Genomic DNA, 138,170 nt, shown 5'->3' with positions numbered 1-138,170 from the left:
TCCCCGGTAGTAGGAATTGGACTGTAGGGTCCCCAGTTGTAGGAACCAGACTGGAGGGTCCCCGGTTGTAGGAACCAGACTATAGGGTCCCCGGTTATAAGAACCAGACCGTAGGGTCCCCGGTTGTGGGAACCAGACCGTAGGGTTTCCTGGTTGTAGGAACCAGACTATAGGGTTGCTGGTTGTAGGAACCAGACTGCAGGGTCCCTGGTTGTAGGAACCAGACTGCAGGGTCCCCGGTTGTAGGAACCAGACCGTAGGGTCCCCGGTTGTAGGAACCAGACTGCAGGGTCCCTAACAGTGGCATTCAGACTGAAGGGCCTGGTAGATTACCTGGCTGTAGGTGTAGATGATGGCCTGGTTGTTGTGGGTCTGATGAGCCAGAGCTACAGCCTGATGGAGGTAGGAGGAGGCTGCCTGAAGATTCCCACGATGCAAACTGAGCTGCAACCAAAATACAGATGTCAGTCCTCTCCCTGCTCCTCCAGGAGTTTCTCTCCTGGATACTGGTCTATGCTCCTTCTGATAGAAATATTTATTATCTCCAACAGGAACCAAACTAGTTCATTCAACATATTTGAATGTTTCTGATTTTTGGTGACATTCTTCTCTATGGTTGCCCCAAACAATCAGTTTACTGGTCAGTGCTGGTTTGGTGTCTGGCAGCTTCCAGCTCCAGGTTCTGGTACCTTTGCTTTCTTTAGCAACAAAATCATTTCGTCCTTCTTCCTCTCAGCTTCGTCCTTCTTGTCTTCATCAGAGCTGCTGAATAGAGAGAAAGCTGTAGGGACACAGAACCAGAGGGACGGTTAGAGGGAAACCTGTCCTTCCTGCCTCTGTCCCTCCAGCTTCTATCCTGCCCAGCTTTGGCCTGCCCGCCTCTGTCCCGCCCACCTCTGTCCCGCCTGCTTACCTCTGTCCCACCCACCTCTGTCCCGCCCGTCTCTGTCCCGCCCGTCTCTCCCGCCTGTCCCCCATCATGGTGGACTCTCCAGACGTACCAACTGCGGTCCACAGAGCACCGCCTCCACTTCTTTTCTGCTCCTGGCGTCCACTCCTGGCTTCCCAGAATGCTGTGCGGCTTCCAGCTTCAGGAACAACCGGAGCGCAGAGGACACAATGCCTGCAGGGGGCGATAGACTCTGTTAATGCAAACTGGGTCACTGAGCTGCTGCAGTCCAGCAGGTCTATGTGCAGCACCAGAGGAGTGGATCAGAACCCGTCCTTCCTGTGGCGGGCAGAGACTGATAGAAGGGCGTCCTCCCCACTGCAGAGGGAACCTCGATAATTGGACCACTTTATCACCCGGGCAGCGTCCGACCTTCCGCCATAACCTCTACATCCCTCCATCACTATAGAACAGGAACTATATAGTCAACTCAATGAACTGACCTTGACACAAACTCCGCCTCCTCGCATGGGGGCTGCGCCATCTTTGTTATTAGTCGCCACTGTCAGGTAGCGACAGCAGGCGGCTGTGACAACAAATCCCATGATGCTTTGGGAGGAGAGCTCTTCTCCCAAAGCATTCTGGGATATATCTGAGTGATTATGGATCATCACTACTTGTTCATCCAGTAGACCTTGGTATCCGCTATATAGTGATCATGGAGGAGTCGGACAGCCAGAGTTAGCATCAGCTCAGGCTCGCTGAATCAGGCAGCAGGTGTAACGGTGAAATAGAGTCAGAGGAAACACCTGCATTCTGATGTCAGTTCCTCTGGTTTACTTCCTTCATCACACCGACAGAAAATCACAGTAGGAAAAACAAACCAGACGTCATTAATCCCTAAACGGGAGGTCCTCTTTGAAACTGTTTTATTTGACTGATAGATTTATTTGAAAGAAAATAGAAAATGTTTGTTTTTATGTTAGGATAGAATCTCGCCTCCTGGACCACCACCGGTCCGCCCTCTGGACCGCCACCGGTTCGCCTCCTGGACCACCACCGGTCCGCCCTCTGGACCACCACCGGTCCGCCCTCTGGACCACCACCGGTTCGCCTCCTGGACCACCACCGGTTCGCCTCCTGGACCACCACCTGTCTGCCCTCTGGACCACCACGGGTCCGCCCTCTGGACCACCACCGGTCTGCCCTCTGGACCACCACCGGTTCGCCTCCTGGACCACCACCGGTCTGCCCTCTGGACCACCACCGGTCCGCCCTTTGGACATGTCCCCACCAATAATTTCCGCTGATTTCCTTCAGCCAGCAGTAACTGGGTGCAGCTAACTGTGTTCAGAGCGTTTTCAGTCGGTGTTTTTTCCTCGCCCTCCCGCTGCTCTCCAGTCCCTCCTCTCAGTAAAACATCATGGGATCTGTCGCTTTGGGACAGAATATTATTTGGGGTCACTATTTACAGCAGCACTCAGTGAATATTCACCAGCAGCTACTTGTTTCAGTAAAAGTTAGGAGACGGTTTGGTTAAAGAAATAGAGACGCCACCGTTAGTTATACATGCGGAGCTTTTTCAGCTAAAAGTGGAAACAGAGTTTACATTTATATAAGTTTAAAAAGCTGGGCTGTTCAGAGGAGCATTACTCAGAGTTACAGATTAAAACGAACACAGATCTGTTGTTTTCAGATGAACAGAGAATCAGACTGCAGAGCTTCTAGAGATCCTGAAAATGATTTTCTCTGGCATCATTATATCGGTAGAGAGCCAATGGTGTAACCATCGGTAAGCAGAGACTGCAGTTGCTTAGGGGCCCCGACCTCTTAGGGGCCCAGTCACTGACTCCTGGATGGCCCCCTACGCAATCATGATGGTACGAAAAATTCCTCCTAAACCCGCCTGATACTCGATCAAATGAGCGGAGCAGAGTTCACCATGATGGTGAGCCGTTTAAACACCACACCAACAGCAGAGACTGTTAATTACTATGTTAATAACTGTGAATAGTTCATTGGACGGTTAGTTAAAAATACACTCATAATATGTTTCACACCACAATAAAGATCTTAAAAGAACGATGTATTTGAGTATTTTATTTTTTACAATACGACTTGGAATTATGGGTAATCCAGAGCGTAGATTAAACTTCCTATGTTGTACTTTCTATGGGGCCCACCCAGATAATGCTGCTTAACGGGTCTATTGTATCGTTATGCTGTTAGTAGACTGGTTCAGAAGCAGAGACACAGTCAGGGACAGCTGCTGATTTAAAGGTGAAACAGATTTACTGGGATATAAAACATTAAATAAAATATATCCCAATGTTTACCAGAAAAACTACGCTATAATATAATAAAACTCAACATGTTTTCTTTTGTAGATCAGCAGGACTCAGAAATATCTGTGCATCAACCCAGAGACAGCCGGACTCACAGGAAACAGACTGAAAGATTAGAATATTAGAAACCTGTAAGAATTAATGACCAAATAATAAAAATATAAGGTTCAATATATAGACTTTGGCTGTTAATGACATATGGGACCCTCAGAGCGCCCCCACCCTCAGAGCCCCTCCACCTTCAGAGCCCCTCCTCCCTCAGTACCCCTCCACCCTCAAAGCTCCTCCACCCTCAGAGCGCCCCCACCCTCAGAGCCCCTCCACCCTCAGAGCGCCCCCACCCTCAGAGCCCCTCCACCCTCAAAGCCCCTCCACCCTCAGAGCGCCCCCACCCTCAAAGCTCCTCCACCCTCAGAGCCCCTCCACCCTCAAAGCTCCTCCACCCTCAGAGCACCCCCACCCTCAGAGCCCCTCCACCCTCAAAGCCCCTCCACCCTCAGAGCGCCCCCACCCTCAAAGCTCCTCCACCCTCAGAGCCCCTCCACCCTCAAAGCTCCTCCACCCTCAGAGCGCCCCCACCCTCAGAGCCCCTCCACCTTCAGAGCCCCTCCTCCCTCAAAGCTCCTCCACCCTCAGTACCCCTCCACCCTCAAAGCTCCTCCACCCTCAGAGCGCCCCCACCCTCAGAGCACCTCCACCCTCAAAGCTCCTCCACCCTCAGTACCCCCTCCACCCTCAAAGCCCCTCCACCCTCAGAGCGCCCCCACCCTCAGAGCCCCTCCTCCCTCAGAGCGCCCCCACCCTCAGAGCCCCTCCACCTTCAGAGCCCCTCCTCCCTCAAAGCTCCTCCACCCTCAAAGCTCCTCCACCCTCAGTACCCCCCCCACCCTCAGAGCCCCTCCACCTTCAGAGCCCCTCCTCCTTCAAAGCTCCTCCACCCTCAGTACCCCTCGTCCCTCAGAGCTCCTCCACCCTCAGAGCCCCTCCACCTTCAGAGTCCCTCCACCCTCAAAGCTCCTCCACCCTCAGAGCTCCCCCACCTTCAGAGCTCCCTCACCCTCAGAGTGCCCCCACCTTCAGAGCCCCTTCTACCTTAGATCTCCTCCAACCTCAGAGCCCCTCCTACCTCAGAGCGCCCCCACCCTCAGAGTGCCCCCACCCTCAGAGTGCCCCCACCTTCAGAGTCCCCCCACCCTCAGATCTCCTCCACCCTCAAAGCGCCCCCACCTTCAGAGCCCCTCCACCCTCAGAGCTCTTCCACCCTCAGAGCTCCCCCACCCTCAGAGCGCCCCCACCTTCAGAGCGCCCCCACCTTCAGAGCGCCTCCACCCTCAGAGCTCCTCCACCCTCAGAGCTCCTCCACCCTCAGAGCTCCCCCACCCTCAGAGCGCCCCCACCTTCAGAGCCCCTCCACCCTCAGAGCTCCTCCACCCTCAGAGCTCCCCCACCCTCAGAGCGCCCCCACCTTCAGAGCGCCCCCACCTTCAGAGCGCCCCCACCCTCAGAGCTCCTCCACCCTTATCCCTAAGTTGCCCACTGGTTCCGCTGTGAGAGGAACTGACCTGAGTCTTCCGGCACATCTGGATCTGCTCAAAGCCAAACTGAGGACGGCTCGGAGCGCACCGTAGGCCGCCATCTTTGCTGTTTACATAAAGAGCGGAAGCCAGCATCCCATACTTTCACAATAAAAGCCTCTGAGTGCAGATTTCTGCTAAAGAGAAAAAAAATACCGCTGGATGCTGTAAGGTCTGAGGCAGTCTGGACGCAAAGTGGGCGGGGTTTTGAGGACGTGACGACAAAGCTGCGCGACGCTACAAATCAAATCAAATGTAAAGATAGAAACCTTAGTCAGTTAAATAACCTGCTGCTGTCATTCTGCACATCTCTGATGTTGCTGCTATTTTCAAATTACTGTAAAAATGTCCATAGCTGCATATTGGTTATTTATTCTCCAGTTTTATATTGTTAAAACACTTTACAGGATTTTATTGTTTATATTTTAACTCTTCCCTATTATGTTATTCTTAGACATTTTTCTAAGGTCCTCATTTGTGTGACTATTTTCAATAATCTTTCTGCTGCTGTAAATTTGCCCATTGTGGGACAATAAAGGGATTTTCTATTCTATTCTATAAAAGGGGTAAAAAGATATAAGTAAATCTAAACAAAAATATATCTGCAAAATCTCTAATATTCAACAACAAAAAATCTTAGTTTAGCATATTGTGCAAAACAGCAATAAAAAGATAAAATCCTATCAGATTTATAGTCCCCACCCTGCAAATATATTAGAATCTGTCCTTAAATTCCAGCCAAACCCATTTACACAGTAACAGATTAAAACCTTTAGATAAACCAAACATCACCGCCACATATCTGACTCTATAACCATTAAAACAACTATTTTCATTAATCTCAGACGGAACTATTCACTGACTGGATTATATTAAACTGAACTTCCAATTTTCACCACTGGTCGGCGCCAAGTAACCTTTCCTCTGATCACGGCTTGCTTGGTCTCGCAATGAATCCTGGGATATCCAAGAATACCGAGGATACATCAGACCCGTCCTTCAAGGTTTTGAACAGAGCATCTATCAGCGTCTCTGTTCGCAGCCCCATGAGACGCAGATATAGAAATTATATCCAGAGAGAATCTCTACAAATATGAAATATATCAATAATGTAGACTTGCTATAGAGGGTTATTAACATAAACATTCAACAACAAACAAATAGAAAATTACAAAAATAATTATAAAATAAAAACAATTATTTAAATAAAATTATTTTTAAAAAATGAACATGAGGGAGAATTGAGTCTTTGTTCAGCTGTTTACTTCTGTTGGGAAATGTTTTAGGATTTCATATTTTTTTTGTGCTTAAACTTAAACTCGTTTAAAAAAAAAACAAGTTTGGGAGATAATTTAATGATTCTACATTTCTGAATGAAGACAAGCCATAGTATTACTGCAGAGCTCATCAGTTCTACTTTGCACCATCAGACCTAAGGTGACGTCATCCCTGGAGGTAAAGGTTGGGATTAAGATCGCTGTGGTTTAATCTGGAGGTAAAGGTTGGGATTAAGATCGCTGTGGTTTAATCTGGAGGTAAAGGTTGGGATTAAGATCGCCTTGGTTTAATCTGGAGGTAAAGGTTGGGATTAAGATCGCTGTGGTTTAATCTGGAGGTAAAGGTTGGGAATAAGATCGCTGTGGTTTAATCTGGAGGTAAAGGTTGGGATTAAGATCATTGTGGTTTAATCTGGAGGTAAAGGTTGGGATTAAGATCGCTGTGGTTTAATCTGGAGGTAAAGGTTGGGATTAAGATCGCTGTGGTTTAATCTGGAGGTAAAGGTTGGGATTAAGATCGCTGTGGTTTAATCTGGAGGTAAAGGTTGGGAATAAGATCGCTGTGGTTTAATCTGGAGGTAAAGGTTGGGAATAAGATCGCTGTGGTTTAATCTGGAGGTAAAGGTTGGGATTAAGATGGCTGTGGTTTAATCTGGAGGTAAAGGTTGGGATTAAGATCGCTGTGGTTTAATCTGGAGGTAAAGGTTGGGAATAAGATCGCTGTGGTTTAATCTGGAGGTAAAGGTTGGGATTAAGATGGCTGTGGTTTAATCTGGAGGTAAAGGTTGGGATTAAGATCGCTGTGGTTTAATCTGGAGGTAAAGGTTGGGAATAAGATCGCTGTGGTTTAATCTGGAGGTAAAGGTTGGGATTAAGATCGCTGTGGTTTAATCTGGAGGTAAAGGTTGGGATTAAGATCGCTGTGGTTTATCTGGAGGTAAAGGTTGGGATTAAGATCGCTGTGGTTTAATCTGGAGGTAAAGGTTGGGATTAAGATCGCTGTGGTTTAATCTGGAGGTAAAGGTTGGATTAAGATCGCTGTGGTTTAATCTGGAGGTAAAGGTTGGGATTAAGATCGCTGTGGTTTAATCTGGAGGTAAAGGTTGGGATTAAGATCGCTGTGGTTTAATCTGGAGGTAAAGGTTGGGAATAAGATCGCTGTGGTTTAATCTGGAGGTAAAGGTTGGGATTAAGATCGCTGTGGTTTAATCTGGAGGTAAAGGTTGGGATTAAGATCGCTGTGGTTTAATCTGGAGGTAAAGGTTGGGATTAAGATCGCTGTGGTTTAATCTGGAGGTAAAGGTTGGGATTAAGATCGCTGTGGTTTAATCTGGAGGTAAAGGTTGGGATTAAGATCGCTGTGGTTTAAATCTGGAGGTAAAGGTTGGGATTAAGATCGGCTGTGGTTTAATCTGGAGGTAAAGGTTGGGATTAAGATCGCTGTGGTTTAATCTGGAGGTAAAGGTTGGGATTAAGATCGCTGTGGTTTAATCTGGAGGTAAAGGTTGGGAATAAGATCGCTGTGGTTTAATCTGGAGGTAAAGGTTGGGATTAAGATCGCTGTGGTTTAATCTGGAGGTAAAGGTTGGGATTAAGATCGCTGTGGTTTAATCTGGAGGTAAAGGTTGGGATTAAGATGGCTGTGGTTTAATCTGGAGGTAAAGGTTGGGATTAAGATGGCTGTGGTTTAATCCATCTATGTAAATGTTTGCACCTCTGAACATGAGAGGAACACATGGTTCATAGTTCCCACGTCATTTCACAGAACGTAAAGGTGTTATCATCTATACCGAAGCAAAGTCTAGAATAATTCTTTAGAGGCGTAAATGTTCTTTATTATTTTAAAGTGTGTTTCCTTCCCCTATGGGGCTATAGGGAGTGTTAGATTGTTCTTAGTTTAGTTATTCAGCTTTTATCAGATTTCTGTAGGATGTTATTTTTATTTGGTTTTCAGAGTAAAGCTATTCATTAAAACAGTTTCTAATAAACTGTTTAGTGTATTTTATATCCATAATATTAATCCCTTAAATTGACAGAGCAGCTGATTGTTGGTTTATTGGATGAAATGCTAAAGTATTTTACGTTAAAATAAAAATCTTGAAGTAGTGCTGAGTGTTATTTATTAAAGTCTGCCTGTAAAGGTTGGAAATGATGTTTAAATCCAAACTGCTCATAGTTATTAAAGCTCTGTTGGCATCCATTAAACCTGCTATGCACCGTATATATTCCTCCCATTCCAGATGTGCTGCAGATTATATCGGTTTTATCAGAGAACAGGAGAGGAGTTCTACACAGAGAACATTTTCCAGTTCAGGAGGATTCGTTTGTTAAACTCTGTTATTGGCAGTTTGTCTTTATTAAAGTTTCCTCTCAGAATAAAATCCAATCCTCCAGTTTTCTTGAACCGGTTCCTTGGAATAGAAACCAAAAGGAGTCGCTGAGTTTGATCCAAGATTTTAACCAGTTTATTTTTATGCTCCCATTTAGGCAGAAAATCAATAACTTTGAGTCCTCCATCTTTGCATCTTTAACCAAACTGCTTTTCTTCATATAAAGTCGTCTGTTTCTCCAAATGGAGTTTAGGTTGATTTGGTTAATAGATTGAATTAATGTGTTTAGGACGGCATTGGAAGAGGCGGGTAGATAGATCTAGATAAGGATTAATGTTAGATCCGTTCTAGTGTTGATTAATCCCTCTGTAGCCTGAAGTTTAGTCGTTCAGAAGTTGGTCTGTGGATGGGTGGATCCCCAGATATTTAACCGGGATGTTACAGATGCCTTTCAGTGGCATCTCATGTTCAGACAGCAATGATAACGTTTAATGTTTAACGTTTAACGTTAGACCCGAGGCTGTGGAGAATTTATCCATTTTAACAATAGTTATTGAAATCTGGTGTTTATCGTTCAGGAATATCATCTGCTAGTTGGCTGATTATTATGTCTGTGCCAAGAACATTCAGGTTTTAATATCATTAATATAGATAGCTAGCATTGCTGGGGGGGGGGGGGGGGGGGGGCACTGGGCAGAAGGACACAGCTGCTAATCTCTCCACTCAGTCCACTGATAAATCCTCTAAACTCCACTCTGAATCCAAAGTGTTTGAGAGATGAAAGAATAATAGATGCTCCATGGAGTCACAGGCTTTGTAGAAGTCTAGAAATAGAAGGAAACCATCATCTATGATGTCTATTACCAATCTAATATAGATTGATCGTCCCTTTAAGAATCCTGGCTGTGTTTCTGCAGTCAGACCTGGACTCCCTGTTTGGAGACCAGATTTAAAGATGGAAGTTAGAAGTTTAGTCTGAGTTTAGTGGCTCTTCTGTTATCTGGGATTCTAGGATCTTTTCCAGGTTGTGGAACTGAGACGATGACCTCATCTCTCATTGTTGCTGGAAGCCACAGGTTTCAAATATTTCAGTAAAGTTTTAGCAGCAGGTCTTTTAAATCTGTCCAGAAGTGTCTGTAAAGTCTGCAGTGAGACCATCGGATCCTGGGCTTCGTTAAGAGAGACGACCGATCACTGCATCAACTTCTATAATTGATTATCACGTTTGTTTCAGGCCGTCCTTCACTATAAGAATATGTTTGATTATTTCAAGAAAAAAGTTCCCAGTCCATGTGAGAGAACGTAGAGCTATAGAGCTGGTTATAGAATGTATAGATTTCTGTACAGATCAATTTTAATCTGTGACTTTATTCTCATTAATCATCAAGGATGTGATGCTATTTCCTCTGAATGTTTCCCTCCTCCGTCCGCTGGGCTCTGGATCTGATGGAGGCCCCTCACAGTTTAAATCTAATCTGGTTTAGGGTGGAGGTTTAGACTCTTCTTCAGTCGGGTTAGTCCTGTTCCAGTAAATATTTAACCGATTAAAATGTCTACTTCTTGTTTTTAATATCTTTTTTAGTCATTTTTCTGAATGAAATGGTAAAGAGGAATATTTTATATCTTAAATATTCCCACTTGTTGGTTAGTTCCTCTGATGTTTCTGTAATTAATGATCAGATTTTCAGGCTGTAGTCGCTGTTTTAAGCAGAGTTTAACTTCCAGTCTGTGTGAGCGGACATTGACCTGCAGTCAGATCATCTGTTAGAGGAGCAGCACAGACATAGAACTAATATTATATAACAGTAAATGATCTGCAATCAGCCAATGATCAGTTCTGGATTTAAAGTTATGCTTCGAGTTAAACCAGGAATATGTAAATAATCCTGGATCTAAATGTCTCAGGATCAACCAAATGATGTTTGTTGTAAAACTTTGTGAATGTGATGTTTGGGTGAGAATCTACCAGGATATTTATCTACAAAATCATCGTGAACTCGGTTTAGATCAACATCAATTCTGACGTCATCAGCTGAGTGTTAATCTGAGATTATCTAACTGTAACCCAGGTAGGATGCTGGATCCATAAATGTTGACTCATATGAATCTTAGAGCATCAGTGTTAATAATGAGAACGATCCAGTGAGCAGATCATCTGCTAGATGGGAAACTATCTGACCTTTATTTAGGAGGAAGGTGACTCCTGCTGATCTGGGATTATCATGGCTAATCTCAGCTTCATCTCTACACTGATTGGACCAAAATATGACATCATCATCCTTAGAATGCGTTTACTGCAGAAAAATTATATTTGACTTCTTCCCTTTAAAAAATAAAAACCTTTTCTCTTTGTTGTGTCTCTTTAACTGATTGCATTAACAGATATTAGGAGAATATTAATCTTTAAACTGAACATAGAGCAAAAACATTCAAGCCTAGATTGCTGATCTAGATCAGTAACGGTTCCTTTTAGGAAGATATAATAGGAGCAAAACCTAGAAAATACTTTTTCACTCAGATTCTAACTCCTGGACGGTCGTCTCTGGTGAGACTCTGTCCATTAATGAAGACATGGGGACACGGAGCTGTCCCTGCTCTCTCTGCTTCATTCTATCTCTATAGTTCTGCTGCTATAGGCTTAGACTGCTGGAGGACATAGGGACCCCTTTCTCATCATTCTGCTTCATTCTATCTCTATTCTCCCACTCTGCAGAATCTGTTAGTTCAATCTCTAACCTTCTGCTCTCTCTGCTTTTTCTCATAGTAGCTTCATCTGGTCTGTTCCTGTTTGGCTGTGACTCCATCCTGGAGAGAAATATCAGCTGTGCTGCTGCCATCAACACCTTTGTTTCTAGATGTTGGAGCTTGGCCTGTTTTCCAGTGTTTAGTCCTGTTTTCCATCTACACTCATGGCCAAAGTTCTGAGATTGATTCAAATGTTAATATTTCCAAAGTCTACTGCTTCAGTTTTGTGGACTCACAGCCAACAGACACAGAATAGAAGAGGGAGGGAAAATGAGTTATCTATGTGGTCTGGTTCTATGTAGCTCAGAACAGAAACACCAGCAGCAGCTTTCAGCAGAGCTTTATTCTGGTTCTGCTCATCAGAGACCCGTTCAGACTGGGCCGAGGATCGGGTCTATGCAACAGGTGGAAGAGCATGCAGAGCCGGTTCTGGTCCAGGCGCAGCTTTAACCGGGCCGGTTCTGTTTCAGCTGGACCCGCCGAGCCGCGCTGCAGTGGTCTGAGGTTCACCTGGACCGGAACAGAACCGGGCTTCAGACCTTCATCAGTTTCTGAGTTTATTTCATTAGCAGCGTCTGAAGCGCAGCGGCGGGTCACAGCAGCAGGTCATGGCGGCGGGTCGCAGCGGCGGGTCACGGCGGCGGGTCGTGGCGGCGGGTCGCAGAGGCGGCCCAGCCGTCCCAGGTCCCTACCTGCTGCGGCGGTGGCAGAGGGAGGACGGCCTAGCGCGCCGGCTGGTGCTGGGTGAACCTCTTCAGGTGGAAGCGGAGGACTCCTTTGGTCTTGAAGGTCTTGCCGCAGCTGCAGGCGTGCGGCCGCTCGCCGGTGTGGTCCAGCTGGTGGACCCGCAGCAGCGAGCTGGTGAAGAAGAAGCGGCCGCAGGTGATGCAGTAGTGGTTCTTCTCGCCGGTGTGGACGGCCCGGCGGTGGCCCAGCAGCGAGCCGGATGTGACGAAGGTGCGGCCGCAGTCCCGGCAGCGGAAGGGGCGCTCGCCGGTGTGGATCCTCTCGTGGGCCCTCCAGGAGTTGTGGTAGGAGAAGGCCTTGTGGCAGTAGGAGCAGTGGTAGAGTTTCTCCTTGGTGTGGCTCAGACGATGCATCTTCAGGTAGTGCGCGATGGTGAAGCTCTTCCCGCAGTCGGCGCAGCTGAAGGGCTTCTCTCCCAGGTGGAAGAGCTTGAAGTGGGAGCGCAGGTGGGACGACTGGGTGAAGCGTTTGCCGCAGGTGGTGCAGAGGAAGGGGCGCTCGCCCGTGTGGGTGACCATGTGCGACTTGAGGTGCGGCGCCTGGGTGAACCTCTTCCCGCAGTGGGAGCAGGCGTAGGGTTTCAGGCCGGTGTGGGTGCGGTGGTGCAGCTTCAGGCCCTGCAGGCTGGAGAAGCACTTGCTGCACTCAGAGCAGCGGTACTCCTTCAGGCCGCCGTGGACGCGCTGGTGGCTGCGCAGGCCGCCGTGCAGCTTGAAGCCCTTCCCGCAGGTGGGGCAGGTGTGCGGCTTGCGGCTGGAGTGCGTGGCCTGGTGGACCTTCAGGCTCTGGGGGTTGCTGAAGGTCTTGGAGCACTGCAGGCAGGGCACTCGCTTGGACTTCTTGTGGGACTTGCGGTGGAAGTTGAAGCCCTGGTAGGACACAAACATCTTGTCGCAGAGCTCGCAGTGGTAGGACCGCTCGTCCTTGTGGAGCTCCAGGTGCCGGTCCAGCTGGTCCTGCTCGCTGAAGCCATCCCCACAGAACCAGCAGCGGAAGGGCCTGGTCCCGGAGTGGGTGCGGTGGTGGGTCTTCCAGTCCCTCTTCAGGGCGAAGGTGCGGTCGCAGTAGGAGCAGCGGTAGGGCTGGCTGCGGCCGTGGACCTGCTGGTGAACCGCCAGACTCATCACGGTGGGGTAGGTCTTCCCGCACTGCCAGCATTCGTTGGGTTTCTGTCCTCGATGGCTCCACAGGTGGGCCTCCAGGTGGGCCTGCTTGTAGAAGCCCCTCTGACAGGTGGGGCAGTACACCATCTTCCTGCCGCTGTTGGTGCGCTGGGGCCAGGGGCGCTCGCCTGCAGAGGAGGAGAGGGCGGTTATGGGAGCGCCGCCGCGGAACAGAGGGCGTCACATGCCGTCTGCAGCGCTGCTTCAGGGCTTCACCTGCTGGTTCTGCTCAGAGCTCATCGTTCCCGCCAGGTTCCCCCTCCAGGTTCCCCGCCCGGTTCCCCGCCTGGTTCCCCCTCCTGGTTCCCCCGCCAGGTTCCCCCGCCCGGTTCCCCCGCCCGGTTCCCCATCCGGTTCCCCCGCCAGGTTCCCCCGCCAGGTTCCCCATCCGGTTCCCCCGCCAGGTTCCCCCGCCAGGTTCCCCCGCCCGGTTCCCCCGCCCAGTTCCCCCGCCCGTTTTTGGTCCAGTTCAAACTGGTTTTTCCCGCATTGGGAAAGAGGTGTTTATGGCGAACCGTCACCGCTCTACATTGATGATGTCATCGTTCTGTAACCAACTCTCCTGATTCCTGATGACCAACGATGAACAACGTGTGGTCTGGACCGCCCCACTGGACCGCTCCACTGGACCGCCCCACTGGACCGCCCCACTGGACCGCCCCACTGGACCGCCCCACTGGACCGCTCCACTGGACCAGTTCTGGAGGAAGCGGAAGATGACGACCGTTTTTAAACGATAAAAATATTTTCACCTTATTTTGCTGAAAACTAAGAAATAGATGATCAGTAATTTTCTCTGATCCAATCTGATGGGAACCAATGAGAAAGGACTCCAGCTGTAGCTCCGCCCCCCCAGGCGCAGCAGCCAATGGACCCCACCCCCAGGGCGTGGCTGTGGTTGCCATGGTGAATTAGGTCATGGTGCTGCACTGATCAGGTGGATTAGATGCTGCGTTCAGGGACCCGTCTGAGCGGTTCTGACCCGAAACTCTGAGCAGAGGACCAGCAGAACCCTAATGGAACCCGAGTCTGAGTCAGCAGATACAGAAGAACCAACAGAACCGGTTGTTCTGATCCGGAGCCCGCGTGGCGTCACGCTGCGTCTCACCCAGACAGAGGAAGTCCCGCCCCTTCAGCCACGCCCTGCAGTCAGTGAGTGTGACTGACAGCTTCTTCAGGAGCGGAAACGAGCGGATCTCCACGCCATGTCCTGGTTCTGGTTCATCTTCTCCTGGTTCTGGTTTGACCCGAATGCTGTAGAACTCCTCCACTGCATCCTGAAACACAGACCCACAGAACCAGAACTATGAATGGGGGCAACTGGACCCAGAACCAGAACCCCGGTCCAAAGCAGACCTGTTCAGCTCTATCTGGACCCGGGTTCTGACCCGGGACGACCCAAATTTTTCTATTCACACACACAGCTGTTATTACGGTAGAAGGAGGGCGTTAGCATGCTGCGCACACAAAGCTGTTATTACGGTAGAAGGAGGGCGTTAGCATGCTGCGCACTGACAGCTGTTATTACGGTAGAAGGAGGGCGTTAGCACGCTGTGCACACACAGCTGTTATTACGGTAGAAGGAGGGCGTTAGCACGCTGTGCACACTCAGCTGTTATTACGGTAGAAGGAGGGCGTTAGCACGCTGCGCACACACAGCTGTTATTACGGTAGAAGGAGGGCGTTAGCACGCTGTGCACACACAGCTGTTATTACGGTAGAAGGAGGGCGTTAGCATGTTGTGAACACTCAGCTGTTATTACGGTAGAAGGAGGGCGTTAGCATGCTGTGCCCACTCAGCTGTTATTACGGTAGAAGGAGGGCGTTAGCATGCTGCGCACTGACAGCTGTTATTACGGTAGAAGGAGGGCGTTAGCACGCTGCGCACACACAGCTGTTATTACGGTAGAAGGAGGGCGTTAGCACGCTGTGCACACACAGCTGTTATTACGGTAGAAGGAGGGCGTTAGCACGTTGTGAACACAGCTGTTATTACGGTAGAAGGAGGGCGTTAGCATGCTGTGCACACACAGCTGTTATTACGGTAGAAGGAGGGCGTTAGCATGTTGTGAACACTCAGCTGTTATTACGGTAGAAGGAGGGCGTTAGCATGTTGTGAACACTCAGCTGTTATTACGGTAGAAGGAGGGCGTTAGCATGCTGCGCACACAAAGCTGTTATTACGGTAGAAGGAGGGCGTTAGCATGCTGCGCACTGACAGCTGTTATTACGGTAGAAGGAGGGCGTTAGCACGCTGTGCACACACAGCTGTTATTACGGTAGAAGGAGGGCGTTAGCACGCTGTGCACACTCAGCTGTTATTACGGTAGAAGGAGGGCGTTAGCACGCTGCGCACACACAGCTGTTATTACGGTAGAAGGAGGGCGTTAGCACGCTGTGCACACACAGCTGTTATTACGGTAGAAGGAGGGCGTTAGCATGTTGTGAACACTCAGCTGTTATTACGGTAGAAGGAGGGCGTTAGCATGCTGTGCCCACTCAGCTGTTATTACGGTAGAAGGAGGGCGTTAGCATGCTGCGCACTGACAGCTGTTATTACGGTAGAAGGAGGGCGTTAGCACGCTGCGCACACACAGCTGTTATTACGGTAGAAGGAGGGCGTTAGCACGCTGTGCACACACAGCTGTTATTACGGTAGAAGGAGGGCGTTAGCACGTTGTGAACACAGCTGTTATTACGGTAGAAGGAGGGCGTTAGCATGCTGTGCACACACAGCTGTTATTACGGTAGAAGGAGGGCGTTAGCATGTTGTGAACACTCAGCTGTTATTACGGTAGATGGAGGGCGTTAGCACGCTGTGCACACTCAGCTGTTATTACGGTAGAAGGAGGGCGTTAGCACGCTGCGCACACACAGCTGTTATTACGGTAGAAGGAGGGCGTTAGCACGCTGTGCACACACAGCTGTTATTACGGTAGAAGGAGGGTGTTAGCATGCTGTGCACACAGCTGTTATTACGGTAGAAGGAGGGCGTTAGCATGCTGTGCACACACAGCTGTTATTACGGTAGAAGGAGGGCGTTAGCATGCTGTGCACACACAGCTGTTATTACGGTAGAAGGAGGGCGTTAGCACGCTGTGCACACAGCTGTTATTACGGTAGAAGGAGGGCGTTAGCACGCTGCGCACACACAGCTGTTATTACGGTAGAAGGAGGGCGTTAGCACGCTGCGCACACACAGCTGTTATTACGGTAGAAGGAGGGCGTTAGCACGCTGCCCACACACAGCTGTTATTACGGTAGAAGGAGGGCGTTAGCACGCTGTGCACACACACAGCTGTTATTACAGTAGAAGGAGGGCGTTAGCATGCTGTGCCCACTCAGCTGTTATTACGGTAGAAGGAGGGCGTTAGCATGTTGTGAACACTCAGCTGTTATTACGGTAGAAGGAGGGCGTTAGCATGTTGTGAACACTCAGCTGTTATTACGGTAGATGGAGGGCGTTAGCACGCTGTGCACACTCAGCTGTTATTACGGTAGAAGGAGGGCGTTAGCACGCTGCGCACACACAGCTGTTATTACGGTAGAAGGAGGGCGTTAGCACGCTGTGCACACACAGCTGTTATTACGGTAGAAGGAGGGTGTTAGCATGCTGTGCACACAGCTGTTATTACGGTAGAAGGAGGGCGTTAGCATGCTGTGCACACACAGCTGTTATTACGGTAGAAGGAGGGCGTTAGCATGCTGTGCACACACAGCTGTTATTACGGTAGAAGGAGGGCGTTAGCACGCTGTGCACACAGCTGTTATTACGGTAGAAGGAGGGCGTTAGCACGCTGCGCACACACAGCTGTTATTACGGTAGAAGGAGGGCGTTAGCACGCTGCGCACACACAGCTGTTATTACGGTAGAAGGAGGGCGTTAGCACGCTGCCCACACACAGCTGTTATTACGGTAGAAGGAGGGCGTTAGCACGCTGTGCACACACACAGCTGTTATTACAGTAGAAGGAGGGCGTTAGCATGCTGCGCACACACAGCTGTTATTACGGTAGAAGGAGGGCGTTAGCACGCTGTGCACACTCAGCTGTTATTACGGTAGAAGGAGGGCGTTAGCATGCTGTGCACACACAGCTGTTATTACGGTAGAAGGAGGGCGTTAGCATGCTGTGCACACACAGCTGTTATTACGGTAGAAGGAGGGCGTTAGCACGCTGCCCACACACAGCTGTTATTACGGTAGAAGGAGGGCGTTAGCATGTTGTGAACACTCAGCTGTTATTACGGTAGAAGGAGGGCGTTAGCATGTTGTGAACACTCAGCTGTTATTACGGTAGAAGGAGAGCGTTAGCATGTTGTGAACACTCAGCTGTTATTACGGTAGAAGGAGAGCGTTAGCACGCTGTGCACACACAGCTGTTATTACGGTAGAAGGAGGGCGTTAGCACGCTGTGCACACAGCTGTTATTACGGTAGATGGAGGGCGTTAGCACGCTGTGCACACTCAGCTGTTATTACGGTAGAAGGAGGTCGTTAGCACGCTGCACACACACAGCTGTTATTACGGTAGAAGGAGGGCGTTAGCACGCTGCGCACACACAGCTGTTATTACGGTAGAAGGAGGGCGTTAGCACGCTGTGCACACACAGCTGTTATTACGGTAGAAGGAGGGCGTTAGCACGCTGCGCACACAGCTGTTATTACGGTAGAAGGAGGGCGTTAGCATGTTGTGCACACAGCTGTTATTACGGTAGAAGGAGGGCGTTAGCACGCTGCGCACACACAGCTGTTATTACGGTAGAAGGAGGGCGTTAGCACGCTGCGCACACACAGCTGTTATTACGGTAGAAGGAGGGCGTTAGCACGCTGTGCACACAGCTGTTATTACGGTAGAAGGAGGGCGTTAGCATGTTGTGCACACAGCTGTTATTACGGTAGAAGGAGGGCGTTAGCACGCTGCCCACACACAGCTGTTATTACGGTAGAAGGAGGGCGTTAGCATGTTGTGCACACAGCTGTTATTACGGTAGAAGGAGGGCGTTAGCATGCTGCCCACTCAGCTGTTATTACGGTAGAAGGAGGGCGTTAGCACGCTGCCCACACACAGCTGTTATTACGGTAGAAGGAGGGCGTTAGCATGTTGTGCACACAGCTGTTATTACGGTAGAAGGAGGGCGTTAGCATGCTGCCCACTCAGCTGTTAGCGTATAGATGAGGAGCAGAGAGCTCAGGCTGGTCATCACAGGACGCCATCTTACCCTGAAATCCCACATGGTCCCAAACCAAACATCATGCAGGGACTTTGCTCTGCTGTCCTAGTGAATAGGAACAGTGCTCAGGCTGATGGTGATGTTTCACCAGGACGCACAAGTAGGGCTTAGGATCATTTAATCTTTCTATTTACATCCTATCAAAATAAGAGCTTATTTAAAACAAAAGTCTGAGCTGATTGATAGAAACCAGGATAGTGAAAATAAATTCCGGTTTCACTAGAACTTTATTAAAGGACAGATTATTTTATTCTGAGAGTTTATTGTTTATTCATCTAATCGTTTAATGACAATAAAACAGGTTATTTGGTGCAGCTGCTTCAGGCTGCTCATCACAATGATCAGATTTATAGATGTGTTTTAATGGTTGGAATTTAATCAGAATAATAAAATCTAACGTCCATTTTTAACAGTAACACAGATTATAATCCAGGCTGCTGGAGGCGACCCCCCCCCCTCTGCAGCCAATGATTGTTTGTCCTGTTTGTCTCTGATGGACTGGAGACCTGTCCAGGATGGACCCCCCCTCCTCTCTGTCCTGGGTGGACCCCCCTCCTCTCTGTCCATGATGGACCCCCCCTCCTCTCTGTCCAGGGTGGACCCCCCTCCTCTCTGTCCATGATGGACCCCCCCTCCTCTCTGTCCTGGGTGGACCCCCCTCCTCTGTGTCCAGGTTGGACCCCCCTCCTCTCTGTCCAGGGTGGACTCCTCTCCTGTCCCCAGTAAACAGCTGGACATGGACCTCCCCCCCCCCAGCTTATCCCGGTACCACAGAGTCCACTGGACCCAGAACCAGATCTGGATCTTAGTCCAGAACCGGTCCACCCACCCAGGGTTCTGACCCAGTCTGTCGGAACCACATCAAAGACCGCATCATATTAATACCATGATGACGTCAGAACTGAACCCAGAACCGCCTGCTGATTTCAATCAACGTTCCACCCACCCGCCACAGTTCGGATGGGGCCCAGTGGACCCGGAACCGCGCTGGTCCGAACCAAGATGCCGGTTCTTTGAGCGGCCAGGAGCCTCCGCCAGACTCCATTCAAAGTTCGGCCGTTTTAGGCTTCAATCTCTAAAGCTAGACTGGAGCTGGGGGCCCGGTTCGGTGACCCGGTTCGGTCAGCGCAGCTCCTCTGGTTTATCTCCGGACCTGTGAAGGGCTGCTGCTGCGGCAGCTGCGAACGCTGGAGGGAAATGGACCCAGAACCCAATGAATCCCAGGCTGCTAAATTAGACATTTTTTGAACGGAGTCTGGTGGAGCCGCTAGCTCCGCAGCGCAGCTCAGACCGGGTTCGGTTCTGAGGTTCCGGATCGCCGCTTACCTGAGGATCCGGATCGGTCTGCATCGCTCCGGGTCCAGCACCGATCCTCTGCTTCGATCATCAACCAGAACCGAGTCCGGAGATGGTTCTGGAGCACTTCCGGGTCACCCCGACCCCCACCACCGGGGGGGCTGAGGATGAGACAGAACCAGACCCGACCCAACAGAACCAGACCCGACCCAATAGAACCAGACCCGACCCAGCAGAACCAGACCCGACCCAGCAGAACCAGACCCGACCCAGCAGAACCAGTGAGGCCATTTTCACCAGAAAGGTTCTGTTTGGATCAGAACCAGCAGTGTCACAGACTCATCAGAACTTTTCAGTCCAAATTATTTGAAAAAGCTGCTGTTTTGATTCTAAAGGTCCAAATGGATCAGAACCGGCTCCATTCCTGTAGAAGGGTTCCATTCTAAACTAACTGGTGCCAGCGGTACCGGTAGCCGGTCGGGTCAGAACCATACCTGAGACATCATAGAACCTGGAAACCCAAATGATCAGAACCAGAACCCAGTTCATCAACAGAGTTTTTATTAAAGTTCTGGAAGCAGCGACCCGAAAACAAACAGAGCTAGTAGAACCCACCCAGAACCGCTCCAGAACAAACCGGACCCGCTGACAGAACCAGGGATGGGTTCTTTGGTTCTGGTGTTTGGGTTCCTGTCCGGAACACGACATGGTTACAGTGATGGGTTCTGGAGAGGCCCGGATCACGGTTCTGGAGACGAACTGAAGCGGGTCAGAACCCAGCCTGGTTCTGAATGATCCACAGGGAGCCGGTTCCAGTGTGAGGTTCTCCAGAACCGACCCACAGGATGGATGTCCCGCCTCCTCATCGCCACGGCAACCCGCAGAGGGGAACCTGTCAGAACCGGAACCTGCGGAGAGAGCAGAGCGTGGTCAGAACCCAACCTGGAGAGCGGGTCTGGACCAGAACCAGAACCTCAGGGTCCACTACCTCAGATCGCCGTGGTAACAGCAGTCTGGATGGACGGCAGCATCGGAACCGGAACATCTGGAAGAACAGCGGGTCCAAATGAGTGCCAGGTTCTGGTCCAGTGGTTCCATCCGGTTCTACAGGGGTGGTTCTGAGGAATGAGGTCCAACAGAACCAACAGGTGGCGCCGTTTAAGGCCCGGAACCAGAACCAAACAGAAATCCCCTCCCTTCATGGAATCAAAGCCTGATGTTCTGGTTCTGACCAGAACCGGGTCAGAACCAGTCAGCAGGAGGCCCTGACTGGGGCGCCCCCTGCTGACTGGTTCTGACCGAGTCCGGTTCTGGAGGTCTGGATCCCTGCACCACCCGGTCCTGGTTCTGGACCCAGCAGACCTCCAGAAGCAGACTGGAGGCGGGATCAGATGAACGCTTCGGTCCGTGTTTGTCATGGCGCCCCGCCCTGAGAACAAGCTGCCTGAGGGGGGCGCTACAATTCGGCCTTTTGTTCACATCATCTCCCAGCAGGCCCCGCCCACACCGTGACATCACTCACCCGCTGCCCTCTGTGGGCGAAGCGTCTGCAGCAGAACCACCTAAGGAACAGAGAACATCCGGGTCAGAGGAGGGCGTGGTTCTGGGGCGACCCGCCTGGATCAGAACACGCTTCGGTCCGTTAATGTCACGGCCCCCGCCCACACCGTGACATCACTCACCTGCTGCCCTCTGTGGGCGAAGCTGTCTGCAGCAGAACCACCTAAGGAACAGAGAACATCCGGGTCAGAGGAGGGCGTGGTTCTGGGGCGACCCGCCTGGATCAGAACACGCTTCGGTCCGTTAATGTCACGGCCCCGCCCACTCCGTGACATCACTCACCTGCTGCCCTCTGTGGGCGAAGCGTCTGCAGCAGAACCACCTAAGGAACAGAGAACATCCGGGTCAGAGGAGGGCGTGGTTCTGGGGCGACCCGCCTGGATCAGAACACGCTTCGGTCCGTTAATGTCACGGCCCCGCCCACACCGTGACATCACTCACCTGCTGCCCTCTGTGGGCGAAGCGTCTGCAGCAGAACCACCTAAGGAACAGAGAACATCCGGGTCAGAGGAGGGCGTGGTTCTGGGGCGACCCGCCTGGATCAGAACACGCTTCGGTCCGTTAAGGTCACGGCCCCGCCCACACCGTGACATCACTCACCCGCTGCCCTCTGTGGGCCATGCGTCTGCAGCAGAACCACCTAAGGAACAGAGAACATCCGGGTCAGAGGAGGGCGTGGTTCTGGGGCGACCCGCCTGGATCAGAACACGCTTCGGTCCGTTAAGGTCACGGCCCCGCCCACACCGTGACATCACTCACCTGCTGCCCTCTGTGGGCGATGCGTCTGCAGCAGAACCACCTAAGGAACAGAGAACATCCGGGTCAGAGGAGGGCGTGGTTCTGGGGCGACCCGCCTGGATCAGAACACGCTTCGGTCCGTTTATGTCACGGCCCCGCCCACACCGTGACATCACTCACCCGCTGCCCTCTGTGGGCGATGCGTCTGCAGCAGAACCACCTAAGGAACAGAGAACATCCGGGTCAGAGGAGGGTGAGGTTCTGGGGCGACCCGCCTGGATCAGAACACGCTTCGGTCCGTTTATGTCACGGCCCCGCCTCTGTGAACAGACTGCTGGGGGCGGAGCTTCAGTCGGCCTTTTGTTGCATCATATCCAGGTGGGTCTGACCCCAGGTGCTGGTCTGGGGCTCGGTCCGGTCTATCATGTAGTTCACCTGTGATATGATGATGTCATTCCACCTGGACCCTCTTCTGATTGGCTCCCATCTCCTGCAATCAGAGTCAGAGGTTGCTGGAGCTGTGCTCCCATTGGCTGATGCTTCTGATTGGAGCTGAAGCAGCAGAACGTCGCTGGATGGTTATAGTTACCATGACAACGCTGATGACCTCACAGCTGCTCCTTGGTGGCTCCAGGGAGCGGTTAGGGTTAGAGCTAACCTTAACCCGGCTAGCCTCCAGGGGGCGCTCCAGCTAGCCTGGTTAGCCATGCAGGGCTTCACCTTCGGCAGAACCAGTCCTGTGGTCCAAATGGACCGCTGTCTCCTCATCTCATAGATGTAGATCTATCAGAGTGCCTCCTGTCTAGAAGCGTTCTAGCAGCTGGGTTCGCTGGTTCCGGTCCATAAAAGGACGCGGTTCCTCCGGCCGCATGGCCCGGTCCACCCCGCTGCTGCAGCTAGCAGTTAGCATCCTGCTGGCGGTCCGTCTCTGAGTCCAACAACCAGAACAAAACATTCCAACAAATACCAGCCGAACTGGACCCGAACCGAGCTCATGCGCCCGGAACCGAGCCAGAACCTCCTCCTACCGTCCAGCCAGCCGAACCCATGCCTGATCCGAACCTGCCGATACTGCTGTTTCTTCTTCTTGGGATTCCTACGGGTTCTTCTTCTTCTTCCTCTTTTCTATCATGGCGGATCGCCACCTACTGTTCATGAGTGTGTAGCAACATTGTTTTACATCTATTTAATTCTATTTTTTAATTTTGTATTCTGAAGATAAATAAATAATGCTTTCCTTAATCTATAAATATCTTTTATATTTCCTTTATTTCCCAATAATCCCTTCAGACTCCATTCTTGGCCTGTCCTTTCAGGTCCAGATGTTCTCCAGTTGTTGTTCTACATGTTCTATCTCTCCACATCCTTCACATTTAGCATTATTTTTCCTCCCTACTAAATATAAATGTATGATCCACTCTTAATCTGATCATTGTTATTTCTTCCCTTCGGTTTCTCTCATTAATATTTCTATTTAATACTAACTTTTGCAGAGGCGTGCACAGACATTTTGGGGGGCAGGTGCTCAGGAAGGGGGGGGGGTGTTGGGGGGCACTTTTTAGCGCACGTGGAACACTTAATTATAAAAAATAAAAAAAATACATGCATGTTGAATGAAATTTGACTTTTATTTGTAACATTCTCTAAACGTGAGTTTTCAATGGAAAAAAGTCACACCATAGGGACATGTCCCTCCCAACATTTAGAACCGACCTAATTGTCCCTACCAACATTTAGAACCGACCTAATTGTCCCTACCAACATTTAGAACCGACCTAATTGTCCCTACCAACATTTAGAACCGACCTAATTGTCCCTACCAACATTTAGAACCGACCTAATTGTCCCTACCAACATTTAGAACCGACCTAATTGTCCCTACCAACATTTAGAACCGACCTAATTGTCCCTACCAACATTTAGAACCGACCTAATTGTCCCTACCAACATTTTGAACCGTCCTAATTGTCCCTCCCAATAATTGGATGTGAGCAACATGTTTCTAATTTACAGCAGTAGTTGTTGCAGCAGTGGCTTCTTTTCCTCTCGCAGCTCCTCTGCCTGCTCTCTCCTGTCCCTTTCACGCAGCAGCGCATGGAACTGTGCTGCGCTGTTTAACTCCACTCTCATTGGTTGTTCTGCCTTAGGTTCCGCCTTCTCTCTCTCTGATTGGCTGTTTTCTAGTCCTGGTGCGCTTGGAGCACACCGTTGAAAATGTATTCACACTAGAATGCTGCGGTTACTACAATTAATATTAGACTACAAAACTAGTCCCAATTAAAAAAAATGAATATCATGTACACTAAAAAACAAAAACCTTTTTTTTTCTTTAATAAAGCGAAATATTCTGAGTCAGCCAGGAGTTCTGAAGACACAAAATGGGCAAATAAAGGCTGTAAGCCATCAACATTTCTGATTCTTAGCCACAGCCAACTAAGAAAGAAAAAGTGAGTGTTTCCTTTTTACCGATATTTAGTTGATATTACTGTTTTCATTTTTTGATGACTCTTTGAGGAAGTTCAGGTATAATTATTAGCGGGTGTTATTTCTCTTATAGAGTACAACAACAAGAAATGGGGCCTAAACATCTGCTGTTTTTCATTTAAAAAGCATAATTAGGGTTCCACATAATAATAGTTCTATTTTATTGACTATTTATACTTCTAGAAATAGGATAAAGACAAGAACAAACAGAGGAAGAATATAAACATTGATTTTATCTTACATAGATTTCCACACAGTCTATAAGTAAATTAGTACAAACATTAATGTCTGGAAAAAATGCTTGAATGTGGCTGTTTATTTTGGATATTATTAAATTACAGATAAGATAGTGTTATATTGTCTTTTATAATTGTTAAAAGTGATTTTATATTTTAATAAACCTAGGCTCATTCTTAGTGTTTTGCTTTATAGATGATGCCACTAAAAAAGAAAATATACATAAGGAGCTATTTAAACAGTCAGACAGTAAGCAATATAGGACAATGATAAAAGGTTGTGTTACATTTAATCCTTTACTATTAAAAATGCACTTATGCATTATATAATTATAGGAAACACAGATATCCAGTAATAATGATGCAGGGCAGCTTGTAGGTGAAGCAGCTGCCCTTCAGTGCTTCAGGTGACGTCTAAATAAACCAGGTGATACTAAAATATTTCCACATGAGGAGTTCTGGGTGGAGAATATTGACAGACAAGACATTTTTTTTTATCTTATATATATTATATATATATATATATATATATATATATATATATATATATATATATATATATATATATATATATATATATATATTGTATTTTTACAATTTTGGTATAATTACTGATCTAAGTGGGTTGCTCTGTAGGGGAAAGGGACATTTTACATTTATATTATGTTTTATAGTCTCTATTCTTCAGTTAATGATTAATCACTTACTAAATTTGTTGACGATTATTGAAATAATCAATTAATCCGATTAATTTTTTCAGCCTCAGATAAAATACATAAAATGGGCTACACAGAGTAACTACAGCCCAGATGTTCAACTTTTATAGTGAAGTTAATATTTTAATGAATGTATTATTTTGCTTGATACAGAGAGAGAATAGTAGGTAACAATATTAGAGTGGGGTTTAACTCTGCATAATTCTATATCTTCAGAGGAAAATACTGTATTTACCTTCTCTCTTAGTCGTTCAAATGAAACCGTTTTCAAAGTGGAAAACAGTCCTAATTCCACATTCATCAGAGCCGCTGATACTTCAAACATTGATAAACAGCATCTAATGAGTGTAGAGCTTATAACATTTTTATTAATGTAGCAAAATGTTGCTTTTCTCTTTTAACAATGAATTCGTCTTATCAGTACGGATGCTCACATCGTGCATAAAAAAGGAGAGGCATATTGCATAGCACCAATGACACCAGGCCAATAGTGTCCCCACCAAAGTTCAAATCAGACCTACGCCCTTGGCTATTAGGACAACATGACTGGAAGTCTTGTCACGTGGATATGACTTATGGTAGCCTACAAAATAATAGCTATTTTAATACCTGCTGATTTTGTACAAACCACTTAAAAATAAAATGCAAATAGCTTTTAAGATTTTTCAATACGATTAACCCTCCTTTCTTGGCATTGTGCTGCAATTACTAAACCAATATACAACTAAGACAATAAAGAGACCAAAATGTGTTCATTTATGTTGCCTAACAAAACCTATACAACAGAAAACGTTTGTCTTAACACATAGATTTGTACAGAAGAGGATTAGGGCCACTAAAAAAAAAAATTAACTGATTTTTCAATTTTATTTCAGTTTAACATGAATTCTGACTTTAATCTCTTTTTTTAATTCTCTTTTAATTCTCTTTTAATTCTCTTTTTATTGTCAGAATTCAGTCAGAATTGTGAGATTAAAGTCAGAATTCATAGATTAATCTCTATTAATCCGTGCAGACCACCACCCTGTCTGCTCTGACCTGCTCCCCCCATTAGAAACTCAGTATAACTGCCACCATCTCTGCTGTTCCTGCGGGTTGCTAACCAGCTGAAGGCGGATTGTCGCCCCCTGCTGGACCAGTAAATATTGCCCATTTTCCAGAGATGGGCTCAGAAACGGCCCCAGATGATTTATAATCCATCCGCTTTCCTTTGATGCTGTAAATAATCCAGCCTAGTCTAACTGATCTTTCCATTTCTTCTTCCTATAATCTTAATCTGTTGTTTCCTTCTTCCTCTTCCGGTCTCCAATCATTTCCTCCATCTGTGCCTCCTCAGCTGTTTCTGCTGAACCGATCCTTCTGCATTATCGCTTCATTTATCTGCTTTTCTTTATTCCTCATATTAAGTCACATCTAGAAGCATAAAACATTCACCTCCCATCTGTCCAAAGATCCATACTGGTTTAACTGGTTATCTTTGGTGCCCATCCCACCATCATTAATCCCTTTTTACTTTAAATGGTCTCACAAAAATAATATATAATAATATTAATAATAATAATATAAGATTAAGAATAAATATATGACTGAGGGAAAGACATTAGATATTACAATAAGTAAAACCTAAACAGTGATGCTTCCAGATTAGTGCGTTTTGGGTTTTTTCCAGCAATATTTTTGCCATATATCAAATAGAGTAAACTGTGAACGTGTAACTGGTTCTTCTGTGAACTTCTTTACGTCGTACCATATTTTGATCACAATAGAATTAGCTTAGAATTAGACTGAATCCGATAAAACATATATATATTTTTTTATTTATTATTATTTTTTTTTTTCGTTGTTCTTTGTGACAATGACAACAATAAAGATAAAGTTAAAGACAGGTAATGGTGGACTTAGTGATTCCATTTCCTCCCATTGAGGGACATCCCTGGCATTAAAGTAGGAGCTAATAGTTCTAATCAAAGCATTTATCATAGATTTGGGTAGGCCACCATTATAATATGCCTCCAGAAATATCTGGAAGATAAGACTTATTGTTTTCTAAATGCTTTATAACGGTCTCTATGGAAGCCATCAGGCCTTGCTCCAAGAGTCTCCGCCTCACAGTGCAGATGCACTCACACCTGCCTGCTGCCATTCCTGAGCAAGCTCTGCACCGCTGGAAGCCCGATCCCGCAGCTGAAACACTTTCAGAGACGGTCCTGGCGCTTGCTGGTCTTTCTTGGCGCCCTGGAGCCTTTTTGGCAGCAATGGAACCTCTCTCCTTGAAGTTCTTGATGATGCCATAGATTGCTGACTGAGGAGCAATCTCTCTAGCTGCCATTCTCTTTCCTGTTCGGCCATCTTTGTGCAGTGCAATGATGACTGCAGGTGTTTCTTTAGAGATAACCATGGTTCACAGCAGAGAACCAATGATGCCGAGCAGCAGCCTCTGCTGCGTCATTCTGACTGAATCCTGACAGATTGATCTGCAGCCCTGTCCTCATCACCACCCACACCTGTTAATGGACCAATCACTGGAACCATGGTAGCTGCTCCTTTAAGGCAGGGCTGCAATCACCATGAAATGTGTTTAGGGATAAAGTTCATTTTCTAGGCAAATATTGACTTTGCAATTAATTGCTGTTACTCTGATCACTCTTTAGAACATTCTGGACTTTATGCAGATTACTGTTATAAAAACTGAAGCAGTAGACTTTGGAAATATTAACATTGAATCATTCTCAGAACTTTAGGCAGGACTGTATAATAAATGACAGGGAGCTTGATCTGCTAATAGAACGCTATGGTAGCAACAATCAGTTATATTTGAAAGTAATTCTTTTGAAGTCAGAAAATGTTCTAAATGTTTTTTAATGACATGATTGTTTCAGTAGGTTTTAAATGTCTCCATAGATCTATTAATTTAATTCAGTCATGAAATGCCGTATTGTTCCTCTACCTCTGATTGGTGCCCGGTCAGCTCCAGAAGGGAGGGGGCCTCAACAGTTCCAATCGCCCCTATAATGGTTTCCTGTCAGCCATGAAAGGGCAAGAAAGAAGTTGGTATAGAAAACGTCATCATCAGAATTAGGACCATACACATTTACTAGGTTCAGTTTGTTGAAAGATGGAGCCGTCTTTAATACCCTCCTCTGTCAGAAGGAAATTCTTTTAGTTTAGATCTTTAAATTTGTTCATGACTTGCTTAATATTTTTGTTTTTTTGTAAGCCTCTACAGTTGCAGGATGTGTCTGCTGGAGACACATCCTGCAACTGCTAGAACATGTTTAGTTCCAGCATTTCATTTCCATACTTTGCATCATGTCATTTTAAAGGACACTGATGCGATATTTCTGCCCATATGACCCAGAGGGGCAACAAAAACAATAGAAAAACTAACAAACATCCACAATCACTGAACTACTGGAACAAAGCCCCGTTCCAAACCAAAAGGTCAGACCCCCCCAACCATAAAGATCTATAGATCCTTATGATCTAGTCTCTTATTTCCTAACCTCCACCAACAAATAAAAATAAATATTTGAACCTGACCTTCTCCTGCATTTCCAGCAGTCCAGTTATCCCCATTCATTTGCAGTGCACTATAGTATTTATAACAGAAGTAGAACATCTTCACCTAATAGTGAATATAGAAGTTTAAGGTATATATAGTAAAAAGTATAATAGAGTGTAACTTCACTTTATACAGTGTAAACGTAATAATGATCTAACCAAAAATCTGGTCTGTCTCTTCTGAATCCCATCATTGAACTTGAACCTCTGCTGGTGTTCTGAACCTGAACGTTTCCCCTCGGTACGTTAGCACCAGCAGGGGTGATGCCGTGCCTCAGCCCGAGCTCGCGGAGGTGTTTGCGGACTGCGTCGTATTGCTTGCGCTGCTTGTGGATCTCCGTAGCGGCGTCCATCTAAGACTCACCCGTTGGTTTTTTTTAGAGGATATCCATTTTTGCTTTAGATGCTTTGAATATCATATCCTTTTGTTTATAGTTAAGGAACCGCATGATTACAGTTCTTGGGGTGCTTCTGCATTCCTTTCGGGCCAACGCGATAAGCTCTTTCCAGAATCAGGGGATTTCTCAGAGGAGACAACTCCAACACGTCTGGTAACCAGCTTTCCAAACATCCACAGGCATCGGAGCCATCGGGGAGATTCACCAATCTAAGGTTGCTAAGGCCAGATCTGGTTTCCATGTCGGCTAATTTTTGCTCCATTAGCTTCTTTGTTTCCTCCAAGCTCTTAACTTTGGTAATTAGCGACATTTGTTCATCTTCCATTGTGGATAAACGTTTCATACCTTCACCCACTTCTTTCCTCCCTGCCTCTATAGCTGTCACGCTATCAAACCTTCCAGAAATCTCAGATTTTAAGTTCTTTATCGCTCCAAGTATATCTGCAGTGTCACTGTTGTTCATTTCGCCGCTGTTAGCTGCTAGTCCTTTATCATGCGTTTTTGCTAGCCTTGTTTGCTAAGCTCCACATTTAGTGAGCCGTAGTCCATCAGCTTGGATTGCGTAGTTGTTTCTGACCTATCTTTGTTCGGTCTTCCAGGGCCTGGCATAGTTTCATCCAACTCAAACTTAGTTATCGTTGTTGTAGCATCCAGTCATTTTTAAAAGGGAATTTTCAGGATTTTGGTCAGGAGCAGTGTCGAACGCCACCTTCTACCTTGCGGTCATACCCGGAATCCGATCATTGCGTCTTTGCTCCATGTTTTTCTCCCACACTGTTTATGCTGCACCTTAGGAAATGTTAGTTTCACTGCTAAGCTGCTGCTCATTTACTGTCTTTTGTTTACACTCTGTGTACAAAATGGCAATAAAGGTCGTTTAAGTCTAAGAAAGTCAAGGCCAGCATAAAGTGGAGCGATAAGAAGGAAAAATCAAGCATATTTCATTATAGAGATATTTCTGCTCCCATGTTGGTCAAATCGTTGCCATGGTACCAAGATGTCCGATCAGAGTCATCTTCAACAGCAGAGGAGCACTAAGATGTCTCCTCAGGTGTAGCACGGGGGAAGAACCCGGATTGGGACAGAGGACCTGGTCCTAGAGCAAACTGGTAGACCTCTAAAGATAACACCAAGTACCTTAGGGTCTCCCAATTAAAGGTACAGAGGGAGGTCTGGCTTAGACTGATGAAACAGAAATAGTACACAAAATATATTTTATTTATACATTCTTTTACAATTAAAAATAAACTTTATTATTCTAATTTAAACTCAATAAGGCACAGGAACCCGTGACACCACTAGAAGACATCTGAGACTTTAGGAATACACCACAAAACAAATCAGTGGCAACACACGATAATGACGAAAAATAACGTTAAACGAAAGAAAACAAATCTCGCATTGCGTCATCCCAGTCCTGTAGAGCTATGGCAAATCAGCTAATTCAGCAAAATAGTGAACTGTCCTTCTGGCTCTGCACTACAACCGCAGCTCTAGAGGAAAACTATTAGCCTATTAGCCAAGAGCATCTAAAAAAATACACCTAGGTGAGAGCATTACATAACAGCAGCAATTTATCAGCCACAGAACCGGGTACATTCAGACACTGCAGAGAAACCCCCAAAAATCCATCCAGCAGCACCAACATCCAGGATCTGGGGGAAATGCTGGTGAGTATGCTTATGCTTATGAGTAGATCTTCTAGATCAGGGGTGGGCAATTCCAGTTCCTGAGGGCCGGTATCCTGCAAGTTTTAGATCCATCCTTGGTCCAACACACCTGAATCAAAGGCCTGACTTGCCTCCTCAGTATGCAGTCAGTTCCTTCAGTCCTCTCAATAATCTAATTACTTGATTCAGGTGTGTTGAACCAGAGTCACATCTAAAAGTTGCAGGATACTGGCCCTCAGGAACTGGAATTGCCCACCCCTGTTCTAGATCCAGCTCTACTGCTTTGAGAGTTTGCAAATATGGTGGTGCTTCAACAGGCGTCCGAACTGAAAGGATTTCTGGTGGTTCTGGTACCAAAGTCATGGATGAATCACTGCCTGCAAAGATCCAGACTCCACATCATCCTCAGTGTTCTCCTCTGGTGTCCTTTGTGGCCAACCATCATAGAAGGTCTCTGAAGGTGACTGAGGTACGATGCACTTGTCTAACAAAGTGAAGCTTATGAACTGGGGCAATTGAATAAACACCACCTGAACCTGTTGTCCTCGCAACTTTGTCTGGCCGTAGGGAGCGAAGCAGATTGAACATAGTTCGAATGAACCGTCCACATTGTCCATTTCCCTGTGGATGGTACGGCATGGTGCGACTCTTCTGAACTCAGTACAACTCACATAACTGTCGTACCAGGACACCTTCAAAATTCCTCCCCCGGTCAGAGTGGATACGGGCCAGCACTCCAGAACGGTAACACCACTCACGAACCAGGACCCAGGACGTTGTTGCTTTCTGATCACGAGTGGGGACTGCTTGGGTGAACTTCGACAATATATCTGTCCTCACCATCACCATCATGGGCTGATTCCAGAAGTGTAAAATCAAAGGCCAACAGCTGATCTGGTCTTGGAGCAAGAAGGTGACCCATAGGAGCTCAAACTCTTGGCTGGGTGTTCTTAGCAAGGGTACACCTCTCACACTGCTGGCACCAATCCTTTACATCTTTATCCACTCCTGGCCAGAAGCACCTCTGCTTCACCACATTAATCGTCCTCTCGACCCCCTGGTGGCCATGCTGTTGATGAAGCTTCTGCAACACCTTTGTTTTTAAACTCTCTGGGAGAAGAAACTGAAGAACTTCACCATCTGATCTCCACGTGCCTTCCTTCTGTTTTAGAAGTCCAAGAGCGCCTGGCCCTAAATGCTCCTTTTCAGCCCAGCTCGGCACTCTTTGCTGCTGCCTAAACTCCAGGAAGACTGAAATGGCTGGATCAGACCCTTGAAGCAAACACACATCTTCTATGCTGCAGGATGGAAGGGCAGTTCTTGCCAACCAGGCTGCATCCTCCTGCACCCCCCAAGACACATCTTTGACCTAGCATGTTTCGAAACAAGGAGATGAAGCGGGGCAGCCAGTTGAGAGAATCCCTCTACACACCTCCGGTAATAATTGTCAAACCACAGGAATGACCACAGCTCCAAGACTCCAAGTAGGATGAGGCCAGTTTGACACGAAATCTTGCCTGGATCTGTGGCTACACCCGCCTCTGAGATGCAATGTCCGAAGGAATGTTGGGTGCTATTCGCGGGTCTTGCTGTCAGGTTTTACAGTCGAGTGTAAATTTTGGGTGTTATTGCTGGGTTTTGCCAACGGATGTGAAAGTTGGGTGTTATTGTCGGGTCTTGCTGTCAGGCTTTACCATCGGATGTGAATGTTAGATGTTATTGTTGGGTCTTGTAGTCAGGTTTTACCATCGGGTGTAAATGTTGGTTGTCATTGTCGGGTCTTGCCGTCAGGAGGAATGTTGGGTGTTATTGTCGGGTCTTGTAGTCAGGTTTTACCATCGGGTGTAAATGTTGGTTGTCATTGTCGGGTCTTGCCGTCAGGAGGAATGTTGGGTGTTATTGTTGGGTCTTGTAGTCAGGTTTTACCATCGGGTGTAAATGTTGGTTGTCATTGTCGGGTCTTGCCGTCAGGAGGAATGTTAGATGTTATTGTCGGGTCTTGTAGTCAGCTTTTACCATCGGGTGTAAATGTTGGTTGTTATTGTCGGGTCTTGCCGTCAGGAGGAATGTTGGGTGTTATTGTTGGGTCTTGTAGTCAGGTTTTACCATCGGGTGTAAATGTTGGTTGTCATTGTCGGGTCTTGCCGTCAGGAGGAATGTTAGATGTTATTGTCGGGTCTTGTAGTCAGCTTTTACCATCGGGTGTAAATGTTGGTTGTTATTGTCGGGTCTTGCCGTCAGGAGGAATGTTGGGTGTTATTGTTGGGTCTTGTAGTCAGGTTTTACCATCGGGTGTAAATGTTGGTTGTTATTGTCGGGTCTTGCCGTCAGGAGGAATGTTGGGTGTTATTGTTGAGCCTAGCTGTCAGGTTTTACAGTCGGGTGTAAATTTTGGGTGTTATTGTCGGGTCTTGTGGTCAGGTTTTACCATCTGGTGTAAATGTTGGTTGTTATTGTCGGGTCTTGCCGTCAGGAGGAATGTTGGGTTTTATTGTTGGGTCTTGTAGTCAGGTTTTACCATCGGGTGTAAATGTTGGTTGTTATTGTCGGGTCTTGCCGTCAGGAGGAATGTTGGGTGTTATTGTCGAGCCTTGCTGTCAGGTTTTACAGTCGGGTGTAAATTTTGGGTGTTATTGTCGGGTCTTGTGGTCAGGTTTTACCATCTGGTGTAAATGTTGGTTGTTATTGTCGGGTCTTGCCTTCAGTAGGAATGTTGGGTGTTATTGTCGGGTCTTACAGTCAGGAGGAATGTTGGGTGTTATTGTCGGGCCTTGCTGTCAGGTTTTACAGTCGGGTGTAAATTTTGGGTGTTATTGTCGGGTCTTGTGGTCAGGTTTTACCATGGGATGTAAATGTTGGGTGTTTCCTTTCAGAGACAAACAGACGCAACAGATAAATTAGCGGTTTAATCTGGTCAGAAGCTGAGATCCTTTACACAAACAGGCCCACTTCCTCCAATAGGCACAGTGATGAGAAACAAATCTAAAAATATAAAAATCAAAGTCTCCATGGCAACAGAACCTCAATCTACCAGCCAATCAGAGAGCAGCTATCGCCGGTAGACGCCAAAGGCCACCAGGCTGAGGAAGATGGTGATGCCGACCAGGGAGGCGGTGGCCGGGGCGGTGAAGAACTGCCGGTACTGAATCTGACAGTACCACAGCACCGAGAGCATCAGGACCAGCAGTGGAACCATCAGGCTGCCTACGTTCAGAGCCACCTGCACCTGGTCCCCGGGCCGCGGGCCCCCCACGGCCCCCTGGCCGGCGCTCTGGGAGATATGGCAGTGCAGGACGCAGTTATGGACCAGGTTCAGAGAGGCCAGCGTCTGAGCGTCGTCCTGTAGGAGTTGGCCCTGGTAGATGAGGCGGACCTGCTGCTCCTGGCCCGCAAAGTAGGTCCTGAAGGAGACAGGGAGACAGAGGGGTCACGGAACGGGTCTGGAAGGACCGTCTCTTTGAAAACTGTAGTACTGACTGTAGTAGTTGGTGTAGTACACACTAGTAGCGGGTGCAGTAGTATGTACCATCAGATGTACCCACTAGTAGTGGGTGTGGTAGTACATAGCAGCTAGAAGTAGTGCAGTTTGGGGTAGTCGCTGGTACCAGTATGTACCGTTCGGTGTGGCTGCTAGTAGTATGTACCGTTAGATGTAGCCACTAGTAGTAGTAGTAGTAGTAGTACTGTTAGATGTAGCCACTAGTAGTATGTACCGTTAGATGTAGCCACTAGTAGTAGTAGTAGTACTGTTAGATGTAGCCACTAGTAGTAGTATGTACCGTTTGATGTAGCGACTGGTATTAGTAGTATGTACCGTTTGATGTAGCCACCAGTAGTAGTAGTAGTACGTACCGTTTGATGTAGACACTAGTAGTAGTACGTACCGTTTGATGTAGAGACTAGTACTAGTACGTACAGTTTTATGTAGCGACTAGTAGTAGTAGTACGTACCGTTTGATGTAGAGACTAGTACTAGTACGTATCGTTTGATGTAGAGACTAGTACTAGTACGTATCGTTTGATGTAGACTAGTACTAGTACGTATCGTTTGGTGTAGTGACTAGTAGTAGTAGTAGTAGTATTACGTACCGTTTGATGTAGCCACTAGTAATAGTAGTACGTACCGTTGGATGTAGCCACTAGTAGTAGTAGTAGTACCGTTTGATGTAGCTACTAGTAGTAGTAGTAAGTACCGTTGGATGTAGCCACTAGTAGTAGTAGTAGTACCGTTTGATGTAGCTACTAGTAGTAGTAGTACGTACCGTTGGATGTAGCCACTAGTAGTAGTAGTAGTACCGTTTGATGTAGCTACTAGTAGTAGTAGTACGTACCGTTGGATGTAGCCACTAGTAGTAGTAGTAGTAGTAGTAGTACCGTTTGATGTAGCCACTAGTAGTAGTAGTACCGTTTGATGTAGCCACTAGTAGTAGTAGTACGTACCGTTTGATGTAGCTACTAGTAGTAGTAGTAGTACCGTTTGATGTAGCTACTAGTAGTAGTAGTACGTACCGTTGGATGTAGCTACTAGTAGTAGTAGTAGTACCGTTTGATGTAGCTACTAGTAGTAGTAGTAGTACCGTTTAATGTAGCTACTAGTAGTAGTAGTATGTACCGTTAGATGTAGCCACTAGTAGTAGTAGTAGTAGTAGTACTGTTAGATGTAGCCACTAGTAGTATGTACCGTTAGATGTAGCCACTAGTAGTAGTAGTAGTAGTAGTACTGTTAGATGTAGCCACTAGTAGTAGTACGTACCGTTTGATGTAGAGACTAGTACTAGTACGTACAGTTTGATGTAGAGACTAGTACTAGTACGTATCGTTTGATGTAGACTAGTACTAGTACGTATCGTTTGATGTAGTGACTAGTAGTAGTAGTAGTAGTATTACGTACCGTTTGATGTAGCGACTAGTAGTAGTACTGTATACAGTTTTATGTAGCGACTAGTAGTAGTAGTAGTAGTAGTACGTACCGTTTGATGTAGAGACTAGTACGTATCGTTTGATGTAGAGACTAGTACTAGTACGTATCGTTTGATGTAGACTAGTACTAGTACGTATCGTTTGATGTAGTGACTAGTAGTAGTAGTAGTAGTATTACGTACCGTTTGATGTAGCGACTAGTAGTAGTACTGTATACAGTTTTATGTAGCGACTAGTAGTAGTAGTAGTAGTAGTACGTACCGTTTGATGTAGAGACTAGTACGTATCGTTTGATGTAGAGACTAGTACTAGTACGTATCGTTTGATGTAGACTAGTACTAGTACGTATCGTTTGATGTAGTGACTAGTAGTAGTAGTAGTAGTATTACGTACCGTTTGATGTAGTGACTAGTAGTAGTAGTAGTAGTATTACGTACCGTTTGATGTAGCCACTAGTAGTAGTAGTAGTACCGTTTGATGTAGCTACTAGTAGTAGTAGTAGTACCGTTGGATGTAGCCACTAGTAGTAGTAGTAGTACCGTTTGATGTAGCCACTAGTAGTAGTAGTAGTACCGTTTGATGTAGCTACTAGTAGTAGTAGTAGTACCGTTTGATGTAGCCACTAGTAGTAGTAGTACGTACCGTTTGATGTAGCTACTAGTAGTAGTAGTAGTACCGTTTGATGTAGCCACTAGTAGTAGTAGTACGTACCGTTGGATGTAGCCACTAGTAGTAGTAGTAGTACCGTTTGATGTAGCCACTAGTAGTAGTAGTAGTAGTACGTACCGTTTGATGTAGCTACTAGTAGTAGTAGTACGTACCGTTTGATGTAGCCACTAGTAGTAGTAGTACGTACCGTTGGATGTAGCCACTAGTAGTAGTAGTACGTACGGTTTGATGTAACCACTAGTAGTAGTAGTAGTAGTACCGTTTGATGTAGCCACTAGTAGTAGTAGTACGTACCGTTGGATGTAGCCACTAGTAGTAGTAGTAGTACCGTTTGATGTAGCTACTAGTAGTAGTAGTACGTACCGTTGGATGTAGCCACTAGTAGTAGTAGTAGTACCGTTTGATGTAGCTACTAGTAGTAGTAGTACGTACGGTTTGATGTAACCACTAGTAGTAGTAGTAGTAGTACCGTTTGATGTAGCTACTAGTAGTAGTAGTAGTAGTACCGTTGGATGTAGCCACTAGTAGTAGTAGTAGTACCGTTTGATGTAGCCACTAGTAGTAGTAGTAGTACCGTTTGATGTAGCTACTAGTAGTAGTAGTAGTACCGTTTGATGTAGCCACTAGTAGTAGTAGTAGTACCGTTTGATGTAGCTACTAGTAGTAGTAGTAGTACCGTTTGATGTAGCTACTAGTAGTAGTAGTACGTACCGTTGGATGTAGCCACTAGTAGTAGTAGTACGTACCGTTTGATGTAGCTACTAGTAGTAGTAGTAGTACCGTTTGATGTAGCTACTAGTAGTAGTAGTACGTACCGTTGGATGTAGCCACTAGTAGTAGTAGTAGTACCGTTTGATGTAGCCACTAGTAGTAGTAGTAGTACCGTTTGATGTAGCCACTAGTAGTAGTAGTACGTACCGTTTGATGTAGCTACTAGTAGTAGTAGTAGTACCGTTTGATGTAGCCACTAGTAGTAGTAGTACGTACCGTTATATGTAGACACTAGTAGTAGTACGTACCGTTTGATGTTCCGACTAGTAGTAGTAGTACGTACCGTTTGATGTTGCGACTAGTAGTAGTAGTACGTACCGTTTGATGTAGCCACTAGTAGTAGTAGTAGTACGTACCGTTTGATGTAGCCACTAGTAGTAGTAGTAGTACGTACCGTTTGATGTAGCCACTAGTAGTAGTAGTACCGTTTGATGTAGCCACTAGTAGTAGTAGTAGTACGTACCGTTCGATGTAGAAACTAGTAGTAGTAGTACGTACCGTTATATGTAGACACTAGTAGTAGTACGTACCGTTTGATGTTCCGACTAGTAGTAGTAGTACGTACCGTTTGATGTTGCGACTAGTAGTAGTAGTACGTACCGTTTGATGTAGCCACTAGTAGTAGTAGTAGTACGTACCGTTTGATGTAGCCACTAGTAGTAGTAGTAGTACGTACCGTTTGATGTAGCCACTAGTAGTAGTAGTACCGTTTGATGTAGCCACTAGTAGTAGTAGTAGTACGTACCGTTCGATGTAGAAACTAGTAGTAGTAGTACGTACCGTTATATGTAGACACTAGTAGTAGTACGTACCGTTTGATGTTCCGACTAGTAGTAGTAGTACGTACCGTTTGATGTTGCGACTAGTAGTAGTAGTAGTACCGTTTGATGTAGCCACTAGTAGTAGTAGTACCGTTCGATGTAGAAACTAGTAGTAGTAGTACGTACCGTTATATGTAGACACTAGTAGTAGTAGTACGTACCGTTCGATGTAGAAACTAGTAGTAGTACGTACCGTTTGATGTTCCGACTAGTAGTAGTAGTACGTACCGTTTGATGTTGCGACTAGTAGTAGTAGTACGTACCGTTTGATGTAGCCACTAGTAGTAATAGTACCGTTTGATGTAGCCACTAGTAGTAGTACCGTTCGATGTAGAAACTAGTAGTAGTAGTACGTACCGTTATATGTAGACACTAGTAGTAGTACGTACCGTTTGATGTTCCGACTAGTAGTAGTAGTACGTACCGTTTGATGTTGCGACTAGTAGTAGTAGTACGTACCGTTTGATGTAGCCACTAGTAGTAGTACCGTTCGATGTAGAAACTAGTAGTAGTAGTACGTACCGTTATATGTAGACACTAGTAGTAGTAGTAGTACCGTTTGATGTAGCCACTAGTAGTAGTAGTACGTACCGTTATATGTAGCCACTAGTAGTAGTAGTACGTACCGTTATATGTAGCCACTAGTAGTAGTAGTAGTAGTACCGTTTGATGTAGCCACTAGTAGTAGTAGTACGTACCGTTTGATGTAGCCACTAGTAGTAGTAGTATGTACCGTTATATGTAGCCACTAGTAGTAGTAGTAGTACCGTTTGATGTAGCCACTAGTAGTAGTAGTACGTACCGTTTGATGTAGCCACTAGTAGTAGTAGTATGTACCGTTTGATGTAGCCACTAGTAGTAGTAGTACGTACCGTTATATGTAGCCACTAGTAGTAGTAGTAGTACCGTTTGATGTAGCCACTAGTAGTAGTAGTACGTACCGTTTGATGTAGCCACTAGTAGTAGTAGTACGTACCGTTATATGTAGCCACTAGTAGTAGTAGTACGTACCGTTTGATGTAGCCACTAGTAGTAGTAGTACGTACCGTTTGATGTAGCCACTAGTAGTAGTAGTACGTACCGTTATATGTAGCCACTAGTAGTAGTAGTACGTACCGTTATATGTAGCCACTAGTAGTAGTAGTACGTACCGTTTGATGTAGCCACTAGTAGTAGTAGTACGTACCGTTTGATGTAGCCACTAGTAATCGTAGTACGTACCGTTATATGCAGCGACTAGTAGTATTAGTACGTACCGTTTGATGTAGCCACTAGTAGTAGTAGTACGTACCGTTTGATGTAGCCACTAGTAATCGTAGTACGTACCGTTATATGCAGCGACTAGTAGTAGTAGTACGTACCGTTTGATGTAGCCACTAGTAATCGTAGTACGTACCGTTTGATGTAGCCACTAGTAGTAGTAGTACGTACCGTTTGATGTAGCCACTAGTAGTAGTAGTACGTACCGTTATATGTAGCCACTAGTAGTAGTAGTACGTACCGTTATATGTAGCCACTAGTAGTAGTAGTACGTACCGTTTGATGTAGCCACTAGTAGTAGTAGTACGTACCGTTTGATGTAGCCACTAGTAGTAGTAGTACGTACCGTTATATGTAGCCACTAGTAGTAGTAGTACGTACCGTTATATGTAGCCACTAGTAGTAGTAGTACGTACCGTTTGATGTAGCCACTAGTAGTAGTAGTACGTACCGTTTGATGTAGCCACTAGTAATCGTAGTACGTACCGTTATATGCAGCGACTAGTAGTAGTAGTACGTACCGTTTGATGTAGCCACTAGTAGTAGTAGTACGTACCGTTTGATGTAGCCACTAGTAATCGTAGTACGTACCGTTATATGCAGCGACTAGTAGTAGTAGTACGTACCGTTTGATGTAGCCACTAGTAGTAGTAGTAGGTACCGTTTGATGTAGCCACTAGTAATCGTAGTACGTACCGTTATATGCAGCGACTAGTAGTAGTAGTACGTACCGTTTGATGTAGCCACTAGTAATCGTAGTAGGTACCGTTTGATGTAGCCACTAGTAATCGTAGTAGGTACCGTTTGATGTAGCCACTAGTAGTAGTAGTACGTACCGTTATATGTAGCCACTAGTAGTAGTAGTACGTACCGTTATATGTAGCCACTAGTAGTAGTAGTACGTACCGTTTGATGTAGCCACTAGTAGTAGTAGTACGTACCGTTATATGCAGCGACTAGTAGTAGTAGTACGTACCGTTATATGTAGCCACTAGTAGTAGTAGTACGTACCGTTATATGTAGCCACTAGTAGTAGTAGTACGTACCGTTTGATGTAGCCACTAGTAGTAGTAGTACGTACCGTTATATGTAGCCACTAGTAGTAGTAGTACGTACCGTTTGATGTAGCCACTAGTAGTAGTAGTACGTACCGTTATATGTAGCCACTAGTAGTAGTAGTACGTACCGTTATATGTAGCCACTAGTAGTAGTAGTACGTACCGTTTGATGTAGCCACTAGTAGTAGTAGTACGTACCGTTTGATGTAGCCACTAGTAATCGTAGTACGAACCGTTATATGCAGCGACTAGTAGTAGTAGTACGTACCGTTTGATGTAGCCACTAGTAATCGTAGTACGAACCGTTATATGCAGCGACTAGTAGTAGTAGTACGTACCGTTTGATGTAGCCACTAGTAATCGTAGTACGTACCGTTTGATGTAGCCACTAGTAGTACTAGTACGTACCGTTTGATGTAGCCACTAGTAATCGTAGTACGAACCGTTATATGTAGCCACTAGTAGTAGTAGTACGTACCGTTTGATGTAGCCACTAGTAGTAGTAGTACGTACCGTTTGATGTAGCCACTAGTAATCGTAGTACGAACCGTTATATGCAGCGACTAGTAGTAGTAGTACGTACCGTTTGATGTAGCCACTAGTAATCGTAGTACGTACCGTTTGATGTAGCCACTAGTAGTACTAGTACGTACCGTTTGATGTAGCCGATGGTGTCCTGCGGTTGGACCTGGGCCGTCCTCTCCGTGTCGTTCAGGAACTTCAGTCGAACCACCATGTTCCTCTCACTCTCTCCTCCTGGCCTTCTCGCCCCGCCTCTCTCCTCAGACTCCGCCTCTTCTTGGGCGGAGGGGCCGGTGGGCGGGGCCTCCGACAGAGGGCCGGCTGAGCCACTGGGGGTGAGGGGCGTGTCCTGTGGTGAGGGGGTGGGGCCTGTGGAGGAAGTGAAGAGCTGCTCTGGAGGGTCGGCGGTGCGGGTGGAGACCCAGGCCAGCAGCAGCACCATCAGCAGCAGCAGGAAGCTGAAGAGCAGCGTCACCTCGTCCCCGACGCCTTCGATCAGAGCCATCGCCCGCCGCAACGCACCTGCACACAGGGCGGAGCTTCACTGACCAAATGGTTCCCTTTAAAGAGTCCAACCCAGAGGAGCTCCAAAGGTCCGCTCTGGCTGGATCTGTCACCATGGTAACTGATGCTAGAACCCATAGAGCAGCCCCGCCTCCCAACCAATCAGAGTCTTTACAGACGAACTGAGATTCGTTGCTAATGCGAATCGGTCTGAACAGGCCACGCCATGTGTAGAAGGTCCAGCTAACGATTGATCGGCTAATCAGCTAATCAGCTAATGAGCTAATGCGCTAATGAGCTAATGCGCTAATGAGCTACGCTCCCGCCATTAAATGAGTCCCATCCTTCTAAAAGACGGGGCTTCAGCTTTATCCACTGATCTCCATTCATCTCCTGGTAGTACGGGGTGGAATGAAGCCACTGGCCGCCATATTGGTACTCCCTAGTTAGACCGGTCAGAATGTAAACAATCCGTGCGCTACATCATCAAACAACGGTGATGTTTTCATTTTCAGGGAAACTTTTAAAATCAAGATAAATTCATCACTTTGACACAGACTGAATGTTTCCCAGCATCAGATTAAAAATAGGCCCATCATCGCAGAGCCAGCATGACGCCTATAAATCAGGTAATATAATATATTACACAAATAAAATGAACGTGTTAATGGAGCAGAATAATACAGGAGGGCTAAATGTGCTAAATTGATTATGTACATGTGATATATATGGATTTAATTATATATATATATATATATATATATATATATATATATATATATATATATATATATATATATATATATATATATATATATATACATATATATATATATACACACACACAGCCTGGCTAAAAAAAAAAGTGGCCACCTGGATTGAACTAAGCAAAGGTAGGAGCCTCCTATTGGATAATTACTGCTGGGTGATTATCTTTCAACTGGAAACAAGTTATTTAACCCCAACTGGTGCAATGATTTGCTTCTCATTTCCTAAACAATCGTGTGGAAAGACACACCCCGTGTTCGTGGAAAAGATGTTAGTCTGTTTGAGAAGGGTCAAATCATTGGCACGCATCAAGCAGAGAAAACATCTAAAGAGATGCAGAAACTACTAAAACTGGATTAAGAACTTTATTAAAAACTGGAAGGATAGTGGGGACCCATCATCTTCAAGGGAGAAATGGAAATAAATCCTGAATGTTGGTGATCGACGATCACTTAAACGTGTGGTGAGATCAAATCGAAGAAAAACAACAGCATTTCCACACGCACAATGCGAAGGGAACTCAAGGGATTGGGACTGAACAGCTGTGTAGCCGTAAGAAAACCACTAATCAGTGACGCTAACCGGGAAAAAAAGGCTTCAGTTTGCAGGGAGCATAAAGATTGGACTGTGGAGCAATGGAAGAAGGTCATGTGGTCTGATGAGTCCAGATTGTTCCAGAGTGATGGGCCAATCAGGGTAAGAAGAGAGGCAGGTGAAGTGATGCCCCCACCATGCCTAGTGCCTACTGTACAAGCCTGTGGGGGTGGGGTTATGATCTGGGGTTGCTGCAGTTGCTCAGGTCTAGGTTCAGCAACAGGATGAGCTCAAAGAATGAGGTCAACTGACTACCTGAATATCCTGAATGACCAGGTTATTCCATCAATGGACTTTCCCTGATGGCACAGGCAGATTCCAAGATGACAATGCCAGGATTCATCGGGCTCAAATTGTGAAAGACTGGTTCAGGGAGCATGACTCAGCGAATGCGTGCCGTAATCAAAGCTAAAGGCGGTCCAACAAAGTATAAGGAGAGAATGATCTTTTTATTTGTGATGGCGACTTAATATATATATATATATATATATATATATATATATATATATATATATATATATATATATATATATATATATTAGGGATGGAACTGTTTATGAAAACCGTCAGAACCGTTCGGTTCGACCATCTCGGTTCGGTTCGCGTGTGTTTCGTTTGGTTCATGCGCTGCTCCTTTTTCTCATAGGCGAAGCGTTTACACTCCAGAGCAGAAGGTGGTGGTACTGCGACCAAAGCCAACCACCAGTAGTAAACAAGAAGAAGAAGAAGCGAAGCAGCGTAGCCGGGTGTAGCAGAATAAAATCAGTTGTTGTGGAGAATTGTGTAGGTATGGCGAGTGGGAAAGAACAGGAGTTGGAAGACGCGCCAGCAGCACTTTATAGGTCTGCTGTATGGGACCACTTTGCATTTAGAGTGACCTACGATGACAGCGGAGAGAAAGCTGGGGATAAAAGTGCAACAGTGTGCAAGCATTGTGCAACACGTTTTGTTTATGCTAACAGCAACACGACCAACATGTCAGGCTAACAATCAACATAAACCGAACTGAAAACCGTGAATTTTGCGAACCGTTCCACCCCTAATATTGGCCTGTGTTCCATTAGCAGGCTCTAATAGTCTACAGGCCGGGGCTATAATTAGAACCAATGGTGTTCCTGGGCAGTCCTCAGCAACCTGTGATAGTAACACACACGGACCACAGGGGGGCAGTGTTTGCTAACCAATCCCAGCCATTAGCATGGGAAGTCCCATCCTTCCACAATGGTTCTGATGTGAAACACATGATCACCGGTAGGTCTGGTGGAAACCAGGCAGCGCTAAAAGAGTTTCATTGGTTGTTCTGAATCTGCAGCGCATCTGCAGCCCATCTGCAGCGGCCCTCTCTCGGCATAGCCGTGTGTGAAGCGTGTTGGTTAGCATTTTACTACATCGGTCGAATCTACAGGAGGAGAGTCTGATGTCGAGTCTGAAGTCATTAGAACTTGAGTAGGGACTTTGCCAAACTTTGCCAAATACAACAAAAAATCGCCATCATAGCCTGGCTATAGACCCGGCTGCCGTCAGCTTCGGAGCTCCGCTGGTTGCCACGGTCCTCTCAAGTTCGTCATATTTTCTTTTAAATTACGCATTAAATCTGTGAATGGGCCATATGGTGATGCTTAAAAGTATAAGGTTCTCGCCTCAAATGATCTTAAAACATACTTTTATTGAACAACAGCAACAGAAAAGAGAACATTTAACTTAGTACTCTGAGCTCTGTGAGTTAAGAAGATGGACCGCCAAGCCAACCAATGAGCAGAAGTTGACTCTCTAGGACACCCCCCCTCCTCATTTGCATAATGAGGCAGAAATGCAGAGAGAAATGTAAAAAGGGCAGAGAGAAATGTAAAAAGGGCAGAGAGAAATGTAAAAAGGGCAGAGAGAAATGTAAAAAGGACAGAGAGAAATGTAAAAAGGGCAGAGAGAAATGTAAAAAGGGCAGAGAGAAATGTAAAAAGGGCAGAGAGAAATGTAAAAAGGGCAGAGAGAAATGTAAAAAGGGCAGAGAGAAATGTAAAAAGGGCATAGAGAAATGTAAAAAGGGCATAGAGAAATGTAAAAAGGGCAGAGAAATGTAAAAAGGGCAGAGAGAAATGTAAAAAGGGCAGCGAGAAATGTAAAAGGGCATAGAGAAATGTAAAAAGGGCAGAGAGAAATGTAAAAAGGGCAGAGAGAAATGTAAAAAGGGCATAGAGAAATGTAAAAAGGGCAGAGAGAAATGTAAAAAGGGCAGAGAGAAATGTAAAAAGGGCAGAGAGAAATGTAAAAAGGGCAGAGAGAAATGTAAAAAGGGCAGAGAGAAATGTAAAAATGCATAGAGAAATGTAAAAGGGCATAGAGAAATGTAAAAAGGGCAGAGAGAAATGTAAAAGGGCATAGAGAAATGTAAAAAGGGCAGAGAGAAATGTAAAAAGGGCAGATAGAAATGTAAAAGGGCAGAGAGAAATGTAAAAAGGGCAGAGAGAAATGTAAAAATGCATAGAGAAATGTAAAAAGGGCAGAGAGAAATGTAAAAATGCATAGAGAAATGTAAAAAGGGCAGAGGGAAATGTAAAAAGGGCATAGAGAAATGTAAAAAGGGCATAGAGAAATGTAAAAAGGGCAGAGAGAAATGTAAAAAGGGCAGAGAGAAATGTAAAAAGGGCAGAGAGAAATGTAAAAAGGGCAGAGAGAAATGTAAAAGGGCAGAGAGAAATGTAAAAAGGGCAGAGAGAAATGTAAAAATGCATAGAGAAATGTAAAAAGGGCAGAGAGAAATGTAAAAATGCATAGAGAAATGTAAAAAGGGCAGAGAGAAATGTAAAAAGGGCATAGAGAAATGTAAAAAGGGCATAGAGAAATGTAAAAAGGGCAGAGAGAAATGTAAAAAGGGCAGAGAGAAATGTAAAAAGGGCAGAGAGAAAAGTAAAAAGGGCAGAGAGAAATGTAAAAAGGGCAGAGAGAAATGTAAAAAGGGCAGAGAGAAATGTAAAAGGGCAGAGAGAAATGTAAAAAGGGCAGAGAGAAATGTAAAAAGAGCAGAGAGAAATGTAAAAAGGACAGAGAGAAATGTAAAAAGGCCAGAGAGAAATGTAAAAAGGCCAGAGAGAAATGTAAAAAGGGCAGAGAGAAATGTAAAAGGGCAGAGAGAAATGTAAAAAGGGCAGAGAGAAATGTAAAAATGCATAGAGAAATGTAAAAAGGGCAGAGAGAAATGTAAAAAGGGCAGAGAGAAATGTAAAAAGGGCAGAGAGAAATGTAAAAAGGCATAGAGAAATGTAAAAGGGCAGAGAGAAATGTAAAAATGCATAGAGAAATGTAAAAAGGGCAGAGAGAAATGTAAAAAGGGCAGAGAGAAATGTAAAAAGGGCAGAGAGAAATGTAAAAAGGGCATAGAGAAATGTAAAAAGGGCAGAGAGAAATGTAAAAGGGCAGAGAGAAATGTAAAAGGGCAGAGAGAAATGTAAAAAGGGCAGAGAGAAATGTAAAAAGGCCAGAGAGAAATGTAAAAAGGGCAGAGAGAAATGTAAAAAGGGCAGAGAGAAATGTAAAAGGGCAGAGAGAAATGTAAAAAGGGCAGAGAGAAATGTAAAAATGCATAGAGAAATGTAAAAAGGGCAGAGAGAAATGTAAAAAGGGCAGAGAGAAATGTAAAAAGGGCAGAGAGAAATGTAAAAAGGCCAGAGAGAAATGTAAAAAGGGCAGAGAGAAATGTAAAAGGGCAGAGAGAAATGTAAAAAGGGCAGAGAGAAATGTAAAAATGCATAGAGAAATGTAAAAAGGGCAGAGAGAAATGTAAAAGGGCAGAGAGAAATGTAAAAAGGGCAGAGAGAAATGTAAAAAGGGCAGAGAGAAATGTAAAAGGGCATAGAGAAATGTAAAAAGGGCAGAGAGAACTGTAAAAAGGGCAGAGAGAAATGTAAAAGGGCAGAGAGAAATGTAAAAAGGGCAGAGAGAAATGTAAAAAGGGCATAGAGAAATGTAAAAAGGGCATAGAGAAATGTAAAAAGGGCAGAGAGAAATGTAAAAAGGGCAGAGAAAAATGTAAAAAGGGCAGAGAGAAATGTAAAAAGGGCAGAGAGAAATGTAAAAGGGCAGAGAGAAATGTAAAAAGGGCAGAGAGAAATGTAAAAAGGGCAGAGAGAAATGTAAAAGGGCATAGAGAAATGTAAAAAGGGCAGAGGGAAATGTAAAAAGGGCAGAGAGAAATGTAAAAAGGGCAGAGAGAAATGTAAAAATGCATAGAGAAATGTAAAAGGGCAGAGAGAAATGTAAAAAGGGCAGAGAGAAATGTAAAAAGGGCAGAGAGAAATGTAAAAGGGCATAGAGAAATGTAAAAAGGGCAGAGAGAAATGTAAAAAGGGCAGAGAGAAATGTAAAAAGGGCAGAGAGAAATGTAAAAGGGCATAGAGAAATGTAAAAAGGGCAGAGAGAAATGTAAAAAGGGCAGAGAGAAATGTAAAAAGGGCAGAGAGAACTGTAAAAAGGGCATAGAGAAATGTAAAAGGCCATAGAGAAATGTAAAAAGGGCAGAGGGAAATGTAAAAAGGGCAGAGAGAAATGTAAAAAGGGCAGAGAGAAATGTAAAAATGCATAGAGAAATGTAAAAAGGGCAGAGAGAAATGTAAAAAGGGCAGAGAGAAATGTAAAAAGGGCAGAGAGAAATGTAAAAAGGCATAGAGAAATGTAAAAGGGCAGAGCGAAATGTAAAAATGCATAGAGAAATGTAAAAAGGGCAGAGAGAAATGTAAAAAGGGCATAGAGAAATGTAAAAGGGCAGAGAGAAATGTAAAAAGGGCAGAGAGAAATGTAAAAAGGGCAGAGAGAAATGTAAAAGGGCATAGAGAAATGTAAAAAGGGCAGAGAGAAATGTAAAAAGGGCAGAGAGAAATGTAAAAGGGCAGAGAGAAATGTAAAAAGGGCAGAGAGAAATGTAAAAAGGGCATAGAGAAATGTAAAAAGGGCATAGAGAAATGTAAAAAGGGCAGAGAGAAATGTAAAAAGGGCAGAGAAAAATGTAAAAAGGGCAGAGAGAAATGTAAAAAGGGCAGAGAGAAATGTAAAAGGGCAGAGAGAAATGTAAAAAGGGCAGAGAGAAATGTAAAAAGGGCAGAGAGAAATGTAAAAGGGCAGAGAGAAATGTAAAAAGGGCAGAGAGAAATGTAAAAAGGGCAGAGAGAAATGTAAAAAGGGCAGAGAGAAATGTAAAAGGGCAGAGAGAAATGTAAAAAGGGCAGAGAGAAATGTAAAAAGGGCATAGAGAAATGTAAAAAGGGCATAGAGAAATGTAAAAAGGGCAGAGAGAAATGTAAAAAGGGCAGAGAGAAATGTAAAAAGGGCAGAGAAAAATGTAAAAAGGGCAGAGAGAAATGTAAAAAGGGCAGAGAGAAATGTAAAAATGCATAGAGAAATGTAAAAGGGCATAGAGAAATGTAAAAAGGGCAGAGAGAAATGTAAAAGGGCATAGAGAAATGTAAAAAGGACATAGAGAAATGTAAAAAGGGCAGAGAGAAATGTAAAAAGGGCAGAGAGAAATGTAAAAGGGCAGAGAGAAATGTAAAAAGGGCAGAGAGAAATGTAAAAAGGGCAGAGAGAAATGTAAAAGGCCAGAGAGAAATGTAAAAAGGGCAGAGAGAAATGTAAAAAGGGCAGAGAGAAATGTAAAAAGGGCAGAGGGAAATGTAAAAAGGGCAGAGAGAAATGTAAAAGGGCATAGAGAAATGTAAAAAGGGCAGAGAGAAATGTAAAAGGGCAGAGAGAAATGTAAAAAGGACATAGAGAAATGTAAAAAGGGCAGAGAGAAATGTAAAAAGGGCAGAGAGAAATGTAAAAAGGGCAGAGAGAAATGTAAAAGGGCAGAGAGAAATGTAAAAGGGCAGAGAGAAATGTAAAAAGGGCAGAGAGAAATGTAAAAAGGGCAGAGAGAAATGTAAAAAGGGCAGAGAGAAATGTAAAAAGGGCAGAGAGAAATGTAAAAAGGGCAGAGAGAAATGTAAAAAGGGCAGAGAGAAATAAACAGCGGCGAAGAAATAACTAAGGTAAAAAAATACAAAGGAAGAATAAAACAGACAAAAATATTATAAGATGCACATAGATAAATACTTAAAAATATAAGTAATTAAAAAATAAAGTTGAAGATTATAAAGGACAGAAAAATAAATAAGGTAAATATTACAAAGGCAAATAAATAAAGAAGCTAATTAAGAGTTATATACATTTATGTCTCACTTTTTTGTTGGCAATTAATTGTATGCTTATACATTTATTGAGCATTTATTTATTTCTGTATTTATTTTTAAATATGGCAGAGTTGGTCCTTCATAAAGATGCACCTGAGTGAAATAAATAAATATATTAGAGGATTTACGGTAAACCAAACACTGCAAAAACGACAGCATCATGCACTAATAAAGAATTCCTACATTAACATTTCCCAGTGAATGACTTTCTATTTCCTCTACTTTCTATTTTCTAATGTTAGACCCAATGTCAGCGTCTAACTCAGTCAATGTCTTCCAGTCAGTCTGAGATAGCCAGACTAATGTTAGTCTACAGACTAATGTTAGTCTACAGACTATCCTATAGGATCCAGCAGCTATAGATGGATTTATTCTGACTGGGAAATGACCAGTGGAACGTCTTCCTGCAGCCCAATGAGACACATGTAGGAGTTTTTATAGCAGGTCTCCGTGGGAGTGGGGAGTACCAATATGGCGGCTGCTGACTTAACTTTTCTCAATCAGCAATCCAGTGAATAAATAGAGATCAGCAGCTTCAACGGTAAAATAACGGTGTAGTTTTCTCTCTATAAATGGGGGCTTTAGCTTTATAAAATAACGGTGTAGTTTTCTCTCTATAAATGGGGGCTTTAGCTTTAACTATAAAATAATGGTGTAGTTTTCTCTCTATAAATGGGGGCTTTAGCTTTAACTATAAAATAACGGTGTAGTTTTCTCTCTATAAATGGGGGCTTTAGCTTTAACTATAAAATAATGGTGTAGTTTTCTCTCTATAAATGGGGGCTTTAGCTTTAACTATAAAATAACGGCGTAGTTTTCTCTCTATAAATAGGGGCTTTAGCTTTAACTATAAAATAATGGTGTAGTTTTCTCTCTATAAATGGGGGCTTTAGCTTTAACTATAAAATAACGGTGTAGTTTTCTCTCTATAAATGGGGGCTTTAGCTTTAACTATAAAATAACGGTGTAGTTTTCTCTCTATAAATAGGGGCTTTAGCTTTAACTATAAAATAACGGTGTAGTTTTCTCTCTATAAATAGGGGCTTTAGCTTTAACTATAAAATAACGGTGTAGTTTTCTCTCTATAAATAGGGGCTTTAGCTTTAACTATAAAATAACGGTGTAGTTTTCTCTCTATAAATAGGGGCTTTAGCTTTATAAAACAACGGTGTAGTTTTCTCTCTATAAATGGGGGCTTTAGCTTTAACTATAAAATAACGGTGTAGTTTTCTCTCTATAAATGGGGGCTTTAGCTTTAACTATAAAATAACGGTGTAGTTTTCTCTCTATAAATGGGGGATGTAGCTTTAACTATAAAATAACGGTGTAGTTTTCTCTATAAATGGGGGCTTTAGCTTTAACTATAAAATAACGGTGTAGTTTTCTCTCTATAAATGGGGGCTTTAGCTTTAACTATAAAATAACAGTGTAGTTTTCTCTCTATAAATGGGGGCTTTAGCTTTAACTATAAAATAACGGTGTAGTTTTCTCTCTATAAATGGGGGCTTTAGCTTTATAAAATAACGGTCTTGTTTTCTCTCTATAAATGGGGGCTTTAGCTTTATAAAATAACGGTGTAGTTTTCTCTCTATAGCTGTTTTAGCTTTATAAAATAACGGTGTAGTTTTCTCTCTATAGATGTTTTAGCTTTATAAAATAATGGTTAAGTTTTCTCTCTATAGATGTTTTAGCTTTATAAAATAACGGTGTAGTTTTCTCTATAAATGGGGGCTTTAGCTTTATAAAATAACGGTGTAGTTTTCTCTCTATAAATGGGGGCTTTAGCTTTATAAAATAACGGTGTAGTTTTCTCTCTATAAATGGGGGCTTTAGCTTTATAAAATAATGGTGTAGTTTTCTCTCTATGGAGGTTTTAGCTTTATAAAATAACGGTGTAGTTTTCTCTCTATAGATGTTTTAGCTTTATAAAATAACGGTGTAGTTTTCTCTCTATAAATGGGGGCTTTAGCTTTATAAAATAATGGTGTAGTTTTCTCTCTATGGAGGTTTTAGCTTTATAAAATAACGGTGTAGTTTTCTCTCTATAGATGTTTTAGCTTTATAAAATAACGGTGTAGTTTTCTCTCTATAACCGTTTCTTATTTTCGTTCTTCTACTCTAACAGAGGTTACAGGCCTTTGAGGTTACAGGCCTTTAAAAGACGCTCTGGGTGTTTTTCTCATCAGAACCAGAACCTCAGCGTTGATCCGGTTCAGTGGAACCGATAGAACCAGGCCTCCAACTCACGATTGTTTTGTAAATCGATTATTCTGTTCATTGTTTGTTAATTAAGAGAAAAAGGTTCATTAAAGAAGAATTCTACAGAATTAAACGAAGTGAAATTAAAACTTTTCCTCTTCTGGGTGGAGAATATTCACAGTTTATCTGAAATTCTAAATGTCTAAAGAATGTCTATTTTCCAGTCTTGGTGGAAAGCGGATTAAAGGCAGCAGTCTCTATAATCCAGATTAACAGATTATTCCTCTGGTGGATTAATGGGATTATCGGTTTCAGCTCTAATCAGAACCGAACCTCCACAGCGGAGGAAGTTCTGGACGGACCAGAACTTTGACCCATGACAGACCAGAAACCCTGTTACCATGGAAACGGGGATCAGAACCGGACAGCTGGAGCTGAGCAGAACTTCGGAAGGTGTTCAGCCGAACCTCCTGCGGAGCCGAACCAGAATCTCTGAACGGTTCCTCCCAGCTTTGGGCTCCAGGTTCCACCGGTTCCGGTCTGGATTAGCTTCATGGTGATCTGCCGGTTCGGTTCTGGCTTCCAGACTGGAACCGAACCGGCAGATAGTTCCGACCCGCGGTACCCGAGGGTCCGGGACCGGTCCGAGTCATGACCGACGGAGAGCGGAACCAGAACTCACCGTTTCACAGAAGAACCTTCATAGCAAAGCTGTTAGCCTCCAAGCTAACAGGCTAAGCTGCTGCGCTGACCGGAGCCGCTTCTTCTTCTACGCTTCTCAGCAGCGAAACAGCGCCCCCTGCTGCAGGAACAGCGCCCCCTGCTGCAGGAACAGCCCCCCCTGCTTCAGGAACAGCCCCCCCCTGCTGCAGGAACAAGCCTGTGGTTCTGAAAGGTCCAGGATGATCAGAACCAGAGAGATGGTTCCATTCAGACTGACTGGTTCTATAAAGACCGGAAACATCTGTCCTCCAGACTGGACAGGAGACACCAGAACCTCAGAACATTGACATGGGTCCTTCTAGAACCTCTGGAGGACCAGAATCTTCTACTGGTTCTGGTCTGTAAGCAGAAACACATGGGCTCTGAGGTTCTGGTGTGCTTCTCCTCCCCAGCAGCAGGGGGCGCCTTCGGTTTAGAAATAAAGACACAGTCAGTCCATCGATTATTGACCAGAATTTATTGATGCAGATGTTGAACAGCTGCACATGTCAGAACAACAACAATCAGAACATCAGGATGAGTAAAACAACTAAGCTTCTGTTAGTTCTGGCCCGGTTCGGCAGGTTCTAATGGAGGTTCTGTTAGTTCTGGCCCGGTTCGGCAGGTTCTAATGGCGGTTCTGTTAGTTCTGGCCCGGCTCGGCAGGTTCTAATGGAGGTTCTGTTAGTTCTGGCCCGGTTCAGCAGGTTCTAATGGCGGTTCTGTTAGTTCTGGCCCGGCTCGGCAGGTTCTAATGGAGGTTCTGTTAGTTCTGGCCCGGTTCGGCAGGTTCTAATGGCGGTTCTGTTAGTTCTGGCCCGGCTCGGCAGGTTCTAATGGAGGTTCTGTTAGTTCTGGCCCGGTTCAGCAGGTTCTAATGGCGGTTCTGTTAGTTCTGGCCCGGCTCGGCAGGTTCTAATGGAGGTTCTGTTAGTTCTGGCCCGGTTCGGCAGGTTCTAATGGCGGTTCTGTTAGTTCTGGCCCGGCTCGGCAGGTTCTAATGGAGGTTCTGTTAGTTCTGGCCCGGTTCAGCAGGTTCTAATGGCGGTTCTGTTAGTTCTGGCCCGGTTCGGCAGGTTCTAATGCAGGTTCTGTTAGTTCTGGCCCGGTTCAGCAGGTTCTAATGGCGGTTCTGTTAGTTCTGGCCCGGTTCGGCAGGTTCTAATGCAGGTTCTGTTAGTTCTGGCCCGGTTCGGCAGGTTCTAATGGAGGTTCTGTTAGTTCTGGCCCGGTTCGGCAGGTTCTAATGCAGGTTCTGTTAGTTCTGGCCCGGTTCGGCAGGTTCTAATGGCGGTTCTGTTAGTTCTGGCCCGGTTCGGCAGGTTCTAATGGAGGTTCTGTTAGTTCTGGCCCGGTTCGGCAGGTTCTAATGGCGGTTCTGTTAGTTCTGGCCCGGCTCGGCAGGTTCTAATGGAGGTTCTGTTAGTTCTGGCCCGGTTCAGCAGGTTCTAATGGCGGTTCTGTTAGTTCTGGCCCGGTTCGGCAGGTTCTAATGCAGGTTCTGTTAGTTCTGGCCCGGTTCAGCAGGTTCTAATGGCGGTTCTGTTAGTTCTGGCCCGGTTCGGCAGGTTCTAATGCAGGTTCTGTTAGTTCTGGCCCGGTTCGGCAGGTTCTAATGGAGGTTCTGTTAGTTCTGGCCCGGTTCTGCTGGAGGTTCTAATGGCGGTTCTGTTAGTTCTGGCCCGGTTCAGCAGGTTCTAATGGAGCTTCTGTTAGTTCTGGCCCGGTTCGGCAGGTTCTAATGCAGGTTCTGTTAGTTCTGGCCCGGTTCGGCAGGGTCTAATGGAGGTTCTGTTAGTTCTGGCCCGGTTCCGCTGGAGGTTCTAATGGAGGTTCTGTTAGTTCTGGCCCGGTTCAGCAGGTTCTAATGGCGGTTCTGTTAGTTCTGGCCCGGTTCGGCAGGTTCTAATGCAGGTTCTGTTAGTTCTGGCCCGGTTCGGCAGGTTCTAATGCAGGTTCTGTTAGTTCTAGCCCGGTTCAGCAGGTTCTAATGGCGGTTCTGTTAGTTCTGGCCCGGTTCTGCTGCAGGTCCAAATGGACCCGCTGTCCCCTGGTGGACAGGTTCCCCGCTGTCCCCTGGTGGACAGGTTCTAGAAGTCCAAATGGACCCGCTGTCCCCTGGTGGACAGGTTCTAGAAGTCCAAATGGACCCGCTGTCCCCTGGTGGACAGGTTCTAGAAGTCCAAATGGACCCGCTGTCCCCTGGTGGACAGGTTCTAGAGGTCCAAATGGACCCGCTGTCCCCTGGTGGACAGGTTCTAGAGGTCCAAATGGACCCGCTGTCCCCTGGTGGACAGGTTCTAGAGGTCCAAATGGACCCGCTGTCCCCTGGTGGACAGGTTCTAGAGGTCCAAATGGACCCTCTGTCCCCTGGTGGACAGGTTCTAGAAGTCCAAATGGACCTGCTGTCCCCTGGTGGACAGGTTCCCCGCTGTCCACTGGTGGACAGGTTGCTCGCTGTCCCCTGGTGGACAGGTTCCCCGCTGTCCCCTGGTGGACAGGTTCTAGAGGTCCAAATGGACCCACTGTCCCCTGGTGGACAGGTTCCTCACTGTCCCCTGGTGGACAGGTTCTAGATGTCCAAATGGACCCGCTGTCCCCTGGTGGACAGGTTGCTCGCTGTCCCCTGGTGGACAGGTTCCCCGCTGTCCCCTGGTGGACAGCTTCTAGATGTCCAAATGGACCCGCTGTCCCCTGGTGGACAGGTTCTAGAGGTCCAAATGGACCCACTGTCCCCTGGTGGACAGGTTCTAGAGGTCCAAATGGACCCGCTGTCCCCTGGTGGACAGGTTCTAGAGGTCCAAATGGACCCGCTGTCCCCTGGTGGACAGGTTCTAGAGGTCCAAATGGACCCGCTGTCCCGTGGTGGACAGGTTCTAGAGGTCCAAATGGACCCGCTGTCCCCTGGTGGACAGCTTCTAGAGGTCCAAATGGACCCGCTGTCCCCTGGTGGACAGGTTCTAGAGGTCTAAATGGACCCGCTGTCCCCTGGTGGACAGGTTCTAGAGGTCCAAATGGACCCGCTGTCCCCTGGTGGACATGTTCCCTGCTGTCCCCTGGTGGACAGGTTCTAGAGGTCCAAATGGACCTGCTGTCCCCTGGTAGACAGGTTCCCCGCTGTCCCCTGGTGGACAGGTTCCTCGCTGTCCCCTGGTGGACAGGTTCTAGAGGTCCAAATGGACCCGCTGTCCCCTGGTGGACATGTTCCCTGCTGTCCCCTGGTGGACAGGTTCAAGAGGTCCAAATGGACCTGCTGTCCCCTGGTGGGCAGGTTCCCCGCTGTCCCCTGGTGGACAGGTTCCTCGCTGTCCCCTGGTGGACAGGTTCCCCGCTGTCTCCTGGTGGACAGGTTCTAGAGGTCCAAATGGACCTGCTGTCCCCCGGTGGACAGGTTCAAGAGGTCCAAATGGACCTGCTGTCCCCTGGTGGACAGGTTGCTCGCTGTCCCCTGGTGGACAGGTTCCCCGCTGTCCTCTGGTGGACAGGTTCTAGAGGTCCAAATGGACCCGCTGTCCCCTGGTGGACAGGTTCTAGAGGTCCAAATGGACCCGCTGTCCCCTGGTGGACATGTTCCCCGCTGTCCCCTGGTGGACAGGTTCTAGAGGTCGATATGGACCCACTGTCCCCTGGTGGACATGTTCCCCGCTGTCCCCTGGTGGACAGGTTCTAGAGGTCCAAATGGACCCGCTGTCCCCTGGTGGACAGGTTCTAGAAGTCCAAATGGACCTGCTGTCCCCTGGTGGACAGGTTCCCCGCTGTCCCCTGGTGGACAGGTTCTAGAAGTCCAAATGGACCTGCTGTCCCCTGGTGGACAGGTTCCCCGCTGTCCACTGGTTGACAGGTTGCTCGCTGTCCCCTGGTGGACAGGTTCCCCGCTGTCCCCTGGTGGACAGGTTCTAGAGGTCCAAATGGACCCACTGTCCCCTGGTGGACAGGTTCCTCACTGTCCCCTGGTGGACAGGTTCTAGATGTCCAAATGGACCCGCTGTCCCCTGGTGGACAGGTTGCTCGCTGTCCCCTGGTGGACAGGTTCCTCGCTGTCCCCTGGTGGACAGGTTCCCCGCTGTCCCCTGGTGGACAGCTTCTAGATGTCCAAATGGACCCGCTGTCCCCTGGTGGACAGGTTCCCCACTGTCCCCTGGTGGACAGGTTCTAGAGGTCCAAATGGACCCACTGTCCCCTGGTGGACAGGTTCTAGAGGTCCAAATGGACCCGCTGTCCCCTGGTGGACAGGTTCCCCGCTGTCCCCTGGTGGACAGGTTCTAGAGGTCCAAATGGACCCACTGTCCCCTGGTGGACAGGTTCTAGAGGTCCAAATGGACCCGCTGTCCCCTGGTGGACAGGTTCCCCGCTGTCCCCTGGTGGACAGGTTCTAGAGGTCCAAATGGACCCGCTGTCCCCTGGTGGACAGGTTCTAGAGGTCCAAATGGACCCGCTGTCCCCTGGTGGACAGCTTCTAGAGGTCCAAATGGACCCGCTGTCCCCTGGTGGACAGGTTCAAGAGGTCCAAATGGACCTGCTGTCCCCTGGTGGGCAGGTTCCCCGCTGTCCCCTGGTGGACAGGTTCCTCGCTGTCCCCTGGTGGACAGGTTCCCCGCTGTCCCCTGGTGGACAGGTTCCCCGCTGTCTCCTGGTGGACAGGTTCTAGAGGTCCAAATGGACCTGCTGTCCCCCGGTGGACAGGTTCAAGAGGTCCAAATGGACCTGCTGTCCCCTGGTGGACAGGTTGCTCGCTGTCCCCTGGTGGACAGGTTCCTCGCTGTCCCCTGGTGGACAGGTTCCCCGCTGTCCCCTGGTGGACAGGTTCTAGAGGTCCAAATGGACCCGCTGTCCCCTGGTGGACATGTTCCCCGCTGTCCCATGGTGGACAGGTTCTAGAGGTCCAAATGGACCCGCTGTCCCCTGGTGGACAGGTTTCCCGCTGTCCCCTGATGGACAGGTTCTAGAGGTCCAAATGGACCCGCTGTCCCCTGGTGGACAGGTTCTAGAGGTCCAAATGGACCCGCTGTCCCGTGGTGGACAGGTTCTAGATGTCCAAATGGACCCGCTGTCCCCTGGTGGACAGGTTCTAGATGTCCAAATGGACCCGTTGTCCCCTGGTGGACAGGTTCCCCGCTGTCCCCTGGTGGACAGGTTCTAGAGGTACAAATGGACCCGCTGTCCCGTGGTGGACAGGTTCCCCACTGTCCCCTGGTGGACAGGTTCTAGAGGTCCAAATGGACCCTGGTGGACAGGTTCCCCACTGTCCCCTGGTGGACAGGTTCCCCGCTGTCCCCTGGTGGACAGGTTCCCCGCTGTCCCGTGGTGGACAGGTTCCCCGCTGTCCCGTGGTGGACAGGTTCCCCGCTGTCCCCTGGTGGACAGGTTCTAGAGGTCCAAATGGACCCGCTGTCCCCTGGTGGACAGGTTCCCCGCTGTCCCCTGGTGGACAGGTTCTAGAGGTCCAAATGGACCCGCTGTCCCCTGGTGGACAGGTTTCCCGCTGTCCCCTGGTGGACAGGTTCTAGAGGTCCAAATGGACCCGCTGTCCCCTGGTGGACATGTTCCCCGCTGTCCCCTGGTGGACAGGTTCTAGAGGTCCAAATGGACCCGCTGTCCCCTGGTGGACAGGTTCTAGAGGTCCAAATGGACCCGCTGTCCCCTGGTGGACAGGTTCTAGAGGTCCAAATGCACCCGCTGTCCCGTGGTGGACAGGTTCTAGATGTCCAAATGGACCCGTTGTCCCCTGGTGGACAGGTTCCCCGCTGTCCCCTGGTGGACAGGTTCTAGAGGTACAAATGGACCCGCTGTCCCGTGGTGGACAGGTTCCCCACTGTCCCCTGGTGGACAGGTTCTAGAGGTCCAAATGGACCCGCTGTCCCCTGGTGGACAGGTTCCCCACTGTCCCGTGGTGGACAGGTTCCCCGCTGTCCCCTGGTGGACAGGTTCCCCACTGTCCCGTGGTGGACAGGTTCCCCGCTGTCCCGTGGTGGACAGGTTCCCCACTGTCCCCTGGTGGACATGTTCTAGAGGTCCAAATGGACCCGCTGTCCTCTGGTGGACAGGTTCCCCACTGTCCCGTGGTGGACAGGTTCCCCGCTGTCCCCTGGTGGACAGGTTCCCCGCTGTCCCCTGGTGGACAGGTTCCCCACTGTCCCGTGGTGGACAGGTTCCCCACTGTCCCCTGGTGGACAGGTTCTAGAGGTCCAAATGGACCCGCTGTCCCCTGGTGGACAGGTTCCCCGCTGTCCCGTGGTGGACAGGTTCCCCGCTGTCCCCTGGTGGACAGGTTCTAGATGTCCAAATGGACCCGCTGTCCCGTGGTGGACAGGTTCCCCACTGTCCCGTGGTGGACAGGTTCTAGATGTCCAAATGGACCCGCTGTCCCGTGGTGGACAGGTTCCCCACTGTCCCGTGGTGGACAGGTTCTAGATGTCCAAATGGACCCGCTGTCCCCTGGTGGACAGGTTCTAACGGCTTCCAGCAGCAGCGGCTCAGCGGGAGTTCAGTCCGGTTCCAGCCGCAGAGGAAGCCTCTACGGACCGGGACCAGAACCAGGCAGGGTTCCGGGCTGGCCGGTCCCCGCAGCGGGGCTCTCTCCGCTCCTCGCTCCGCGGCTCTGGTTTCATCCTCCGCCTTTGTCTCATGTTTTCTCCCGGAGGTCCTCCCCCTGCGGCGCGGGGCGGAGTTTCCTACCGAGGCAGACGCTCCTTTTGTCGGATTCGTTTGGAGTTGACTCCCCGGGTTTCACGGGTGAAAAACAGGCTCCTAGAAAGGCTCGGAACCGGCCGAACCGGGTCAGTTCTGAGCGGGACCCAACCGGGACTCCAGCAGAACCAGCAGGTAAGCGACCGGTTCGTGTTTTTAACGGATTCCTGCCTTTTTCTTCTCGCTTTTCCCCGAGTCCTCCGAGCATTCATGGCGGCTTGGCAGTGAGGCTTTCTGGGGGACCGAGGACGATCGGTCCCGCTGCGACCCCAAAGCGGCTCCTGGTTCCGAGCAGCGGCTCTATCCTAAGAGCAGAACCGCAGAAGGTCCGTCTGTGGGCCGCTTTAGACCCATTTCAGTTTATTTTAGAGGGGATTCATGAGGGAACCAGCGGGAAGAGAGCCGAGACTCTGCGGCCCTGCAGGCTCCTCTCTGCCGCCCCTTGCAGGCTCCTCTCTGCGGCCCCTTGCAGGCTCCTCTCTGCGGCCCCTTGCAGGCTCCTCTCTGCGGCCCCTTGCAGGCTCCTCTCTGCGGCCCCTTGCAGGCTCCTCTCTGCGGCCCCTTGCAGGCTCCTCTCTGCGGCCCCTTGCAGGCTCCTCTCTGCGGCCCTGCAGGCTCCTCTCTGCGGCCCCTTGCAGGCTCCTCTCTGCGGCCCCTTGCAGGCTCCTCTCTGCGGCCCCTTGCAGGCTCCTCTCTGCGGCCCCTTGCAGGCTCCTCTCTGCGGCCCCTTGCAGGCTCCTCTCTGCCGCCCCTTGCAGGCTCCTCTCTGCGGGCCCTGCAGGCTCCTCTCTGCGGCCCCTTGCAGGCTCCTCTCTGCGGCCCCTTGCAGGCTCCTCTCTGCGGCCCCTTGCAGGCTCCTCTCTGCGGCCCCTTGCAGGCTCCTCTCTGCGGCCCCTTGCAGGCTCCTCTCTGCGGGCCCTGCAGGCTCCTCTCTGCGGGCCCTGCAGGCTCCTCATTTATCGGTCCGCTCTGGTCCCTCTGAGCTGCCAGCGGGGCTCCGTGCTGACTCCTGTCGGAGGATAAACGCCATTACCGGGGCAGTCAGGACCAGGCGGCCCGCTCAATCCGCGGGGCCCCGGGCAGGCTCCTGAGAGCGGCCCCTGATGGCCCCCAGACTGTGGTGCAGTGCCGTGCCCAGCGGTGCCCAGGTCTACAGAAAGCCCAGATGGCTCCTCCTGGTTCCGGTCCCAGCGGTCCGGTCCGGTCCGGAGCGTAGCGGAGCTTCCAGCTGCTGCCGCTGCGGTCAGGCAGGAACAGCTGCGCTCTGTGCTGCCCCCTGCTGGCTGCGCTGGGGAGGGGCTGTCAGAGGAACCGCAGGGTTCTGAGGTTCTGGGGCCCACTGAGTTCATCCAAAGTTCTTCTTTTTTAAATATTGTGGCGGTTGGCAAACAACAATAGATGCATTTCCGCCATCTGCTGGTGTGGAGCAGAATGACACTCAGGAATTCAATCTGTTATAGAAATGTTTTATTTTCAGACATTAAAATATTATCCTGTAAATGTTACCTTCTGAAAAACTTCTAAATAATTCTATTTAACTTTTACTTAAATTTTGAATGAATTGCCGTCCTCATATTTCTTACATGACATGGTCAATAGTATCATCTCCCCCAGTGTTCCCATTGAGCGTTCCTGTTCCCCCAGTATAAACCAGTCTGACCAAACCTCTTCTAGTTCCCATTTCTCCATTTTTCTGTTGAATTTTATTAAATCCAACGCCCTTCTTTGCTTTTGCCATTTATACTTCATTTAACATGTTAACTTCAGATTTACTGAAATGAATAATTCAATCCTTTCCTGTATCTCCATTCTGCTGCTATCCAAACATTTATTATCAATCCCATCATATTTATCGTCCAGCTTTCTGACTGATTCTACTAATGATGAACTAGAATCTGATGTGAACGGCTTCCATAGCTGCTCATTTTAACACTGAATTCTATTAGATTATTTCTATTTAAAGTTGTTTTCATCAGAACCTCCTGATGTTCAGGCTCTCACAGCTTCCTGTGTTGTTGTGCAGAGCAGTGAGGCGCCGCCTTTGGCTGCAGGATGAACGGCAGCAGCAGCGTCTCTGCGGCCCAAAGTGTGCGGATCAAAGCCGAAGCAGGTAACGGAGCCAGGCGGGGGGGGGCGGGCTGAGCCGGGCGTGGCGGCGCCGTGACGCTCTTCTCCTTGTTTAGATGAGTGGACTAAGGATGACTGCCTGACCCTGCTGGAGCGGATCCGCAGCCTGTTGCCGGACGGAGACGCCATGAAGTATAAAACCACAGAGTCGCACTTCGACTGGGACAAGGTCCGCTTCGGCAGCTTCACCGGGGACATGTGCCGCCAGAAGTGGCTGAAGGTGTCCTCTGAGGTACCTCCAGAACCCGCTCCGCCCTCCGCTCAGCCTCTGGGTCTTTGCTCCTCACGCCTTCTCTGTGTTTCAGGTGCGAAAGTATCGAACGATGACGGAGCTCCTCGTGGACGCCATGGAGCTGGTGAAGAACCCGTACAAAGGCAAGAAGCTGAAGGTGAGTGGGCTCCTCGGCATGCAGACTGAACCCGGAGCGGGCGGAACGGGGCGGAGCCTGATGTCCCTCTGCTGTCCAGACCCACCCAGACTTCCCCAAGAAGCCGCTGACGCCCTACTTCCGCTTCTTCATGGAGAAACGGGCCAAATACGCCAAGATCCACCCCGAGATGAGCAACCTGGACCTGACCAAGATCCTCTCCAAGAAGTACAAGGAGCTGCCCGAAAAGAAAAAGGTTTGGACCGGAACCAGAACTCACCTGGTTCCTCTCTGACCCGTTCCCTCTTTCTGATCAGCTTCCTGTTTCTGATCAGCTTCCTGTTTCTGATCAGCTTCCTGTTTCTGATCAGCTTCCTGTCTGTGACCCATTTCCTGTTTCTGATCAGCTTCCTGTCTCTGACCCGTTTCCTGTCTCTGATCAGCTTCCTGTTTCTGATCAGCTTCCTGTTTCTGATCAGCTTCCTGTCTGTGACCCATTTCCTGTTTCTGATCAGCTTCCTGTCTCTGACCCGTTTCCTGTCTCTGATCAGCTTCCTGTTTCTGATCAGCTTCCTGTCTCTGACCCGTTTCCCGTCTCTGACCCGTTTCCTCTTTCTGATCAGATTCCTGTCTCTGACCGTTTCCTGTTTCTGACGGGCTTCCTGTTTCTGATCAGCTTCCTGTCTCTGACCCGTTTCCTCTTTCTGATCAGCTTCCTGTTTCTGTTCAGCTTCCTGTCTGACCCGTTTTCTCTTTCTGATCAGCTTCCTGTCTCTGACCCGCTTCCTGTCTCTGACCCGTTTCCTGTCTCTGACCCGTTTCCTGTCTCTGACCCGTTTCCTGTCTCTGACCCGTTTCCTCTTTCTGATCAGCTTCCTGTTTCTGATCAGCTTCCTGTCTGTGACCTATTTCCTGTTTGTGATCAGCTTCCTGTCTGTGACCCATTTCCTGTTTGTGATCAGCTTCCTGTCTGTGACCCATTTCCTGTTTGTGATCAGCTTCCTGTCTGACCCGTTTCCTGTTTCTGTTCAGCTTCCTGTCTCTGACCCGTTTTCCGTTTTCTGACCAGTTTCCTGTCTCTGATCAGCTTCCTGTTTCTGATCAGCTTCCTGTCTGACCCGTTTCCTGTTTCTGTTCAGCTTCCTGTCTCTGACCCGTTTCCCGTTTTCTAACCAGTTTCCTGTCTCTGATCAGCTTCCTGTCTGTGACCCATTTCCTGTCTCTGATCAGCTTCCTGTCTCTGATCAGTTTCCTGTCTCTGGTCAGCTTCCTGTCTGTGACCCATTTCCTGTCTCTGATCAGCTTCCTGTCTCTGATCAGCTTCCTGTCTGTGATCAGCTTCCTGTCTCTGATCAGCTTCCTGTCTGTGACCCATTTCCTGTTTTTGATCAGCTTCCTGTCTGTGACCCATTTCCTGTTTTTGATCAGCTTCCTGTCTGTGACCCATTTCCTGTTTTTGATCAGCTTCCTGTCTGTGACCCATTTCCTGTTTTTGATCAGCTTCCTGTCTCTGACCCGTTTCCTGTCACAATCAGCTTCCTGCTTCTGATCAGCTTCCTGTCTATTATTTTCTTGCAGCAAAAGTACATCACAGAGTTCCAGCAAGAGAAGGAGGAGTTTGAGAAGAACATGGCGCGCTTCAGGTGAGTTCCAGCTGCTGCTACCGGGCCCGTCCTGGCGCTCTGCTGCTGGTACCAGGTGCTCCACCGCTGGTACCAGTTGCTCCGCCGCTGGTACCAGTTGCTCCGCCGCTGGTACCAGGTGCTCCGCCGCTGGTACCAGTTGCTCCGCCGCTGGTACCAGTTGCTCCGCCGCTGGTACCAGGTGCTCCACCGCTGGTACCAGTTGCTCCACCGCTGGTACCAGTTGCTCCGCCGCTGGTACCGGGAGCTCTGCCGCTGGTACCAGGTGCTCCACCGCTGGTACCAGTTGCTCCGCCGCTGGTACCAGTTGCTCCGCCGCTGGTACCAGGCCCGGTAATGTCGGCTCGCCTGCAGGGAGGAGCATCCGGATCTTATGGAGGAGAGGAAGAAGTCGGACCTTCCAGAAAAACCCAAAACCCCGCAGCAGCTGTGGTACAACCATGAGAAGAAGGCCTACATGAAGCTGCACCCAGAGGTAGAACCACGCCGCCCGCCGGCTTGGTTCTGACCCGTCCGAGCGGATCAGAACCGTGTCTGTGTGTCTGCAGGTGAGCCAGAAGGAGCTGAAGGAGGTTCTGAGGAGGCAGTGGTCCCAGCTGTCCGACAAGCGCCGCCTGAAGTGGATCAGTAAGGCCCTGGAGCTGCAGAAGGACTACGAGGTAAACTAACCCCCAGGGGCCCCTGTGGCGGCGTGGGGGCCCGGTTCTGACCTCTGGGTTCTGTGTGCAGGACAGTATGAGGGTGTACCATGAAGCCCACCCAGACGCCAACTCAGAGGACCACGTCCGCTCCGTCCTCACCAAGGCTGAGAGACAGCTGAAGGACAAGTTCGATGGACGGCCCACCAAGCCTCCGCCGTGAGTCTGGATCAGAACCACCGGCTGTCAGGGCCCGGGTTCTGACCCGCTGCTACAGGGCCCGGGTTCTGACCCGCTGCTACAGGTCCCGGGTTCTGACCCGCTGCTACAGGGCCCGGGTTCTGACCCGCTGCTACAGGGCCCGGGTTCTGACCCGCTGCTACAGGGCCCGGGTTCTGACCCGCTGCTACAGATCCTGGGTTCTGACCCGCTGCTACAGATCCCGGGTTCTGACCCGCTGCTACAGGTCCCGGGTTCTATTGGGCTGCTACAGATCCTGGGTTCTGACGGGCTGCTACAGGTCCCGGGTTCTAATGGGCTGCTACAGGTCCCGGGTTCTAACGGGCTGCTACAGGTCCCGGGTTCTAACGGGTTCTGACCCGCTGCTACAGGTCCCAGGTTCTAACGGGTTCTGACCCGCTGCTACAGGTCCCGGGTTCTAACGGGTTCTGACCCGCTGCTACAGGTCCCGGGTTCTAACGGGTTCTGACCCGCTGCTACAGGTCCCGGGTTCTAACGGGTTCTGACCCGCTGCTACAGGTCCCGGGTTCTAACGGGCTGCTACAGGTCCCGGGTTCTAACGGGTTCTGACCCGCTGCTACAGGTCCCGGGTTCTAACGGGCTGCTACAGGTCCCGGGTTCTGACCCGCTGCTACAGGTCCCGGGTTCTAACGGGCTGCTACAGGTCCCGGGTTCTGACCCGCTGCTACAGGTCCCGGGTTCTAACGGGCTGCTACAGGTCCCGGGTTCTAACGGGTTCTGACCCGCTGCTACAGGTCCCGGGTTCTAACGGGCTGCTACAGATCCCGGGTTCTGACCCGCTGCTACAGGTCCCGGGTTCTAACGGGCTGCTACAGGTCCCGGGTTCTAACGGGCTGCTACAGGGCCCGGGTTCTGACCCGCTGCTACAGATCCCGGGTTCTGACCCGCTGCTACAGGTCCCGGGTTCTAATGGGCTGCTACAGGTCCCGGGTTCTAACGGGCTGCTACAGGTCCCGGGTTCTAACGGGTTCTGACCCGCTGCTACAGGTCCCAGGTTCTAACGGGTTCTGACCCGCTGCTACAGGTCCCGGGTTCTAACGGGTTCTGACCCGCTGCTACAGGTCCCGGGTTCTAACGGGCTGCTACAGGTCCCGGGTTCTAACGGGTTCTGACCCGCTGCTACAGGTCCCGGGTTCTAACGGGTTCTGACCCGCTGCTACAGGTCCCGGGTTCTAACGGGCTGCTACAGGTCCCGGGTTCTGACCCGCTGCTACAGGTCCCGGGTTCTAACGGGCTGCTACAGGTCCCGGGTTCTGACCCGCTGCTACAGGTCCCGGGTTCTAACGGGCTGCTACAGATCCCGGGTTCTGACCCGCTGCTACAGGTCCCGGGTTCTAACGGGCTGCTACAGGTCCCGGGTTCTAACGGGCTGCTACAGGTCCCGGGTTCTAACGGGCTGCTACAGATCCCGGGTTCTGACCCGCTGCTACAGGTCCCGGGTTCTAACGGGCTGCTACAGGTCCCGGGTTCTAACGGGCTGCTACAGGTCCCGGGTTTTAACGGGCTGCTACAGATCCCGGGTTCTGACCCGCTGCTACAGGTCCCGGGTTCTAACGGGCTGCTACAGGTCCCGGGTTCTAACGGGCTGCTACAGGTCCCGGGTTCTAACGGGCTGCTACAGGTCCCGGGTTCTAACGGGCTGCTACAGGTCCCGGGTTCTAACGGGCTGCTACAGGTCCCGGGTTTTAACGGGCTGCTACAGATCCCGGGTTCTGACCCGCTGCTACAGGTCCCGGGTTCTAACGGGCTGCTACAGGTCCCGGGTTCTAACGGGCTGCTACAGGTCCCGGGTTCTAACGGGCTGCTACAGATCCCGGGTTCTGACCCGCTGCTACAGGTCCCGGGTTCTAACGGGCTGCTACAGGTCCCGGGTTTTAACGGGCTGCTACAGATCCCGGGTTCTGACCCGCTGCTACAGGTCCCGGGTTCTAACGGGCTGCTACAGGTCCCGGGTTCTAACGGGCTGCTACAGGTCCCGGGTTTTAACGGGCTGCTACAGGTCCCGGGTTCTGACCCGCTGCTACAGGTCCCGGGTTCTAACGGGTTCTGACCCGCTGCTACAGGTCCCGGGTTCTAACGGGTTCTGACCCGCTGCTACAGGTCCCGGGTTCTGACCCGCTGCTACAGGTCCCGGGTTCTAACGGGTTCTGACCCGCTGCTACAGGTCCCGGGTTCTGACCCGCTGCTACAGGTCCCGGGTTCTAACGGGTTCTGACCCGCTGCTACAGGTCCCGGGTTCTAACGGGCCGTCTTCTTCCAGGAACGGCTACTCGCTGTACTGCGCTGAGCTGATGGTGAACATGAAGGACGTCCCCAGCACGGAGCGCATGGTGCTCTGCAGCAAGCAGTGGAAGATGCTGACCCAGAAGGAGAAGGACATGTTCCAGAAGCGCTGCGAGCAGGTGGGTATGCCCACCCCAACCCGCCCCGTCCGGCCCGATCCGGTTCGGCCCGGTCTAACTCAGCTTTCTGCCTGCAGAAAAAGAAGCAGTACGACATCGACCTGCAGCGCTTCCTGGAGGTAAGCCCCGCCCCCAAGCAGCTCCTAACCCAGGGTCTAACCAGGCCCCCAGACCAGAACCAGCTTATGCAAACTAAACCTAGAGCAGGACCAGAACCAAGGTCCCTCTAACTGCACTGTAGGATGGCTGGTTCCGGTACCGTGGCTCTACGCTGGCTTGAGGTTGAACCGGTTCTGAAAGTTCTGCTTGATTGGTCCCAGATGTTCTGATTCAGCACTGGGAACGGGTCCGGTACCGGGCCCCTAACATAAGGTCCAGTTGGGTCTGATATGGTCAACACTGGGACCGGATAGAAACGGTTCTACCGGGTCGTTTGCTCCAGCTGAGCCGGACTGGATCCGGACCGGAACCAGAACCGTTTCAAGGCAGCAACCTTAGAAATACTGGAACCATTTCTGACCAGAACCGGTTCTTCACTGACCGGTTCTTCTGGAAGGAACGTTACTCCCAGTTCCCAGTTTACTCCCAGTTCCCAGTTTACTCCCAGTTCCTTCCACAACCCAGAAGCTCTGAGCCATTAGAAGGAACTCCATCAACTGTCCATCAGATACTGTCCCCCCAGTTACTGTCCATCAGTTACTGTCCCCCCAGTTACTGTCCCCCCAGTTACTGTCCCCCCAGTTACTGTCCATCAGTAACTGTGCATCAGTTACTGTCCACCAGTTACTGTCCATCAGTTACTGTCCCCCCAGTTACTGTCCCCCCAGTTACTGTCCATCAGAAACTGTCCCCCCAGTTACTGTCCATCAGTTACTGTCCCCCCAGTTACTGTCCCCCCAGTTACTGTCCATCAGTAACTGTGCATCAGTTACTGTCCACCAGTTACTGTCCATCAGTTACTGTCCCCCCAGTTACTGTCCATCAGTTACTGTCCCCCCAGTTACTGTCCATCAGTTACTGTCCCCCCAGTTACTGTCCATCAGTAACTGTGCATCAGTTACTGTCCACCAGTTACTGTCCATCAGTTACTGTCCCCCCAGTTACTGTCCCCCCAGTTACTGTCCATCAGTTACTGTCCCCCCAGTTACTGTCCCCCCAGTTACTGTCCCCCCAGTTACTGTCCCCCCAGTTACTGTGCATCAGTTACTGTCCACCAGTTACTGTCCATCAGTTACTGTCCCCCCAGTTACTGTCCCCCCAGTTACTGTCCCCCCAGTTACTGTCCATCAGTAACTGTGCATCAGTTACTGTCCACCAGTTACTGTCCATCAGTTACTGTCCCCCCAGTTACTGTCCCCCCAGTTACTGTCCATCAGAAACTGTCCCCCCAGTTACTGTCCATCAGTTACTGTCCCCCCAGTTACTGTCCCCCCAGTTACTGTCCATCAGTAACTGTGCATCAGTTACTGTCCACCAGTTACTGTCCATCAGTTACTGTCCCCCCAGTTACTGTCCATCAGTTACTGTCCCCCCAGTTACTGTCCATCAGTTACTGTCCCCCCAGTTACTGTCCATCAGTAACTGTGCATCAGTTACTGTCCACCAGTTACTGTCCATCAGTTACTGTCCCCCCAGTTACTGTCCCCCCAGTTACTGTCCATCAGTTACTGTCCCCCCAGTTACTGTCCCCCCAGTTACTGTCCCCCCAGTTACTGTCCCCCCAGTTACTGTGCATCAGTTACTGTCCACCAGTTACTGTCCATCAGTTACTGTCCCCCCAGTTACTGTCCATCAGTTACTGTCCACCAGTTACTGTCCATCAGTTACTGTCCCCCCAGTTACTGTCCCCCTTAGTTACTGTCCATCAGAAACTGTCCCCCCAGTTACTGTCCATCAGTTACTGTCCCCCCAGTTACTGTCCCCCCAGTTACTGTCCCCCCAGTTACTGTCCATCAGTAACTGTGCATCAGTTACTGTCCACCAGTTACTGTCCATCAGTTACTGTCCCCCCAGTTACTGTCCATCAGTTACTGTCCCACCAGTTACTGTCCATCAGTTACTGTCCCCCCAGTTACTGTCCCCCCAGTTACTGTCCATCAGTAACTGTGCATCAGTTACTGTCCACCAGTTACTGTCCATCAGTTACTGTCCCCCCAGTTACTGTCCCCCCAGTTACTGTCCATCAGAAACTGTCCCCCCAGTTACTGTCCATCAGTTACTGTCCCCCCAGTTACTGTCCATCAGTTACTGTCCCCCCAGTTACTGTCCAATCAGTTACTGTCCCATCAGTTACTGTCCCCTCCATTACTGTCCCCCTTGTTACTGTCCACCTTGTTACTGTCCATCAGAAACTGTCCCCCCAGTTACTGTCCATCAGTTACTGTCCCACCAGTTACTGTCCTCCCAGTTACTGCCCCCCCAGTTACTGTCCCCCCAGTTACTGTCCATCAGTTACTGTCCCCTTGTTACTGTCCATCAGAAACTGTCCCCCCAGTTACTGTCCATCAGTTACTGTCCCCTTGTTACTGTCCATCAGAAACTGTCCCCCCAGTTACTGTCCATCAGTTACTGTCCCACCAGTTACTGTCCTCCCAGTTACTGCCCCCCCAGTTACTGTCCCCCCAGTTACTGTCCATCAGTTACTGTCCATCAGAAACTGTCCCCCCAGTTACTGTCCATCAGTTACTGTCCCCTTGTTACTGTCCATCAGAAACTGTCCCCCCAGTTACTGTCCATCAGTTACTGTCCCACCAGTTACTGTCCTCCCAGTTACTGCCCCCCCAGTTACTGTCCCCCCAGTTACTGTCCATCAGTTACTGTCCCCTTGTTACTGTCCATCAGAAACTGTCCCCCCAGTTACTGTCCATCAGTTACTGTCCATCAGTTATTGTCCCCCTTGTTACTGTCCATCAGAAACTGTCCCCCCAGTTACTGTCCATCAGAAACTGTCCCCCCAGTTACTGTCCATCAGTTACTGTCCCACCAGTTACTGTCCTCCCAGTTACTGCCCCCCCAGTTACTGTCCATCAGTTACTGTCCCCTTGTTACTGTCCATCAGAAACTGTCCCCCCAGTTACTGTCCATCAGTTACTGTCCCCTTGTTACTGTCCATCAGAAACTGTCCCCCCAGTTACTGTCCCCTTGTTACTGTCCATCAGAAACTGTCCCCCCAGTTACTGTCCATCAGTTACTGTCCCACCAGTTACTGTCCTCCCAGTTACTGCCCCCCCAGTTACTGTCCCCCCAGTTACTGTCCATCAGTTACTGTCCCCTTGTTACTGTCCATCAGAAACTGTCCCCCCAGTTACTGTCCATCAGTTACTGTCCCCTTGTTACTGTCCATCAGAAACTGTCCCCCCAGTTACTGTCCTCCCAGTTACTGCCCCCCCAGTTACTGTCCATTAGTTACTGTCCATCAGTTACTGTCCCCTCCGTTACTGTCCCCTCCGTTACTGTCCCCCCGTTACTGTCCATCAGAAACTGTCCCCCCAGTTACTGTCCATCAGAAACTGTCCCCCCAGTTACTGTCAATCAGTTACTGTCCCATCAGTTACTGTCCTCCCAGTTACTGTCCCCCCAGTTACTATCCCCCCAGTTACTGTCCATCAGTTACTGTCCATCAGTTATTGTCCCCCTTGTTACTGTCCACCTTGTTACTGTCCATCAGAAACTGTCCCCCCAGTTACTGTCCATCAGTTACTGTCCCACCAGTTACTGTCCTCCCAGTTACTGCCCCCCCAGTTACTGTCCCCCCAGTTACTGTCCATCAGTTACTGTCCCCTTGTTACTGTCCATCAGAAACTGTCCCCCCAGTTACTGTCCATCAGTTACTGTCCCCTTGTTACTGTCCATCAGAAACTGTCCCCCCAGTTACTGTCCATCAGTTACTGTCCCACCAGTTACTGTCCTCCCAGTTACTGCCCCCCCAGTTACTGTCCCCCCAGTTACTGTCCATCAGTTACTGTCCCCTTGTTACTGTCCATCAGAAACTGTCCCCCCAGTTACTGTCCATCAGTTACTGTCCCCTTGTTACTGTCCATCAGAAACTGTCCCCCCAGTTACTGTCCTCCCAGTTACTGTCCCCCCAGTTACTGTCCATTAGTTACTGTCCATCAGTTACTGTCCCCTCCGTTACTGTCCCCTCCGTTACTGTCCCCGCGTTACTGTCCATCAGAAACTGTCCCCCCAGTTACTGTCCATCAGTTACTGTCCCCTTGTTACTGTCCATCAGAAACTGTCCCCCCAGTTACTGTCCTCCCAGTTACTGCCCCCCCAGTTACTGTCCATTAGTTACTGTCCATCAGTTACTGTCCCCTCCGTTACTGTCCCCTCCGTTACTGTCCCCTCCGTTACTGTCCCCCCGTTACTGTCCATCAGAAACTGTCCCCCCAGTTACTTACCATCAGTTACTGCCCCCCATTATTGTCCATTAGTTACTGCCCCCCCATTACTGTCCCCCTTGTTACTGTCCCCTCCGTTACTGTCCCCCTTGTTACTGTCCATCAGAAACTGTCCCCCCAGTTACTGTCCATCAGAAACTGTCCCCCCAGTTACTGTCAATCAGTTACTGTCCCATCAGTTACTGTCCTCCCAGTTACTGTCCCCCCAGTTACTATCCCCCCAGTTACTGTCCATCAGTTACTGTCCATCAGTTATTGTCCCCCTTGTTACTGTCCACCTTGTTACTGTCCATCAGAAACTGTCCCCCCCAGTTACTGTCCATCAGTTACTGTCCCACCAGTTACTGTCCTCCCAGTTACTGCCCCCCCAGTTACTGTCCCCCCAGTTACTGTCCATCAGTTACTGTCCCCTTGTTACTGTCCATCAGAAACTGTCCCCCCAGTTACTGTCCATCAGTTACTGTCCCCTTGTTACTGTCCATCAGAAACTGTCCCCCCAGTTACTGTCCATCAGTTACTGTCCCACCAGTTACTGTCCTCCCAGTTACTGCCCCCCCAGTTACTGTCCCCCCAGTTACTGTCCATCAGTTACTGTCCCCTTGTTACTGTCCATCAGAAACTGTCCCCCCAGTTACTGTCCATCAGTTACTGTCCCCTTGTTACTGTCCATCAGAAACTGTCCCCCCAGTTACTGTCCTCCCAGTTACTGTCCCCCCAGTTACTGTCCATTAGTTACTGTCCATCAGTTACTGTCCCCTCCGTTACTGTCCCCTCCGTTACTGTCCCCTCCGTTACTGTCCCCCCGTTACTGTCCATCAGAAACTGTCCCCCCAGTTACTTACCATCAGTTACTGCCCCCCATTATTGTCCATTAGTTACTGCCCCCCCATTACTGTCCCCCTTGTTACTGTCCCCTCCGTTACTGTCCCCCTTGTTACTGTCCATCAGAAACTGTCCCCCCAGTTACTGTCCATCAGAAACTGTCCCCCCAGTTACTGTCAATCAGTTACTGTCCCATCAGTTACTGTCCTCCCAGTTACTGTCCCCCCAGTTACTATCCCCCAAGTTACTGTCCATCAGTTACTGTCCATCAGTTATTGTCCCCCTTGTTACTGTCCATCAGAAACTGTCCCCCCAGTTACTGTCCATCAGTTACTGTCCCCCCAGTTACTGTCCATCAGTTACTGTCCCATCAGTTACTGTCCTCCCAGTTACTGTCCCCCCAGTTACTGTCCATTAGTTACTGTCCCCTCCGTTACTGTCCATTAGTTACTGTCCATCAGTTACTGTCCCCTCCCTTACTGTCCATCAGAAACTGTCCACCCAGTTACTGTCCATCAGTTACTGCCCCCCATTATTGTCCATTAGTTACTGCCCCCCATTACTGTCCCCCTTGTTACTGTCCCCCCGTTACTGTCCATTAGTTACTGTCCATCAGTTACTGTCCCCTCCGTTACTGTCCCCCTTGTTACTGTCCATCAGTTACTGTCTCCCTTGTTACTGTCCATTAGTTACTGCCCCCCCCATTACTGTCCATCAGAAACTGTCCCCCCAGTTACTGTCCATCAGTTACTGTCCCCCTTGTTACTGTCCATTAGTTACTGCCCCCCCCCCATTACTGTCCATCAGAAACTGTCCCCCCAGTTACTGTCCATCAGTTAATGTCCCCCCAGTTACTTTCCATCAGTTACTGTCCCTCTCGTTACTGTCCCCCCAGATACTGTCCATTAGTTACTGTCCCCCCCAGTTACTGTCCCCACATTACATTCCCCCTAGTTAATGTCCCCCCATCACCGTCCCCCATTACCGTCCATCAGTTGCTGTCTACCAGTTTCAGTCCCCCCAGTTACTGTCTGTTACTCCCAGTCCTCCCATTACTCCCAGCCTGTAGTGAGCAGCTGGTAGACTTCAGTTTGGTGTTCAGAGTTCTAACTTGTGTATCAGAGCCTTCCTGAGGAGGAGCGCGAGCGAGTCCTATCAGAGGAGAAAATGGGCGGGTCCAAGTTGAATGTGTCTCAACACAGAGCAAAGTCTCCATCACTGAAGGTACAATGTGTTCTACCATTACTCTCCTGAGCTGGTGTCTTTACCGTAGAACCTACTCAGACTTCCAGATGTTTGCGTTGTTTTAGGAGCGCAGTCGAGAGCCCGAGCTGGAGACCTGGATACCTGCCGGATCACCCAAAGACAGACGAGACGGAAAGAAGACAGTGAAGCTTCCAGAGACGCCAAAAACCGCTGAGGAGATGTGGCAGCATAGTGTGATAGGAGACTACATGGCCAAGTATAGAGTGAGTCCCTGTGGCCTTATGTCACTTGACAAGGGGGTGGGGGCTTTGTGGCTTCCTGCATTAAAAGGTTTGGGGTCATGTGCACGGCCTTACAGAGCGACCGCAGGAAGGCGCAAGCAGCTATGGACGCGGCCTGGAGGTCTATGGAGAAGAAGGAGAAAATTCCCTGGATTAAGAAGGCGGCAGAGGACCAGAAGCGTTACGAGGTTCAGTACCAGTCTGTGGTCAGTGAGCCACACCCACCCCACCCACTACCCAGACCCCCTCACACCCACTGCTGATCATTTTCCACCTGCCGTTGTACACTAGACGCACTAAACCCTACCCACCCCCCCACTGACCCACTCTTTGATCTTAATCCTGGCTGCTCAGAACAAAGCATGTTCTGTAGGTCACGCTATGCAGCTTTTATAAAATCTTCAGGTTTCTGGCCTTCTTAGAGGTTCAGAATCTCTGGTCCAACAGCCCAAAGTTCTGTTCTGTCTTTACTTAAGGAGCTTTGATCACATCCAGATGTGAATGAATTCAGTTAGCGAAGGATTTCTCTCTCTGATCTCTGGGATAAAGCAGTTTATCGTCAGCGTATTGCCGTACTAAAGCAGTTTATCGCCAGCGTATTGCAGTGCTAAAGCAGTTTATCGTCAGCGTATTGCATTGCTAAAGCAGTTTATCGTCAGCGTATTGCCGTACTAAAGCAGTTTATCGTCAGCATATTGCCGTTCTAAAGCAGTTTGTCGTCAGCGTATTGCAGTGCTAAAGCAGTTTATCTTCAGCGTATTGCCATTCTAAAGCAGTTTATCTTCAGCGTATTGCCGTTCTAAAGCAGTTTATCGTCAGCGTATTGCCGTTCTAAAGCAGTTAATCGTCAGCGTATTGCCGTACTAAAGCAGTTTGTCGTCAGCGTATTGCCGTTCTAAAGCAGTTTGTCGTCAGCGTATTGCAGTGCTAAAGCAGTTTGTCGTCAGCGTATTGCCGTTCTAAAGCAGTTTGTCGTCAGCGTATTGCCGTTCTAAAGCAGTTTGTCGTCAGCGTATTGCCGTGCTAAAGCAGTTTGTCGTCAGCGTATTGCAGTGCTAAAGCAGTTTGTCGTCAGCGTATTGCAGTGCTAAAGCAGTTTGTCGTCAGCGTATCGCCGTGCTAAAGCAGTTTGTCGTCAGCGTATCGCAGTGCTAAAGCAGTTTGTCGTCAGCGTATCGCAGTGCTAAAGCAGTTTGTCGTCAGCGTATCGCAGTGCTAAAGCAGTTTGTCGTCAGCGTATCGCAGTGCTAAAGCAGTTTGTCGTCAGCGTATCGCCGTGCTAAAGCAGTTTGTTGTCAGCGTATTGCAGTGCTAAAGCAGTTTGTCGTCAGCGTATTGCAGTGCTAAAGCAGTTTGTCGTCAGCGTATTGCAGTGCTAAAGCAGTTTGTCGTCAGCGTATCGCAGTGCTAAAGCAGTTTGTCGTCAGCGTATTGCAGTGCTAAAGCAGTTTGTCGTCAGCGTATCGCAGTGCTAAAGCAGTTTGTCGTCAGCGTATCGCAGTGCTAAAGCAGTTTGTCGTCAGCGTATTGCCGTACTACCTTAGGATAAGGTCCAGTCTCAGCGGGGGGGGGGGGGCTGCTCCTCCACTCTCTCCACCTCTGTGCTCCACTCTAGTGGTGGTGAGTTGCACTGACTCTTGGTGTCCTGCAGAGGGAGCTGTTGGAGATGCGAACACCGGCTGCAGGTCAGAGGAAACCCAAGTTTGATGGGGAACCCAAGAAGCCCCCAGTGTGAGTTTGACCTTTTCGTTCTAATACTTGGCTTAGTGGGTCGGTTCCAGGCAGGTTCTACAGACCACCAAACTCTGACCCACAGGAGCGGGTATCAGATGTTCTCCCAGGAGCTGCTGACAAACGGAGAGCTGAACCACTTCAGCCTGAAGGAGCGCATGGTGGAGATCGGGAAAAGGTGGCAGAAGCTGAGCCAGAGTCAGAAGGACAAGTACAAGAAGCTGGTTGAGGAGCAGCAGGTGGAGTACAAGGTGGAACTGGAGGCCTGGGTTAAGGTGAGCCAATGGGAGAGTAAATAGGGAGTGATGTCACGGCTGGCCTTCTGTCTGACTGGCTTCTCCTGGTCCCTCAGTCGCTTTCCCCTCAGGATCGAGCCATCTACAAGGAGTTCTCCTCCTCGGTGAGTCCGCCTGGGTCCAGACCGCCCGGGTCTAGACCGCCCTCCTGGGCTCGCCTTTCCTGTCCCCTCAGGTCGCCTGGTGCTATTCAACTTGTCTCTTGTTGGCAGAAACGGCGCAGCACCACCAAGGCCACCAGCAGTCCCGTGGCTAAGGTCCACGTAACAGCCAAGGGGAAGGCAGGAGGCTCAAGAGCGGTGAATCCAGGGGTCGGAGTGGGTAGGAGGGCCATGGCGTACCGCGCTAAGGTAGGACGCTGTGAACCCTGGGTAACGTCTGTCAGGAGATCAGGCAGCTTCTGAGTGTTTGCTGACTCTTCAGAAGGACATGTCTGACTCTGACGAAGAGGAGGAGAAGAGCAACTCCTCGGACTCTGATGAAGATGATGAAACATCAGGAAGCACCGACAGCGAGGACGAAGATGAGGTGATGCTAATGCTAACCCCTATAAGCTCTGCCCACGTAGAACCAAGGGAACTATGAAGATTTGGTTACCATGGCGACCTTTTCGTGTTCTTTCTGTTTCTGTGTGCAGAACGATGATGAGGAGGAGGATGACGACGATCAGTCCTCCTCCGAGGAATCTAGTGAGTTGGACTCGGATTAGCTCGGCCCCTCCTTCCTGTCGAAGAGGACCGGCTGTGCAGGCCACGCCCCCTGTCCTGCCAATCATCCAGGCTTACCAACGAGAGGCCGCGCCGTCCTTAGTGGGCGGAGCATTTTGTTACACGCGTTTCCGTTTCGGTCGACTGTTGGTCTTTATCTGACGGACGCTTTTTAGTCAATTACAACTTCCTGTTTGTTTATTAACCTGGGAAGGGGGAGGGGTTCCTACATATCCAGAGGAGGGGGCGGAGTCTGTCACCCCTGGGGGAGGAGTCAGGAAAGGAGAAACGAAAATAAATGCACTTTTTCCAAACTGTCTGGTTTCATTGTGTGACATCATGGTGACATCACAGCAGCATTTAACTGAGACCAAGTGGGTTAGGGATACGATGGTTCTGAGGTAGCCTGGGTGGTCCTCAGAGTCCAGGGGGACAGGAAGCAGCTCAGAGTCCGCTGCCAGGGGGACAGGAAGGAGCTCAGAGTCCGCTGCCAGGGGGACAGGAAGGAGCTCAGAGTCCGCTGCCAGGGCGACAGGAAGGAGCTCAGAGTCCGCTGCCAGGGGGACAGGAAGCAGCTCAGAGTCCGCTGCCAGGGGGACAGGGAGCAGCTCAGAGTCCGCTGCCAGGGGGACAGAAAGCAGCTCAGAGTCCGCTGCCAGGGGGACAGGAAGCAGCTCAGAGTTCGCTGCCAGGGGGACAGGAAGGAGCTCAGAGTCCGCTGCCAGGGGGACAGGAAGGAGCTCAGAGTCCGCTGCCAGGGGGACAGGAAGCAGCTCAGAGTCCGCTGCCAGGGGGACAGGAAGGAGCTCAGAGTCCGCTGCCAGGGGGACAGGAAGCAGCTCAGAGTCCGCTGCCAGGGGGACAGGGAGCAGCTCAGAGTCCGCTGCCAGGGGGACAGGAAGGAGCTCAGAGTCCGCTGCCAGGGGGACAGGAAGGAGCTCAGAGTCCGCTGCCAGGGGGACAGGAAGCAGCTCAGAGTCCGCTGCCAGGGGGACAGGAAGGAGCTCAGAGTTCGCTGCCAGGGGGACAGAAAGCAGCTCAGAGTCCGCTGCCAGGGGGACAGGAAGGAGCTCAGAGTTCGCTGCCAGGGGGACAGAAAGCAGCTCAGAGTCCGCTGCCAGGGGGACAGGAAGGAGCTCAGAGTCCGCTGCCAGGGGGACAGGAAGGAGCTCAGAGTCCGCTGCCAGGGGGACAGAAAGCAGCTCAGAGTCCGCTGCCAGGGGGACAGGAAGGAGCTCAGAGTCCGCTGCCAGGGGGACAGGAAGGAGCTCAGAGTCCGCTGCCAGGGGGACAGGAAGCAGCTCAGAGTCCGCTGCCAGGGGGACAGGGAGCAGCTCAGAGTCCGCTGCCAGGGGGACAGGAAGGAGCTCAGAGTCCGCTGCCAGGGGGACAGGAAGGAGCTCAGAGTCCGCTGCCAGGGGGACAGGAAGCAGCTCAGAGTCCGCTGCCAGGGGGACAGGAAGGAGCTCAGAGTCCGCTGCCAGGGGGACAGGAAGCAGCTCAGAGTCCGCTGCCAGGGGGACAGGAAGGAGCTCAGAGTCCGCTGCCAGGGGGACAGGAAGCAGCTCAAAGTCCGCTGCCAGGGCGACAGGAAGGAGCTCAGAGTCCGCTGCCAGGGGGACAGGAAGGAGCTCAGAGTCCGCTGCCAGGGGGACAGGAAGCAGCTCAGAGTCCGCTGCCAGGGGGACAGGAAGGATGAGGCTCAAAGAGCTGAGTTACAAATGTTGATAGGAAACCATCAGTCCATCATGTCAACAATCATCCTCATCATCAGTGGATGAACAAATGAAAGGATGTTTGGACTAAAGTAATATACCATAATCTAAATCTGACAGTATTTAGTGACATAAATAATTGGAGAGGCTCAGGTTATCCTGGGCTATCGCTACAGCTAAGCTGCAGATCCCCAAAGCGGATGTGTTTTACTTTGTTAGGAAAGGAGAAACGAAAATAAATGCACTTTTTCCAAACTGTCTGGTTTCATTGTGTGACATCATGGTGACATCACAGCAGCATTTAACTGAGACCAAGTGGGTTAGGGATACGATGGTTCTGAGGTAGCCTGGGTGGTCCTCAGAGTCCAGGGGGACAGGAAGCAGCTCAGAGTCCGCTGCCAGGGGGACAGGAAGGAGCTCAGAGTCCGCTGCCAGGGGGACAGGAAGGAGCTCAGAGTCCGCTGCCAGGGCGACAGGAAGGAGCTCAGAGTCCGCTGCCAGGGGGACAGGAAGCAGCTCAGAGTCCGCTGCCAGGGGGACAGGAAGGATGAGGCTCAAAGAGCTGAGTTAGGGATACGATGGTTCTGAGGTAGCCTGGGTGGTCCTCAGAGTCCAGGGGGACAGGAAGCAGCTCAGAGTCCGCTGCCAGGGGGACAGGAAGGAGCTCAGAGTTCGCTGCCAGGGGGACAGGAAGCAGCTCAGAGTCCGCTGCCAGGGGGACAGGAAGGAGCTCAGAGTCCGCTGCCAGGGGGACAGGAAGCAGCTCAAAGTCCGCTGCCAGGGGGACAGGAAGGAGCTCAGAGTCCGCTGCCAGGGGGACAGGAAGGAGCTCAGAGTCCGCTGCCAGGGGGACAGGAAGCAGCTCAGAGTCCGCTGCCAGGGGGACAGGAAGGATGAGGCTCAAAGAGCTGAGTTACAAATGTTGATAGGAAACCATCAGTCCATCATGTCAACAATCATCCTCATCATCAGTGGATGAACAAATGAAAGGATGTTTGGACTAAAGTAATATACCATAATCTAAATCTGACAGTATTTAGTGACATAAATAATTGGAGAGGCTCAGGTTATCCTGGGCTATCGCTACAGCTAAGCTGCAGATCCCCAAAGCGGATGTGTTTTACTTTGTTAGCGCGTCTCTCTTCCTGTCAGACCCATGAAATTGCTGCTCTAAAATAGACCTGGGCTCTATCTCAGAGCTACGCTGCCCCCTGCAGGAAATCAGCCCCATTGACTCTCAATCAGCGCTAAACGCCACCACCTCTAAATGCCTTGATGCTCAATACCAATTTTTTGCGAAATCCGATTTTTTTTTGCTTTGTCGTTCATATTTGCAAATATATGCGACTTGTATGTGATCTCCTGTGTGAACTGCAGTCATACAATGAAAATATCCCGCATGCGCAGTAGAGGACGCAATGATGTCACAGGCCAGCCTGCTTCATGTTTATGGAAGTAAACATGGATGGTAGCGCCGGCGCGCATCTAGTGATCTTTTTCAACCATAAAACCTCAATCTTTTCTAGATGGTTAAACATAAATACTACCCTCTGCATCATCGTCTGCCATGGTGTGACGATAATGCAGAGAGCAGTATTTATGTTTAACCATCTTGCAAAGATTGAGAATAGTGACCTTTGTCAGGTATTAATGGCGTTCACGTCGGATGAATGCGACCTGGCCACTCAGACACAGGTCGCATTTAAAAAGATCAGATCCTTATCGGAGTTAGGACCTAAGAGCCAGGCAGCCTGGGAAAATCCGATCTGAGTTGTTTAGACTGTCACGAAAAGATCACATCCAGGTTGCATGTGGGCCAAAAAATTGGATTTGGGTCACTGTAGGCTGCAGTGTGAACGTAGCTTATGGCACCATTTTCTGTGGCACCGGGCACTAAACTGGATTCTTTGATTTCTGGCCTTTAGACGGCTGGAGGACATAGGGACCCCTTTTTCATCATTCTGCTTCATTCTATCTCTGTAGTTCTGCTGCTATAGGCTTAGACTGCTGGAGGACATAGGGACCCCTTTTTCATCATTCTGCTTCATTCTATCTCTGTAGTTCTGCTGCTATAGGCTTAGACTGCTGGAGGACATAGGGACCCCTTTTCATCATTCTGCTTCATTCTATCTCTGTAGTTCTGCTGCTATAGGCTTAGACTGCTGGAGGACATAGGGACCCCTTTTTCATCATTCTGCTTCATTCTATCTCTGTAGTTCTGCTGCTATAGGCTTAGACTGCTGGAGGACATAGGGACCCCTTTTTCATCATTCTGCTTCATTCTATCTCTATTCTCCCACTCTGCAGAATCTGTTAGTTCAATCTCTAACGTTCTGCTCTCTCTGCTTTTTCTCATAGTAGCTTCATCTGGTCTGTTCCTGTTTGGCTGTGACTCCATCCTGGAGAGAAATATCAGCTGTGCTGCTGCAGAAGAAGAAGAAGTAAAGAAATGGAGCCGCTGCAGCTGGTTTCAGCTTTTATAGACATTTCAGCTGATAAGAGAATATAAACAACCTTCTGTCCGTCCTCCCAGATACACAAATAAATACTCTGACTCCTCCCACCTTTGGCACATGCTTAAAACAGTCCCTCATGCATCACAGTTACCATGGATACACAAGAAAATGAAACCCTGCCCTCAGAACCCCATTACATTCACTCACACCTGCAGGCTGCCGCAAAGCCTGATGGGAATCAGAGTCCACCATGGCAGCCAATCAGAGCTCACCATGGCAGCCAATCAGAGTCCACCGTGGCCGCCCTCGGCCGCCAATCAGAGTCCACCTGGGGAAGCCACAGTAACCAATCAGAGTGGCTGAGCTGCTCCTTGCAGACAGGAAGTCTTGAGCAGGTCCACTGAGACGCGTTCTGACGGATCTGGCCCCGCCCCCTCGGCGAGGTCATAATGGGACGTCCAGCAGCTTCTGGTGCAGGTACTGCTTCACTTCCTCGATGCCGTTCAGCTTCTCCAGCTCATGGTACGGCAGCTGAGGGAGGACAAAAGAGACAGTGGGTCACATCCAGTCCAGAACAGAACGGCACCACCACCCCACAGGGTCCCACTGAACCGCTAGAAAGGCCCGGTTCTAGTCCAACATTTAGAACATTGTGGAGCTACTTTGTGGTTCCATTGCTGAGGTTCTGAGGCTTTCAGAGCATTTATGTTCTGATCAGAACAGCAGAGGGCGCTGTGGGTCGAATCTGACTGACAGCAGAGCAGAAGCATGATGAAATCCCCTTTGTTACTGAGCTGATGCTAAGCTAACATTAGCCTGGCCTAAGGAACTGGGTCGGTCCTCTCTGAACCTCTACCTGCTGTGAGGGATTGCTGCAGTCAATGACGGGACCATCTGGTTGATCTGGATCTATGAAGTCACATGAAGGGAGCGGAGCATAGAAATAAGCTGAATAGAATAGTAACTTCTGCTGAGTAGCAGGGTTCTGGTTCTGACCCGACCCAGGTTCTGATTGCTCTTTGGACTGACCTGCAGGATGATGTAGCCCAGCAGTTGCAGGTGACGGTCCCTCATGGCCCTGGAGCCCACCAGGACCTCCGAGTTGTGGCAGTAGTGCCACTTGTCGTTAACGGACATGACGACCCTGCTCAGAGGACAGCGGGGTTTAGAGGGGCGCTCCGGTTCTGCGGGGGCCGCTTACCGAGGGGACACTGACCTGCGGATCTGCCTCTGCTCTGGCCGGGGCCCTTCTGGACCGGCCTCGTCGGGGGCGGCCCCCCTTTCGGCTCCAAAGCCGGCCGCCTCGCAGTCCGTCTGCTGGACCTCTGGGGCCGCTGCGGGCCCCTCATCCTCCAAGATCTTCCCAATGGAAAACTGGAAGAGGGAGTCGGGGGCCAGGGCCCCTGGAGGTGCCTGGGGCGGGGCCAGGCCATCGGAGGGAGGGCTGCTTAGCGTGGAGCTGTCCTGGCTCTCTACAGACTGCTCCTTGGCCAGACCTGAGTAGTACTGAGCTGCAGGGATGAAGTAGGGGCCGTAGTCCAGGGCCCCGCCGTTGGTGCCGGCGCGGGGCTCCTCTGCGGGTGCTGGAGCCCCCCCTATGCTGCACATGCGGTGAGCCCTGAAGGGCCTGTCCTCTGTAGCTCCGCCCCCTCCTTCGGCAGCCGCAGCGGGCGGCTCGCTACAGTCCTCCACCGCCGTTTCCGTGGTAACTGGTCCAGCCCCGGGCTTGACTGTGACGGCGATGCAGGGAGGAGGGACGCAGGGTCCGGACCTGATGGGCAGAACCCTCCCAGAACTGTCCAACCATAAGATGAAGTCTGCAGGAGGAAACAGAAACCACGGGTCAGAGGAGGTTCTGTAGAAGCCAGGCTGCCCTACGTAGAACCGGCCGGTACAGACCGCCTTAGACCTCCTGAGGTCCAGAACCTTTCTGACCAGCTCAGCAAACTCTGCACAATCCCACAGATCCCTCAGGGTTCCCCCTGGGTTCTGGCCTGGGCCGCTCCAGAACCGCTCAGGATCCATACCGAATCGCTCCTCGGTTGTCCTGCAGATGGTTTTGGATCACTGTCAGAAGTTCTGGTTTGTTCTGCTGTGGTCTGTGGTGGCGCAGACCTCTCAGTTTGTTCCCCAGTTCCCAGTTAATCATAGTTCTGGCCTGAAGCTCCTACAGGTCACCATGGAAACCCCGCTGACCTGCAGCAGGTCCACAGGTCCCTGATGTCTGCAGCAGAGGATGGAGTCCAGCTGAGATCTTTCATCCAGCTGAGAGTGGAGCAGCAGGTCTGAGCTACAGGGGGGGTCTTTCTGGCCACAGAACCATATAGTACCTGAGCATAGTGCTGAAGTACCAGCAGAACTGTGTGTAGTACTGTGCTGGGATCTAATAATGAGCACTGTAGTACCTGTGTGGTATCCAGGGGGCAGCACCTCATCCTGGTTGAAGCTCTGCTCTCCCAAAAGCTGCCGCAGGGCTTCAGCCACCAGACCTTTATAACTGACATCAAAAGGATCCAATCAGAACATCAGAAAAACACAATTAAGCAACAGTTTACTACAATCAAAACATAACTATGATCTTTGGGTGGGCGGAGCTGGGCAGGAACCAAAGCACATGAGGGGAGCTTCAAGTACAGGCTCTGCCCCTTTGATCATGACACCACCCCCTTTGATCAGTTCATTACATCCGTTTGATCTGATCTCTTATTTCAGTCTCACACTCCCTTTAGCCCCAGGTTTATGTCCCCGTTGATCCTAGCAGCACACCTCCAATTACACCCAGAACCATGCCCCCTTTGATCCCAGAAACCACAGCCCTTGATCCCAGAAACCACAGCCCCCTTTTGATCCCAGAAACCACAGCCCCCTTTTGATCCCAGAAACCACAGCCCCCTTTTGATCCCAGAAACCACAGCCCCCTTTTGATCCCAGAAACCACAGCCCCCTTTTGATCCCAGAAACCACAGCCCCCCCTTGGATCCCAGAAACCACAGCCCCCCCTTGGATCCCAGAAACCACAGCCCCCCCTTGGATCCCAGAAACCACAGCCCCCCCTTGGATCCCAGAAACCACAGCCCCCCCTTGGATCCCAGAAACCACAGCCCCCCCTTGGATCCCAGAAACCACACCCCCCCCTTGGATCCCAGAAACCACAGCCCCCCCTTGGATCCCAGAAACCACAGCCCCCCCTTGGATCCCAGAAACCACAGCCCCCCCTTGGATCCCAGAAACCACAGCCCCCCCTTGGATCCCAGAAACCACAGCCCCCCCTTGGATCCCAGAAACCACAGCCCCCCTTGGATCCCAGAAACCACAGCCCCCCTTGGATCCCAGAAACCACAGCCCCCTTTGATCCCAGAACCACTGCCCCATTTGATCCCAGAAACCACCGCCCCATTTGATCCCAGAAACCACAGCCCCCATTTGATCCCAGAAACCACAGCCCCCCTTGGATCCCAGAAACCACAGCCCCCTTTGATCCCAGAAACCACAGCCCCCCTTGGATCCCAGAAACCACAGCCCCCATTTGATCCCAGAAACCACCGCCCCATTTGATCCCAGAACCACCGCCCCATTTGATCCCAGAAACCACCGCCCCATTTGATCCCAGAAACCACAGCCCCCATTTGATCCCAGAAACCACAGCCCCCCTTGGATCCCAGAAACCACAGCCCCCTTTGATCCCAGAAACCACAGCCCCCCTTGGATCCCAGAAACCACAGCCCCCATTTGATCCCAGAAACCACCGCCCCATTTGATCCCAGAAACCACAGCCCCCCTTGGATCCCAGAAACCACAGCCCCCATTTGATCCCAGAAACCACAGCCCCCATTTGATCCCAGAAACCACAGCCCCCCTTGGATCCCAGAAACCACAGCCCCCTTTGATCCCAGAACCACAGCCCCATTTGATCCCAGAAACCACAGCCCCCTTTGATCCCAGAAACCACAGCCCCCCTTGGATCCCAGAAACCACAGCCCCCCTTGGATCCCAGAAACCACAGCCCCCTTTGATCCCAGAAACCACAGCCCCCCTTGGATCCCAGAAACCACAGCCCCCTTGGATCCCAGAACCACAGCCCCCCTTGGATCCCAGAACCACAGCCCCCCTTGGATCCCAGAACCACAGCCCCCCTTGGATCCCAGAAACCACAGCCCCCTTTGATCCCAGAAACCACAGCCCCCCTTGGATCCCAGAAACCACAGCCCCCTTTGATCCCAGAACCACTGCCCCATTTGATCCCAGAAACCACAGCCCCCATTTGATCCCAGAAACCACAGCCCCCCTTGGATCCCAGAAACCACTGCCCCCTTTGATCCCAGAACCACTGCCCCATTTGATCCCAGAAACCACAGCCCCCTTTGATCCCAGAAACCACAGCCCCCCTTGGATCCCAGAAACCACTGCCCCCTTTGATCCCAGAAACCACTGCCCCATTTGATCCCAGAAACCACTGCCCCCTTTGATCCCAGAAACCACTGCCCCATTTGATCCCAGAAACCACAGCCCCCTTTGATCCCAGAAACCACTGCCCCATTTGATCCCAGAAACACTGCCCCATTTGATCCCAGAAACACAGCCGCCTTGATCCCAGCACCACAGCCCCCTTTGAGCCCATAGTCTACAGGTTTTTGGAGTAATGTCCAGGACGGGGGGAGACCTGTGGGTCTTCTCCTTACCTGTACTTGCGGTTCACCTCGTCGGCTGTGAGGGCGTGGTCAAACATCAGCACCTTATGGGCGTCCTGCAGACGAGGGCCCGTGTAGTCATGGTACTCCAATTCCACAGCAGCGTCGAGGAGAGAGAGGTATCTTCTAACAATCAGAGCATAAGGACTATCTACGAGGAGAGCATACTGGTTAAACTGGGATTAGACTGGTTGAACTGGTTTTTACTACTATACCAATAAATCTGGATGCATGATATGAAGAAATAGGTATCAGGGTGGATGGTTGAACGGTTCTGCCCATTAAAACCAGGCTGAGACACTGTCCCTCTGTCAGGCTGGGACACCCTCTGTCAGGGTGGGACATGTCCACTGCCCCTCTGTCAGGGTGGGACATGTCCACTGCCCCTCTGTCCAGGTGGGACACTGTCCCTCTGTCAGGGTGGAACACCCTCTGTCAGGGTGGGACATGTGCATTGTCCCTCTGTCAGGGTGGGACATGTGCACTGCCCCTCTGACAGGACGGGACACTGTCCATCTGTCAGGGTGGGACACCCTCTATCAGGGTGGGACATGTGCACTGTCCCTCTGTCAGGGTGGGACCTGTCCACTGTCCCTCTGACAGGGTTGGACATGTGCACTGCCCTCTGACAGGACGGGACACTGTCCCTCTGTCAGGGTGGGACACCCTCTATCAGGGTGGGACATGTGCACTGTCCCTCTGTCAGGGTGGGACCTGTCCCTCTGTCAGGGTGGGACATGTGCACTGCCCCTCTGACAGGACGGGACACTGTCCCTCTGTCAGGGTGGGACACCCTCTATCAGGGTGGGACATGTGCACTGTCCCTCTGTCAGGGTGGGACCTGTCCACTGTCCCTCTGACAGGGTTGGACATGTGCACTGCCCTCTGACAGGACGGGACACTGTCCACTGTCCCTCTGTCAGGGTGGGACATGTGCACTGCCCCTCTGACAGGACGGGACACTGTCCCTCTGTCAGGGTGGGACACCCTCTATCAGGGTGGGACATGTGCACTGTCCCTCTGTCAGGGTGGGACCTGTCCACTGTCCCTCTGACAGGGTTGGACATGTGCACTGCCCTCTGACAGGATGGGACACTGTCCACTGTCCCTCTGTCAGGGTGGGACATGTCCACTATCCCTCTGTCAGGGTGGGACCTGTCCACTGTCCCTCTGACAGGGTTGGACATGTGCACTGCCCTCTGACAGGACGGGACACTGTCCACTGTCCCTCTGTCAGGGTGGGACATGTCCACTGTCCCTCTGTCAGGGTGGGACATGTGCACTGCCCCTCTGACAGGACGGGACACTGTCCCTCTGTCAGGGTGGGACACCCTCTATCAGGGTGGGACATGTGCACTGTCCCTCTGTCAGGGTGGGACCTGTCCACTGTCCCTCTGACAGGGTTGGACATGTGCACTGCCCCTCTGACAGGACGGGACACTGTCCACTGTCCCTCTGTCAGGGTGGGACATGTCCACTATCCCTCTGTCAGGGTGGGACACTGTCCCTCTGTCAGGGTGGGACATGTCCACTATCCCTCTGTCAGGGTGGGACATGTCCACTATCCCTCTCAGGTCCTAGAGATCGTCTGTGTTTGCTCACTGGTGACGTTGCTGATGAAGGCGGAGGAGAAGACGCGGTGGAGGACGCTCCCAGGGAAATGTCCCAGCTGGAACAGAGACATCAGGATGTTGACGGTGGCCAGAGGAGAGCTGAGGGCCTTCAGCTCCACCACCTCCTCCAGCCGAGAGAAGAACTGCTGCTCAGAGGACGGACGGTAGCTCATCCTGCTGAAGGGGAACACCAGCTTCTGGATCACCTGGTCACAGAGGAACCCTGGTCAGAGCGCGGCGTCCACAGGCCCCGCCCACTGCGGAGGTCCCCTCACCTTACTGTCCAGGTACTCAGCCTTCCTGACCAGGAAGTCAGCGATGGCGTCCAGCAGCCGCGTCTCCCTCAGCCGGTGCCGAGCGACGTATTTGGAGATGAGAGCCATGGTGTAGGGGGTGATGCTGTCCACCTTCTTGGGCAGCTCATCTGTAGGAGACAGTTAAACCGGGCGTTAAACCGGGCGTTAAACCGGGCGTTAAACCGGGTGTTAAACCGGGCGTTAAACCGGGCGTTAAACCGGGCGTTAAACCAGGCGTTAAACCGGGCGTTAAACCGGGCGTTAAACCGGGCGTTAAACCGGGTGTTAAACCGGGCGTTAAACCGGGCGTTAAACCGGGCGTTAAACCAGGCGTTAAACCGGGCGTTAAACCGGGCGTTAAACCGGGCGTTAAACCAGACGATAAACCGGGCGTTAAACCGGGCGTTAAACCAGACGATAAACCGGGCGTTAAACCGGGCGTTAAACCAGACGATAAACCGGGCGTTAAACCGGGCGTTAAACCGGGCGTTAAACCGGGCGCTAAACCGGGCGCTAAACCGGGCGTTAAACCAGGCGTTAAACCAGGCCCGGTTGGACCCGAGGAGTTCTGGAGGACGACCCACCTGCCAGGCTCTTGATGAACTTCTCCTGTCTGTTCTGGTAGAACAAATGAGAACTGAAGATCAGCTCCAGGCTTTTGTTGCTAGCCTCCCGAGCGCACGCCGCCAGCATCTCGTCCAGCAGCACCATCTCCTGGTCGCGGACGCCGCTGACGCTGGCCAGGGTGTGCTTGACCAGCCGCAGGATCTTCCTAAAAACATGGAGGACACGGTCAGAGTCTCCAGCCCTCAGCTCACAGCCAGGTCCTCCACGCCGCACATCCTCACCTGTTGGCCACCAGCTGCTCGGGGTTTGGCGGCGTGTTGGCGCCCCCTGCAGGCGGCTCCGGTGGCTGCAGGGAGCGCCACTTGAGCCTGTAGTAAGACAGCAGCAGGAAGAGCGTCTGCGGGTGGCGCTCTCGCTCCAGGTTCTTCTCCAGGCCGGCCAGGCAGGCCTCGGTCAGAGGGTGCTGGCTGCCGGGATGGAGCCGCATGCTGGAGCTGAACACCATGGACACGTCCTTCTGGTTGAACTGGCTCAGCCTGGACTGGGACTCCGCCTCCAGGACGTGGACCACCTTGGCATCGCTCGGTAGTCCTGAGAGGAGCAGGGTGTGTGGTGAGGTGGGGTTCTGGGGGCGGGGCCTGTTAGCGGCAGGCAGGAACTTACCCAGCGAGGCTACGGCGTACAGGCAGTTGACGATGCTGAAGTTGTCGAACTTGGCGCAGTCGCTGACGATGGCGTCACAGAGAGTCTGGAAGTCCGGATGCTCCAGGATCTGCCGCCTGTCGACCTCCGGCGCGTCTCCGTCGGCGGGGGCCCGCGGGGGGGACTGCAGGAGCTGTCCGATCTTCTGAAGGGCCACGGGGTAGTGGTTGTGGGAGATCTTGGAGGGGTTCTGGGTGACCCAGCGCAGAACCTCGTCGGGTTGCCGTGAGCGCTCGATCAGACGCTTCATGGTGAAGAAGGTGTCGTAGCTCATCTTCTCGTGGATGAAGTTCCAGGTCTTCTTCTTTCCGGCGCCGCTGGGCGGGGCTGCCCCCCCATAGGCGTGGATTGACACGTGGGGCTGGTAATGAGGGGGGAAAGGGGGCGGGGCCAGGTGGTGCGAGTGAGGGTGGTAGTGATGGGGAAAGTGAGGCCCTCGATGGGTGTCCGGGCGGCCCTGGTACAGGGGGTAGGTGGGGGGAGGAGGAGGCGGTGGGTGAGGATGGTGGGGGAGGTGAGGGGGAGGAGCCTCCAGCATCGCTAGCCCCGCCCTTCTGCTTTGTTTGAACCCTCCTCCCCCTCCTCCCCCCGCCGTGCCGTAGAGGCGGGTGGCGTACATGGCGATGGAGCGAGGGAGGAGGTGAGCTGGACTCAGGAGGCGCCACCCAGTGGACAGAAACAGCATAGTCCAACAGCCAGACCGCCTGGAGGGGACAGCTCAGCTCTCCTGGAACCAGAGACACAGGTAGACTGAGACCAGAACCAGAACCCAACAGAACCTGAACAGAACCTGATAGAACCTGACAGAACCTGAACAGAACAGAACCCAAAGGCCAGACCGCCTGGAGGGGACAGCTCAGCTCTCCTGGAACCAGAGACACAGGTAGACTGAGACCAGAACCTGAACCCAACAGAACCTGAACAGAACCTGACAGAACCTGAACAGAACAGACAGAACCAAACAGAACAGAACCCAACAGAACCTGAACAGAACCTGACAGAACCTGACAGAACCTGACAGAACCAAACAGAACAGAACCCAAAGGCCAGACCGCCTGGAGGGGACAGCTCAGCTCTCCTGGAACCAGAGACACAGGTAGACTGAGACCAGAACCAGAACCCAACAGAACCTGAAAAGAACCTGAGAGAACCTGAACAGAACCAAACAGAACCAGACAGAACAGAACCCAACAGAACCTGAACAGAACCAAACAGAACCTGACAGAACCAGACAGAATCTGAACAGAACCAAACAGAACCCGAACAGAACCAAACAGAACCCGACAGAACCTGACAGAACCAAACAGAACCCGAACAGAACCAAACAGAACCCGAACAGAACCAGACAGAACCAAACAGAACCCAACAGAACCAGAACAGAACCTGAACAGAACAAAACAGAACCAGACTGAACCAAACAGAACCAAACAGAACCAGCTGAACCTGACAGAACCTGAACAGAACCTGAACAGAACCAGACAGAACAGAACCCAACAGAACCTGAACAGAACCAGACAGAACAGAACCCAACAGAACCTGAACAGAACCAGACAGAACCTGAACAGAACCAAACAGAACCCGAACAGAACCAAACAGAACCCGAACAGAACCAAACAGAACCAGAACAGAACCTGAACAGAACCAGAACAGAATCTGAACAGAACCAGAACAGAACCAGACAGAAGCAGAACAGAACCAAACAGAACCAAACAGAACCTGGACAGAACCAAACAGAACCTGGACAGAACCTCAACAGAACCCGACAGAACCCGAACAGAACCAGACAGAATATGAACAGAACCAAACAGAACCCGAACAGAACCAAACAGAACCCGAACAGAACCAAACAGAACCCGAACAGAACAGACAGAACCAAACAGAACCTGAACAGAACCAGACAGAACAGAACCTGGACAGAACCAAACAGAACCTGAACAGAACCAAACAGAACCAGACAGAACAGAACCCAACAGAACCTGAACAGAACCAGAACAGAACCTGAACAGAACCAGAACAGAACCTGAACAGAACCAGAACAGAACCAAACAGAACCAGAACAGAACCAGAACAGAACCTGAACAGAACCAGAACAGAACCAAACAGAACCAGAACAGAACCAAACAGAACCAAACAGAACCTGGACAGAACCAGACAGAACCTCAACAGAACCCGACAGAACCCGAACAGAACCAGACAGAATATGAACAGAACCAAACAGAACCCGAACAGAACCAAACAGAACCCGAACAGAACCAGACAGAACCAAACAGAACCTGAACAGAACCAGACAGAACAGAACCAAACAGAACCTGGACAGAACCAAACAGAACCTGAACAGAACCAAACAGAACCAGACAGAACAGAACCCAACAGAACCTGAACAGAACCAAACAGAACCTGAACAGAACCAGACAGAACCTCAACAGAACCCGACAGAACCCGAACAGAACCAGACAGAACCTGAACAGAACCATACAGAACCTGAACAGAACCAACTAGAACCAGACAGAACCTGAACAGAACCAAACAGAACCTGAACAGAACCAAACAGAACCTGAACAGAACCAAACAGGACCTGAACGGAACCAAACAGAACCAGACAGAACCTGAACAGAACCAAACAGAACCTGAACAGAACCAAACAGGACCTGAACAGAACCAAATAGAACCAGACAGAACCAAATAGAACCAGACAGAACCTGAACAGAACCAAACAGAACCTGAACAGAACCAAACAGGACCTGAACAGAACCAAATAGAACCAGACAGAACCAAATAGAACCAGACAGAACCTGAACAGAACCATACAGAACCTGAACAGAACCAATCAAAACCAGACAGAACCTGAACAGAACCATACAGAACCTGAACAGAACCAAATAGAACCAGACAGAACCAAATAGAACCAGACAGAACCTGAACAGAATCAGACAGAACCTGAACAGAACCATACAGAACCTGAACAGAACCAAACAGGACCTGAACGGAACCAAATAGAACCAGACAGAACCAAATAGAACCAGACAGAACCTGAACAGAACCAATCAAAACCAGACAGAACCTGAACAGAACCATACAGAACCTGAACAGAACCAACTAGAACCAGACAGAACCTGAACAGAACCAAACAGAACCTGAACAGAACCAAACAGAACCTGAACAGAACCAAACAGGACCTGAACAGAACCAAACAGGACCTGAACAGAACCAAACAGGACCTGAACAGAACCAAATAGAACCAGACAGAACCAAATAGAACCAGACAGAACCAAATAGAACCAGACAGAACCTGAACAGAACCAAACAGAACCTGAACAGAACCAAACAGAACCTGAACAGAACCAAACAGGACCTGAACAGAACCAAATAGAACCAGACAGAACCAAATAGAACCAGACAGAACCTGAACAGAACCAAACAGAACCTGAACAGAACCAATCAAAACCAGACAGAACCTGAACAGAACGAAACAGAACCTGAACAGAACCAATCAAAACCAGACAGAACCTGAACAGAACAGACAGAACCAAACAGAACAGAACCCAACAGAACCTGAACAGAACCTGACAGAACCAAACAGAACAGAACCCAACAGAACCTGAACAGAACCAAACAGAACCTGACAGAACCTGACAGAATCTGAACAGAACCAAACAGAACCCAAACAGAACCAAACAGAACCCGACAGAACCTGACAGAACCCGAACAGAACCAAACAGAACCCGAACAGAACCAGACAGAACCAAACAGAACCCAACAGAACCAGAACAGAACCTGAACAGAACAAAACAGAACCAGACTGAACCAAACAGAACCAAACAGAACCAGCTGAACCTGACAGAACCTGAACAGAACCTGAACAGAACCAGACAGAACAGAACCCAACAGAACCTGAACAGAACCAGACAGAACAGAACCCAACAGAACCTGAACAGAACCTGAACAGAACCAGACAGAACCTGAACAGAACCAAACAGAACCTGAAAAGAACCAAACAGAACCCGAACAGAACCAAACAGAACCCGAACAGAACCAAACAGAACCAGAACAGAACCTGAACAGAACCAGAACAGAACCTGAACAGAACCAGAACAGAACCAGACAGAACCAGAACAGAACCAAACAGAACCAAACAGAACCTGGACAAAACCAAACAGAACCTGGACAGAACCTCAACAGAACCCGACAGAACCCGAACAGAACCAGACAGAATATGAACAGAACCAAACAGAACCCGAACAGAACCAAACAGAACCCGAACAGAACCAAACAGAACCCGAACAGAACCAGACAGAACCAAACAGAACCTGAACAGAACCAGACAGAACAGAACCAAACAGAACCTGGACAGAACCAAACAGAACCTGAACAGAACCAAACAGAACCAGACAGAACAGAACCCAACAGAACCTGAACAGAACCAGAACAGAACCTGAACAGAACCAGAACAGAACCTGAACAAAACCAGAACAGAACCAAACAGAACCAGAACAGAACCAAACAGAACCAAACAGAACCTGGACAGAACCAGACAGAACCTCAACAGAACCCGACAGAACCCGAACAGAACCAGACAGAATATGAACAGAACCAAACAGAACCCGAACAGAACCAAACAGAACCCGAACAGAACCAGACAGAACCAAACAGAACCTGAACAGAACCAGACAGAACATAACCAAACAGAACCTGGACAGAACCAAACAGAACCTGAACAGAACCAAATAGAACCAGACAGAACCTGAACAGAACCAAACAGAACCTGAACAGAACCAAACAGAACCAGACAGAACAGAACCCAACAGAACCTGAACAGAACCAAACAGAACCTGAACAGAACCATACAGAACCTGAACAGAACCAACTAGAACCAGACAGAACCTGAACAGAACCAAACAGAACCTGAACAGAACCAAACAGAACCTGAACAGAACCAAACAGGACCTGAACGGAACCAAACAGAACCAGACAGAACCTGAACAGAACAAACAGAACCTGAACAGAACCAAACAGGACCTGAACAGAACCAAATAGAACCAGACAGAACCAAATAGAACCAGACAGAACCTGAACAGAACCAAACAGAACCTGAACAGAACCAAACAGGACCTGAACAGAACCAAATAGAACCAGACAGAACCAAATAGAACCAGACAGAACCTGAACAGAACCATACAGAACCTGAACAGAACCAATCAAAACCAGACAGAACCTGAACAGAACCATACAGAACCTGAACAGAACCAAATAGAACCAGACAGAACCAAATAGAACCAGACAGAACCTGAACAGAACCAGACAGAACCTGAACAGAACCATACAGAACCTGAACAGAACCAATCAAAACCAGACAGAACCTGAACAGAACCATACAGAACCTGAACAGAACCAACTAGAACCAGACAGAACCTGAACAGAACCAAACAGAACCTGAACAGAACCAAACAGAACCTGAACAGAACCAAACAGGACCTGAACAGAACCAAACAGGACCTGAACAGAACCAAATAGAACCAGACAGAACCAAATAGAACCAGACAGAACCTGAACAGAACCAAACAGAACCTGAACAGAACCAAACAGAACCTGAACAGAACCAAACAGGACCTGAACAGAACCAAATAGAACCAGACAGAACCAAATAGAACCAGACAGAACCTGAACAGAACCAAACAGAACCTGAACAGAACCAATCAAAACCAGACAGAACCTGAACAGAACGAAACAGAACCTGAACAGAACCAATCAAAACCAGACAGAACCTGAACAGAACCAAACAGAACCTGAACAGAACCAATCAAAACCATACAGAACCTGAACAGAACCAAATAGAACCAGACAGAACCAAATAGAACCAGACAGAACCTGAAAAGAACCAAACAGAACCTGAACAGAACCAATCAAAACCAGACAGAACCTGAACAGAACGAAACAGAACCTGAACAGAACCAATCAAAACCAGACAGAACCTGAACAGAACCAAACAGAACCTGAACAGAACCAATCAAAACCAGACAGAACCTGAACAGAACCAAACAGAACCTGAACAGAACCAAATAGAACCAGACAGAACCAAATAGAACCAGACAGAACCTGAACAGAACCAAACAGAACCTGAACAGAACCAATCAAAACCAGACAGAACCTGAACAGAACCAGACAGAACCTGAACAGAACCAGACAGAACCTGAACAGAACCATACAGAACCAGACAGAACCTGAACAGAACCAGACAGAACCTGAACAGAACCATACAGAACCTGAACAGAACCAAATAGAACCTGAACATATTTCTAAATTGCTATTTTGCACAATGTGCTTATCTAAGTATTTTTTCTTGTTAAATATTTTATTTTCTACACATTCATTGTTTAGATTTCTAGACCTTTTCTATCATTTGCTTTTATTTGCTCCTTTATTCACTCTGGATTCTCATCACTTTAGTCTGGGTCCCTGGAGCATCCAGTCCAGGTAGACCGGGTCCCTGGAGGACCCAGTCCAGGTAGACCGGGTCCCTGGAGCATCCAGTCCCTGGAGGATCCAGTCCAGGTAGACCGGGTCCCTGGAGCATCCAGTCCAGGTAAACTGGGTCATTGGAGGACCCAGTCCAGGTAGACCGGGTCCCTGGAGCATCCAGTCCAGGTAGACCGGGTCCCTAGAGGGCCCAGTCCAGGTAGACCAGGTCCCTGGACCATCCAGTCCAGGTAGACCGGGTCCCTGGAGCATCCAGTCCAGGTAAACTGGGTCCTTGGAGGACCCAGTCCAGGTAGACCGGGTCCCTGGATCCCTGGAGCATCCAGTCCAGGTAAACTGGGTCATTGGGGGACCCAGTGACCCAGTCCAGGTAGACCGGGTCCCTGGAGCATCCAGTCCCTGGAGGATCCAGTCCAGGTAGACCGGGTCCCTGGAGCATCCAGTCCAGGTAAACTGGGTCATTGGAGGACCCAGTCCAGGTAGACCGGGTCCCTGGAGCATCCAGTCCAGGTAGACCGGGTCCCTAGAGGACCCAGTCCAGGTAGACCAGGTCCCTGGACCATCCAGTCCAGGTAGACCGGGTCCCTGGAGCATCCAGTCCAGGTAAACTGGGTCCTTGGAGGACCCAGTCCAGGTAGACCGGGTCCCTGGATCCCTGGAGCATCCAGTCCAGGTAAACTGGGTCATTGGGGGACCCAGTCCAGGTAGACCGGGTCCCTGGAGCATCCAGTCCAGGTAGACCGGGTCCCTAGAGGACCCAGTCCAGGTAGACCAGGACCCTGGACCATCCAGTCCAGGTAGGCCGGGTCCCTGGAGCATCCAGTCCAGGTAGACCGGGTCCCTGGAGCATCCAGTCCAGGTAGACCGGGTCCCTAGAGGACCCAGTCCAGGTAGACCAGGTCCCTGGACCATCCAGTCCAGGTAGGCCGGGTCCCTGGAGCATCCAGTCCAGGTAGACCGGGTCCCTAGAGGACCCAGTCCAGGTAGACCGGGTCCCTGGATCCCTGGAGCATCCAGTCCAGGTAAACTGGGTCATTGGAGGACCCAGTCCAGGTAGACCGGGTCCCTGGAGGACCCAGTCCAGGTAGACCGGGTCCCTGGAGGACCCAGTCCAGGTAGACCGGGTCCCTGGACCAAACAGTCCAGGTAGACAGGGTCCCTGGACCATCCAGTCCAGGTAAACTGGGTCCTTGGAGGACCCAGTCCAGGTAGACCGGGTCCCTGGAGCATCCAGTCCAGGTAGACCGGATCCCTGGAGCATCCAGTCCAGGTAAACTGGGTCATTGGAGGACCCAGTCCAGGTAGACCGGGTCCCTGGAGGACCCAGTCCAGGTAGACCGGGTCCCTGGAGGACCCAGTCCAGGTAGACCGGGTCCCTGGACCAAACAGTCCAGGTAGACAGGGTCCCTGGACCAAACAGTCCAGGTAGACAGGGTCCCTGGACCATCCAGTCCAGGTAGACCGGGTCCCTGGAGGACCCAGTCCAGGTAGACCGGGTCCCTGGAGCATCCAGTCCCTGGAGGATCCAGTCCAGGTAGACCGGGTCCCTGGAGCATCCAGTCCAGGTAGACCGGGTCCCTAGAGGACCCAGTCCAGGTAGACCAGGTCCCTGGACCATCCAGTCCAGGTAGACCGGGTCCCTGGAGCATCCAGTCCAGGTAAACTGGGTCCTTGGAGGACCCAGTCCAGGTAGACCGGGTCCCTGGATCCCTGGAGCATCCAGTCCAGGTAAACTGGGTCATTGGAGGACCCAGTCCAGGTAGACCGGGTCCCTGGAGCATCCAGTCCAGGTAGACCGGGTCCCTAGAGGACCCAGTCCAGGTAGACCAGGTCCCTGGACCATCCAGTCCAGGTAGGCCGGGTCCCTGGAGCATCCAGTCCAGGTAGACCGGGTCCCTGGAGCATCCAGTCCAGGTAGACCGGGTCCCTAGAGGACCCAGTCCAGGTAGACCAGGTCCCTGGACCATCCAGTCCAGGTAGGCCGGGTCCCTGGAGCATCCAGTCCAGGTAGACCGGGTCCCTAGAGGACCCAGTCCAGGTAGGCCGGGTCCCTGGAGCATCCAGTCCAGGTAGACCGGGTCCCTAGAGGACCCAGTCCAGGTAGACCGGGTCCCTGGATCCCTGGAGCATCCAGTCCAGGTAAACTGGGTCATTGGAGGACCCAGTCCAGGTAGACCGGGTCCCTGGAGGACCCAGTCCAGGTAGACCGGGTCCCTGGACCAAACAGTCCAGGTAGACAGGGTCCCTGGACCATCCAGTCCAGGTAAACTGGGTCCTTGGAGGACCCAGTCCAGGTAGACCGGGTCCCTGGAGCATCCAGTCCAGGTAGACCGGGTCCCTGGAGCATCCAGTCCAGGCAGACCGGATCCCTGGAGGACCCAGTCCAGGTAGACCGGGTCCCTGGAGCATCCAGTCCAGGCAGACCGGGTCCCTGGAGGACCCAGTCCAGGTAGACCGGGTCCCTGGAGCATCCAGTCCAGGTAGACCGGGTCCCTGGAGGACCCAGTCCAGGTAGACCAGGTCCCTGGAGCATCCAGTCCAGGTAGACCGGGTCCCTGGAGGACCCAGTCCAGGTAGACCAGGTCCCTGGAGCATCCAGTCCTGGATCCCTGGAGCATCCAGTCCAGGTAAACTGGGTCATTGGAGGACCCAGTCCAGGTACGGCTCCTCTGTGCAGGGACGGCTCCTCTGCTCCAGCAGCTGCTACCAGCTCCAACATGTCTGACCAGAGGACTCACTGCTCCCAGCTGCACCACTCACTGGTTCTACTGGTTAGATTGGGATCTAGACAGTGCCTCCCTACATGTAACAGCTATGACCGAATCAACATGTATGACCGAGTCCCACTGGAGCCACAGCCCACAGCTAGCAGAGAATAACAGAAGACTAGGAGAGGCTAACAGGGACTACCAGGGGCTAACAGAGACTAGAAGGGGCTAACAGAGGCTAGCAGAGGCTAACAGAGACTAGCAGGTGCTAACAGAGACTAGGAGAGGCTAACAGGGGCTAACAGAGACTAGGAGGGTCTAACAGAGACTAGAAGGGGCTAACAGAGAATATCAGGTGCTAACAGAGAGTAGGAGAGGCTAACAGAGACTACCAGGGGCTAACAGGGACTACCAGGGGCTAACAGGGACTACCAGGGGCTAACAGAGACTAGCAGGGGCTAACGGTGACTAGCAGAGGCTAACAGTGACTAGCAGGGGCTAACAGTGACTGACAGGGCCTAGCATAGGCTAGCAGGAGCTAACAGAGGCTAGCTGGAGCTCCATGGAGGTGGCAGCGTCCTCCAGGCTATTAGCTGCTGTGCTAGCAGTGCTAGCGGAGCCAGCTGCAGCTGTCCTTCCCACTGACTGTCACCAGAACACCGGACTCTTCCTGGACTTCATGCCCGGGTTAGAACCTGACAGCGGCAGACATGTTACCTCATAGCTCAGTAGCGGCGATAGCTCCACTCTGCGAATCACCCAAGGCCGCTGACAGTCCGACTACAGCGGGGAAACAGTGGTCGATGAGCCGGTTCATTCCTCCACACAGCCCGCAGACTCCATCACCACAGAGTCCCCGATACGCGCCACAGCGACACCCAGCGGCGGCTTTCCTCAGTTCAAGAAAAAAACCCAGTTAGAACCGGTTAACCTACACCGGGTTAGAGCACCGATTAGAGGGAGAACCTTCAACTATCATCCACCTGTCAGGGGCCACACTCACCACCCTCTGTGTCAGGGGCCACAGTAATCACCCTCTGTGTCAGGGGCCACACTCACCACCCTCTGTGTCAGGGGCCACAGTCACCACCCTCTGTGTCAGGGGCCACAGTAATCACCCCCTGTGTCAGGGGCCACAGTCAACACCCTCTGTGTCAGGGGCCACAGTCACCACCCTCTGTGTCAGGGGCCACAGTCACCACCCTCTGTGTCAGGGGCCACAGTAATCACCCCCTGTGTCAGGGGCCACAGTCAACACCCTCTGTGTCAGGGGCCACAGTCACCACCCTCTGGGTCAGGGGCCACAGTCACCACCCTCTGTGTCAGGGGCCACAGTAATTACCCTCTGGATCAGGGGCCACAGTCACCACCCTCTGTGTCAGGGGCCACAGTAATCACCCTCTGAGTCAGGGGCCACAGTCACCACCCTCTGTGTCAGGGGCCACAGTAATCACCCTCTGGGTCAGGGGCCACAGTCACCACCCTCTGGATCAGGGGCCACAGTCACCGACCTCTGGATCAGGGGCCACAGTCACCACCCTCTGTGTCAGGGGCCACAGTAATTACCCTCTGGATCAGGGGCCACAGTCACCACCCTCTGGATCAGGGGCCACAGTAATTACCCTCTGGATCAGGGGCCACAGTCACCACCCTCTGTGTCAGGGGCCACAGTAATCACCCTCTGAGTCAGGGGCCACAGTCACCACCCTCTGTGTCAGGGGCCACAGTAATCACCCTCTGGGTCAGGGGCCACAGTCACCACCCTCTGGATCAGGGGCCACAGTCACCACCCTCTGGGTCAGGGGCCACAGACACCACCCTCTGTGTCAGCGGCCACAGTAATTACCCTGTGGGTCAGGGGCCACAGTCACCACCCTCTGTGTCAGCGGCCACAGTAATTACCCTGTGGGTCAGGGGCCACAGTAATTACCCTCTGGGTCAGGGGCCACAGTGATTGTGTGACGGGCCAGAATGTAGGCAGGTTCTGACGAGCGCGTAGGTTGACCTGACCAATATGGCGGCTGTCGGGACCATAGATATCCATAATAATTATGGATATCTATGGTCGGGACTGTCAGGGCGGAAGCTGGCTCTGTTTTTCTTCCATCCTGCAGGCGGCGCTGTGATCTAAAACCTTTAGAAACCCAAGAAGAAGAAGTTCAGGAAACATGTCTGCGGCGCTGGATGGTTACGGAACGCTGGTATCGGACTGGTTCCGTGTTTAGGTTCTGCTGCAGCCTCAGTCCAATGGCCCTCCGGTACCTTCAGCTGCCGGCGGCCTGTAGGGCCCTGGTCCGCTTCGCCCTGCGGACCTCCGGAGCTCCCAGGAGGACGGTAGGTAGTAACCAGGACAACAGGCTCACCTTGACCGGTCCGGTTCTGAATCAGAACCAGAACCCAGCATAAGCTATCAGGAAGGGCAGGTTTTCCTCCCATAATGAAAAATATGACGTCACAGCTAGGTTTACAGATGACACCTTGATGACGCAACCTAAAGAGTCAGAACTGGACCTCCCAGGTTCCTGTAGTCCTGGTCAGAACAGTCCTGTCGGTCCCAGAACGTCTGATAATTGACTGGCATTCAGAACCAGGAGAACTTTCTGGACTGAAGGTTCTCCTGGTTCTGAATGCCATAAGGTTCTGAAAGGTTCTGGAAGGTGACCCGCTGCCTCTTTATGTTGCCCAGGTGATGTGTTCATCCCATGGAGACCCGCTGGAGACTGGACCGAGCCTGCTGAGCGAGCTGCTGGGAGCCCACAGGACGCTGAGCTCCAGACCGCCCAAAGGTGGGTCAGAACCAGGAACCGCCCAAAGGTGGGTCAGAACCAGGAACCGCCCAAAGGTGGATCAGAACCAAGAACTGCCCAAAGGTGGGTCAGAACCAAGAACAGCCCAAAGGTGGGTCAGAACCAAGAACAGCCCAAAGGTGGGTCAGAACCAATAACCGCCCAAAGGTGGGTCAGAACCAATAACCGCCCAAAGGTGGGTCAGAACCAGGAACCGCCCAAAGGTGGGTCAGAACCAAGAACCGCCCAAAGGTGGGTCAGAACCAGGAACCGCCCAAAGGTGGGTCAAAACCAGGAACCGCCCAAAGGTGGGTCAGAACCAATAACCGCCCAAAGGTGGGTCAGAACCAGGAACTGCCCAAAGGTGGGTCAGAACCAGAAACCGCCCAAAGGTGGGTCAGAACCAGGAACCCCCCAAAGGTGGGTCAGAACCAGGAACCGCCCAAAGGTGGGTCAGAACCAGGAACCGCCCAAAGGTGGGTCAGAACCAATAACCGCCCAAAGGTGGGTCAGAACCAGGAACCGCCCAAAGGTGGATCAGAACCAAGAACTGCCCAAAGGTGGGTCAGAACCACGAACTGCCCAAAGGTGGGTCTGAACCAGGAACCGCCCAAAGGTGGGTCAGAACCAGGAACCGCCCAAAGGTGGGTCAGAACCAGGAACCGCCCAAAGGTGGGTCAGAACCAGGAACCGCCCAAAGGTGGGTCAGAACCAGGAACCGCCCAAAGGTGGGTCAGAACCAAGAACTGCCCAAAGGTGGGTCAGAACCAAGAACAGCCCAAAGCAGACCAAGAACAGCCCAAAGGTGGGTCAGAACCAAGAACAGCCCAAAGGTGGGTCAGAACCAAGAACTGCCCAAAGGTGGGTCAGAACCAAGAACAGCCCAAAGGTGGGTCAGAACCAAGAACAGCCCAAAGGTGGGTCAGAACCAAGAACAGCCCAAAGGTGGGTCAGAACCAAGAATCGCCCAAAGGTGGGTCAGAACCAAGAACAGCCCAAAGGTGGGTCAGAACCAAGAACAGCCCAAAGGTGGGTCAGAACCAAGAACTGCCCAAAGGTGGGTCAGAACCAAGAACTGCCCAAAGGTGGGTCAGAACCAAGAACTGCCCAAAGGTGGGTCAGAACCAAGAACCGCCCAAAGGTGGGTCAGAACCAAGAACCGCCCAAAGGTGGGTCAGAACCAAGAACAGCCCAAAGGTGGGTCAGAACCAAGAACTGCCCAAAGGTGGGTCAGAACCAGGAACCGCCCAAAGGTGGGTCAGAACCAAGAACAGCCCAAAGGTGGGTCAGAACCAAGAACAGCCCAAAGGTGGGTCAGAACCAAGAACAGCCCAAAGGTGGGTCAGAACCAAGAACAGCCCAAAGGTGGGTCAGAACCAAGAACAGCCCAAAGGTGGGTCAGAACCAAGAACTGCCCAAAGGTGGGTCAGAACCAAGAACTGCCCAAAGGTGGGTCAGAACCAAGAACTGCCCAAAGGTGGGTCAGAACCAAGAACAGCCCAAAGGTGGGTCAGAACCAAGAACAGCCCAAAGGTGGGTCAGAACCAAGAACTGCCCAAAGGTGGGTCAGAACCAAGAACTGCCCAAAGGTGGGTCAGAACCAAGAACTGCCCAAAGGTGGGTCAGAACCAAGAACAGCCCAAAGGTGGGTCAGAACCAAGAACTGCCCAAAGGTGGGTCAGAACCAAGAACTGCCCAAAGGTGGGTCAGAACCAAGAACTGCCCAAAGGATAATTCTCCCATAGTAGCTCCGCCCACCGCGCATCAGACCCACTTTTCCAACGCAGAACTAAACTGGTACAAACATCAAAAATGAAGCAGCAGATGCGTTTTTGCTGCTCCTGCTGCGCTTGGTATGAACGCAGCTTCACTGTTCCCCTGACCACAGTCATCACCATGGCGACCTTCTCACACTGTCATCACCATGGCAATGACCCGCCCCACGCGGTTCCACAGACTAACGCTTTTTTCTCTCTTCAGGATTTGAGAAATACTTCCCAGAAGGTCAGAAAGCGAGCAGAACGACTGAGTCAGACTCTGCAGCCAAAGGTAAACCAGCCGCCACCAGAACCAGAACCAGACCCAGTCTGAGCATGCTCAGTGCGATCAGGAGAACCAGAACCAGGCTGGAGGACCTGGTTCCTGCCTTGGTGGATCACAACCATCTGGGTTCATCCTGATGCTCTAAACTGAGCATGCTCCAAACACGCTAGCTGATGCTCCAGGTTCTGATCCATTCCAGAATCCAAGGCTGCCAACGCTCAGAAACCCTCTGGGAGGTCTGGAGGCGGGGCGGACGGCGGGTCCGGAGGAGGGTCGGGAGGCGGAGGGAAGAGAGGAGGTCGCAAGGAGGAGTCCCACTGGTACAGCCGCCTGCAGAAGGTGAGTACCTGCTGGCTGTAGGTCGCCCAGCCTGACGCGCCCCCACTCAGCTGCTGCCTCTTTCAGGGTGACGTTCCCTGGGATGACAAGGAGTTCCGCATGTACCTGCTGAGCGGCGTGGCCTTCTGGACCGCCGTCACCTACTACTTCTTCCTGCGTGATGGAGGACGGGAGGTTACCTGGAAGGACTTTGTCAACAACTACCTGTCCAAGGGAGTGGTAAGACGCCACAGCGGTTCCCTCGCCCCGCCCACCAGCGTTCTGTCAGGGCTCTGATTGCCGGTTTGTCTCCGTCAGGTGGACCGGCTGGACGTGGTCAACAAGCGTTACGTCAAAGTGGTCTTCTCTCCTGGGAAGACGCCGTTGGACGGGGTGCGTTTGAGGGGTGGGCTAAGATGCCAGGTGGGCTACCTGTCTCTGACTCGCGTGTTTCCTCCTGCAGCAGTACGTCTGGTTCAACATCGGCAGCGTGGACACCTTCGAGAGGAACCTGGAGACGGCTCAGAGCGAGCTAGGCATCGAGAGCGAGAACCGCCTGCCCGTAGTCTACTCCACTGAGAGCGACGGGTGAGCAGCGGAGCCGCCGTGGAGCCGCCGCGGCGTCCGGCCGGGCCTGACGCCCTCTGTCTTTGTCCTGCAGAACGTTCCTGCTCAGCATGCTGCCCACCGTCCTCATCATCGGCTTCCTGCTCTTCATGCTGCGGCGCGGCCCAGCGGGGGCCGGCCGCCCTGGCAGGGGAATGGGGGGGCTGTTCAGCGTCAGCGAGACCACGGCCAAGATCCTGAAGGACGAGATCGATGTGAAGTTCAAAGATGTGGCCGGCTGCGAGGAAGCCAAGCTGGAGATCATGGAGTTCGTCAACTTCCTGAAGAACCCCAAACAGTACCAGGACCTGGGGGCAAAGATCCCCAAGGTGAGGCTGAACAGGTCCGCCATGGGTCGGTCCGCATGGCGGGGCAGAGGTGTCGGTCCACCCGGCCCTCGGCGACCATCTCAGTGGCCTGTCCTGTCCTGTGTCTCTGCAGGGGGCCATTCTGACGGGGCCCCCAGGAACAGGGAAGACTCTGCTGGCCAAAGCGACGGCGGGCGAGGCCAACGTTCCCTTCATCACAGTCAACGGCTCCGAGTTCCTGGAGATGTTTGTGGGCGTGGGCCCCGCCAGGGTGAGCATCTGATGGAGGAGGAAGATGATGATGATGGCGGCGGCGGCGCTGATATCTGTCTCCTACAGGTCCGTGATCTATTTGTCATGGCCAGGAAGAACGCTCCCTGCATCCTCTTCATAGACGAGATCGACGCGGTGGGACGGAAGCGCGGCCGGGGGAACTTTGGCGGCCAGAGCGAGCAGGAGAACACCCTGAACCAGCTGCTGGTGGAGATGGACGGTGGGTTCCTCTCTACATCCGCCTGCTGAGGACTGACGCTGCCCTCTGTCTGACCCATTAGAACCAGTCTGACCCATTAGAACCAGTCTGACCCATATGAACCAGTCTGACCCATATGAACCAGTATGACCTACTGGAACCAGTCTGACCCATTGGAACCAGTCTGACCCATTAGAACCAGTCTGACCCATACGAACCAGTCTGACCCATTGGAACCAGTCTGACCCATTGGAACCAGTATGACCCATTGGAACCAGTCTGACCCATATGAACCAGTGTGACCTACTGGAACCAGTATGACCCATTGGAACCAGTATGACCCATTGGAACCAGTCTGACCCATTAGAACCAGTCTGACCCATTAGAACCAGTCTGAACCATTAGGACCAGTCTGACCCATTGGGACCAGTCTGACCCATTTGAACCAGTCTGACCCATACGGACCAGTCTGACCCATTGGAACCAGTCTGACCCATTAGAACCAGTCTGAACCATTAGAACCAGTCTGACCCATTAGAACCAGTCTGACCCATTGGAACCAGTATGACCCATTGGAACCAGTCTGAACCATTAGAACCAGTCTGACCCATTGGAACCAGTATGACCCATTGGAACCAGTCTGACCCATTAGAACCAGTATGACCCATTGGAACCAGTCTGACCCATTAGAACCAGTCTGACCCATTAGAACCAGTCTGACCCATATGAACCAGTATGACCTACTGGAACCAGTATGACCCAATAGAACCAGTCTGACCCATATGAACCACTATGACCCATTAGAACCAGCCTGACCCATTAGAACCAGTATGACCTACTGGAACCAGTCTGACCCATTGGAACCAGTATGACCCATACGAACCAGTCTGACCCATTAGAACCAGTCTGACCCATACGAACCAGTATGACCTACTGGAACCAGTCTGACCCATTGGAACCAGTATGACCCATTGGAACCAGTCTGACCCATTGGAACCAGTCTGATCTATTAGGACCAGTCTGACCCATTAGAACCAGTCTGACCCATTGGAACCAGTCTGACCCATTGGAACCAGTCTGACCCATTGGAACCAGTCTGACCCATATGAACCAGTGTGACCTACTGGAACCAGTATGACCCATTAGAACCAGCCTTACCCATTGGAACCAGTATGACCCATACGAACCAGTCTGACCCATTGGAACCAGTCTGACCCATTAGAACCAGTCTGATCCATTAGAACCAGTCTGACCCATACGAACCAGTATGACCCATTAGAACCAGTCTGACCCATTGGGACCAGTCTGACCCATATGAACCAGTATGACCCATTAGAACCAGTCTGACCCATATGAACCAGTCTCACCCATATGAACCAGTATGACCTACTGGAACCAGTATGACCCATTGGAACCAGTCTGACCCATTAGAACCAGTCTGACCCATATGAACCAGTATGACCTACTGGAACCAGTCTGACCCATTGGAACCAGTATGACCCATTGGAACCAGTCTGACCCATTGGAACCAGTATGACCCATTGGAACCAGTCTGATCTATTAGGACCAGTCTGACCCATTGGGACCAGTATGACCCATTGGGACCAGTCTGACCCATTAGAACCAGTATGACCCATTGGAACCAGTATGACCCATTGGAACCAGTCTGACCCATTAGAACCAGTCTGACCCATTGGGACCAGTATGACCCATTGGGACCAGTCTGACCCATTAGAACCAGTATGACCCATTGGAACCAGTCTGAACCATTAGAACCAGTCTGACCCATTGGAACCAGTATGACCCATTGGAACCAGTCTGACCCATTAGAACCAGTCTGACCCATATGAACCAGTGTGACCTACTGGAACCAGTATGACCCATTGGAACCAGTATGACCCATTGGAACCAGTCTGACCCATACGAACCAGTATGACCCATTAGAACCAGTCTGACCCATTTGAACCAGTATGACCCATTAGAACCAGTCTGACCCATATGAACCAGTATGACCTACTGGAACCAGTCTGACCCATTAGAACCAGTCTGACCCATATGAACCAGTATGACCTACTGGAACCAGTATGACCCATTAGAACCAGCCTGACCCATTGGGACCAGTATGACCCATTGGAACCAGTCTGACCCATTAGAACCAGTCTGACCCATACGAACCAGTATGACCCATTGGAACCAGTATGACCCATTAGAACCAGTCTGACCCATACGAACCAGTCTGACCCATACGAACCAGTATGACCTACTGGAACCAGTCTGACCCATTAGAACCAGTCTGACCCATTAGAACCAGTCTGAACCATTAGGACCAGTCTGACCCATTGGGACCAGTCTGACCCATTAGAACCAGTCTGACCCATTAGAACCAGTCTGACCCATATGAACCAGTATGACCTACTGGAACCAGTCTGACCCATTAGAACCAGTCTGACCCATTAGAACCAGTCTGAACCATTAGGACCAGTCTGACCCATTGGGACCAGTCTGACCCATTTGAACCAGTCTGACCCATACGGACCAGTCTGACCCATACGGACCAGTCTGACCCATTGGGACCAGTCTGACCCATTAGAACCAGTCTGACCCATTGGGACCAGTCTGACCCATTAGAACCAGTCTGACCGATACGGACCAGTCTGACCCATTAGAACCAGTCTGACCCATTAGAACCAGTCTGACCCATTGGAACCAGTCTGACCCATTAGAACCAGTCTGACCCATTGGAACCAGTCTGAACCATTAGGACCAGTCTGACCCATTGGGACCAGTCTGACCCATTAGAACCAGTCTGACCCATTAGAACCAGTCTGAACCATTAGGACCAGTCTGACCCATTGGGACCAGTCTGACCCATTAGAACCAGTGTGACCCATTAGAACCAGTCTGACCCATATGAACCAGTATGACCTACTGGAACCAGTCTGACCCATTGGAACCAGTCTGACCCATTGGAACCAGTCTGAACCATTAGGACCAGTCTGACCCATTGGGACCAGTCTGACCCATTAGAACCAGTCTGACCCATTAGAACCAGTCTGAACCATTAGGACCAGTCTGACCCATTGGGACCAGTCTGACCCATTAGAACCAGTCTGACCCATATGAACCAGTATGACCTACTGGAACCAGTCTGACCCATTAGAACCAGTCTGACCCATTAGAACCAGTCTGAACCATTAGGACCAGTCTGACCCATTGGGACCAGTCTGACCCATTTGAACCAGTCTGACCCATACGGACCAGTCTGACCCATTGGGACCAGTCTGACCCATTAGAACCAGTCTGACCCATTAGAACCAGTCTGAACCATTAGGACCAGTCTGACCCATTGGGACCAGTCTGACCCATTAGAACCAGTGTGACCCATTAGAACCAGTCTGACCCATATGAACCAGTATGACCTACTGGAACCAGTCTGACCCATTGGAACCAGTCTGACCCATTGGAACCAGTCTGAACCATTAGGACCAGTCTGACCCATTGGGACCAGTCTGACCCATTAGAACCAGTCTGACCCATTAGAACCAGTCTGAACCATTAGGACCAGTCTGACCCATTGGGACCAGTCTGACCCATTAGAACCAGTGTGACCCATTAGAACCAGTCTGACCCATATGAACCAGTATGACCTACTGGAACCAGTCTGACCCATTAGAACCAGTCTGACCCATTAGAACCAGTCTGAACCATTAGGACCAGTCTGACCCATTGGGACCAGTCTGACCCATTTGAACCAGTCTGACCCATACGGACCAGTCTGACCCATTAGAACCAGTCTGACCCATTAGAACCAGTCTGACCCATTAGAACCAGTCTGACCCATTGGGACCAGTCTGACCCATTAGAACCAGTCTGACCCATTAGAACCAGTCTGACCCATACGGACCAGTCTGACCCCTTAGAACCAGTCTGAACCATTAGGACCAGTCTGACCCATTGGGACCAGTCTGACCCATTTGAACCAGTCTGACCCATACGGACCAGTCTGACCCATTAGAACCAGTCTGACCCATTAGAACCAGTCTGACCCATTAGAACCAGTCTGACCCATTGGGACCAGTCTGACCCATTAGAACCAGTCTGACCCATTAGAACCAGTCTGACCCATACGGACCAGTCTGACCCCTTAGAACCAGTCTGAACCATTAGGACCAGTCTGACCCATTGGGACCAGTCTGACCCATTAGAACCAGTCTGACCCATACGGACCAGTCTGACCCATTGGAACCAGTCTGACCCATTGGGACCAGTCTGACCCATTAGAACCAGTCTGACCCATTGGAACCAGTCTGACCCATTAGAACCAGTCTGAGCCATTGGGACCAGTCTGACCCATTAGAACCAGTCTGAGCCATTGGGACCAGTCTGACCCATTGGGACCAGTCTGAGCCATTGGAACCAGTCTGAACCATTAGGACCAGTCTGAACCATTAGGACCAGTCTGACCCATTAGAACCAGTATGACCCATTGGGACCAGTTTGACCCATTGGGACCAGTCTGACCCATTAGAACCAGTCTGAACCATTAGGACCAGTCTGAACCATACGGACCAGTCTTACCCATATGAACCAGTCTGACCCATTGGAACCAGTCTGAGCCATTGGAACCAGTCTGACCCATTAGAACCAGTCTGAGCCATTGGAACCAGTCTGACCCATACGAACCAGTCTGAGCCATTGGAACCAGTCTGACCCATTAGAACCAGTCTGACCCATTACAACCAGTCTGACTGACTGCTCTCTGCCCTCAGGCTTTAACACCGCCACCAACGTGGTGGTTCTGGCCGGAACCAATCGACCCGACATCCTGGACCCGGCCCTGCTCAGACCCGGACGCTTCGACCGGCAGATCTACATCGGTGAGTTAAATGGACACGCCCACGCCGCCGTCAGGGACAGGAAGTGACCCAGCTCCGTTCTCCTGCAGGTCCCCCGGATATTAAAGGACGGGCGTCCATATTTAAGGTCCACCTGCGTCCCCTGAAGCTGGGCTCTGACCTGGACAAAGACGCTCTGGCTAAGAAGATGGCCGCCCTGACGCCCGGGTTCTCAGGTAGGTGGTGGGAGGGGCCAGCAGCCGGCCAGGTGAGCCAGGCGTCTGAGCCTTTGTCCTCTGTCGCTGTCTGACAGGCGCCGACATCGCCAACGTGTGCAACGAGGCGGCGCTGATCGCAGCGCGCCACCTGGCAGACACCATCAGCCAGAAGCACTTTGAGCAGGCCATCGAGAGAGTCATTGGAGGTGAGCGCGTTCCCGACCAGAACCAGGACCTGGCAAACCTGGGACCATAGAGTCCGGCAGCAGCTGTGTCAGAACCTCTGACCTCTTGCTGTTTGTGATGCAGGTCTGGAGAAGAAGACTCAGGTTCTGCAGCCGGAGGAGAAGAAGACGGTGGCGTACCACGAGGCGGGTCATGCTGTGGCCGGCTGGTTCCTGGAGCACGCCGACCCGCTGCTCAAGGTCTCTGTGACGGGTGGGCTGTGGTTCTGCAGGCTGAGGCCCGATGGCTGATGGTGTTCTGATCCGAGCAGGTGTCCATCATCCCGGGGGCTTAACCAGACCTCCGGACGTTGTAACCAGGGACGCTGCTACGTTGCAGACCGGGAACGTCCAGAACCTTCGCCGATCAACCGGCTGGGCCCCTAGAAGACCAGCGCCTACCCGGGGACCCCCGCCGTAGGAACTCCGGCTGTCCGTTAGCTCTCTGCAATCCGTTAGAACCAGGGCCATTTCGACCTTGCCCGGACGAGAGGTTCGGGAATTCCGAGGACCCGCCTGACCCGAGCCGAGCCTGATCCCGTCTACGAAAACCAGACTCTAACGAAGAACCGACAAAAGGTTAAAACAGGCTCTGTGGCGGCGTTCTGCCGGACTCTGATCCCGCCCGTTTAGCCATTTCCTAGAAGGGTTTCCATCTTTAAAACAAGAACAGGACCTCACACCTTCCTCTGGAACGGTTTAGAACCAAACCTCTGATCCGTTGAACCATCTGACCGTAGAACCTGACCTTCTGATCCGTTAAACCAGTCTGATCCGTAAAACCCAAATCTGATCCGTAGAACCAGGTCTGATCCGTTAAAACTGGACCAGATCTGATCCGTTAAACCAGTCTTACCCGTTGAACCAGACTTCTGACCGTAGGAACCAGTCGCCCGTTAAACCGGGACCGTCTGATCCGTTAGAACCAGTCTGATCCGTTAGAACCAGGACCTTCTGATCCGTTAGAACCAGTCTGATCCGTTAGAACCAGTCTGATCCGTTAGAACCAGGACCTTCTGATCCGTTAGAACCAGTCTGATCCGTTAGAACCAGGACCTTCTGATCCGTTAGAACCAGTCTGATCCGTTAGAACCAGGACCTTCTGATCCGTTAGAACCAGGACCCTTCTGATCCGTTAGAACCAGTCTGATCCGTTAGAACCAGGACCTTCTGATCCGTTAGAACCAGTCTGATCCGTTAGAACCAGTCTGATCCGTTAGAACCAGGACCTTCTGATCCGTTAGAACCAGTCTGATCCGTTAGAACCAGGACCTTCTGATCCGTTAGAACCAGTCTGATCCGTTAGAACCAGGACCTTCTGATCCGTTAGAACCAGGACCTTCTGATCCGTTAGAACCAGGACCTTCTGATCCGTTAGAACCAGTCTGATCCGTTAGAACCAGGACCTTCTGATCCGTTAGAACCAGGACCTTCTGATCCGTTAGAACCAGTCTGATCCGTTAGAACCAGGACCTTCTGATCCGTTAGAACCAGGACCTTCTGATCCGTTAGAACCAGTCTGATCCGTTAGAACCAGGACCTTCTGATCCGTTAGAACCAGTCTGATCCGTTAGAACCAGGACCTTCTGATCCGTTAGAACCAGTCTGATCCGTTAGAACCAGTCTGATCCGTTAGAACCAGTCTGATCCGTTAGAACCAGGACCTTCTGATCCGTTAGAACCAGGACCTTCTGATCCGTTAGAACCAGTCTGATCCGTTAGAACCAGGACCTTCTGATCCGTTAGAACCAGGACCTTCTGATCCGTTAGAACCAGGACCTTCTGATCCGTTAGAACCAGGACCTTCTGATCCGTTAGAACCAGTCTGATCCGTTAGAACCAGGACCCTCTGATCCGTTAGAACCAGGACCTTCTGATCCGTTAGAACCAGTCTGATCCGTTAGAACCAGGACCTTCTGATCCGTTAGAACCAGTCTGATCCGTTAGAACCAGGACCTTCTGATCCGTTAGAACCAGGACCTTCTGATCCGTTAGAACCAGGACCTTCTGATCCGTTAGAACCAGTCTGATCCGTTAGAACCAGGACCTTCTGATCCGTTAGAACCAGTCTGATCCGTTAGAACCAGTCTGATCCGTTAGAACCAGTCTGATCCGTTAGAACCAGGACCTTCTGATCCGTTAGAACCAGTCTGATCCGTTAGAACCAGGACCTTCTGATCCGTTAGAACCAGTCTGATCCATTAGAACCAGGACCTTCTGATCCGTTAGAACCAGGACCTTCTGATCCGTTAGAACCAGGACCTTCTGATCCGTTAGAACCAGTCTGATCCGTTAGAACCAGTCTGATCCGTTAGAACCAGGACCTTCTGATCCGTTAGAACCAGTCTGATCCGTTAGAACCAGTCTGATCCGTTAGAACCAGGACCTTCTGATCCGTTAGAACCAGTCTGATCCGTTAGAACCAGGACCTTCTGATCCGTTAGAACCAGGACCTTCTGATCCGTTAGAACCAGGACCCTTCTGATCCGTTAGAACCAGGACCTTCTGATCCGTTAGAACCAGGACCTTCTGATCCGTTAGAACCAGGACCTTCTGATCCGTTAGAACCAGGACCTTCTGATCCGTTAGAACCAGTCTGATCTGTTAGAACCAGGACCTTCTGATCCGTTAGAACCAGGACCTTCTGATCCGTTAGAACCAGGACCTTCTGATCCGTTAGAACCAGGACCTTCTGATCCGTTAGAACCAGTCTGATCCGTTAGAACCAGGACCTTCTGATCCGTTAGAACCAGGACCTTCTGATCCGTTAGAACCAGTCTGATCCGTTAGAACCAGGACCTTCTGATCCGTTAGAACCAGTCTGATCCGTTAGAACCAGGACCCTTCTGATCCGTTAGAACCAGGACCTTCTGATCCGTTAGAACCAGTCTGATCCGTTAGAACCAGGACCTTCTGATCCGTTAGAACCAGTCTGATCCGTTAGAACCAGGACCTTCTGATCCGTTAGAACCAGGACCTTCTGATCCGTTAGAACCAGTCTGATCCGTTAGAACCAGGACCTTCTGATCCGTTAGAACCAGTCTGATCCGTTAGAACCAGGACCTTCTGATCCGTTAGAACCAGTCTGATCCGTTAGAACCAGGACCTTCTGATCCGTTAGAACCAGGACCTTCTGATCCGTTAGAACCAGTCTGATCCGTTAGAACCAGGACCTTCTGATCCGTTAGAACCAGGACCCTTCTGATCCGTTAGAACCAGGACCTTCTGATCCGTTAGAACCAGTCTGATCCGTTAGAACCAGGACCTTCTGATCCGTTAGAACCAGGACCCTTCTGATCCGTTAGAACCAGGACCTTCTGATCCGTTAGAACCAGTCTGATCCGTTAGAACCAGGACCTTCTGATCCGTTAGAACCAGTCTGATCCGTTAGAACCAGGACCTTCTGATCCGTTAGAACCAGTCTGATCCGTTAGAACCAGGACCTTCTGATCCGTTAGAACCAGGACCTTCTGATCCGTTAGAACCAGTCTGATCCGTTAGAACCAGTCTGATCCGTTAGAACCAGGACCTTCTGATCCGTTAGAACCAGTCTGATCCGTTAGAACCAGGACCTTCTGATCCGTTAGAACCAGGACCTTCTGATCCGTTAGAACCAGTCTGATCCGTTAGAACCAGTCTGATCCGTTAGAACCAGGACCTTCTGATCCGTTAGAACCAGTCTGATCCGTTAGAACCAGGACCTTCTGATCCGTTAGAACCAGGACCTTCTGATCCGTTAGAACCAGTCTGATCCGTTAGAACCAGTCTGATCCGTTAGAACCAGGACCTTCTGATCCGTTAGAACCAGTCTGATCCGTTAGAACCAGGACCTTCTGATCCGTTAGAACCAGTCTGATCCGTTAGAACCAGGACCTTCTGATCCGTTAGAACCAGTCTGATCCGTTAGAACCAGGACCTTCTGATCCGTTAGAACCAGGACCTTCTGATCCGTTAGAACCAGGACCTTCTGATCCGTTAGAACCAGGACCCGTCTGATCCGTTAGAACCAGTCTGATCCATCAGAATAAGGACCGTCTGTCCTCTGACTCTGGGTCCGGTTCTGTCCTCTGACTCTGGGTCCGGTTCTGTCCTCTGACTCTGGGTCCGGTTCTATCCTCTGACTCTGGGTCCGGTTCTGTCCTTTAGGTGGCGCAGCGGCTTCTGGAGAAGGAGGTTCTGGACAAGAACGACATGGTGGAGCTGCTGGGACGACGGCCCTTTGCAGAGAAGTCCACCTACGAGGACTTTGTGGACGGAACCGGCGGCGAGGACGAGGACACCACGCTGCCCGCAGGCCTGAGGGACTGGAACCAGGACAGAACCGACCCGGACAAGGAAAGTCCGGAGGAACAGGTGGCCCGGCAGATCTCTGGAGGAATGCCCTTCTAGGTCCTTCTCACCCTGCCATCTCGCGCTTCCAGACTCTTCTGCCTCCAGAACCGGTTCTGCTGAGTTCTGACCCGCGGCGCCTGCAGGTTCTAAAGAACACATCAGAATCTGGAAAGCTAGGTTCTGTAGATGGTTCTCTTAGAACTGGAGCCAGAGGTTTGGACCACAGAACCGTTCTCTGGAATAAAAACTGAACCAACAGAACCTTCCACATGGTTCTACAATCAGCAGTGGTGGACCTGGAACCGTTCAGATACCAACCTGTGGTCCACCTGGAGATGCAGCTCAGGACTCTCACACCAGAACCGGATCTATTATGCCATTTAGTTCTGCTCAGCCCGACCCAGATGTTGGAGCTGAGGAGCTCCGGAACGGCTGAAGGTTCTGAAGGTTCTGGAGGTTCTGTCCTGGAAGCAGCTCTGATGGGCTCAGATTCCAGGCCGGAGCTTTAGAACCTCCTCAGGACCTTTGGGCTGTAAATGTGGAGCAGAACTGGTTCTGATCAGGTTTGGGTCGGGGACTTCCCGGTCCGCTCTGAGTGGAAACATGTACAATGATGTGTCTCTAGAACAATAAAGGTGTTTATGTGGGTTCTGGTGTCGGTGTCCCAGTCGGACCATAATCAGTTTTCTCCTTCAGATCTTCAGAAGCATCGACTCCTCCAAGCGTTTCCTCAGTGACACTAGAGGGCGCCATGCTGAATGATTCCATTCAGACATGTCTGACATCTAAGACCTGCAGAGTTTCATCCTGACCGGAGACATGATCAGTGGGACAAGCTGGACAAACTCTGTCCCTCGTTTCAAAGCGTGTCCCAGAGGGGAGCAGCACTGACCCAGGTCACTGGAAAGGTCCTGAATTATGTCTCAGCTTTGAGGCGTCCAACCAGAACATTGTCCAACATCCACCACCTGTCTCTGTAGTCCTGCACATCTGGAACCGTCTGATTCTTCAGTTGCCATAGTGACCAGTTTAGGCCTTTAGTTTGTCCTGGTCAGACTGGGTGGTCTCTGTAAAGACCTACATGTTCTGGAGTACAAATAACTGAACTCTGGTCCATTTCTAAGATGACTTAATCATTGATATGAAAACCCGGTGGGCCTGCACCCGATGAGGCGGTCTGGGACGGGACCAGAACAGCTTAGGCAGAACGTATGGATGCAAAAACTGGAGCCTCTCCACCAGCAGGGATGAGGAGAGGCGGCCATCTTTGTTTAATGACTGGGCCACAGCTGCCAGGCCGTGATGATCAAACCAACTGAAAGGGGCTCCGTGCACGTCCAGGCAGGGGGCCCCGTGCACGTCCAGGCAGGGGCTCCGTGCACGTCCAGGCAGGGGGCTCCGTGCATGTCTAGGCAGGGGGCTACGTGCACATCCAGGTACGGGGCCCGTGCACGTCCAGGCAGGGGCCCGTGCATGTCTAGGCAGGGGGCTACGTGCACATCCAGGTAGGGGCTCCATGCACGTCCAGGCAGGGGGCCCCGTGCACGTCCAGGCAGGGGGCCCCGTGCACGTGCATGCAGGGGCCCGTGCACGTCCAGGCAGGGGCTCCCGTGCACGTCCAGGCAGGGAGCCCCGTGCACGTCCAGGTAGGGGGCCCGTGCACGTCCAGGCAGGGGCCCGTGCACGTCCAGGCAGGGGCTCCCGTGCACGTCCAGGCAGGGAGCCCCGTGCACGTCCAGGTAGGGGGCCCGTGCACGTCCAGGCAGGGGCTCCGTGCACGTCCAGGCAGGGGCCCTTGTATCGAGGGGGACCAAAACCAGTGTGGCTTCAGTCTCCAGTGACCTCACCGAACCAACAGAACATCCATATTTACCAAATAAATCAATGAAAGCAGAGTAGATTCATCATAACGCTATAAACACATTTCTACATGCATGTTGGTTCTTCATAATATAGATCTATATAGTTTACTGTTGACGTCATCAAGTTGGTGAAATCATCCCAGAGTATTCCTGATCCTCTTATGGAAGTTTAGAATTGAACTGCTTGTTATTTTGACAAGTATGGAAGCAGCGGATCGCCTGGATGGAGTGGCCACTGATTGGCCCCCTTCTAGCTCCGCCCCTTTTCACCTGAGGAAACATCTGCTTTTGTTCAGCCGCTCTGACCTTCCCTACCAGGATCCCTGATTGAAGAACGTTCTTCTGTGCTGCTGCTCACCGAGCAGCGTCCCTCAGAATATCACCTGCTCATTTACCTGTAGAGAGAGAACTAACAAAAAAAAACCTTTGCTGAAACCCAAAGATCTCATCCGGCCTTTATTTTGAAATGTACTCTAAGGGGAAGTGACGTCAGTTGGAGCGGCGCTGTGTTCCGGGCTGTACACAGATGCTTCTGTCCGAGGAACATTGTTTGGGTTTTATGTGCGGTTCGGTCAGAGGAAAGAAAGAAGCAGCACAGAAGAAGCTCCAGGAATCCCAGACAAGAACCTGAGCGCAGGCAGAGGGAAGCTGCATGGCAGCGGCGGTTACTGCGGTAAGAACCGCGACGGATTAATGCTAAGCTAATGCTAACAGGCCACAAGCTATGGAAGCTGCTCTGATATAGCCTGATGGGCCGATCCGATGACAGAACCGTTCATCAGTGACCCGATTAGAGGGAACGGGTCAGAGAACCGTTCATCAGTGACCCGAGTAGAGGGAACGGGTCAGAGAACCCTTCATCGGTTACCTGATTAAAGGGTGTGGGTCAGAGGACCGTACATCGGTGACCCGATTAGAGTCAACGGGTCAGAGGACCATTCATCGGTGACCCGATTAGAGGGAACGGGTCAGAGAACCGTTCATCAGTGACCCGAGTAGAGGGAACGGGTCAGAGAACCCTTCATCGGTTACCTGATTAAAGGGTGTGGGTCAGAGGACCGTACATCGGTGACCCGATTAGAGTCAACGGGTCAGAGGACCATTCATCGGTGACCCGATTAGAGGGAACGGGTCAGAGGACCGTACATCAGTGACCCGATTACAGTCAACGGGTGAGAGAACCCTTCATCGGTTACCCGATTAAAGGATGCGGGTCAGAGAACCCTTCATCGGTTACCTGATTAGAGGGAACGGGTCAGAGGACCGTACATCGGTGACCCGATTAGAGTCAACGGGTGAGAGAACCCTTCATCGGTTACCCGATTAAAGGGTGCGGGTCAGAGGACCGTACATCGGTGACCCGATTACAGTCAACGGGTGAGAGAACCCTTCATCGGTTACCCGATTAAAGGGTGCGGGTCAGAGGACCATACATCGGTGACCTGATTAGAGGGAACGGGTCAGAGAACCCTTCATCGGTGACCTGATTAGAGGGAACGGGTCAGAGGACCGTACATCGGTGACCTGATTAGAGGGAACGGGTCAGAGAACCCTTCATCGGTTACCTGATTAGAGGGTGCGGGTCAGAGGACCGTACATCGGTGACCTGATTAGAGGGAACGGGTCAGAGAACCCTTCATCGGTTACCTGATTAGAGGGTGCGGGTCAGAGGACCGTACATCGGTGACCCGATTAGAGTCAACGGGTCAGAGGACCATTCATCGGTGACCCGATTAGAGGGAACGGGTCAGAGGACCGTACATCGGTGACCCGATTAGAGGGAACGGGTCAGAGAACCCTTCATCGGTTACCTGATTAGAGGGTGCGGGTCAGAGGACCGTACATCGGTGACCCGATTAGAGTCAACGGGTCAGAGGACCATTCATCGGTGACCCGATTAGAGGGAACAGGTCAGAGGACCGTACATCGGTGACCCGATTAGAGGGAACGGGTCAGAGAACCCTTCATCGGTTACCTGATTAGAGGGTGCGGGTCAGAGGACCGTACATCGGTGACCCGATTAGAGTCAACGGGTCAGAGAACCCTTCATCGGTTACCTGATTAGAGGGTGCGGGTCAGAGGACCATTCATCGGTGACCCGATTAGAGGGAACGGGTCAGAGGACCGTACATCGGTGACCCGATTAGAGGGAACGGGTCAGAGAACCCTTCATCGGTTACCTGATTAGAGGGTGTTGGTCAGAGGACCGTACATCGGTGACCCGATTAGAGGGAACGGGTCAGAGGACCGTACATCGGTGACCCGATTAGAGGGTGCAGGTCAGAGGACCGTACATCGGTGACCCGATTAGAGGGAACGGGTCAGAGAACCCTTCATCGGTTACCTGATTAGAGGGTGCGGGTCAGAGGACCGTACATCGGTGACCCGATTAGAGTCAACGGGTCAGAGGACCATTCATCTGTGACCCGATTAGAGGGAACAGGTCAGAGGACCGTACATCGGTGACCCGATTAGAGGGAACGGGTCAGAGAACCCTTCATCGGTTACCTGATTAGAGGGTGCGGGTCAGAGGACCGTACATCGGTGACCCGATTAGAGTCAACGGGTGAGAGAACCCTTCATCGGTTACCTGATTAGAGGGTGTGGGTCAGAGGACCGTACATCGGTGACCCGATTAGAGTCAACGGGTCAGAGGACCATTCATCGGTGACCCGATTAGAGGGAACGGGTCAGAGGACCGTACATCAGTGACCCGATTACAGTCAACGGGTAAGAGAACCCTTCATCGGTTACCTGATTAGAGGGTGCGGGTCAGAGGACCGTACATCGGTGACCCGATTAGAGTCAACGGGTGAGAGAACCCTTCATCGGTTACCCGATTAAAGGGTGCGGGTCAGAGGACCGTACATCGGTGACCCGATTACAGTCAACGGGTGAGAGAACCCTTCATCGGTTACCCGATTAAAGGGTGCGGGTCAGAGGACCATACATCGGTGACCTGATTAGAGGGAACGGGTCAGAGAACCCTTCATCGGTGACCTGATTAGAGGGAACGGGTCAGAGGACCGTACATCGGTGACCTGATTAGAGGGAACGGGTCAGAGAACCCTTCATCGGTTACCTGATTAGAGGGTGCGGGTCAGAGGACCGTACATCGGTGACCTGATTAGAGGGAACGGGTCAGAGAACCCTTCATCGGTTACCTGATTAGAGGGTGCGGGTCAGAGGACCGTACATCGGTGACCCGATTAGAGTCAACGGGTCAGAGGACCATTCATCGGTGACCCGATTAGAGGGAACGGGTCAGAGGACCGTACATCGGTGACCCGATTAGAGGGAACGGGTCAGAGAACCCTTCATCGGTTACCTGATTAGAGGGTGCGGGTCAGAGGACCGTACATCGGTGACCCGATTAGAGTCAACGGGTCAGAGGACCATTCATCGGTGACCCGATTAGAGGGAACAGGTCAGAGGACCGTACATCGGTGACCCGATTAGAGGGAACGGGTCAGAGAACCCTTCATCGGTTACCTGATTAGAGGGTGCGGGTCAGAGGACCGTACATCGGTGACCCGATTAGAGTCAACGGGTCAGAGAACCCTTCATCGGTTACCTGATTAGAGGGTGCGGGTCAGAGGACCATTCATCGGTGACCCGATTAGAGGGAACGGGTCAGAGGACCGTACATCGGTGACCCGATTAGAGGGAACGGGTCAGAGAACCCTTCATCGGTTACCTGATTAGAGGGTGTTGGTCAGAGGACCGTACATCGGTGACCCGATTAGAGGGAACGGGTCAGAGGACCGTACATCGGTGACCCGATTAGAGGGAACAGGTCAGAGGACCGTACATCGGTGACCCGATTAGAGGGAACGGGTCAGAGAACCCTTCATCGGTTACCTGATTAGAGGGTGCGGGTCAGAGGACCGTACATCGGTGACCCGATTAGAGTCAACGGGTCAGAGGACCATTCATCTGTGACCCGATTAGAGGGAACAGGTCAGAGGACCGTACATCGGTGACCCGATTAGAGGGAACGGGTCAGAGAACCCTTCATCGGTTACCTGATTAGAGGGTGCGGGTCAGAGGACCGTACATCGGTGACCCGATTAGAATCAACGGGTCAGAGACCATTCATCGGTGACCCGATTAGAGGGAACGGGTCAGAGGACCGTACATCGGTGACCCGATTAGAGGGAACGGGTCAGAGAACCCTTCATCGGTTACCTGATTAGAGGGTGCGGGTCAGAGGACCGTACATCGGTGACCCGATTAGAGTCAACGGGTCAGAGGACCATTCATCGGTGACCCGATTAGAGGGAACGGGTCAGAGGATCGTACATCGGTGACCCGATTAGAGTCAACGGGTGAGAGAACCCTTCATCGGTTACCCGATTAAAGGATGCGGGTCAGAGGACCGTACATCAGTGACCCGATTACAGTCAACGGGTGAGAGAACCCTTCATCGGTTACCCAATTAAAGGATGCGGGTCAGAGAACCCTTCATCGGTTACCTGATTAGAGGGAACGGGTCAGAGGACCCTACATCGGTGACCCGATTATAGTCAACGGGTGAGAGAACCCTTCATCGGTTACCCGATTAAAGGGTGCGGGTCAGAGGACCATACATCGGTGACCTGATTAGAGTCAACGGGTCAGAGAACCCTTCATCGGTTACCTGATTAGAGGGTGCGGGTCAGAGGACCGTACATCGGTGACCCGATTAGAGGGAACGGGTGAGAGAACCCTTCATCGGTTACCTGATTAGAGGGTGTTGGTCAGAGGACCGTACATCGGTGACCCGATTAGAGGGAACGGGTCAGAGAACCCTTCATCGGTTACCTGATTAGAGGGTGTTGGTCAGAGGACCGTACATCGGTGACCCGATTAGAGGGAACGGGTCAGAGAACCCTTCATCGGTTACCTGATTAGAGGGTGTTGGTCAGAGGACCGTACATCGGTGACCCGATTAGAGTCAACGGGTCAGGGGACCATTCATCGGTGACCCGATTAGAGGGAACGGGTCAGAGGACCGTACATCGGTGACCCGATTAGAGGGAACGGGTCAGAGAACCCTTCATCGGTTACCTGATTAGAGGGTGCGGGTCAGAGGACCGTACATCGGTGACCCGATTAGAGTCAACGGGTCAGAGGACCATTCATCGGTGACCCGATTAGAGGGAACGGGTCAGAGGACCGTACATCAGTGACCCGATTACAGTCAACGGGTGAGAGAACCCTTCATCGGTTACCCGATTAAAGGATGCGGGTCAGAGAACCCTTCATCGGTTACCTGATTAGAGGGAACGGGTCAGAGGACCGTACATCGGTGACCCGATTAGAGTCAACGGGTGAGAGAACACTTCATCGGTTACCTGATTAAAGGGTGCGGGTCAGAGGACCGTACATCGGTGACCCGATTAGAGTCAACGGGTGAGAGAACCCTTCATCGGTTACCCGATTAAAGGGTGCGGGTCAGAGGACCGTACATCGGTGACCTGATTAGAGGGAACGGGTCAGAGAACCCTTCATCGGTTACCTGATTAGAGGGTGTGGGTCAGAGGACCGTACATCGGTGACCCGATTAGAGGGAACGGGTGAGAGAACCCTTCATCGGTTACCTGATTAGAGGGTGCGGGTCAGAGGACCGTACATCGGTGACCCGATTAGAGTCAACGGGTCAGAGAACCCTTCATCGGTTACCTGATTAGAGGGTGCGGGTCAGAGGACCGTACATCGGTGACCTGATTAGAGTCAACGGGTCAGAGAACCCTTCATCGGTTACCCGATTAGAGGGTACGGGTCAGAGGACCGTACATCGGTGACCCGATTAGAGTCAACTGGTCAGAGAACCCTTCATCGGTTACCTGATTAGAGGGTGCGGGTCAGAGGACCGTACATCGGTGACCCGATTAGAGTCAACGGGTGAGAGAACCCTTCATCGGTTACACGATTAAAGGGTGCGGGTCAGAGGACCGTACATCGGTGACCCGATTACAGTCAACGGGTCAGAGGACCATTCATCGGTGACCCAATTAGAGGGAACGGGTCAGAGAACCGTTCATCGGTTACCCGATTAAAGGGAACGGGTCAGAGAACCGTTGCTCGGGGACCCGATTAGAGTCAACAGGTCAGAGGACCATTCATCGGTGACCCGATTAGAGGGAACGGGTTGGGGAACCGTTCATCGGTGACCCGATTAGAATCAACGGGTCAGAGGACCATTCATCTGTGACCTGATTAGAGTCAACGGGTCAGAGGACTGATCATCGATGACCCGATTTGAGGGAACGGATCAAAGAATCGTTCATCAGTGACCCGATTAGAGGGAAGGGGTCAGACAACCCTTATTGGTTAACTGATTAGAGGGTGCGGGTCAGAGGACCGTACATCAGTGACCCGATTAGAGTCAATGGGTCAGAGGGCCCTTTATCGGTTACCAGATTAAAGGGAACAGGTCAGAGGACCGTACATCGGTTTCAGATCAGTCAACGGGTCAGAGAACCCTTCATCGGTTACCTGATTAGAGGGTGTTGGTCAGAGGACCGTACATCGGTGACCCGATTAGAGGGAACGGGTCAGAGAACCCTTCATCGGTTACCTGATTAGAGGGTGTTGGTCAGAGGACCGTACATCGGTGACCCGATTAGAGGGAACGGGTCAGAGAACCCTTCATCGGTTACCTGATTAGAGGGTGTTGGTCAGAGGACCGTACATCGGTGACCCGATTAGAGTCAACGGGTCAGGGGACCATTCATCGGTGACCCGATTAGAGGGAACGGGTCAGAGGACCGTACATCGGTGACCCGATTAGAGGGAACGGGTCAGAGAACCCTTCATCGGTTACCTGATTAGAGGGTGCGGGTCAGAGGACCGTACATCGGTGACCCGATTAGAGTCAACGGGTCAGAGGACCATTCATCGGTGACCCGATTAGAGGGAACGGGTCAGAGGACCGTACATCAGTGACCCGATTACAGTCAACGGGTGAGAGAACCCTTCATCGGTTACCCGATTAAAGGATGCGGGTCAGAGAACCCTTCATCGGTTACCTGATTAGAGGGAACGGGTCAGAGGACCGTACATCGGTGACCCGATTAGAGTCAACGGGTGAGAGAACACTTCATCGGTTACCTGATTAAAGGGTGCGGGTCAGAGGACCGTACATCGGTGACCCGATTAGAGTCAACGGGTGAGAGAACCCTTCATCGGTTACCCGATTAAAGGGTGCGGGTCAGAGGACCGTACATCGGTGACCTGATTAGAGGGAACGGGTCAGAGAACCCTTCATCGGTTACCTGATTAGAGGGTGTGGGTCAGAGGACCGTACATCGGTGACCCGATTAGAGGGAACGGGTGAGAGAACCCTTCATCGGTTACCTGATTAGAGGGTGCGGGTCAGAGGACCGTACATCGGTGACCCGATTAGAGTCAACGGGTCAGAGAACCCTTCATCGGTTACCTGATTAGAGGGTGCGGGTCAGAGGACCGTACATCGGTGACCTGATTAGAGTCAACGGGTCAGAGAACCCTTCATCGGTTACCCGATTAGAGGGTACGGGTCAGAGGACCGTACATCGGTGACCCGATTAGAGTCAACTGGTCAGAGAACCCTTCATCGGTTACCTGATTAGAGGGAACGGGTCAGAGAACCGTTCATCGGTTACCCGATTAAAGGGAACGGGTCAGAGAACCGTTGCTCGGGGACCCGATTAGAGTCAACAGGTCAGAGGACCATTCATCGGTGACCCGATTAGAGGGAACGGGTTGGGGAACCGTTCATCGGTGACCCGATTAGAATCAACGGGTCAGAGGACCATTCATCTGTGACCTGATTAGAGTCAACGGGTCAGAGGACTGATCATCGATGACCCGATTTGAGGGAACGGATCAAAGAATCGTTCATCAGTGACCCGATTAGAGGGAAGGGGTCAGACAACCCTTATTGGTTAACTGATTAGAGGGTGCGGGTCAGAGGACCGTACATCAGTGACCCGATTAGAGTCAATGGGTCAGAGGGCCCTTTATCGGTTACCAGATTAAAGGGAACAGGTCAGAGGACCGTACATCGGTTTCAGATCAGTCAACGGGTCAGAGAACCCTTAATCTTTTACCGGATTAGAGAGTGCGGGTCAAAGGACCGCACATCGGTGACCCCATTAGAGTCAAGGGGTCAGATAACCGTTCATTTGTGACTTGATTAGAGGGAACGGATCAGGGAACCGTTCATCGGTGACCAGATTAAAAGGAACGGGTCAGAGGACAGTTCAGCGGTGACCCGATTAGAGTCAACGGGTCAGAAAACCCTTCATCGGTGACCCGATAAGAGTCAACGGGTCAGCGGATCATTCATCGGTGACCCGATTAGAGGGAACGGGTCAGGGAACCCTTCATCGGTGACCCGATTAGAGTAAACGGGTCAGGGAACCGTTCATCGGTGACCCGATTAGAGTCAATGGGTCAGAGAACCCTTCATCGGTGACCCGATAAGAGTCAATGGGTCAGAGGATCATTCATCGGTGACCCGATTAGAGGGAACGGGTCAGGGAATCCTTCATCGGTGACCCGATTAGAGTCAACGGGTCAGGGAACCGTTCATTGGTGACCCGATTAGAGTCAATGGGTCAGAGAACCCTTCATCTGTGACCCGATTAGAGTCAATGGGTCAGAGAACCCTTCATCGGTTACCCGATTAAAGGGAACGGGTCAGAGGACCGTACATAGGTGACCCAATCAGAGTCAGCGGGTCAGAGAACCCTTCATCGGTGACCCGATTAGAGGGAACGGGTCAGAGGACCGTACATCGGTGACCCGATTAGAGTCAACGGGTCAGAGGACCGTTCATCGGTTACCCGATTAGAGTCAACGGGTCAGAAAACCCTTCATCGGTTACCCGATTAGAGTCAACGGGTCAGAGAAACGTTCATTGGTGACCCGAACTGTTGACAAATCAGTTCCTTATCTGCAGATCACGTTCTTGAGTTCAGGTCCGATTCTGATGTCTGTTCAATCCAGACTTGCTAACCTATAGTGGAACATTTCTGCCTTCTCTTTAGGGAGGGCCGTCTCTCATCATGGAGAACGGACAGACCGCTCTCTCCACCCCCACCCCCAATGCTACAACCACGTCCACCACTAAGCTGGGGCTTCCTCCACTGACTCCCAACCAGCAGGAGGCGCTGCAGAAGGTCAGTCAGCAGCCGTTCACTGCTAAATGAAGAGCTGTGTGTTAAACTGATGAATCAGCCGGAACCTGCGGCCCACAGACGGCTTTCAGCCTGTCAACCTTTGCAACAGTTTTAACCCGTAGTCACACCGTTTGAACATTTGGAGCATGTATCAGTGTATTTGGAACATTTACATCAGTTCTGTAACCTGTAGTGGTGAATTTGGAACCTTTAGAACAGTTATGGAACCTGTAATGGTGTATTTGGAACCTGTAAAACAGTTCCGGAACCTGTAGCGGTGTATTTGGAACCTTTACATCAGTTCCGTAACCTGTAGCTGTGTATTGGGAGCCTTTAAACCAGTTCCGGAGGCTGTAACGATGTATTTGGAACGTGTAGAACAGTTCTGGAACCTGTAGCGGTGTATTTGGAACCTGTAGAACAGTTCTGGAACCTGTAGCGGTGTATTTGGAGCCTGTAGAACAGTTCCAGAGCCTGTAGCGGTGTATTTGGAACCTTTAGAACAGTTCCGGAGCCTGTAGCAGTGTATTTGGAACCTTTAGAACAGTTCCGGAGCCTGTAGCAGTGTATTTGGAACCTTTAGAACAGTTCTGGAGCCTGTAGCAGTGTATTTGGAGCCTTAGAACAGTTATTGAACCTGTAGCGGTGTATTTGGAACCTGTAGAACAGTTATTGAACCTGTAGCGGTGTATTTGGAACCTGTAGAACAGTTATTGAACCTGTAGCGATGTATTTGGAACCTGTAGAACAGTTATTGAACCTGTAGCAGTGTATTTGGAACCTTTACATCAGTTCCGTAACCTGTAGCTGTGTATTGGGAGCCTTTAGACCAGTTCCGGAGGCTGTAACGATGTATTTGGAACGTGTAGAACAGTTCTGGAACCTGTAGCGGTGTATTTGGAACCTGTAGAACAGTTCTGGAGCCTGTAGCAGTGTATTTGGAACCTTTAGAACAGTTCCGGAGCCTGTAGCAGTGTATTCGGAACCTTTAGAACAGTTCCGGAGCCTGTAGCAGTGTATTCGGAACCTTTAGAACAGTTCCGGAGCCTGTAGCAGTGTATTTGGAACCTGTAGAACAGTTCCGGAACCTGTAGCTGTGTATTGGGAGCCTGTAGACCAGTTCCGGAGCCTGTAATGATGTATTGGGAGCCTGTAGACCAGTTCCGGAGCCTGTAACGATGTATTTGGAACTTTTAGAACAGTTCTGGAACCTGTAGCTGTGTATTTGGAGCCTGTAGAACAGTTCCGGAGCCTGTAGTGGTGTATTTGGAACCTTTAGAACAGTTCCAGAGCCTGTAGCAGTGTATTTAGAATCTTTAGAACAGTTCCGGAGCCTGTAGCAGTGTATTTGGAACCTTTAGAACAGTTCCGGAGCCTTTAGCGGTGTATTTGGAACCTTTAGAACAGTTCCTGAGCCTGTAGCACTGTATTTGGAACCTTTAGAACAGTTCCGGAGCCTGTAGCACTGTATTTGGAACCTTTAGAACAGTTCCGGAGCCTGTAGCAGTGTATTTAGAATCTTTAGAACAGTTCCGGAGCCTGTAGCAGTGTATTTGGAGCCTGTAGAACAGTTCCGGAGCCTGTAGCAGTGTATTCGGAACTTGTAGAACAGTTCCGGAGCCTGTAGAAGTGTATTTGGAACCTGTAGAACAGTTCTGGAACTTGTAGCGGTATATTTGGAACCTGTAGCAGTGTATTTGGAACCTGTAGAACAGTTCCGGCGCGTGTAGCGGTGTATTTGGAACCTTTAGAACAGTTATTGAACCTGTAGCGGTGTATTTGGAACCTGTAGAACATTTATGGAACCTGTAGCAGTGTATTTGGAACCTGTAGAACAGTTATGGAACCCTTAGCGGTGTATTTGGAACCTGTAGAACAGTTATGGAGCTTGTAGCACTGTATTTGGAACCTGTAGAACAGTTATGGAACCCGTAGCGGTGTATTTGCAACCTGTAGAACAGTTATGGAACCCGTAGCGGTGTATTTGGAACCAGTAGAACAGTTATGGAACCCGTAGCGGTGTATTTGCAACCTGTAGAACAGTTATGGAACCCGTAGCGGTGTATTTGGAACCAGTAGAACAGTTATGGAACCCGTAGCGGTGTATTTGGAACCTGTAGAACAGTTATGGAGCCTGTAGCGGTGTATTTGGAACCTGTAGAACAGTTATGGAGCCTGTTGCAGTGTATTTGGAACCTGTAGAACAGTTATGGAACTTTTAGCGGTGTATTTGGAACCTTTAGAACAGTTATTGAACCAGTAGTGGTGTATTTGGAACCTGTAGAACAGTTATGGAGCTTGTAGCAGTGTATTTGGAACCTGTAGAACAGTTATGGAACCCGTAGCGGTGTATTTGGAACCTGTAGAACAGTTATGGAACCTTTAGCGGTGTATTTGGAACCTGTAGAACAGTTATGGAGCTTGTAGCAGTGTATTTGGAACCTGTAGAACAGTTATGGAACCCGTAGCGGTGTATTTGGAACCTGTAGAACAGTTATGGAACCCGTAGCGGTGTATTTGGAACCAGTAGAACAGTTATGGAACCCGTAGCGGTGTATTTGGAACCTGTAGAACAGTTATTGAACCTGTAGCTGTATATTTGGAACCTGTAGAACAGTTATGGAGCCTGTTGCAGTGTATTTGGAACCTGTAGAACAGTTATGGAACCTTTAGCGGTGTATTTGGAACCTTTAGAACAGTTATTGAACCTGTAGTGGTGTATTTGGAACCTGTAGAACAGTTATGGAACCTTTAGCGGTGTATTTGGAACCTGTAGAACAGTTATGGAACCTTTAGCGGTGTATTTGGAACCTCTAGAACAGTTATGGAACCTGTAGCGGTGTATTTGGAACCTGTAGAACAGTTATGGAACCCGTAGCGGTGTATTTGGAACCTGTAGAACAGTTATGGAACCTTTAGCGGTGTATTTGGAACCTTTAGAACAGTTATTGAACCTGTAGCGGTGTATTTGGAACCAGTAGAACTGCTGGAACCTGTGGAACCTTTAGTGAAGTGTTGGATCAGTTCAGTCTCTGGCCCTTCTGTTCCACCATGGACTGCAGAACATCAGGCAGCTCTGGAATGGTGCTGTGTTCTCAGAATGTTCTGTGTTTTCTCTGTAGGCCAAGAAGTATGCAATGGAGCAGAGCATCAAGAGTGTTCTGGTAAAACAGACGCTTGTGCAGCAGCAGCAGCTCACCAGCTTACAGGTACCAGCCGATAATGCAGCAGGTCACCATGTCAGGGAACCCTGCGGTCTCACAGACGTCTGTTCTTGTCTTCCAGATGGCTCCTCTGACCATGGGTTTAGGAGATGCTCTGTCTCCTCTGCAGTCGGTACGTATTGCGCCCATAGGGGAACATCCAAATCCAGTTCAGTTCAAACCAACCGACTGTAGACCAGAATTAAACCAGACATTAAAACCAAGAACTCAGCTGATTCTTGAGGGGAAGAAACAAACAACTAATGTTGTGTTGGAGACCAAGGGGAAAAGGACCTTCTTATCCAAGGAGACGCGTTTCACAGCTGCCGCAGCAACATGCCTCGGGACAGCCAGCAGGAGGCTGAGAGCAGGCTTAGAACAGGCCGAGAGCAGGCTTAGAACAGGCCGAGAGCAGGCTTAGAACAGGCCGAGAGCAGGCTTAGAAAAGGCCGAGCGAAAGCTTAGAACAGGCAGAGAGCAGGCTTAGAACAGGCCAAGAGCAGGCTTAGAACAGGCTTAGAACAGGCTTAGAGCAGGCTTAGAACAGGCTTAGAACAGGCTTAGAGCAGGCTTAGAGCAGGCTTAGAACAGGCTGAGAGCAGGCTTAGAACAGGCTGAGAGCAGGCTTAGAACAGGCTGAGAGCAGGCTTAGAACAGGCTGAGAGCAGGCTTAAAAAATGCAGAGAGGAGGCTTAGAACACAGGCTGAGAGCCGGCTTAGAAAAGGTTTAGAGCAGGCCGAGAGCCGGCTTAGAAAAGGTTTAGAACAGGCCGAGAGCAGGCTTAGAACAGGCTTAGAACAGACCCGAGAGAAAGCTTAGAACAAGCAGAGAGCAGGCTTAAAACAGGCCAAGAGCAAACTTAGAGCAGGCTTAAAACAGGCCGAGAGCAGGCTTAGAACAGGCCGAGAGCAGGCTTAGAACAGGCCGAGCGAAAGCTTAGAACAGGCCAAGAGCAGGCTAAGAACAGGCTGAGAGCAGGCTTAAAAAATGCAGAGAGGAGGCTTAGAACATAGGCTGAGAGCCGGCTTAGAAAAGGTTTAGAACAGGCCGAGAGCAGGCTTAGAACAGGCTTAGAACAGACCCAAGAGAAAGCTTAGAACAAGCAGAGAGCAGGCTTAGAACAGGCCAAGAGCAAACTTAGAGCAGGCTTAGAACAGGCCGAGAGCAGGCTTAGAACAGGCCGAGAGCAGGCTTAGAACAGGCCGAGAGCAGGCTTAGAACAGGCTTAGGACAGGCTTAGAACAGGCAAAGAGCAGGCTAAGCGCAGGCTTAGAGCAGGCTTAAAACAGGTTGAGAGCAGGCTTAAAAAAGGCAGAGAGGAGGCTTAGAACACAGGCTGAGAGCCGGCTTAGAAAAGGCTTAGAACAGGCTTAGAATAGGCCCGAGAGAAAGCTTAGAACAAGCAGAGAGCAGGCTTAGAACAGGCCGAGAGCAGGCTTAGAAGAGGCTTAGAACAGGCCGAGAGCAGGGTAAAAAAAGGCTGAGAGGAGGCTTAGAACACAGGCTGAGAGCCGGCTTAGAAAAGGCTTAGAACAGGCAGAGAGCAGGCCTAGAACAGGCTTAGGACAGGCTTAGAACAGGCCCGAGAGAAAGCTTAGAACAAGCAGAGAGCAGGCTTAGAACAGGCCAAGAGCAGGCTTAGAATAGGCCTAGAGCAGGCTTAGCACAGGCCGAGAGCAGGCTTAGAACAGGCTTAGAGCCGGCTTAGAATAGGTCAAGAACAGGCTTAGAACAGGCCGAGAGCAGGCTTAGAGCAAGCTTACAACAGGCCCGAGAGAAGGCTTAGAACAAGCAGAGAGCAGGCTTAGAGCAGGCTTAGAACAGGCCGAGAGCAGGCTTAGAACACAGGCCGAGAGCAGGCTTAGAACACAGGCAGAGAGCAGGCTTAGAGCAGTCCGAGAGCAGGCTTAGAGCAGTCCGAGAGCAGGCTTAGAGCAGTCCGTGAGCAGGCCCGGAAAAGGGCCCAGAACAGGCCGGGAGTTACCTAGAGAGCCGTGCTGTAGTCTAGATGGGTTACTTTTTTACACTAGGACTTCCAGAATTCTGATCCTAGAGCTCCCACTGTCCGTCAGTTTGACAGGTGACATTTTTCCCATTGGAACGCATGAGTAGTGGTGATGTCATCGACTGAAATGGTGAATCATAATCATAATCATCATCTAGGGAATCATATAAACCTATTGTGGATATGTAGACAATAAGGAAAATAGGACAATATTAAAAAATAGGTCTAATATACATTCTTTAAAGGCTGTACTATAGGGTTTTGTGTTCTAAATTTGTATTAAAATAAATCAGTAAAATAAATCGGACTGTTTTATTACACAGGTTGAAAGTTTGGAATTGCTATTTTATTTACAGAAATTGATTACTTCCACTGAACATTTCCAAATTAATGACAAACATCATAGGAGTGTTTTTTAGTTTTCTTTGTCTCTCCAAAGCTGTTGTTCAGCTGCGGAGGCTGTAACCTGCATGTTGTCGGCACGCAACGTTTTACCAGTTCAAGGATAAAATCTCTGCGTGAGACGGTGACGTTCAAACAGCTCCTGAACTAAACCAAGGCGTTTATCGCTGCTATGTCCAGGAGATGGTCAAATATCAGCCACAGGCCGCCTTCACTTTTACACAATCCTCTCTAATCTGATCCGATCTATTGAATGGTAAGAGCATCAGAATGTGACCACCTAGTTTTCCTCCCAGACTACTGGGAGTGGATTCCACTTGAGGAGAGAGAGACTGTTTCTCAGTTCACAAGAACACGAGTACGGACTCGTGTCCTCTTCAAGTATGTTCTTGACAAGAACCAAGGAAAGTCTGGACTCGGGGGAGAACGGGAGCATGCAGCATAAATCTGGGTCAATTGGAACAGAAGTGTACTGATGACATCACCACATTCAAAGCTAGTTTGGAGCTGCATTTCACCTCCTGTTATTAATAGTCTTTGATCAGGGGTGACTCCATTCATCTCATCAAGTCATCGTGTTCAGATTGCACTCTGTTGATGAGATGACGAGCTTGGTGTGTGATTGCTTGGTTGGAAAGAAAACCTGAACCCTAGATAAAAATAAATTATGACTTTTTTCATTTAGTGGAGGAATAATAATGAAAACAGTCAAATAAACACAAATCAAATGAACATTTTGCCAAATTAAACAATCAAACCTCTGTCAGAGCCAGCGGTACTTCACACACACTGAGAGACGGCCGCTGCAGACGGTCTGACGTTAGCCCTGGCCACTGCAGACGGGGCGACGTTAGCCCTGGCCACTGCAGACGGGGCGACGTTAGCCCTGGCCGCTGCAGACGGGCTGACGTTAGCCCTGGCCGCTGCAGACGGGCTGACGTTAGCCCTGGCCGCTGCAGACGGGCTGACGTTAGCCCTGGCCGCTGCAGACGGGCTGACGTTAGCCCTGGCCGCTGCAGACGGGCTGACGTTAGCCCTGGCCGCTGCAGACGGGCTGACGTTAGCCCTGGCCGCTGCAGACGGGCTGACTTTAGCCCTGGCCGCTGCAGACGGGCTGACTTTAGCCCTGGCCGCTGCAGACGGGCTGACGTTAGCCCTTGCAGCTGCAGACGTTAGCCCTGGCCGCTGCAGACGGGCTGACTTTAGCCCTGGCCGATGCAGACGGTCTGACGTTAGCCCTGGCCGATGCAGACGGGCTGACGTTAGCCCTGGCCGCCACCCTGACATTGGATCATGAATTGACCAAAACTGGAAGCTAAAGACAGGAGGTTCCCTTCATTCCCAGTCCACCTGTGGGCTCCACCAGCTGCAGTAGATCTTTCTAACCTCCTGCTCCTCTTCCAGGTAGCTGCTCAGCGCCAGAGAGCCTTGGCCATCATGTGTCGGGTTTACGTGGGTTCAATCTACTACGAGCTGGGTGAGGACACCATCAGACAGGCTTTCGTCCCCTTTGGACCAATCAAAAGCATTGACATGTCCTGGGACTCCGTCACCATGAAGCACAAGGTCACACCAGAAGCAGACTTTCACAGAGCACCTGCTTTGTAATCCTCTGTGTTCCCCAGTCAGAACTTGTCTGTCTCTGCAGGGTTTTGCCTTTGTGGAGTATGAAGTACCTGAAGCGGCTCAGCTGGCGCTGGAACAGATGAACTCTGTGGTCCTTGGAGGGAGGAACATCAAGGTGAGAGCCCAGGAGTCCAGTGACCTTATCATGCACGACCCAGCAGATGCCTTAGTCCTCAACATGGCCGACCTGGTTTCGAATCCGACTTGTGGTCCTTTGCTGCATGTCTCTCCCCCTCTCTCATACCCCCTTTCCTGTCAGCCCCTAGTGCCGTAAAAACTTCAAGATTGACACATTATTTGTTCATCTTCTGAGGGGTTAAGGGAGCCTTCTCTCTGCCTGATGGCTGCTCGTTAGCAGGGGCACCTGGAACCGTGGAATTAGCAGGGAGCTGCCTTGCCCCTGGGCACACTGCCCCATGGCAAGGGAGGAGGATGAGAGTGAACCCTCAGCTTTCTGAGTTGAAGATGACAACCTCAGTCATAAACGCTGTGTGGGAACAAAAAGACATGAACTCCTGCATGTTGCCTTGCAGGTTGGGAGGCCCAGTAACATTGGCCAGGCTCAGCCAATCATTGACCAGCTGGCGGAGGAAGCTCGTGCCTTCAACAGGATCTATGTGGCTTCGGTGCACCCGGACCTCTCGGACGAAGACATCAAGAGTGTCTTCGAGGCCTTTGGGAGGATCAAGTCATGCATGTTGGCCCGCGAGCCGACCACAGGACGCCACAAAGGCTATGGCTTTATTGGTGAGCGATCTGTCTGCTGTGTTTGTCCTCGCTCTGAGCGTCAAGCCACCTCCTGACCTGAAGGAGTATGTCTTCTTGGTGCCCAGAGTTTGACAAACCTCAGTCAGCCCAGGACGCTGTGGCCTCCATGAACCTGTTTGACCTGGGGGGTCAGTATCTGCGGGTGGGGAAAGCTGTGACTCCACCCATGGCTCTCCTCACGCCGACGACTCCTGGAGGACTCCCAGCAGCAGCGGCCGTGGCTGCTGCTGCCGCTAACGCAAAGATCACAGCTCAGGTAAGCCATGTAGCTCCGCCCTTTAGCTCCACCCTTTGTGTGTGGCTTTAGTATGAGGGTGTGGCAGCGGTGGCCCTCATTTGGCTAACCTGATACATCCTAAACTGAAGCTAATGTTCGGTTCATCGGTTTGGCTTTAGGCAGACGTCGTTCCAATAGCTGTACATTCAATAACCACATTCACAAAGGAAGCAGCAGCTAACAGGAAGTCACAGTACCAACCTCAGGACATCCTACTGGGGGAGGAGTAATGTAGTTTGGGTTAGGATTGAAGGAAGTGGTCCAGAGAGCTGGTGCTTGCTCTGGCTGTCCACAGACTGAAAGACACCTGGACTCTGCTCATCATTTTCCCTATCCAACCAAGCCTACCACCTTCCCAGCGTTCTGTCAGTGGGATAAAGTAGTATGAACTGGTTCACTGTCTAGTTCTGTTTCTTCTCTACCAGACGTCCGCACACCCAGCCCTCCAGTCACATAGCAAACGTTTAAGGTGAATAATTCTTCCTGCCGAGCGGTCTGTAGTATAGATCAGCAGTCAGGAAGTTAGAGGTCACCATAATCTCCACAGATTCAGAGTATCTGCTTAGATCTGAACACCCACCGTCTTCAGTAGCACCACTACCTTAACACCACTACCTTAGCAGCAGTACCTTTTACACCACTACCTTAGCAGCAGTACCTTAAAACAACTACCTTAGCACCACTACCTTAGCAGCAGTACCTTAACACCACTACCTTAGCACCACTACCTTAGCAGCAGTACCTTAACACCACTACCTTAGCACCACTTCCTTAGCACCACTACCTTAGCATCACTACCTTCGCAGCAGTACCTTAGCACTACTACCTTAGCCCCACTAACTTAACACCACAACCTTAACGCCACTACTTTAGCACCACAACCTTAGTAGCAGTACCTTAACGCTAATACCTTAGCAGCAGTACCTTAGCATCACTACCTTAACACCACTACCTTAGCACCACTACCTTAGCAGCAGTACCTTAACGCTAATACCTTAGCATCACTACCTTAACACCACTACCTTAGCACCACTACCTTAGCAGCAGTACCTTAGCATCACTACCTTAGCATCACTACCTTAGCAGCAGTACCTTAGCACCAGTACCTTAACACCACTACCTTAGCACCACTACCTTAGCAGCAGTACCTTAACGCCACTACCTTAGCACCAATACCTTAGCAGCAGTACCTTAGCATCACTGCCTTAGCAGCAGTACCTTAACGCCACTACCTTAGCACCAATACCTTAGCAGCAGTACCTTAGCATCACTGCCTTAGCAGCAGTACCTTAACACCACCACCTTAGCAGCAGTACCTTAGCACCACTACCTTAGCAGCAGTACCTTAGCACCAGTACCTTAACACCACTACCTTAGCACCACTGCCTTAGCATCACTACCTTAACACCACTACCTTAGCACCACTACCTTAGCAGCAGTACCTTAACGCTAATACCTTAGCAGCAGTACCTTAGCATCACTACCTTAACACCACTACCTTAGCACCACTACCTTAGCAGCAGTACCTTAGCGCCACTACCTTAGCAGCAGTACCTTAGCATCACTACCTTAGCATCACTACCTTAGCAGCAGTACCTTAGCACCAGTACCTTAACACCACTACCTTAGCACCACTACCTTAGCAGCAGTACCTTAACGCCACTACCTTAGCACCAATACCTTAGCAGCAGTACCTTAGCATCACTGCCTTAGCAGCAGTACCTTAACACCACCACCTTAGCAGCAGTACCTTAGCACCACTACCTTAGCAGCAGTACCTTAGCACCAGTACCTTAACACCACTACCTTAGCACCACTACCTTAGCAGCAGTACCTTAACGCCACTACCTTAGCACCGCTACCTTAGCAGCAGTACCTTAGCATCACTGCCTTAGCAGCAGTACCTTAGGACCACTACCTTAGCACCACTACCTTAGCACCACTACCTTAGCAGCAGTACCTTAACGCTAATACCTTAGCAGCAGTACCTTAGCATCACTACCTTAACACCACTACCTTAGCACCACTACCTTAGCAGCAGTACCTTAACGCCACTACCTTAGCACCACTACCTTAGCACCACTACCTTAGCATCACTACCTTAGCAGCAGTACCTTAGGACCACTACCTTAGCACCACTACCTTAGCAGCAGTACCTTAACGCTAATACCTTAGCAGCAGTACCTTAGCATCACTACCTTAACACCACTACCTTAATACCACTACCTTAGCAGCAGTACCTTAACGCCACTACCTTAGCACCACTACCTTAGCACCACTACCTTAGCAGCAGTACCTTAGCATCACTACCTTAGCAGCAGTACCTTAGCACCACTACCTTAACACCACTACCTTAGCACCACTATCTTAGCACCACTACCTTAGCACCACTACCTTAGCAGCAGTACCTTAGCACCACTACCTTAACACCACTACCTTAGCACCACTACCTTAGCAGCAGTACCTTAGCACCACTACCTTAACACCACTACCTTAGCACCACTACCTTAGCAGCAGTACCTTAACGCCACTACCTTAGCACCACTACCTTAGCACCAGTACCTTAGCATCACTACCTTAACACCACTACCTTAGCACCACTACCTTAGCAGCAGTACCTTAATGCCACTACCTTAACACCACTACCTTAGCACCATCTTAGCAGCAGTACCTTAACGCCACTACCTTAGCAAAACTACCTTAGCACCACTACCTTAGCACCACTACCTTAGCACCACTACCTTAGCAGCAGTACCTTAGCACCACTACCTTAACACCACTACCTTAGCACCACTACCTTAGCAGCAGTACCTTAACGCCACTACCTTAGCACCACTACCTTAGCACCACTACCTTATCAGCAGTACCTTAGCATCACTGCCTTAGCAGCAGTACCTTAGCACCAGTACCTTAACGCCACAACTTTAGCACCACTACCTTAGCAGCAGATCAAGATGGCTGCGAGAGTACATCGCAAGGCTTGTGATCTCTCCAGATTCTGCAATTTTGCGGTGATTTTCTTGCTCATTTCGGGTCTTTTCGTCCAGAACAGTTGTACCCTTACATCGTACACCCGTTGTGAGCTTTTGGATATTGGTTTACCAATTTCTGACAGTTTTGTGGAGAAATCCTTCGTAAACAAAGGCGGGGGAAGAGCGGAGGACTAAGAGCTAAGCTAAAGCTAACACCACACCGGCTCTCTTTACCCATCATTTACCTTGCCAATGTAAAGTCGCTGCTGAACAAAATTGAGGAGATCCGACTCAACATTACATACAGCAAGAGACTTTTGAACTGTAATGTCATAATCTTCACGGAAACATGGCTAAACGGCGGAATACCAGACAATGCTATTGAGCTAGCGGGACACCATACATTCCAGGCTCGAACACCAGATGGCTCTGGTAAGACCAGAGGTGGAGGACTGTGCATTGATATTAACAAAGCTTGGTGCTCAAACTCTGCTTTTGTTGGGAGACATTGTTCAGCTAACCTGAAGTTTCTGATAGTTAAATGTAGACCGTTCTATCTGCCACGGGAGTTCACTTCCACCATTATCACTGCAGCCTACATTAAGAGGTTTAGAAGCCCGTCAGATAGCGTCCCCCCATGTTAAGAAGAGGGGAACGCTATCTGACCGGGTTTAGAAGCCCGTCAGCCCAACACAGTGTGGATGGATAGATGGATGTTGCAGTATCTATAACAACCCAAACACACTGGAACTTATAATTACACATCCCCAGTTATTAATTTATAACATGGAGGGAGGGAGGGAGGGAGGGAGGGAGGGAGGGAGGGAGGGAGGGAGGGAGGGAAGGAGGGAGGGAGGCATAACACTGGCACGTTTCAGTTGTTTTGATTGTATGGCGCCTCCTGCTGTCGGTTAGTCAGAATGACAATTCTCCATGTATCACGTGACTTTTGGCAGAAACTTACCGCAGAGTGTGTAGAATTGTCTCGAACGCGAGAAGAGGCTGTTTTATATGAGCAGAGATTGTTTTGTACTAGTAGACAATTTACAAATTACATTTTCAGTGCAATGTTAGCGTTAACCCTTACCCTAAAAATAATTTTTTTGTGTGTGCAACATTTAAGTTTGTAAGAGATGTTTTATTTGTGTGTGACATTAGAGGAGAGTTTGTAACACAAGTTTTATGTGTGAACAATAAGATTTATTTGAGTGCAACATGTTTATTTGTGAGTGATTTGTTGTGTGTAATATGCTTTATGCATTTGCAACATGCTTTGTGTGTGCGCGCGCTACATGCATTTTTGTACACAATGTTTTGGCAGAAAAATTACTCCATAGTGTATCATGGTTGTTGTACCCGTTGTCCTTCATCTCATCCCCCTTTCCTCTTAGGATCCAGTTGGAGCCTCTCTCCTGGGGCCCCTGGCTGGACCGGCCCTTCTCTCTCAGCAGCTGGGCCTCCCTCAGGCCGTCATGGCTGCCCAGGCCCCAGGCGTCATCACAGGTAAGAACATCCACAGATGAGTTGAGGACAGAAAGGTGGACGTGGGAGCAGCTCACCTGTCCTCAGGCCATGAAGCAGGACAGGTGAAGGTGTTCTGGTTCTGATCCGTTCTGCTTCCTGTGGCTTCCAGGTGTAACCCCGGCGCGGCCTGGTCTGCCTCAGGTGGGGCTAGTGAACCCGGTGTTGGCCACACCCCCTTCAGTGACGGCGTCTCTGGGCATCGAGCTGAAGAAGAAGGAGGAGCAGCAGCAGGAGGCGCAGCAGGACGGTGCCTCTGAGCCGCTAAGTGAACAGGAGCACATGAGCATCAGCGGCAGCAGCGCACGTCACATGGTGATGAGGAAGCTGCTCCGGAAGCAGGAGGTGAGCCCAACCCCTGAGACCAGAACTTCTGGGTCTGTTCTGCTCCTGACTGAACCCTGTGTTCCCCCCAGTCCACCGTCATGGTCCTCAGGAACATGGTGGGCCCCGACGACATTGACGACGACCTGGAGGGTGAGGTGACAGAGGAGTGCGGGAAGTTCGGCGTGGTGAAGCGGGTCATCATCTACCAGGAGCGTCAGGGGGAGGAGGACGACGCCGAGGTCATCGTTAAGATCTTCGTGGAGTTCTCTGAGGCGGTTGAGATGAACCGCGCCATCCAGGCCCTGAACAATCGCTGGTTTGGGGGGCGGAAGGTGGTGGCTGAGGTCTACGACCAGGAACGCTTTGATAACGGTGACCTTTCAGCGTAGACTTTGGATGACGCGTTCTGAAGGTGTCCATCACCATAGAACCACCTCCTTCAGATCAGAACTAACGGACTGGACCCAGCTGCTGTTTCTTCCAGAACTAGTTTCTCCTCTTGGTTTCCCTCTGACAGAACCTTTCTTAGACCCACTGGACTTCTTCAAAGCTGGCGGTCACAGGTCGGTTTTAGATCTGGGCCTTCTTGGGTTCTTGCTTCTGTTTAGAGACGAGCAGTAAACAAGCAGCTGCCACCCCAGTGGGGATGAACCACTGATCCAAAGAAGCTGCCACCCCAGTGGGGATGACCCACTGATCCAAAGCAGCTGCCATCCCATTGGGCCTTCTTTAGGTGGTTCTAGAGCTCAGCGATCTTGGTCCAGTCAGAACAACCTAAATGGATTCTCAAAACTTAATGAACAGAACCTTGTGGTGGGAAGTGTTCAGGCTGTGAAAAAAATGTCAATAAATGTTTTCCAGGTGTTTCAACAGTATGAAGCTGCTTTCTGATTGGCAGATGATTCTGTTCTTGCTCCCAGTTAAACAGTCACCACCATAACTAGAGTAGATGTTTGAGACCACTCTAACCAGTCCTTCTCTTCCAACAAGCACAGATCTAGACTTTAAGGGCAACGCTCAGCCTCCTTGCTGCTGGTCAACAGGTTATGCTGACCCACAGTACCTGAAGACCCAAAGGACCCGTTAACCCAAAGGACCCGTTAACCCAAAGGTTATGCTGACCCAAAGGACCCGTTGACCCAAAGGACCCGTTGACCCAAG

At 50.5% G+C, this 138,170-nt stretch overlaps 10 protein-coding genes and 1 long non-coding RNA gene across 26 annotated transcripts in view; 4 read left to right on the top strand and 7 right to left on the bottom strand.

Moving 5' to 3' along the window:
• Window positions 1-4,955, bottom strand: part of ttc19 (tetratricopeptide repeat domain 19) — a 13,152-nt gene extending 8,197 nt beyond the window's left edge. The window contains exons 1-4 of the mRNA XM_038275427.1: window positions 4,797-4,955; window positions 1,002-1,123; window positions 690-781; window positions 334-444 (exon numbers count right to left, since the gene is read on the bottom strand). Coding sequence (XP_038131355.1) covers window positions 334-444; window positions 690-781; window positions 1,002-1,123; window positions 4,797-4,870 — 399 coding nt within the window. The 5' untranslated portion in view covers window positions 4,871-4,955. The remainder of the gene's footprint in view (window positions 1-333; window positions 445-689; window positions 782-1,001; window positions 1,124-4,796) is intronic.
• Window positions 4,956-11,484: 6,529 nt separating this feature from the next.
• Window positions 11,485-20,000, bottom strand: LOC119776800 (zinc finger protein 664-like). Of its 4 annotated transcripts, none has more exons than XM_038275399.1 (5): window positions 19,628-20,000; window positions 18,290-18,346; window positions 14,179-14,347; window positions 11,813-13,198; window positions 11,485-11,760 (listed from the first exon to the last, which is right to left on the bottom strand). In XM_038275399.1, the coding sequence occupies exons 1-4, from the start codon at window positions 19,649-19,651 to the stop codon at window positions 11,883-11,885; spliced, it is 1,566 nt and encodes a 521-aa protein (XP_038131327.1). In that variant the 5' UTR covers window positions 19,652-20,000; the 3' UTR covers window positions 11,485-11,760; window positions 11,813-11,882. The 4 variants fall into 4 exon arrangements, with proteins under 4 accessions (XP_038131327.1, XP_038131328.1, XP_038131330.1 ...); XM_038275400.1 differs by having other exon boundaries at window positions 11,485-11,791; window positions 11,831-13,198; XM_038275402.1 differs by having other exon boundaries at window positions 18,290-18,341.
• Window positions 20,001-20,141: 141 nt separating this feature from the next.
• On the bottom strand, window positions 20,142-23,025 carry LOC119776801. Of its 10 annotated transcripts, XM_038275404.1 has the most exons (10): window positions 22,485-23,021; window positions 22,331-22,385; window positions 22,076-22,115; window positions 21,917-21,956; window positions 21,758-21,797; window positions 21,599-21,638; window positions 21,440-21,479; window positions 21,120-21,159; window positions 20,586-20,642; window positions 20,142-20,505 (listed from the first exon to the last, which is right to left on the bottom strand). In XM_038275404.1, the coding sequence occupies exons 1-10, from the start codon at window positions 22,661-22,663 to the stop codon at window positions 20,338-20,340; spliced, it is 699 nt and encodes a 232-aa protein (XP_038131332.1). In that variant the 5' UTR covers window positions 22,664-23,021; the 3' UTR covers window positions 20,142-20,337. The 10 variants fall into 10 exon arrangements, with proteins under 10 accessions (XP_038131332.1, XP_038131336.1, XP_038131335.1 ...); XM_038275414.1 differs by lacking the exon at window positions 21,440-21,479 and having other exon boundaries at window positions 20,351-20,505; window positions 22,485-23,025; XM_038275411.1 differs by lacking the exon at window positions 21,758-21,797 and having other exon boundaries at window positions 20,351-20,505; window positions 22,485-23,025.
• A 10,822-nt stretch (window positions 23,026-33,847) lies between these two features.
• On the bottom strand, window positions 33,848-52,095 carry tmub1 (transmembrane and ubiquitin-like domain containing 1). The gene is made up of 3 exons (XM_038275419.1): window positions 51,947-52,095; window positions 41,113-41,503; window positions 33,848-34,361 (listed from the first exon to the last, which is right to left on the bottom strand). Exons 2-3 carry the CDS (start codon window positions 41,484-41,486, stop codon window positions 34,010-34,012), a joined length of 726 nt encoding a protein of 241 aa, XP_038131347.1. The 5' UTR covers window positions 41,487-41,503; window positions 51,947-52,095; the 3' UTR covers window positions 33,848-34,009.
• Window positions 52,096-55,905: 3,810 nt separating this feature from the next.
• LOC119776799 (collagen alpha-1(I) chain-like) lies at window positions 55,906-57,508 on the bottom strand. Its single transcript, XM_038275398.1, has 6 exons — window positions 57,488-57,508; window positions 57,225-57,401; window positions 56,904-57,170; window positions 56,545-56,809; window positions 56,257-56,450; window positions 55,906-56,188 (listed from the first exon to the last, which is right to left on the bottom strand). The coding sequence occupies exons 1-6, from the start codon at window positions 57,506-57,508 to the stop codon at window positions 56,051-56,053; spliced, it is 1,062 nt and encodes a 353-aa protein (XP_038131326.1). The 3' UTR covers window positions 55,906-56,050.
• Window positions 57,509-58,619: 1,111 nt separating this feature from the next.
• Window positions 58,620-75,849, top strand: ubtfl (upstream binding transcription factor, like). 4 transcript variants are annotated; one of them, XM_038275418.1, is made up of 20 exons: window positions 58,620-58,788; window positions 60,677-60,763; window positions 60,837-61,012; window positions 61,086-61,169; window positions 61,249-61,404; window positions 62,727-62,791; window positions 63,146-63,266; window positions 63,340-63,450; window positions 63,521-63,648; window positions 65,951-66,092; window positions 66,170-66,211; window positions 72,437-72,538; window positions 72,625-72,783; window positions 72,879-72,989; window positions 74,453-74,532; window positions 74,618-74,807; window positions 74,885-74,932; window positions 75,041-75,178; window positions 75,252-75,356; window positions 75,466-75,849. In XM_038275418.1, the coding sequence occupies exons 2-20, from the start codon at window positions 60,706-60,708 to the stop codon at window positions 75,535-75,537; spliced, it is 2,088 nt and encodes a 695-aa protein (XP_038131346.1). In that variant the 5' UTR covers window positions 58,620-58,788; window positions 60,677-60,705; the 3' UTR covers window positions 75,538-75,849. The 4 variants fall into 4 exon arrangements, with proteins under 4 accessions (XP_038131346.1, XP_038131343.1, XP_038131344.1 ...); XM_038275415.1 differs by having other exon boundaries at window positions 72,879-73,007; XM_038275416.1 differs by having other exon boundaries at window positions 60,647-60,763; window positions 72,879-73,007.
• On the bottom strand, window positions 58,687-61,819 carry LOC119776805 (translation initiation factor IF-2-like). The gene is made up of 2 exons (XM_038275420.1): window positions 60,480-61,819; window positions 58,687-60,445 (listed from the first exon to the last, which is right to left on the bottom strand). Exon 2 carries the CDS (start codon window positions 59,607-59,609, stop codon window positions 59,019-59,021), a length of 591 nt encoding a protein of 196 aa, XP_038131348.1. The 5' UTR covers window positions 59,610-60,445; window positions 60,480-61,819; the 3' UTR covers window positions 58,687-59,018.
• Window positions 63,974-64,286, top strand: LOC119776806. Its single transcript, XR_005279829.1, has 3 exons — window positions 63,974-64,003; window positions 64,115-64,215; window positions 64,253-64,286. It is a non-coding gene; the product is annotated as an uncharacterized LOC119776806 (long non-coding RNA).
• A 3,864-nt stretch (window positions 75,850-79,713) lies between the features above and the next one.
• fastk (Fas-activated serine/threonine kinase) lies at window positions 79,714-97,634 on the bottom strand. The gene is made up of 11 exons (XM_038275429.1): window positions 97,472-97,634; window positions 87,534-88,299; window positions 87,152-87,461; window positions 86,888-87,075; window positions 86,283-86,431; window positions 85,997-86,213; window positions 84,386-84,545; window positions 82,112-82,203; window positions 80,923-81,523; window positions 80,736-80,850; window positions 79,714-80,237 (listed from the first exon to the last, which is right to left on the bottom strand). Exons 2-11 carry the CDS (start codon window positions 88,255-88,257, stop codon window positions 80,151-80,153), a joined length of 2,643 nt encoding a protein of 880 aa, XP_038131357.1. The 5' UTR covers window positions 88,258-88,299; window positions 97,472-97,634; the 3' UTR covers window positions 79,714-80,150.
• Window positions 97,635-98,800: 1,166 nt separating this feature from the next.
• On the top strand, window positions 98,801-113,544 carry LOC119776798 (AFG3-like protein 2). The gene is made up of 17 exons (XM_038275396.1): window positions 98,801-99,088; window positions 99,441-99,540; window positions 101,521-101,589; window positions 101,783-101,922; window positions 101,989-102,141; window positions 102,220-102,294; window positions 102,365-102,489; window positions 102,563-102,836; window positions 102,949-103,086; window positions 103,155-103,308; window positions 108,057-108,164; window positions 108,233-108,358; window positions 108,436-108,546; window positions 108,650-108,765; window positions 108,837-108,854; window positions 109,024-109,143; window positions 112,711-113,544. The coding sequence occupies exons 1-17, from the start codon at window positions 98,816-98,818 to the stop codon at window positions 112,951-112,953; spliced, it is 2,343 nt and encodes a 780-aa protein (XP_038131324.1). The 5' UTR covers window positions 98,801-98,815; the 3' UTR covers window positions 112,954-113,544.
• A 1,687-nt stretch (window positions 113,545-115,231) lies between these two features.
• Window positions 115,232-137,884, top strand: puf60a (poly-U binding splicing factor a). Its single transcript, XM_038275428.1, has 11 exons — window positions 115,232-115,431; window positions 123,776-123,907; window positions 127,030-127,116; window positions 127,193-127,243; window positions 130,923-131,084; window positions 131,167-131,259; window positions 131,678-131,891; window positions 131,978-132,168; window positions 136,553-136,664; window positions 136,795-137,027; window positions 137,099-137,884. Exons 1-11 carry the CDS (start codon window positions 115,411-115,413, stop codon window positions 137,396-137,398), a joined length of 1,596 nt encoding a protein of 531 aa, XP_038131356.1. The 5' UTR covers window positions 115,232-115,410; the 3' UTR covers window positions 137,399-137,884.
• The last annotated feature ends 286 nt before the right edge of the window (window positions 137,885-138,170 follow it).

The sequence above is a fragment of the Cyprinodon tularosa genome, unplaced genomic scaffold (assembly GCF_016077235.1).
Source record: "Cyprinodon tularosa strain WSP-4 unplaced genomic scaffold, ASM1607723v1 ctg958, whole genome shotgun sequence".
Taxonomy (NCBI): domain Eukaryota; kingdom Metazoa; phylum Chordata; class Actinopteri; order Cyprinodontiformes; family Cyprinodontidae; genus Cyprinodon; species Cyprinodon tularosa.
Note: the sequence above shows the minus strand (reverse complement) of the source record. Positions and strands in the feature narration are given on the sequence as shown.

Coding starts and splice junctions, on each gene's coding strand:
- ubtfl (XM_038275415.1), top strand. CDS start 60,706: ATGAACGGCAGCAGCAGCGTCTCTGCGGCCCAAAGTGTGCGGATCAAA. Junction 61,405..62,726: donor AGCTGCCCGAAAAGAAAAAG/GTTTGGACCGGA, acceptor ATTTTCTTGCAG/CAAAAGTACATCACAGAGTT. Junction 62,792..63,145: donor AAGAACATGGCGCGCTTCAG/GTGAGTTCCAGC, acceptor GCTCGCCTGCAG/GGAGGAGCATCCGGATCTTA.
- fastk (XM_038275429.1), bottom strand. CDS start 88,257: ATGCTGTTTCTGTCCACTGGGTGGCGCCTCCTGAGTCCAGCTCACCTC. Junction 82,204..84,385: donor GAGGTGAACCGCAAGTACAG/GTAAGGAGAAGA, acceptor TTTTGATGTCAG/TTATAAAGGTCTGGTGGCTG. Junction 80,238..80,735: donor TGGGCTACATCATCCTGCAG/GTCAGTCCAAAG, acceptor GTCCTCCCTCAG/CTGCCGTACCATGAGCTGGA.
- puf60a (XM_038275428.1), top strand. CDS start 115,411: ATGGCAGCGGCGGTTACTGCG. Junction 131,260..131,677: donor TTGGAGGGAGGAACATCAAG/GTGAGAGCCCAG, acceptor GTTGCCTTGCAG/GTTGGGAGGCCCAGTAACAT. Junction 132,169..136,552: donor ACGCAAAGATCACAGCTCAG/GTAAGCCATGTA, acceptor CTTTCCTCTTAG/GATCCAGTTGGAGCCTCTCT.
- LOC119776799 (XM_038275398.1), bottom strand. CDS start 57,508: ATGTCCACCAGGGGACAGCGG. Junction 57,402..57,487: donor TGTCCACCAGGGGACAGCGG/GTCCATTTGGAC, acceptor TTGGACCTCTAG/AACCTGTCCACCAGGGGACA. Junction 56,451..56,544: donor GCGGGGAACCTGTCCACCAG/GGGACAGCGAGG, acceptor CCTGTCCACCAG/GGGACAGCGGGTCCATTTGG.
- LOC119776805 (XM_038275420.1), bottom strand. CDS start 59,609: ATGAGGAGCCTGCAGGGCCCGCAGAGAGGAGCCTGCAGGGCCCGCAGA.
- LOC119776801 (XM_038275404.1), bottom strand. CDS start 22,663: ATGAGGAGACAGCGGTCCATTTGGACCACAGGACTGGTTCTGCCGAAG. Junction 22,116..22,330: donor ATGACATCATCATATCACAG/GTGAACTACATG, acceptor TCTGTTCCTTAG/GTGGTTCTGCTGCAGACGCA. Junction 21,957..22,075: donor TCGCCCACAGAGGGCAGCGG/GTGAGTGATGTC, acceptor TCTGTTCCTTAG/GTGGTTCTGCTGCAGACGCA.
- LOC119776800 (XM_038275399.1), bottom strand. CDS start 19,651: ATGCAGACCGATCCGGATCCTCAG. Junction 18,347..19,627: donor AGACCGATCCGGATCCTCAG/GTAAGCGGCGAT, acceptor CCTATTCACTAG/GACAGCAGAGCAAAGTCCCT. Junction 14,348..18,289: donor GGACCATGTGGGATTTCAGG/GTAAGATGGCGT, acceptor TCTGTGTTTCAG/GATGCAGTGGAGGAGTTCTA.
- tmub1 (XM_038275419.1), bottom strand. CDS start 41,486: ATGGCTCTGATCGAAGGCGTCGGGGACGAGGTGACGCTGCTCTTCAGC. Junction 34,362..41,112: donor ACCATCGGCTACATCAAACG/GTACGTACTAGT, acceptor TGTCTCCTTCAG/GACCTACTTTGCGGGCCAGG.
- LOC119776798 (XM_038275396.1), top strand. CDS start 98,816: ATGGTCGGGACTGTCAGGGCGGAAGCTGGCTCTGTTTTTCTTCCATCC. Junction 99,089..99,440: donor CCGGAGCTCCCAGGAGGACG/GTAGGTAGTAAC, acceptor TATGTTGCCCAG/GTGATGTGTTCATCCCATGG. Junction 99,541..101,520: donor GAGCTCCAGACCGCCCAAAG/GTGGGTCAGAAC, acceptor TTCTCTCTTCAG/GATTTGAGAAATACTTCCCA.